Raw genomic sequence first — 144179 nt, forward strand, 5'->3', positions numbered from 1 at the left:
CTCCAAATCCTTTGAGCTTAATGTCGTCTCCATGGCCGTTTGCTATGTGGGGCATTGGTATGATTGGAAAGATAGAGCCTACGGCTTCGAATGGGCATCGATTCATATTAGTGGCTATTGACTACTTCACCAAGTGGGTGGAAGCAGCCTCTTATACGAATGTGACGAAGCAGGTCGTGGCCAGGTTTCTCAAGAGGGACATCATTTGCCGATACGGGGTTCCCGAGAGAATCATTACTGATAATGGTTCTAATTTGAACAATAAGATGATGGCAGAACTGTGCCGGGAATTCAAGATCGAGCATCACAATTCTTCTCCCTATCGTCCGAAGATGAATGGGGCGGTTGAGGCAGCCAACAAGAATATTAAGAAGATTGTGCAGAAAATGGTGGTAACCTATAAAGATTGGCATGAGATGTTGCCGTTCGCATTGCATGGGTATCGGACGTCGGTACGTACATCTACTGGGGAAACTCCTTTCTCATTGGTATATGGAATGGAGGCTGTATTACTTGTTGAGGTTCAGATTCCCTCTTTGAGAGTCCTGATGGACGTAAAGTTGCAAGAGGCTGAATGGGTAAGGACCCGGTATGAAGAGTTAAGCCTGATTGAAGAAAAGAGGCTAGCAGCCATCTGTCATGGGCAGTTGTACCAGCAAAGGATGAAGCGTGCTTTTGAAAGAAGGTACGACCTCGGGTGTATCACGTAGGCGATATGGTGCTGAAAAGGATCCTTCCTCCTCAAAACGATCGAAGGGGCAAATGGACACCCAATTATGAAGGTCCATTCGTGGTCAAGAAGGTTTTCTCTGGCGGAGCCTTGTTGTTAACGACCATGGATGGTGAGGATTTTCCATCCCCTGTGAATGCGGACGCAGTTAAAAAATACTTCGTATGAAGAGACCCGCTGGACGAAAAGAATGAAATAGTCCAGGCAGAAATGGGCGTCCCGGCGAACCAAAAACAGAAAAAAGGTTCGGGCAAAAATTAGGGATATAAATGAAAGATGTACACCCGGCAAGTCGAAAACCTGAGAAGGCGACTTGGGCAAAAATGGGTATCCCGGTGGACTGAAAACCCGAAAGGGCGGTCCAGGCAAAAGAGGGATTGAAACGAACAACTGCGTCTAGCATGATCGTTTGCGCTTTGGTTAAAGCATCGTGGATAATACTCGGTAGGGATCAGTCAGAAACGTCTTGTTCAGAAGGCAGAAAGCAAGGAGAGTCTGAGGATATATGGGGTGTAACCGAGTTGGAACTCGGTGAGATCACGGGTTTCACATTGCCATTAGGATAGATTTTCCTTTTGAGCGCAATTACCTCTTTTCAGGAATTGCTTCCTTTTGTAACGCTCATTTGAGCCCCACATTTTCCAATCAATAAAATGCACATTCGGTCAAATAATTTTGTTTTTGTTTTTCATTACCGCTTTGATTGCAAAAACATCCAATTATTTTGATAAAGAATCTTTGCATTTTAATACATACAGGTTCCTTCCAATGCATGTTTATAAGATTGAAAGCTTGAAATCTTATTTGGAAGGTTGAGTGACCCAAGTGTTGAAATCTTGACACGCCTGGGGCACGGTTTTATCTAACGATCTGTTTTGCAGGAACTATTAGATATTTTTCATTCACTTGCAGGTTGTGATGTGGAAGCTGCTGAAAAGCAAATCCCCGTGGGAGTCCGATCAGGGACAAATATATGAAGGGATGACGGAGAGACGTTGCGACGTACGGCGATCCTTGATGATAATCAAGAAGACTCTTCGAAGTCGGAAGACTTGAAAGTATGTAGTTCCCCGCAGAGTTCGCTCGGAGAACGACGGAGAGACGACGGGAGACGTCCGATGACCCTTGAAAATAATCAAGAAGACTCTTCAAAGTCGGAAGATTGAAATTTCTGTATAAATCCCAGGAGTACGTCTCTCGTCGAGCGCGAAGCGACTTGGAATATAAGATGATGGAGCAGAAAAGGTCCAGACGAGTCTGGGAGTTCTCAAGAGTAGAAAGCTGATACGAGATTAGGAGGTGGATACCATGGTTCGACGAGTCGACAGGTGTTCTGTACCAACTTTTCTCATTTCCCCAGCTAAGTCCCGAGTGGAGCGGGTTTCAATAAAATATATCTCCAGCAGTGTGCATCCTACCAGTGGATTGGACGAGTTTCCGTAGTTAAACTGATATCTGCATCCCCAGCGGAGTAGCTTGTGTTCCCCTAGCAGGGTCTGGATGGTTATCCCCAGCAGGTTGTAGATTGCTGTTCCCCAGCGCAGGTATCTGTGAGGGTTCCCTGAGCAGAGTTGGGATGTATATCCTCAGTAGGTCAAAGACTGTTGTATCCCCACAGGGTGCAGTGGTGGTTCTTCTTTCCCAGCAATATCCACAAGCGGATTGGGTGCAAAGGAGGTGTTCCCCAGCAAGGGTTGCATTTTCCCAGCAGCAGTGCTATTCCCCAGCAGGGTGGTGATCGGAGTGTTGACGAGTTCCTCAGCAGAGTCTCTCGTGCTCCCCAGAAAAGTCCCTTGAGGGGGATACTTTTTATACATTCATCATGAAAAAATAGCATGGCATATTGCATAAAAAGTAAATAATCGCGTAGCATTTCCATGTTTATGGAGCATTACGCAGGAAAAACAATCATGCATCATATTACAGACATAAGCTAGTCTCAAGCCGTGGTTACCATTTGAGAGGTGTTTTTGTGCCAGCCAGTGAAGGCGTTACTCCGAGGAGTTTAGCTTCATGATTCGATCAAAGGTATTTCCCAGTAGTGCGATACTGGAGGAGATTTCTGTCGTGCGAGACAGAAGTTGGATGTTACTCTGAGGAGTTTAGCATCATGACGTCAGACCAGTAATGTTCCCCAGTAGTGCGATATTGGAGGAAATGTTTCTGTCGAACAGAGATGGAAATGAAATCAAAGGACGTTACGTGATCAGCGCAATTTCGGGGTTCAAATGGAGAAGAGGAAATGTGGATACATTTTCTGGAGACCGGGGTTCAATCGGAGAAAAGGAAATGTTGAGGCATTTTCTGGGGTTCAAATGGAGATGGAGTTGAAGATTATATCCGGGATGAGGTCCTCAGGATTATCTTCTGTTCATGTGTCACCTTAGACTCTGGCTGAGGCCAATGGAGGTCGTTACAGGTGTCTTCTGAGGAAGAGATGCACATGTTATCTTCCTTTTGCGAAGGTATACCCTCTGACATGTCGCCCTCGGAGTGGTTTGGTGTTATTTCCGACGTTGCCAGCGGAATTATCACGAGAGATTGGAGAACGGGGTTCAAATGGAGAAAAGGAAATGTGGATACATTTTCTGGAGACGGGGTTCAAATGGAGAAAGGGAGATGTTGCGGCATTTTCTGGAGAACGGGGTTCACAAGGGCGATCGCGAGTTATCGTCAGGCGACTGGGGTTCAAACGGGAGAATGGGGTTCATTGTTTGGCATACAGGAGAATGGGGTTCAAATGCAGAGATCCGAGGATCATTTGCACAGAGAAAAATTTTCGGGGTTCAAGAAAAAAAGGAAAAAAGAAGAGAGAATAATAATCCCGAGTGGATGTGGTGATCAGACCATGGTTATCCCTGTGTTACCATTTATTTTGGTATCCAGGTCGACATTTTTGTTTCGGTATTCAGGCCGAGTTTTTCTCTGTTCCAGATGGATTTTTCTTTCAGAGATTGCTTCTTCGCCGATTCTGACAGGCGTTGTTAATTATTATCCCATCAGAGTGCAAATTATTCGTCTGTTCTTGGTATTCAATCACTCTTCACCCTGATCATCTGAAAGCCGAGGCTGTTCATATCGACAGGTTCACAGTGGATTGAATAGGGGCAGCTGTAACACCTCAAAATTTGCCCTCCTCTCTTGGGACTAGCATAACATATTACATATCATTTTATGTCATTAGGCATTGCATATTGCATATCATGTGGTTACATTGTGCAAGTCATATTCCCAAGTCTTGGTCAGAAGATGAGGAAGTCAAAGTGCAAGCTAGGGTTTCATTGGACTGGTCATCAATCATCTGAGGATGTGGAGGTCCAAATTAGGGTTTTATGATTTTCCAAGGATATTGGTTTTCATCTTGATTGCAATGATTCATCATCATCATGGTTTGTCATTATCAAGTGTTGAAGAAGATTCCTTGAGATTAGGGTTTTGACCACTGGTCAACCCTAATCAGTTGCATTGGGCCAGTTAGGGCATGATCAGGAGATGGGGTCTACGATGGATATGGGGTTAATTATATGATTGTATGGAGATTATTGGGGCTAGGGTTTCAACCTTGAGTCATTTCATCAGGAGATTGGGGCTCAGATTGATCTATGCATTGCCAAATTCATCTATTAGTTGAAAAAGTCAACTGTGGTCAACTGTGCATGATCTGATGGATTTGGAGGTAGAAATGAGTTGGATACACTTCATTCATGTTGAAACAAGTGTTATTTGACATCTCAAAGCTTAAGAATGAAGAAAATCAAGTCAGGACAAAAATTGCCAAAAATAGAAAGTGACTTGTAATGGAAGTTTCCAAAAATGGAAAGTTTTTGACCACAAAATTACATGTCCAAGGAAGCTTCAAATGAAAATTTGTTCAACATGAAAGTTGTAGATCTTGTTCTCACCTTTCCAAAAAGTCCAAGAACTTGAAAATCCCATGTATGGTTGGCAAGTTATGGTCCATTCAATTTCAAAAATGACCCATAATCAAAGTGGCATAACTTCCACATGGAGTGTCCAAATTGAGTGATCTTTTTATGTACAAACTCCATTTGACATGTACTTTCATGGTACATAATTGGAATTCATCAAAAATGGTCAATGCAAAAAGTCAATTTTCAAGTGTACAGTTAAAGATCCAGGGGCAAAATGGTCCAACTTGAGAAATAATGAGAATTTTAGGTAGGGATTTTTGCAACACCTCACAAATGCAATTTGAAAATGGTTTGAATGGTCATAACATGTTGAGGTCCATTATTTGGTTAAGTCACTTGTGAATTGCATTTGGAAATTATACAATGTGCCATGACATGGTGAAAATGAGAATTACACAACCAATGACCATGGGACAAGTTGCAACACATCACACATGGTATTTTGAGAATGTGTGAGCTGTCATACAGCTGTCACAGGGCCATAGTGAAAAGACTATTTTGCCCTTGCTTAAGAAAATGGCATTTTGCTCATTACCTTGCATTTTGGTTAAATCATGATTAAGGATGTAATTAATTGGAGGTATATAATCCTAATCATAACTAACTTTGATCATAATCACATTTCACAAGAATTCAACAAACTTTTCCCTCCAAATTCTCAAGATTTCTCAAGAAGCTTCAAGAACAAAATTGAATCAATCTCCTTCAATTCTCCATCAAATCACGAATTTCTTTTTGTTGCCTCTTCCTTGGATCTCCTTCTTCAACTGTTTTGGTAAAGCAACATCAAAATCCTCATCAAACTCGACTGTCCAAGTAATGCTCAACCATGGCAAATTGGAATTCTGTCCATTAGAAGCAACTTTGAGCTGAAGCAATTGTTCCAATCACCTTCCTAAGGCTTCACCTTCAACTATTTTTGGTAATTGGATCGAAAAGCTTCAAGAATCGTTGCTGCCTTCATCAATTGGTAAGTTTTCGAATCTTACCATTCCTTTAATTATTAGGTGCGTTTTGAAGTGCGTTTAATGTAGAATACAATGCAAGTCGTGGTTTGTGGAATGGATGATTGTGGATCGAGTTATTTCGATTTGAAGTTATGATGTCAAAACCTAATTCGTTCGATCCAGAGTGTACATTAGGAATAAGGTAAAATCATCCATATATTCGGAATCCTGATGATGAGACCTTTCTAATGACTATCCATTTGTGAATTTTGGTGGAACTTTGATGTTCTTGTGTTCTTGAACAATTCTGGAAAAACGATGATGAAGATGATGAAAATCTGGAAATTTGCTATGTTTGATCCGTTTGGCTCGTGTGCAATTTCGAATTGTTGTTTCCCTCCAGCTTTAACAAATCACACGCCTCCACCTCATTTAATTAAACGCCTGCGTTTTGGCCAGGCAGAAGATAATAACGAAAATGCCATTAATCCTTTTAATTTAATTAGAACAATTCAAATAATTATTCAATAATTAATAAAACTTAAAAAATTCATAAAAAAATAATGGCTAGTCCAAAAATTATGAGAGTTTTTTTGTTGGATCCCATTTTTCCCCTAGAATTTTATAGACATGGTTTTAGAAGTTGTGCATGGTGGAATATTGACTTGGCCTAGGGATCTTTGACTTATGTCATTTTTTTGTACATGTTACCATTTTCATTGTGAAATGCTCATACATTAAAAGAAATTCATGAAATTTTTTGAGCTTATTCTAGACATATTGATGGTGATTTACATATAAAGTTTGTGATTTTTGGATACCTGATGATTGAGTTATGATTTTTGGAACTTAGGTGTGACAATTTGTGTCACACCTAGCTAGGTCAACTTCATGAATATTTTTTCCTGGCCTATAATTGTTGGAATGGATTGAAATTTTGCATGGATGACTATTGATATGTTGAAATGTCATGTGAATGTTTCTGGATTTTTCTATGGCATTTTCAATTTGATTGATATTTTTCTTCACTGTGTGTCCATTATGCAACCTTGTGTGACACATGTTTGTATTATCTTCGTGAAATTCTCATATGGTATTGGATGAAGATGAAATTTGGTATGCTGGTTATAGACACATTGTAGGACACCATGCTTTTGGTCCCATTCATTTCTTAATTGATTTCACTGATTTATGAATTTTTGAAGTGAATGCATGTGTTGGTGTTATGATTTGACTTGAATAATTGTGTCTGGATTTCTTGATTTTCATTGACATAGTTCCTTTTGTCCAATTGAGCTGAAAATTGACATTCTATACCTTGAATATGTCCTGTTTAGGTGTGATTTATTTGAGGATTTTTGGAATTGATTTGATATGGATTTGATTGAAGTCATTCTGTTTGGACTTTTGATGTTGTGTTTAACCTAATTTGACTTGTTTTGGTCATGAAATGATTATGGTGAATGATATGAGCATGGGACCAATTGCATTTGCTTTTGAATTGCTTTAAAATGATTTTGGTTGAAGATTGCTTGCTGTTTAGATTTTTTTCTCACTTTTGGACCCTAGGCTTGGCCTAGTGGTCTTGTTTCTCACATTTGCTTGACTTTTCAGGATAAAAGGCACAATGCTTAAGGAGATTGAACCAAGTCAATTCAATTGAGTTTGTTTGTTGTTTGTAAACTAACATGACTTTGTTTTGTAGGTTGTGATGCTTGAGCTTGAGCTTATAGCTTGCATTTGTGTGCACTAACCTATGTTGTCTGTATAGATTAACATTTGCTGTTTATTGTTTGTCTGTCTGAGTACTGATGATGCTTGATTGATTTCAGGTACATTTAGTTGCTTACAGTTCTTTAAGAACTTGCTTGCTGCTGCTTGGTTGTATAAACCAATTGAGGTAGAATCTCTTGACTTCATGTAGTCTGGAAGACCTGGTCTGTTATTTGGCCAGGCACCTGTCTGAAGTCCTCCTTAAGAGGCAATGCTTGTGATTGTTTACATTTTGTGCCCAAGAAGGTAAAGACCTTGATTAAGGCAATTGGTGGAAGCCAAGAGATATGCAATCTATCCCCCACTATTCTTGTTGAGTCATCCCTCTGCTCACACTACTGTGTTGATGCATTGAGATACAAACCCAAGATCTTGTACTTTGTACAGTGTGTCAGAGTCTTTGAGTGTAGAAGGGTTCCCACTTTCTGGACCCACACTCCTTTGTCTGAAGCTCTCCCTGGCCAGGGATAAGAGCTGTGAGGTCTCATCCTCACTTCATCCTTTCATCTGCTTCACCTTAGCCCCTCAATGGCAAGGTTAAGAGCGAACATTACCCATGTACAGATGACTTGCTGAGGCAGTCAAACCCATTGTTTGAGCCCACTTGATTGGTTATAGTGTGTGCTAGGTGAATATTTGTTTGAAATGCTTGTTTTGCTTCGTATGCTTGTATGCTTGCTTCTTTCCTGGATAGGATTAGCTTGCTGTTGTGCAAGTAGGTAGAAACCTGAACATAGGGCAATGATGCATGATAACACTAGGCTCGAGTACAACTCCCTGGTAGTGTGTCTCCCCTTTGTCTCTGGTTAGAGTTTCTTTCCCTTTCGGGGGAACTACATCGCCCTGATCCTTGTTCCAGACGAGGTATGTAGGCAGGTGGTCGTGCGAGACCACTCCGGGCAACCTTTTTCTTTTTTGTGTGAGTTTGTTTGACAATTGCTAGGCTCGAGTTCCCGACTCCTTAGCCAGTTGTTGTTTGTTTGTGATTGTTGTGTGCTTGGAAGCTGATGTAAGTCCATTGAGTGGCATTCGGGTTCCAGTGTGGGTTTGTTGGGTTCGGATGCTGACTTAAGTCCAGTGATTGGTTGTCGGGCTCCACGTTTGCCCTTTTGTGTGTGTTTTGGTTCGGATGCTGACGTAATTCCATTGAGTGGTAGTCGGGCTCCATGTTTGCCACCTTGTTGTGTGTAGATGTTTTGTGTTGTTTGGCGTGCGTGAGCCGAACTACGGTAGCTCTGATTCTCGTTCCCGACGAGATACGTAGGCATAGGATGCGATGTCCTATCGAGCCCTCTTCCTCTTAACCCCACCTGTGTGTCCGGTAGCGTGTGTGTGTGATGTTTATAGCAACCTTTTCTTTCTTAGAGCGTGGATCCCGTCGAGTACGACGGACGTGAGGGGTGCTAATACCTTCCCCTTGCGTAACCGACTCCCGTACCCATTCTCTTTGATCGCGAGACCATGCTTTTCCAGGTTTCTCTGAGCGTTTCCTTTCCCTATCTTGGGATAAATAACGTCCAGTGGCGGCTCTGTGTTGTTTTTTATTTCAGCGCTCGCCGGTTGATTTTCGCGGATGCGACAATGATAACTGCAACAAAAATCTAAACTGAAGAAGGTCCCATAGAAGGCTCTGCATCATCAACCATCCTGGTAAACTTCATAGCGAACCTAAGCTCAGTATTCTCCTGCCGAAGTCTTCCCCCCTCTTTCTAATGAATCTTCATCTGTCGGAAATAATGGTCCCTTTCGGAAAGGTAATGATCTCTCTCGGTCATAATCTTCGCGTTCTCTTCTTCCTTAACCCTCAGCTTCGCTCCCCATTCTGTGGTAAGGGCTTTGGCTCTAGCTTCTCTCTGATTCTTTACAAGGACTTGTCTCCTCTTTTCATCTTCAATAACCCTCAAAGCTCTAGCCAACTTCTCCTTGGTAATGTCATGCTCCTTCGTAGATGACTCTAACGCTTGGCTGATCTTGCGATAATAAGCGATATCTATCTCAAAGCGCTTCACCTCCAGGGCATGTCTCTTAGCCTGGTCTTTTGCCTTTCCCTTGATTTCCTGATTAGCCATTTGAATTCTAGAAACCCCCATCTCTATCTCAGTCTTCTCTGCTTGCAGCTGATCTCTGGCCTTCTTCATCTCAAGAAATTCTTCCATGCTGACAGAAGAGCGTGGCTCCTCAATCACCGGGTACCAAAGATCACCCATAGGAAATGGTAGACGAGTGAGCTCAACCCTCTTCCTGAGCCAATCATCAAATGAAGGAAAAGACCTGCTATTAACCCTACCAAAAGAAACCTTGCCTTTCCTTTGAATGTCGCGCCATTCATCAGACACTTGCCTCAACAATGGCTGATTACCCTCAATCGGGAAGTAGAAGGACCCTCCATAGCAAATCCCACTTGTCTCTTAAGAAGCACCGGGTTGTAATTAATACAACCTTGAACTCCTATAAGAGGCACATTGGGAAAACTCCCACAACTGCAAATGAAATCTCGTCCAGCCACACCATTATGAGTCCAAGCTATGTCCTTGGCTCTCAAACCCATCAGCTTGGTTGCCCAATTAACCGTATGGTCAAGAAAGCAAAAGGCACCTCTGGAAGGCAAATATCCCATGAACCATTTGTATAACAGTTGAGCACAACATCTGATCAATCCACCACGCCGCTTCTCATTCCGATTATCGACCGAGTAATAAACATCTCCGATCAAGGTAGGAATAGGATTTCCCTGAGCAAACACCCGGATGGCATTAATGTCTATAAAGTTCTTCTGATTAGGGAACAAAATAATTCCATAGATGCTCACGGCAAGTAAAGCACAAACAGCCTTCCAATTACCCAAAACAACATGCTCCTTGGCTTTAGCCTCCAAGAAATTCAGATGAAAACCGGGCAACTTTCCCTTCTCCTTCAAACCCCCCTTAGTCACTTTTGGGCTCAAATAAAGAGCACGAGAGATCTCACAAACATCAGGTTCTTCCTTAGTGACATAGAAAGGAATCTGGTTCCTGATCTAAATACCCAGGATACCGGCATAGTCTTCCATCAAAGGTCCCAACAAGTAATCCAGGAAAACAAAGCATCTCAGACTCGGATCATAAAACTGGAGAAAAGTATGGATGGCGCTCCTATCCCCATCTGTAAGCCTGAAAACCATCTTCAGAATACTACCATAAGCCTCACGGAACATCCCCACATGGTCAGGCGTAATGAATGCTATCATATCTTTCAACACGCCAATCTCTGGATCAAAGAAACTGTAGACGACATCATCTTTCAAGCCAGTCCTCATATCTGGAACAAGGATGTCTCTTAACCAGGATCTCAATCAAGAATGTACCCTGCATATGGATAAACATGAGTTAGATGCGGATAAATGCAAAATGGGAATGATGCTGATGCATGAATGCAATGCATTGTGCCATCCTCCAAGTCATCTGAACATCAACTACACTGGATTACGGTCCCTGAACTGATCACAACCATCTGAGGGACCAGGTAACCACAAATCCGACTCAGGGTTCCAAAATAAACGGAATGGAGGATATATCACCATCATCATAGGTAAATCACTGATCATCTGGACAATCAACCCTAAATTCAACCCGGGGATCCGAAATAAATGGATACCCATAAATCTGGCGTGTCGGAAATGAATACCCATAAATCCAACTCATAAATAGGACCCAGATCAAGAACTGAACCATTAGTCACCATCCAAAGAGTCACCAACAGAACATGCATCTGTAGGAATCAAACCCTCCCCTAACAGGTGAATTCTAATAAGGTCATCCTAAGGCGGATAATGGTCTCGACAATCGGACAAGATACTCAACGGGTTTTCCCTTTCGGGTGTGCCGTGCAGCTCTCATAAGATCATTTAAACCAAAGATCCGTGAAAGAACGGTCACCGAAGTCAACAGCTCAAAAGAGATAACCCAACCATAGTGGATACTCCATAAGGAGGGGCTCTCTCAAAAGAACCTCGTCCGGTTGTGGTGTAGCACCTCAAATTTGCACCCCCCATTCATGCATTCATTTCATTTTTTTTGGTCATTAACATTACACCTTGCATTACATCATATCAACAAGAACTGGCATCAAGAGAATTCCTCAGTGCAAAAGAGCAAGTTTTTCCTTGAGATGAAGGCCACATGATTATTTTGAAGAGCTTATGTGGGCCAAGGTTCATTTTGAAGCAACTTTACCAAGTGGTAGAGGCCCAAAGTCATCAGTGCATTTCCAGGTCATCTGAGGCCCATACAAGTCAACTGTACAGTCAACTAAGGGCTATGAGGCAGATAAATGGTTTGAGACACTTCATTCATATCCCAAAGAGGCTTATTCATCATGTCAAACACATACCTTGAAGATTTTGAAGTCAAATCAAAAGTTTCCAAAAATGGAAAGTGACCTGTAATTTCAAGTTTCCAAAAATGGAAAGTTTTTGGACCACATTCAACTTGACTTTCCAACATCAAATAAGCTTCAAATGAAATTGTGGTCAACATGAAAGTTGAAGATCTTTCTCTCCCATTTCCAAAACGTTCAAGACCATGAGCATCTGATGAATGGTTGAGGAGTTATGAACAAATGATTGCAATGTGTACATGGAGGTTCAAAGTGCCATAACTTTGGCTACAAAACTCCAAATGGAGTCACTCTTTTTTCAAATTGCTTCTTGTGACCAATATTTTCCAAATCAACCTTTGCATTGCATGGAAAAATCTCATATGATCATTGGTGCATACATGTGCTTTTTGGAGGGAAAATCCATAATTTGAAATTGGTTGATGCTACAAGCCTTTTGATCATTCCATCATGTTCATAAGTTGATTTTAAGTGGATTGGAACCATGCATGTGCACTGTTCACGTGTAAAATCTCCATGCACCACACATTTGCCAATTTGGTCATACACCCCATATTTCACTAATTTTTCATTAGCCATGCTTAAACTTAATTTCAACATGATTAAGGAGGAGTATATAAGGCTAATCATAACATAGTTGGAGGAGATTACACATTCTAGATCTCAAAAATCTCATTTCCCTCCAAAAACTCTCTCAATTCAAACTTGAATTTTCTTCACATAACACACCAATTTTCTTGCATATTCGTGTTCATTGATCATCATTTAGTAGGAATCAAGGCCTGGATTGGAGGATTTGGTCAAGAATCATGCACACACCAAGCTTGAAGATGAACATGGATCTTGGAAATTAAGCTGCATACAGGTGGATTCAAGCATCAATTCGTGCATAAAGCTTCCATACACCAGCTTAGGGGTGGATCTGGACATTGTTGGAGCTTGAACACACGAAATCAGCTCACTGCTCTTCAAAGAGGTCGGAAATTCGATCATCATAATTCTTCATTTTATGCACATGATTAGGTAGAGTTTTCAATGCTGATGATCCTGATGTGTTTAGATTCTGTTGTGGTTGAGAATAGCATGAGATATGTTGAGTTGAACTTTTGATGTGCATTATGTTTTGTATCGATTCGTGCTTGTTAGTGAAAATTAGGCTTAATAATGGATAGATTCATGTTCCTAGCAACGAGACGGTTCGAACCATGTGCGTTTTGTTAAATTCTGCAGAAATTTTTGAGTCTTCTCCGCCTGGCTGGCCGGAGAAGACGGTGGAAACCTCCACCAGCCGCCGCCTGTATTAATTGCTAGGGTATATCCCTGCTGGCTCTGGCGTGGCTCCTGCGTAGCATATCCGTTGGCCTACGTTTCTTTGACTATGCTTGCTTGGCCTTGACCTAATGACTGGGCGCCACTTCAATTAGTGGAACGCAGCATTTAGCTTGTTAAACGCGCTTGCGACCATATAAACTCCAGTTCGATCCTTGCTTTTGCTGTTTTTGGATTGTTTCAATTGTTATTACTGAGCGCTTACTTGAACCTTCATGTACTTGGTTCGAACCTGGCCAAGCACACTGTTGTTTTTTATTTTCAGGCGCATTTTTAACCTCATGAACCTGAGTTCAATCGTCACCTATGGCATTTTCCTGTTTCACATTTCATTTTATTATTTTACATGATTCACATTTTTTCTTTTTATTTTCTTCAATTTCCAAAATTCATAAAAAATAGAAAACTTATCCAAATTAATTCATTCTTTTTACCACATGCTTGTTGTGATGTCTTTTATTTTTTGATATTAATTTCCTGATTTTTGCACTTCTGGATTTTTAATTGAGATTGCTTGATTGAACATGATGTAAGTGTGACATGTTGTACCAATTGATTTGTGAAATGCTCATTGATGATCCAATTAACTTGAAATTTAACATGCTCATTCACAATAGGTTACATGATTTTTGAGCTTTTGTTTGACATTTTTAGCATACTCCATCTCTGTTTTAGACACATGAACTTTGGGTGTGACAATTTGTGTCACACATGTGGATGTTGCTCTTGTTCATTTTCATTGACATGCCATTTGATATCTTCTGATTCTAATTTTTTGCATGATGCTTGTATTTAACATGTTGAGCTTACATAAAAAATTCCATGATCATTGGATTCATTTCTGTTTTAATGTGGATTTTCTATGTTTGATATCCAATTGTTATCACATTGTTTGTCTTTGACTTATCTTATTCATGTGATGGCATTGCCTTATGATTTAGACTTGGTCCTGTTTAGGACATGTTCTTGCTTGGTTAAATGTGCTTCATGTGGAATGTTAGCTCCTGTTTTGGCTATTTGCTTTGCCTTTGACCCTAGTCTTTGCACTAGTGGTTTGTACTCACCTTTTGAGCTTTGTATTTCAGGTTCAAGCATTTATCTCTAATGGTTGATGTGATCTCATGACTTGAGATGCAAATTTGCTTTTTTCCACTAACCTCTGTTGTGTTGTAGGTTCATTGGTGATGAACTCACTTGAGTTGCTTACACATAGGACGTGTATTGTGTAGATGATGAATAAGTACCACTGTTGATTGCCTGTTTGGTTTTCTGAATATGATATTGACTTGTTTGACTTTTGTACAGGTACATTAGTCGCTTTTAGCTCTTGCTTGAGCTTTGCTTTGGTTGTGGTTGGTATACCACCTAGGTAATCATTCTCTAACTCCATGTAGTCTGGAAGCCCTGTCGTTTCTTTTGACAGGCATTTGGCTGAAGTCCTCCTTAAGAGGCAATGACTGTGTTTGTTTACTTTTGTGCTGAAGACCTCCTTGTCGAGGCATGTTACTTAAGTCCTCCTAAGTGAAGAGGCAATTGACAGATAGAAGGGACTAGCAGTCAGTCCCCTGTTAATCGTTGAGTCGTTCATTATGCTCGCACTACGTGCTGATGCACTTGAACCTAACCCAAGATCTTGTACAGTGTCAGTCAAGTGGAGTAGGGTCCCTCATTCTGGATCCCCATGTTTTCATTGATTTGAAGCTCACCCAGACCCGGGTTAAGAGCTATGAGGTCTTATCCTTATTACCTTTCATCTATTCACCCTGACGGTCAATGTCAGTGGTTAAGAGCTTCTTCAGAACCCTTCTAGTGTTGGCTTGTTTGTCGAGGTTGATATGACCCCTTGACTAAAGCCCAACCTTGTATGAGCCGCTTGTTTGCATATAGAGTGTGATACCTGTTCACCTGTGATTGTTTACTTGCTGTTTGATTGACTTGCTTCCTGTGCGAGTTAGGTTCTGATTAGAGACCTCAACTTAGGGATCGTTTGCATGACAACTTCTAGGCTCGAGTCGTAGTCTCCCTATTAGTTTGTTATCTCCCTAGTCTCTGGTTAGGAGAGTTTCTTCCTTGTTAAGGGGAACTACGTCGCCCTGATTCTCATACCAGATGAGATATGTAGGCAGGAGATTGAGCTGATCTCTCCGGGCACCCGTTTCTTTTTTCAACCCTTTTGTTTCTGCGTGTGTGTGGTTGTACCCTTTCTTTGTTTGGAGTCTGATGTAAGTCCATCTATTGGCATTCGGTTTCCCGTTTGTTGTCGTTTGTTCGGAGTCTGATGTAACTCCATTTGTTGGCATTCTGTTTCCTTGTTCGTGTGTTTGGAGTCTAATATAAGTCCATCTATTCGCATTCGGTTTCTCGTTTGTTTGTTGTTTGGAGTCTGATGTAAGTCCATCGATTGACATTCTGTTTCCTGTTGCATTTGTTTTGACGTGTCTCTTTTCAGTGTTTTGTTTCGGCGTGCATTAGCCGAGCTACGAGTGCTCTGATTCTTTCTCTGGTTAGAGAAGATACGTATGCATAGGATGCGATGTCCTAGCGAGCATGTTTCCCATTTCCCCGAACTACATTGACTCTGATGTTTGTTTCTGACAAACTACGTAGGCCTAGGATGCGACATCCTGCCGAGTCACCTTCCTCCGTTTCTTCCGTTTTCCTTCACCTGTTTTATTCCAGTTTGTGCAGTGTTTGAGCAGTTTATTAGCAACCTTTTTCTTTTCTTTTGAGCGTGGATCCCGTCGAGTACGACGAACGTGAGGGGGTGCTAATACCTTCCCCTCGCGTAACCGACTCCCGTACCTAGCAATCTCTGGTCGTAAGACCATTCCTTTCCCTTTCTTAGGTTTACTTCGAGCGTTTCCTTTCCCTCCTTTGGGATAAATAACGCACGGTGGCGGCTCTGTGTCTTTTCCCGTCGATTGTTTTTCGCGATGCGACATGTGGTATGTCACGTTGCCAAAAACATGTTGACCTAACATGAGAGGCAACATGAGACCACGCTAGTCCTAGGTGTATACTCGGGCCTGGGTCCTAGCCCCACTCAGAACACCCACCCCAAATCAGAGAAACCAACTTGTACAGAATCTAGCACAATGATAATATGATGCATGCAAACATATATGCAAATATATACAATCACAGTATAATAATCATAAATGCCATAAATAGAGCAGTAAAAGCAACCAAAACTACTCTAAGGAGCGCTAGGATTGACTCGCTTAGGGACATGGACCAGCAAGAGGTCAACTTAAGTCCCCAGCAGAGTCGTCAGCTGTCGCAACGCGAAAAACAACCGGCGGGAAAATACAGAGCCGCCACCGACGCTATTCATCCTATGACGGAATGGGAGCGCAGGACTAACCTAAGAAAGGGAAAGGAACGGTCTTACGACCCGAGATTGCAAGGTACGGGAGTCGGTTACACAAGGGGAAGGTATTAGCACCCCTCACGTCCGCCGTACTCGACGGGATTCTCGCTCAAAAGAATAGGAAAAGGTTTCTAATAAACTGCTCAAAGAAAATGCACCAAACTGGCATAATAAAACAGGTGAAAGAAGATGGAGGAAGTGGACTCGGCAGGATGTCGCATCCTGGGCCAACGTAGTTTGTCAGAAACAAACATCAGAGTCAACGTAGTTCGGGGAAAGGGGGAACATGCTCGCTAGGACATCGCATCCTATGCCTACGTATCTTCTCTATCTAGAGAAAGAATCAGAGCACTCGTAGCTCGGCTAACGCACGCCGAAACAAAACACCAGAAAGAGACGCTGAGACGTCAAAGCAAACACTCAAAAGGAAACAGATTGCCAATACATGGACTTACATCCGACTCCAAACAAACAAGGAAACAGAATGCGAATACATGGACTTATATCTGACTCCAAACAAAACAAACACAAACAGGAAACAGAATGCCAATCCATGGACTTATATCCGACTCCGAACAAAACAAACACAAACAGGAAACAGAATGCCAATCCATGGACTTATATCCGACTCCGAACAAAACAAATAAACGCTAACCAGCGAACACCAAAGAAAAAGGTTATCAGATTGACAAGCTAATAGGGAGTCTGGAACTCGGGCCTAATAGTTGTCACACCAACACAAAGAGACGCTGAGACGTCAAAAGAAACAAAAAGGTTGAACACACACGCAAAAAAGAAAAAGGGTGCCTGGAGAGATCTCGCTCGATCTCGTGCCTACGTATCTCATCTGGTATGAGAATCAGGGCGACGTAGTTCCCCTTAACAGGGGTACAACTCTCTCCTACCAAGAGACCAGGGAGACAACAAACTAATAGGGAGACTAAGACTCGAGCCTAAAAGTTGTCATGCAATCAGTAATCCCTAAGTTGAGGTCTCTAATCGGAACCTAACTCACACAGGAAGCAAGTCAACTCAAATAGCAAATAAACATCAACACAAGTGAACAGGCATCACACACTATATACAAACAAGAGGCTCAGACAAATGGTTGGGCTTTAGTCAAGAGGGGTCATATCAACCTCGAAAAACAAGCCAAAATTGTAGGGGTATGCTGAAGCTCTTAACCACTAACATTGAGAGTTAGGGTGAAGCTGATGAAAGGTGTAAATGAGGATGAGACCTCATGCTCTTAACCCTGGCCTGGGCAAGCTCAAATCAAAGAAAGCGTGGGGATCCAGAAAGAGGGACCCTATTTCACTTGACTGACTCTATACAAATATCTTGGGTACATTGTTCAAGAGCATCAGCACGTAGTGCGAGCATAATGAACGACTCACTGAATAACAGGGGATTGATTGCTAGTCCCTTCTATCTGTCAATTGCCTCATTTGGAGGTCTTATCAAGTAACATGCCTCATTTAGAGGTCTTTGGCACAAATGTAAACAAACACAATCAGATTCTCATAAGGAGGACTTCAACCAAATGCCTGGCAAAAAAAGTGACAGGACTTCCAGACTACATGAAGTAAGAGAGTAGCTACCTAGGTGGTGTATCAACCACAATCCAAAGTAAAGCTCAAGCAAGAGCTAAAAGCAAGCGACTAATGTACCTGTACAAAAGTTTAACAGTTAGTATCTCAGACAACCAATCAGAAAACAAACAGTGAAACCAATGCAACTGTACACAATTCAATAAGCAATGGTCAAGCAATCAAATGAAGCAATGAGCTCAACTCATCAACTTAGAATCCTACAAAACACAAAAAAGTCAGAACACAATCCAACTTGCATCTCAAAAGGTGAGCAACTCAACCATTAATTGCTAAGTGTCCAAACCTGAATAACAAATCAATGTTAGTTCATGTACAAAACACTAGTACAAAGACTAGGTTCAAAAGCAAATCAAATGACCAAAACAGAAGTCAATATTTTGCATAATTCACATTCAACCATGTCACAAGATGTCCTCAAAAGGACAAGCATCAATTCCCAAGGCAAATGCATCAAATGATGAATGTAAAGCAAAGGCAAGCAAGTGTACACAAAATGGACAATAAAATTAGAAAATCCAAATCAAATCAGAAATGAATCCAATGGCTATACAAGTTTATCACGTTATGAATGATCATCATGCAAAAAATTAGATCCAGAAGAGCTCACATGATAGGTGAACAAAAATGCATAAATGCAACATCAAAAATGTGACACAAATTGTCACACCACATGTTCATGTGTCCAAAATAGTGATGGCATATGATAAAAATCCCAAACCAAAGCTCAAAAATCACATCATGAGAGAGGATCAAGCATGCAAAAATTCAGATTAATTGGATCAACACATAGCATTTCACAAGGCAATGATCACAACCTATCAATTTAGCATGGTGTTCAAACAAAAATTCACAAATAAAATTCCAGCAATCAAAAGAATCATGAAATTAATCCTATAAAAGACTAGAGATCAAAACAAGACCATGAAAATAAATTGGAGTAAAATTGGATTATTCTACTATTTTTCATGAATTTTCAAAGATGAGTGAAATAATTGAATTAATAAAAGAAATTGGAGGGAAAATGAAGTTTGAATAAAATCTGGAAACGCATGAGCCAGGATTCGAACACACGCTAGGCAGGAGAAATTAGCATTCAAATTAAAATTCAAAAAAAAAACACACGAGGCAAGTATCGAAAGCGCGCTCTAATGGTCAAAAGCGCTCAAAGTGAAACGCTGTGTTTAACTTAAGTGACATGGCGCGCTCAGTCAGCAGGTCAGCCATTCGCGTGGCACAGTCAAACGCCTCAGGACCAATCAAACATACACGCTAGCGCAACACAAGCAGGCCACGCAAGCACGAGCCCTAGCGCATAACCAGACGCTGGAATAGTAGTTCCGGTCGTCTTCTCCGACCAACCAGGCGGAGCTCCGCCGTGGATTTTTCCAAAAACTCACAAATTATATACCAAACGAAAGGTCTTGCCATGCACATCTCAAATATCATGCTAGCTAATCCTAATTCTTCCTATATTTTCTGGATCGAAGGCAAACATAATTGACATCAAAAATTCAACTCATCACCACATGCTCATTTCTCATCCATTTCTAAATCTAAACACATCAGCATGATCACCTAAGTGAGATCTACACAATTATGTACATAACTTCTCAACCAATCATCAGATGGACATGATCTTGGACTTTTTGGCAAGGGGAGAGAAAGATCTTAAACTTTCATGTTCACCAAAAATCCATTTGAAACTTCTTTGATGTTGATAAGTCAAGTTGAATGTGGACCAAAAACTTGCCATTTTTGGAAACTTGAAATTACAGGTCACTTTCCATTTTTGGAAAATTTTGCCATGACTTCAAAATCTTCAAGATAGATGTTTAGAATGAAAAATGAACCTCTTTTTAACATGATTGGGGTGTCTCAACTCATTCCCCCACCTCATAGCCCTCAGTTGACTGCATAGTTGACTTTTTGGTCCTCAGATGACCTTGACATGCCCTGATCAGCTTGAGCCTCTACCACTTGAGGAAATTGCTCAAAAATGAAACCCTAGCTCATGTAAGCTTCTAAATATAACCATATGATATATATCCCAAGAAATACCTCATCTCCTTGAGAAGCCCTGGTTGGAAGAATGGCACTGATTAGGGTTGACCAAAGGTCAAAACCCTAATCCAAAGGGACTTGAGCATGAACAATGAAACCCTGGATGATAATAGAACCATGATGATGGTAATATATCCTTGCCAACAAGGTGATGCTCAAGATCTTTTAAGAATCAAGAAACCCTAATTGAAGTACAAACCCTCAGATGGTTGATCATCAATCCATGGAAACCCTCAGGCTTGAATCATGTAACATCTCCCTCTTCTGAAAAAGACTTTGGAGGATGACCTCCTTATTTTCAAATGATATGCAAAATGCAATGCCTAATGTCCTAAAACATGAAATGCAATATGTCAAACTAGTCCCAAGAAGAGGAGGGAAAATTTTGAGGTGTCACGGTTGGGAGTTTCCTGGCATGTCATCAGGGCGAGTCTTGCACCTTCGACTGGTCTATCCTCATTCAAACGCATTATGCGCTCCGACACTGGATAACCCAACTAGCGTTCAACCAATGTTTCAACGGCCACATAGGACCTGACAAGTTCAGGGCCTTGGGAGTAGAATGGAGGTATTTAAATTTTAGGGTTGTGTAAGACCCTAATTTTGACCCTAAGATCCCTCATGGCATCATAACATTGCATTTGCATAGCCTCAAGGATCATAAGCATCTTGGCTCCTTACCTTTTGGTGGAATCTCTTTTGTGAGTGGTTTGAGATCACCAAACATGCTTTAATTGTATATTATTGCTTTTCTCATTTTTATTTACTAACCAAAAGCACAAAAATATGTCACTAATATCTCTTGTTTGTAGCTTGAGCAGTCACAAGGTCTAAAGCTTCTAGGATATCCTATGTGCAAATGATATGGTCAAGAGAAGATGAGAGCAAGCATGGTAATGGTTCCCAAAGCTCTCATCCATAAAATATACCTCCCAAGTATCTTAATTCATCATTTTGATTAAAGCAAGTCAAGGGGTTTGAGGTTTGTTTCCCAAGGAAACCCTAATTCATCTGATCATCAACAATGCCTTGCTCATGAAGCAACCTCAACCCATGGTCAAATACAATCAAGGGAAGATTTTTAATTCATCATTTCATGCATATTTGAACTTATTTGAGTGCCCTCAATCATCAATTCATCAAGACATGAGTGGTGGACTTGAGAAGTTGATCAGTCAATTCATCTGACTATTTTGAAATACACTGAGACCTAACATTTTATGTGTTGGTCAAATGGAGATGATCCCAAGAGTCAAAATGTTCTTAAGGACAATATGAACAACTTTCATGTTTATCAAAATTTGATTTGAAGCTTGGAAAGTCATCATCCATTCCAAGACATTAAAAGTCATTTTAACTGAAACCCTAAATTTGGGTCAACTTCCCAAGAACATAACTCATTCATTTTTCATGATCTTGAGGTGACACTTAATGCATTGGAAAGATTATTGTGTCTAATTCAAATGTTATGTTGAGAAAAATTGCAAAATCTCAAAAGAATTACATGTGATAATGCAAAACATTATAGGTCCCTTTGGACCAAATGCATTGAAATGTGAAAAAGTCCAACTTCAAGTGTCCATAACGTCTTCATAAAAACTCCAAATGAAGTAAAATTTAAGTCCAAATTTATTTTCTTGAAAAGATTTACAACTTTCATGTTGAATATTTTATCATTTGGAACTTTCATCATTGAGACAGAGGGGCTTGAACATTGGCCAAATTTGGAAACTTCACATATGCATGTTTTGCACCCCACACTTCAAGCTCAAATTTCATTAATTTCCAAGGCCCAATTGGAGTTTTGATCAACATAGAATTTGTTCCTTATGCAACAAGCTTTCTAACCATTACTCATAAGGTTGCATTTGGAGTTTGGAAGCATCATTTTCGAAGACATGAAGAATTTGGTGCATTTTGTGAAATTCATTTCAAACACATTGCATGAGCTGTTAACATCCAATTTGCACGTCCATTTCTCATTTGGTGATCTATAGCAATCAATTCCAATCAGAATTGGGCCCTCCATGCGCCTGTACAGGCCCATGCATGGAGGCCCTCTTCTCCCATGCACACTTTTTTCATTGCATTTCAAATGGCTTTGGCTATAAATACAAGTGCTTTGCTCTTCAATTCTTCAACCTAATGGCGCCTAAATCCCTGCTGAATTGAATCCCCACCCATACCAAAGGAACAAATATCATTTTTCTCTAAAAATTTCAGATCTAGAATTCAATTTCCTTGACTGATTTCTTCAGATCTAAAGTTCCTAGACCTTCTTCATTTGATCCATTGAAGCTTCTGTTTGCAAAAGGAACCAAAGAGAGTGACTCAATTCTTCACAATCCAAAGGTTTTGCTCAACTGCATTTTGCTTAGAATCTCCTCATACATTGCTCCATTTGCCTTGATTTTGTGTTGTCTGAAGTCCTCTACATAGAGGCATCATCATTGTGTTCTTAATTGTTGAAATCAAACAAGTTCAGCTAAACACCACCAAAGTTTCATCTCTGATTTCTCTCTTAATAGGGATCTAGAGTGGAATTGAGTGGCATAAGAGTGATGTACATCACTCCACCTTTTGAATGGTACCTGAATCGCGCATTTTAGTTAACATTTTTTGACCTGCAATTTTTGAGCTCTCACTGGAGCTAGCCGGAGAAGATGGTGGCGCTGGCCACCGTCTGGTCTCCAGATCCAATCATGGCCGTCCCTTTCCTTTTCCAGGTTAGATCTAGGCAATCCATTGTTATGACTTTCTTTTATTATTTGTGTTTCTCATTGACTGAGGTTCATGGTGCGCGCACATGCCAATGCCATTGGATCCTCCATGTCATTTAATGAGACATAATCCAACGCGTGTGGATTTTTCATATTTTCCATTTTTGATTTTATTTTCCATTTTATTTTTTAATTCCATTTCATTTTCTAAAATTCATATCTCTTTTATTATTGGTCCAAAAATTATGGGACCAATTGCATTATTTATCTTTTAATTTCTAGTTTCTAAAAATGATTTTTAATATTTTTTATTTTATCATTTGCTATTTTTTAGTAATTTTCTCTTTTCTGGTTATTTTTAATTCATTTTAAATAGTTTTTGATATTCAAAAAATACAAAAATATTTTCTCAACCTTTTTGAATGATGATAGATCTATGAAAAATATTCTCATCAATTTATTAATTGATTTGAGATTTATTTAAGATTTTAGTTCAATTAGGTTATTTTTATGCATTTTTAATTGATTAAAAATAGTTTCTGACTTTTAAAAATACTGAATTTTTTTGTCAAACTTTGTCTGACCTTATTGAACTTGGGATAATTCACTTGGACTTTTCAAAGTTGATTTGAAGTGAGTTTGAAGTTTGACATTTCTTTAATATTTTAATTCAAGCTTTATTTTAAATATTAAAAAGGCCAAAAATATTTTGTTTATTTCTTGACTTCTAATATTTATTTTGCTTCTATTTTTCATTTCTTGACCTTGATCTTCTCTATCTTTGGTTAACACATGTTGATTAATACATTCCATTTTATTTAATGCACTTTATTTTTTATTTCTTTCTTCTTCTTCTCCTTCTTTTTTTTATCAATGAGTTAAAGATTGGTGGTTAGCATTGATTAGGGAGGTTTAATCTTCCTTGATTCAAATCTAATTCATCTTGATCATGGATCAAGTGAATGGATTTGCATTAAGGATAGATTGTTTTCTAAATCATGCAAAGGACCTAAATCAATACAAGATCATTTCTCATCCTCTTTTTGGCATGGCAAGTTGTTGGAGTTTGATTCATTAATCAAGACCTCTAACTTGTGTTGTTGCCTACATTATTATTGACCGGTCTCAAATAGTTGTGACTTCTACATAAGTCCAATTACGATTGCTTAACATATCGCTAAATTTGCCTTATGGCACACTAACTACTAACACTAACCATTAACCATTAACATTTACTTTTTGCTCTTTACATTTATGCAATTTACTATTTTTGTACATATTATTCATTTTCTTTTTCTCTTTGCTCACTTGAGCACATGTTTATGTTAATACAATTTGCCTTTTGCTCACTTGAGCACATAATTGTGTATATATTTTTGTGCTTGTGTTTTAATTTGATTGTTGTGGACCAAATGCAAAGAAATGGACAAATAGACTTAGTTTCTAGGACTTTCCCTATGCAAATTGGAGTAAAAGGACCTTAATGTTGAAGATGGATTGGAAGAACCAAACCTCTAAACTCACTCTTGTCCATTCTTGATTTACTTCATGGAACTTTTGATGTGTGTGCTTTTGTGATAGGGAATTCTATGAGTGCTCAAATTGAAGAACCATTGCCATGTTCATCCAAAGTGAAAGATACAAGATACTTTGAAGATCTCCTAAGAAGCTTGTTTGATTATGTGGATTGCTTGAGCTTACCATTATTACCATTATACAAGATACTTTTGATTTTCAAACTATCTTTTCATAACACTTATTTTGAATTGAACTTCTAAGTCAACTTTGACCATATTTTGTAAATACTTTTCATTAGTAAATACCACCCATTCAAATACTTTTGTGGTTTCAATGGCCACTTTCTTAATCAAATTTTTCATAACCTTTAGCTATTAGGTTTGAGCTATCCTTGAGGTAGATGTAATACTCACCTATATCCTTAGTGATGGACAATGAGTCTTCCATGCTTATTATAGGGTTAACCCTGTCATACCCCGATTTTGACCCTGAAATTTTTTCCCAGTCAATCACCCGTATGGTCATAAAATTTTGCTTCACGCTCAGATGATGGCCCAAGGTTTGATTGGATTTAAGTTTTGTGTTGTCCTATGGTCGAGTTGGTATATCAGGTACCATAATGTAGTTTTGAATCAGGGGAAAGTTGATTTCAATGTAGTGTTGGATCGGAGGAAAGTTGGTTTTGGGTTGAATGCTTGGAATTTGAGCCATCATGAATATTTGTTAAGGATGAAAGACAAATAATCCCGCTAATAAATAGATAACCCTTGTTGATGTTTTGATCACTCTATTGCATATGGATTAGAGCGTATTGAATGAATCAATGGCCGACATTATTTATTTTCTTTAAACGGTCAAGTAGGTTCTTGAGAATGGATTAGCTTTAGAGAATCTTACTCTTTGAAGGGTACATTTTGCAAGATCACAATATACTTGGAGTGTACATTTGGTAATAATGGAAGTAGCTATTTGTCCGCGTGCAGCAGAAACCAGTTTTCATGTGTCCTCTGTAAGTCAACAACAAGAAATTGATGTTTAGGAAAGGGGCTCAATATTGGCGCTGAATTGTTTGGGAGGAAAGACTCATCACCTATGCCATTCAACGCAATTGTACAGTCTCCTTTATGGTAAAGATAAATTATTGAGACAGTAGACGACAAGGCTGCTATATCATACACTCCAGTCTGATTTTGAACCAAATTCATCAATGATTATTAATATGATAGTTGAAGTCAAAAAAAAAAGCATCATAATACATCCTTCACTATAACTAAACCCTCATTCCACACTTCAATTCATCACCGAACAGAAACAAAATCAAAACTAGTTATCCTCTGCAATTCACAAAAAGAACGCAGAGCAAAAACCTAACATCAATGGCCCCGAATTTGGAATGTCGCATGTACGAGGCACGGTACCCAGAAGTAGACATGGCAGTGATGATACAGGTCAAGAACATAACCTCGACACAAGCAATATCTGATCAAGTGGAAAGCAACTGTTTTGTTGATGCCGCCGTTGTTTCTGCAAACTTCAGCATCATAGCTGGAACACACCTATTGAAACTCAAGTTGATTTAATTGTTGCGACACATGACGTGCTTGCTGGATATGTGGTTTGGATATGAAGTTCAAATCCATCTTTAACCTTAAAAATAAAGAACCAATGCGACGCGAAGAAGCATCCAAAAACAGTGTTGTCATTTTATCTATGGAATATTCAATATAAGATACATTAGATTTCCAGATTGATTGGACGGTCATCAATGCCAAACGTGACCTGCAACATGGACGTTGATTGTGAAAAAACTTCCTGTCCAAAACAGATCATACATTAAATGGTCATGCACAAATATAAGTGACAAACCAAAATAAAGCATAACTAGAGATTTTGAACTACACACCTGCCGGATACGATGTCGGAGATGACGACGGTCATAGGATGAATGGAACATGACCTGCTATGATACATAACTGATGAACGCCTTGCTGCAAGTTGCTCATAGATGAATACTGTTGTCCAAAGGGAAAGACCATTGGCTTCATTGAGGAATATACAGAGTTGTCATGTACACCATGGATTGCAATAGGACTACTTAAGACTTACACAATGTGGGGACCTCCTAATGCTTTGGCTGTTGAAAACTCAACCATTGATCAACAAGGAGGTCTCGCCCCGCGCGTATTTGAGAGACTCTTCACCCGTTTAAATGAAGAGCAAACTGAGCATTCTGACAACCAACTCATGTACCAATGCCACTGTTCTTTTCTTGAGATATACAATGAGCATATAACCGATCTGTTAGATCCAAATAAAAGAAACCTACATATTAGAGAAGATGTCAAATCTGGTATTATGTTGAAAATCTTACAGAGGAGCAAGTATGTACAGTGAAAGATGTCAATCAGCTTTTGATAAAGGGATTGCTAAACAGAACAGTAGGTGCGGCCAGTGTAAACTCTGAAAGCTCCCGTTCACATACAGTGTTTACTTGTGTTGTCGAGTCTCGATGCAAGAGTATTGCGGATCGTTTAAGCAGATTTAAAACAAGTAAAATCAATCTTGTTGATTTAGCTGGGTCAGAACGACAGAAGTTAACAGGCGCAGCAGGATACCGTCTGAAGGAAGCTGGCAACATTAATAGATCACTTTCACAGCTAGGGAGTCTGATTAACATTCTTGCTGAAGCTTCTCAGACAGGAAAGCAGCGGCATATACCATATAGAGACTCCAAGTTGACTTTTTTGTTGCAGGAGTCTCTTGGTGGAAATGCAAAATTAACATTGCTTTGCGCTATTCCCCCTGCACAAAGTTGTAGAAGTGAGACTTTTAGTACGTTGAGATTTGCACAATGTGCCAAAGCTATCAAGAACAAAGCTGTTGTAAATGAAGTAAGGCAAAATACCGTGAAATTGTCGAGCAATACAAACAACAGGGAATTAGCTTTCTTATCGGAGATGTTGAGTCCAGCCAAGGTGCCTTCCAGTATTTTGGACTTAAGGAAGACTAAGTACCTCTAATTATCATTCGGCATACTGACTGCAAGAAATTTTTCAAGCCCAATTTGGAACCAGATCACCTTGCAGCTTGGTTGAAGGCATACAAGGATGGAGATGTTGCTCCATTTGTCAAGTCTGAACCTATTCCTGCGACTAACAACGAACCTCTTAAAGTGGTGGTTGGGGAAACTCTTCAAGAAATAGTTTTCAACTCTGGGAAGAATGTTTTGCTCGAGTTTTATAACCCTTGGTGTGGTCACTGCAAGTCATTGGCTCCAATCTTGGACGAAGTTGCTTTCTCATTTCAAAGTGATCCTGATGTCGTTATTGCAAAACTGGATGCAACTGCCAACGATATCCCAAGCGATACCTTTGAGGTTCAAGGTTATCCTACTTTGTACTTCAGGTCAGCAAGTGGAAAGATATCACAATACGACGGTGGTAGGACAAAGGAAGACATCATCGAATTCATTCAAAAGAACAAGGACACAACTGGTGCTGCTCAGCAAGAAGTTGAACAACCAAAAGCTCCTGCTCAGCAAGAAGTTGAACAACCAAAAGCTCCTGCTCAGCAAGAAGACCAACCAACACTTTGTCTGCAAAAGAACCAACCTTCATTAGGCCAAAATCTAGTTAATCCAACAGGGTTTAAGACCAAGATAAAGTGAGAAAAAAAATAGACCAAGGAACATCAATCTGGTTACACCATTGAGGCCTAATGCAGAATGAGCACAGTCGCACATATACGATTAATACCTGCCATGTTCCTGCAGCATCAGACCTAGCAAGTAGCAGACCCTGCATAATCCTACATGTAAGCTTCAAAAAACTGGTTCATTAAGGCAACAAGTAGGTGGGCAACAATGGACAATAATCATGTAGTGAAGCCAAATGCAAGTTAGTGGCATCATGACCCTGAACCAGTCCCCAAAACATCAAACAAAAACACTTATTGCATACAAGAAGTGAAAAACAAATGACTATTCAAACTGCGAAATTTAAGAAGTTGGTTTCAAAGAGTTTCCAATCTCAATCACAAGTCGATACTTGACATCTGCTTTCTGGAGCCGCTCAATTGCAGTGTTAACATAATCCATATCAATGACTTCGATTTCAGGTTTTATATTGTGTTTAGCAGAAAAAAATCAATCATCTCTTAAGTCTCTTTCAACCCTCCAATCGCACATCCAGCAACCAACTTTCTGCCTTGAAGTAAAGGAAAGACAGGAAGCTCCAAAGGCTTATTTGGTGCACCAACCATTACAAGTTTTCCATGAGACTTCGGTACTCCAATTAGAGGCACAATTCGATGATTCGCAGAAACTGTATCAATGATACCATCTAAAGTGAAGTACTAATTACAGTAACATTAGCACCAAAAGCTTTGGCATACTTAACAACCATGTGACCAAGCCCACCAAGCCCAACAACACCTACCTGAAGCCCGGGTTTATGGAGTCCAAAATATCTTAGAGGACTATAGACAGTGATGCCAGCACAAAGGAGAGGTTCAGCGGCTTCAAGCGGTAAGCTAAGGAATACGAATCACAAAATGTTCATCTGAGACCATTGAGTCAGAGTAGCCTCCATGAGTGATTGTTCCATCACCATGTTTAGCACCATATGTGAGTGTAGATCGAGGGCAATAATTCTCGAGACTTTCCTCACAATTTTGGCAGGTACGACAGGAATCAACTAAGCATCCCACTCCAACCCTGTCTCCAATTTTGAATTTGTCTACTTTGCTTCCCACTTCTGTCACTATACCAGCAATATCATGCCCAGGAACTAATGGATACGTGGAGACGCCCCATTCATTCTTCACCATGTGGAGATCAGAGTGACATATCTCACAATACAATACTTTGAATGCCACATCTTTTTCATCAGTTTCTCTTCTAGCTGCATAACCAAAGGCTTTGTTAGGATGCTCCAATTCAGGTTATGTTGTTGCCATTTGAATGTGAAGAAAATGAAGTGAATGTCACTATGCTATGTATGTATGTCTCTTAGTCTGGTTGGTGGTGACAGAAAAAAAAAGAATACTATGTTGGTGGCCCAGATAGTGAAAAGAGTTCCAATTCCACGCCACTTTCTGAAACTTCTCAGAATATTGAAGAAACTGTGGCAGCTCCAGGAATCAAATATCTTCTTCCACAATTCCAACCTGGAACATATCCAAGCAAACATGACAAGACTGGTCAAGCATCACACAAATCCTGCAGCAAAACCATAATCTCATGTCAGTTCCATTTCTAGCCTAGCAGGAAGCTCACACATAACCTGCATTATATCAGGCCTAACATACATAGTCCTATGTTGCATCCACAAAAGCCACATGAGTCTTGCAAGCATCATCCTGCAGTACTCCTGCTCATCATCAAGCCAAGGTAGTAGCTGCATTGAAGTTCCTGTCAGCTGAAGCAAATTAAAAGAAAACAAGGAAATGAATACAACAATGAGAGTGAGACCTATGAAATATCAACCATAACCTGCAGGAACATAAGCATGCAAAGTGTGAGCATCAACCACAGCCTGCATAACTGCAATGTAACAGGGCATGGTTTAGTGATAGCCATTAGATTTCCTAACTAAGCACATCACAGGCCATGAACAATTTGTCCCATGAAGTGGATTCAGTGGACATCAAAGTCTGCAGTGGAAAAGAGCATGAATAATTAGTGGAGTCATGAGAATTAATCAAAGGAAAGGATGTACATGTTAAGCTTGTAATGGCTATGACCAGTTCAATAGGTTGCATCTAATTCAATTGGTTTAATCCTAGCTCTAAGGTTACCTGCTATAGCCAAAGAACCATCAACCTTTTGAGTCCTCATTCACAAACCAATTGAGTTTTCTGATAAGAGAAAGTCACTGCAGTAAAAAGAATAAGGTAATTAGCAAAGGCAGTAATTCAAGAAAATATCCCAATTTGGCATAGAGACAAAAATGAAGAAGAAAGAGTGGGTTCAGAATACCGTTTCCGGTTTTAGCATTAAACAAGCCCATCCAAACTGAGAACATAAAAGAGGATTTTACAGAGATACGCTTTTGAACACAAGGGCACCAATTTGAAACCCTAGCTGCAGAAATATAAATAGGGAAGAGAATCAGTAAGGGGGATTTTCGAACAACAAAAAATTGGAGGCGGAATTGAAACTTGAAAGCAGAAAAACCCTAATCTTAAAATCAAAGACAAACCTATTTGGAAGAGTTGAAGGAGGAGGTTTGAGCTTCATCATTGTCGTCTTCACTGCCGGAGGTGAGCTCTTTTTGCTTCAGCCATGATTTTTTTATATGATTCTGAAGCGATTAAGTGAAGCGCGATCGAGAGAGAGGTTCTTGAGGACGTGTTTGAGTGAGGTTGAGCGATGGGTAAGCGTTTGTTGAGGGTGAGAGCGAGAGAGCGATATCGAGAGAAGAGAGAGCGAGATGAGGACGACGACTCTCCCTCTCATTACAGGTTTTTTCATTTTCTTTCTTTTTTTTTGTTTTGTTTCCTTTTATTTAATTCTTTTTTTTTTAGCTGTCATAGAATAAACATTCAAAAACATAAAAAATTCGTTTAATTTTCCTAGGTTAATAACAGTTTCCTTTTTCTTAGTTTTTTATTTATTTTAATCTTTTTTTATTTGTTTTGGTTTACATATTTAAGTTAGTACTAAAATAACAGTTAGTTGGTAAGTGGTCTGGTGGAGAGGAGTGGTTTCTAGGTCTTTAGTGTAATGGGTTCGATACCCTTATGTGTAGTTTTTTCTTTTAACATTTTCTTTTATGTTTATGCTTTATTACTCATAGTTTTTATTATTGTTTAATAATATAGATTTGTTTTTTCTTTTAATTGCATCATTCATTCAAAACCGTTTAAAAATATTAAAATCACATTTTTTTTCTCGATTCAATATCGAGCCCATTTTCCATACCCTTGTAGGTCGATTGCTTTTTAAGCATCGCCATCAACCTCACATGGCTTACTCTTGGGCCTTCTTACAATGAGACAGTTCCTTGTGCACTTACACTCATGCTTTGCATTATTTGTTGTTTGGGCCCGATTTAATTGTTTCATGACTTCGAATCCCCATTTGACAAAATGTACCGGACTCCCCCGATGTGTAATAATTTTACTACTTTTTATTTCTTTATTGCTTGATTGTTTAGTTAGATACTAACACAAGAGTAAAATTCACCATTTCTGAAAAAAAATACAAAAATATGACTCGATCCAACGTCGAGTATTTTCTCAATAAACAAATCAATCCATTTCTTTTTCCATTCTATTCCATTTCTTTCAAAAACTTCATCAAATGCTTGATCCAATGTCAATCCATTTTTCATAATCAAAAATCAGAAGAAAAAAAACTTAATTCATAGTCAAGACTTTTTCAATAAAGATGGAAGTGGAACGTGGTGTATACCACGCACTCCTGAGACTAGGATTCGAGATGTATATCTCGCCAATCCTAGCTTTCGCCATCATCCAATTTACCCACTTTGTTTTCTCAAACACTCATTCAAATCTTTCTCAAACGTCCATCAATACTTGACCTAGGTCAAGTCATTTTCACAACAAAACTCAAAATACCTAATTCTCATTTAACACTTTTTTCAATAAAGATGGAAATGGAACATGGTGTATACCATGCACTCCTGAGGTTAAGATTCGAGACGTATGCCTCGCCAATCTTAACTCTCGCCATCACCTAAAATTGTCAATGCGGTTTCTCCAAACCCTTTCTCAATCAAACTCAAAACACTTAATTCTTATTAAACACTTTTGCAAATAAAGATGGAAATGGAACATGGTGTATACCATGCACTCCTGAGGCTAGGATCCGAGATGTATATCTCGCCAATCCTAGTTCTCGCCATCACTCAAAGCACATCCAACCAATCAAACCTTTATCCCTAACATTTCTCCTTGCTCCACTCGTCAATTCTTGTTCCGATTAGGTAGCACCCATTAGATAGATCCTTTTGTATGATAACATAGGTAGGATTCCCATATCCTTTTGTATGATAACATAGGTAGGATTCCCATATCCTTTTGTATGATAACATAGGTAGAATTCCCATATTCTTTGCATGCTAACATTAGGTAGATATTCCCATTTGTAAAAACCTAACACCTAAGTACATATTGCATGACAACTCTAGGGCAGAGCTTCCCCATTTCTTCTAGACCTTTCTGAGCGTCTCCGATCTTGTGGCATGTAATCCATCCTATTGCAAAGAGGTAACTGCCTAAGACTCGATTCAGCGAGCTGCGACACCTACTGCTAGGACGTGAACACATTGCCCACTCTCCTTTGACAAACTGGTGTCCTCCTTTGTAAGTCCATGTTCAGATGGCAATCCCTATGTAGCCGAACTACGACAACTCTGATTCTCATGTTCAGATGAGATACGTAGGCACAAGATGCGATGTCTTGCCGAGTTTGACTAACAACTAATAACTAAATCTTGTTTTCTTTCGCCCTCGTTGCGATCCTTTCTCTCGCCCTCGTTGTGATCGAGACTTTCCTTTTCTCTTGCCCTAGTTGCAATCGAGACCTTTGTTCCCGTAGTTAGTTGAACTACGTTTTGCTCTGATTCTCATTCCCGATGAGATACGTAGGCATAAGACGCGATGTCTTGGCGAGCACACTTATCCTTAACCTATAGGTAGCCGAGCTACGAAGACTCTGATTCTCATATCCAGATGAGATACGTATGCAGTGGATGCGACATCCGTGCGAGTCATTTTTTCTCTTAACCCTTTAGTAAATAGTACATTAGATAAACACACACCCTTTAGACAAGAACAAACAAGAGTGGATCCCGTAGAGTACTACGGATGCGTAGGGGTGCTAATACCTTCCCTTCGCATAATCGACTCCCGAACCCAAGATTTGGTTGCGAGACCTTGTCTTTTCCTTTCCTTTCTCCGGTTTACTTCGAGCGTTTCCTTTCCCTCCTTTGGGATAAATAACGCACGGTGGCGACTCTTCTGTCATTTCTTCTTCGCCGGTTGTTTTTTCGCACACTGTATTTTTCGGGTTGCGACAAACCCCTCACTAGCATGTTGAAGTTATCCTCACATGGTGGATTTGTGGTTTTAGGTTGAGTTTTCTCCCTTGGATAACAAAAGACCTTAAGGCTTTTGGACCAATCAATTCACCAACTCATTTTGAGATTTTTATCCTGAACTACGAGGTTTTGATCCTAATCTTTTTTAATATGGTACGTAGGCAATGGGTTTATCCATCCAAACACAAAAATGTAAATAATTTGTATATTCTCTTCTCATCTCTTCAATCATGTTTGCACAAACAAATTTTCATAAAATACCAACCTTACAACAAATATGAAAAGGGCTCCCTAGGAGTACCTAGGATGTTTTGGGTGCTTAAAACCTTCCCATTGCATAACCAACCCCCTTACCCCGATCTATGACTTTTTTACTAGTTTTTTATTCGATAGAACTTTTAGGCTTTTGTGCGCTTTCTAACCATTCCTTTGGATAAATAGAAGTGCGGTGGAGACTCGACTTATATGGTTTACCTTGGATTTAGTCAATATCTCTAATGGTAACGAATACCCCGCTACAGGTTGCGAGTGTCGCATTACGCGAAAAACCGGCGGGAAAAAGAAACAACAGAGCCGCCACCGTGCGTTATTTATCCCAAAGGAGGGAAAGGAAACGCTCGAAGTAAACCTGGAAAAGAATGGTCTCATGACCAAAGATGGATGGGATCGGGAGTCGGTTATGCGAAGGGAAGGTATTAGCACCTCTACGCATCCATCGAACTCGACGGGATCCACGCTCAAAAGAATAGAAATAAGGTTGCTAAAAGACTGCTCAAACACTGCACACACACTGGAAGGAAACACAGATGAAAGACGGAAGAAGGTGACTCGGCAGGATGTCGCATCCTGGTCCTACGTAGCTTGTCAGACACAAACATCAGAGTCGACGTAGTTCGGGGATAGGGGCATGTGCTCGCTAGGATGTCGCATCCTATGCATACGTATCTTCTCTAACCAGAGAAAGAATCAGAGCACTCGTAGCTCGGCTAACGCACGCCAAACAAACACACAATTGGAAACGGAATGCCAATCGCTGGTCTTACATCCAACTCCAGACACACAGGCAAACATGGAAACCGAATGCCAATCGCTGGACTTACATCAGATTCTGAACCAGCAAACACACACAGGAAACCAACTGCCAATCGCTGGACTTATGTCAGACTCCAACACAACACAAACCAGACACAGGAAACCGACTGCCAATCGCTGGACTTATATCAGACTCCAGACAAACAACACACACAGAGAGGGTTGAAAAAGAAAAAGGTTGCCAGGAGAGATCAACTCATCTCCTGCCTACGTACCTCATCTGGTATGAGGATCAGGGCGACGTAGTTCCCCTTAACAGGGAAAGAACTTCTATCCTAACCAGAGACAAGGGAGATAAGAAGCTACTAGGGAGACTACGACTCGAGCCTAGAAGTTGTCATGCATACGATCCCTATGTTAAGGTCTCTAGTCCTAACTTGCACAGGAAGCAAGCTAACCTAGACAGCACATCAGCAAACACAAGCACAAGAGAGCAAGCACACATACTATATGCAAACAAGTGGCTCATACAAGGCTAGGCTTTAGTCAAGGGGTCAAATCAACCTCGACAAACAAGCCAACTGGAATGGGGTGTTGTCAGCTCTTAACCCTAACATTGAGAGTTGGGGTGAAGTAGATGAAATGGGAAGTGAGGGTAAGACTTCACAGCTCTTATCCCTGGCCTGGGAGAGCTTCAAACAATGAAAGTGTGGGAGTCCAGAATATGGGACTCTACTCCACATGACTGACACAACAAGATCTTGGGTTCTTATTCAAAGTGCATCAACACATGGTGTGAGCAGGATGAATGACACAACTGAATAGCAGGGGATGGATTGCGCATCCCTTGTATCTGCCAATGCCTCTTCACTTAGGAGGTATTTGAATGTAGAAGGCACAAAATTAAACAACCACAAACATTGCCTCTTAAGGAGGGCTTCAGACAGGTGCCTGCCAACATAACATGACAGGTCTTCCAGACTACATGAAGTCAGAGGTCATTACCTAAGTGGTATGCCAACCACAAGCAAAGCAAAGCAAAGTTCAAAGGAACTTAAAGCAACTTAGGTACCTGTTGTAGCACCTCAAATTTGCACCTATCATTGTACATACATTTTCATGTTAGGTCATAGCATATCATGGTCCATTGCATAGCATTGCATTGCCTCTTTTGCCTCAAGTGCAAGCCAATCAAGAAATTAGGTCAAACTGATCAGGAGATCAGTCAACCAAGCAAGCAAGCACAATTTTCATTGAGCCAAGGCCTTGGGGTTGGTCCAACAAGTTCACATGACTTGGAGGTCCATTTGAAGTGTTCAAGTCAAGGGTTGAAGGCTTGGAGATCATCAGTTCATACACAGACAGTCAAAAGTCAAAGAAAGTCAATAGTCAGTCAAAGCAGTGGATGGTGGCCATTCTTGTGGAATTTGGGCACCATGATCAATAATCAAGAGTTCATACAACTTGGGACATCATTTGAAGTCAAGGTCTCAAGGAATTAGGGTTTGGAAGTCATCAGTCAATGCACAGTCAGCCAGAAACCCTAAAAGTCAACTGTTGGTCAACTGTCCATTTAATCAGTGATTTGATGATTGGAATTGGTTTGTGAGAGCTCATTCATGTCCAAATAGTCCTCATATATCATGCCAAACACCATCATGGAAGAATTTGAAGCCAGATCAAAAATTTCCAAAAATGGAAACTGGACCTGTAACTGAAACCTGCCATAAATGGAAAGTCTTGATCCTCAAACTTACATCATGATACAAGCCTCAAATGAATTTTTGCCCAACATGAAAGTTGAAGATCTTGTTCTCCCATTTCCAAAAAGTCCAAGAATTCTCAATTCCCATGTGTGGTTGGCAAGTTATGATCGAATCGATTTCAGAAAATCTTGAACTTCAAAAGGCCATATCTCTCAAACCATTTGGCCAATTTTGGTGGGGTTTTTTCCTACAAGTCACATTTGATCCCCTCTTTCCAAAAATATAAATTTCATGAGCCAAAACTTCACCAATCAAAATGGCATTTTTTGACCTATCTCATTTAAATGCAAGTTTGACCAATGTTTGACTTTTTGATATAAACATTTTTCTAACATTTGGCCAATTGGAACAGCTCAGAAATATCATTTAAAACATGTTTGCCAAGTCAAATTATGCAGTACATGAAGCCATTCTTTAACTTGCTTGAATTTGGCCAAAAGTACAAATGCAACCATACCACTCCATACTCCCATGAACCTTGCCATGCTTGGTACTTCTAGCAGCATTCTTGATCATTTTTCTGTCAGTTTGAAGCCTTAATTTGCAGCAGAAAAACCAGCAAAAAGAAAGCCATTCCTTGCTTGCTTAAATTTTGGAACAAAAGGACACTTCCACTCCATACTTCCAACAATGCCTTGTACTGTCCAGCAGAATTTTGCCCTCATTTTCTGTCATGAACAAATACTACTGACTGCACACATCATTGTTTTTCTCAAGTAACATTCACTTGGCTTTTGGCAATTTCCAATTTTCTGTCAAACTGGCAAGAGACAAAGCATTGCACAATACCAAATACCATTTCCTCACCATTTCCTGTCATCAAAATGAACCAGCAGCAGCATCAATTGCATTGATGACACAGAAATTCATTCATACTAAAAACCACTTTGGCCATTTTTATCAAAAAACTGTCACAACATCCAACAGTAGACAACCCTTGGCTCCCACTCTCTCAAAAGCACACTTTGCATCTTTTCCAAAACTCATGATGAACTAAACCTGGCCTTGTTTGTTTTACCATCCTTTCACCATTTGAGTACACTAAGAGCAGCCAACACACAGTAGAAAACCTTGTGCTCTCACTCTCTCAAAAGGAAGCACACTTTGGCCATTGCAAACAATAGAAAAACAGCGGATGATATAATCACTTTTCCTGTCATTAAAAAAAACCTGCTAGCAGCAACTGCAACCAAAACCACCCAAAAGCCTAACTCACCTTACTTGGCATTTTAGAATTTTCTTCTGGTCAAAAGCTTCCAAATAACACAAACCCTGCCTTGCCAATCAACAGCAGCCTTGTTCATCAATTGTTCATCATTTGGATAACCTGCACACAACCAACAAACACAAAACCAACATAACAAAAAAATGGACATTCTCTCAAGCATCACAGTGGCCAGGCCTTGTACTGTCACATGAAACAGCCACAAACCAACTCACTCCCTCAAGAATTGACCTTGCTTGGCATTTATCAAAAAACTGTCAAAAACTCCAAACCACAACAGCAGACTTTTTCCATCATATTTTCTGTCAAGAAGGAAACCAGCAGCAGCATTAATTGCATCCATTACAACAGAAATCATGGATGCCAAACCAAACTTCTCACTCTTGGCCAAGATCAGTTTCAGTCCAAACTCACAAAAAGAACAAAACCTTGCTTTGATTGAGACAACATTCCCTCACCATTTTGCTGTCATTTGAAACACAATTAAACACATCAAACACAGAACTTCACTCTCTCAAAAACATTATCTTGCTTGCATTTTTCCAAGCTCTTCCAAAAAACCTCAAAGGCCACGACCTGGTTAGTATTGCTACATCATTCAAGCATCTTTATAAGTGCATTTCAGCTGCCATTCTCCAACTGGGAGGGCTGTTGTTGGACTGCTCTTTTCAAATATCATCCATGACAGAAGTTGCTTATACCCAAACCAAGCCATTTCAAGCCAAAGTGCTTCTCCCATTCATCATCTGGAGTGTTAAAGGCCAGCTGTTTTGAGCTTCAAAGACCAAACAACAACTGTTTCTCATTCTGCTTCAAAAATAGGTAAAATTTCGACCCTCTCTATTTCAAAAACCATGAGATGTTTTAGATAGGTCTCTTAATGCTGAGCTTCATGATAGTTTTGTTCTTGAAAATGGTTGAGTAATGGTTGAGTATTGTCGAAATGAATATTGATGATCCAAACTTGTTTTGATTATTCCTTCTTGCTTAGCTCGGTTTAAGGAAAATGGATGTTGGAATATTGTTGTGCTTGGTTTGTTGATGAGAATGATGTGCTTGATTTCAACTTTCTGGGCGTTTTTGAAAAATCGTGTTTGAAGATGATGAATGAGCACTGTATGTGAAACCCTAGCCTTCAAGTGTAATTCCAGAATTTTTCTGTTTTATTTGTACGTGTGCCTAGCCTTGGTTTGTACTGGCCAATGAAAACATTTTATTTTCATGGCCAAAACGACCGCGTTTGATTAAGTGGTCCAAGGAATTACAAGAATGCCATCCGGTCATTAATAAATCACTTAATCCATTTAATTTTCAATTATTATTTCATTTAATCACTCAAACTTCCAAAAATCATAACTTGTTCATCTTAAGTCCAAATTTAATGGGATTTTTTGTGTTGTGTTCATCATGGTCTCTACTTTTTTATCATAATTTTTCCAGAATTTTGTGATCAATGGATTTTAATTTGTATGAGGGTTTGTGACATGTATGCACATTTTGTACACCTTGCCAAATCAATTGTGAAATGATGAGAATGTATCCAATGGCTCCCAAATATTTTGTGCTTAAACTAGACACATTCATGGTGATTTTGGTGTAGAGTTTGTGAATTTATCATTTGTGGTTTGTGAGTTATGATTTTTTGAATTAGGGTGTGACAATTTGTGTCACACCATTGATGTCCAACTTCATGATTTTCATTACCATGCTTCTTGACCTCCAATTGATCCAATTTTTTGCATGAACCTACTATTGTATGTCTAGTTTACCTGTGAATTTTCTTGGAATTATTTGTGGAATCTCCTAATTGTTTGAGATTTTCTCCCCTGTTGACCAAAATATTGACCTTGTGTGACACATGTTCCCATTTCATTTGTGAAATTCTCATACTTTATTAGATGGACATGAAATTTTACATGAGATAACTAGACATCCTCATATTTGCCATGGTTTTGATCCCATTCATTTATCATATGCCATCTCTGATTTATGAATTTTCTAAGTTGATACATGTTTGGTTGACTTCATTGAGCATATTCAAAATTGCTTTGACTTTCTGATTTTCATTGACTGCCTTCCACTTGTCCAAATGGGCTGAAATTTGACATGCTTACTATACTATGTGTTAGGATTGATCATGATTTATTTGGTGATTTTTGGAAATGTTTAAGATTGCTTTTGAGTTGAGTCTTGCTGTTGACTTCTATGAGCTTCTGTTTGCCATACTTTGACCTAAATGGTTCATGAAATGATGATGATGATTGATATGAATGTGAGCCCAATTGGTTTTGTTTCCTAATTGTTTGAACATGATTTTGGATACTTACCCCTTGCTGTTTGGACTTTCTCATTCACTTTCGACCCTAGGCTTGCCCTAGTGGTCCTGCTACTCACCTTTGAGCTTGTGTTTTCAGGTTGACCATCAATTGACCAATGAGACCACTTCTTTTTGATTGAGCTGGCTCAAATATCATTGCCTAACTTGTTTGTTTTGTAGGTGGCTTGGCTCACATGCCCTAAGCCTTGTGCCTTGCACATCCATGTGCCTCTAATTGACTGTTGGTGTCTGTTTCTGTTTGTTTTGTTTTGAAGTTGCATACTAACATCTGCTTGACTGTTTCAGGTGCTTTAGTTGCTTAGTTCCTTGTGAACTTTTTGCTTTGCTTTGCTTGTATAAGCAATTTGCATTGAGGTATGTCTCTTTTACTTCATGTAGTCTGGAAGACCTGGCCTGTTACTTGGCCAAGCAACTGTCTGAAGTCCTCCTTAAGAGGCAATGTTTGTGGATGTTTAATTTTGTCCTTGCATAGAGTCAAAGACCTCCTAAGTGAAGAGGCAATTGGTGGAAGGTAGGGATATGCAATCTATCCCCCACTATTCAGTGCGTCATCTGCTTTGCTCACACCACTGTGTTGATGCATTGCAGATACAAACCCAAGATCTTGTACAATTGTACAATTGAGTCAGTTTTAAATGTGTAGAAGGGTTCCCACTTTCTGAACCCACACATTCTTGTCTTAAGCTCTCCCAGGCCAGGGATAAGAGCTGTGAGGTCTCATCCTCACTTCATCCTTTCATCTGCTTCACCTTAGCCCCTCAATGGCAAGGTTAAGAGCAACACTCACCCCATTCCAGAGGTTTGTTTGTTGAGGTTGATATGACCCCTTGACTAAAACCTAACCCTTGTTTGAGCCACTTGTTTGTGTATAGCGTGTGCTATCTGTGCTTGTAGGATTGTTTGACTTGCTTCCTGTGCAAGATAGGATTGTTTGACTTGCTTCCTGTGCAAGATAGGATTGTTTGACTTGCTTCCTGTGCAAGTTAGGATTAGTTTAGACTTGCTTCCTGTGCAAGTTAGGTTTTGCTTGGCTTGCTTCCTGTGCAAGTTAAGTGTGTGTGGCTTGCTTCCTGTGTGAGCCATGCTTAGGATAGGTTGGCCCTTGTGCCGTTTAGCTAGAAACCTTAACTTAGGGATGAATTTGCATGATAACATCTAGGCTCGAGTCGTGGTCTCCCTAGTTGTGTCTCCCTCTGTTATCTGGTTAGGCTAGTCCTTTATCCCTGCGTAGGGGAACTACATCGCCCTGATCTTCATACCAGATGAAGTATGTAGGCAGGAGATTGAGCTGATCTCTCCGGGCGCCCTTTTTCTTTTTTGAGCATGTTGTTTTACAATTGCTAGGCTCGAGTGCCTGACTCCTTAGCAATTTGTTGTCTGTTTGTTTGAGTGTGTGCTTGACAGTTATAGGCTGAGTCCCTGACTCCCTATCAACCTGTTGTGTTGTTGTGTGCTTGGAAGCCGATGTAAGTCCATCGAGTGGCATTTGGGTTCCAGTGTGTGTGTGTTTTGGTTCGGATGCTGACATAAGTCCAGAGATTGGCAGTCGGGCTCCACGTTTGCCTGTGTTTGTTTGTTTGTTTGTGTGCGTGTCAGCCGAGCTACGAATGCTCTGATTCTTCTCTCGTCCGAGAAGATACGTATGCATAGGATGCGATGTCCTAGCGAGCATGTGTCGTTTCCCCAGTCCGAACTACTTCGACTCTGATGTCTATGCCTGATAGACTAAGTAGGCCCAGGATGCGACATCCTGCCGAGTCAGTTTCAGTCAGTCTCTTTTGTCTCTTTCAGCCAGTGTGTGTGTGTGTGTGAGCAGTGTTTAGCAACCAATATTCCTTCCTTTTGTGCGTGGATCCCGTAGAGTACTACGGATGCGTAGGGGTGCTAATACCTTCCCTTCGCATAACCGACTCCCGAACCCATCCTCTTTGGTCGCGAGACCATGTTCTTTCCTAGGTTTACTTCGAGCGTTTCCTTTCCCTCTTTTGGGATAAATAACGCACGGTGGCGGCTCTGTTGTTTCTTTCTTTTCCCGCCGGTTTTTCGCGTGATGCGACAGCTGGCGACTCTGCTGGGGACCTAGAGAAGTTGACCTGTGCTGGTCCATCTTCCCTAAGCGAGTCTCTCCTAGCGCTCTCTAGGTTAGGGTTTTGGTTGCTTTGTGCTGTTTTTTTTTATTGCATTCATTGTATATATGTGCATTTATTGCTTGCATTTATTATTTGCATTAATGTTTGCATTTCATTCATATTCATCTGCTGTGCTGTCTGTGTTTCTCTGTTTGGGGGTGGGAGTTACCTGAGGTAAAAGGGCCCAATACCCAGGCTATGAGTGAAATCTAGGAAACCTAGGAATAGAGTGATTCATGGGAAGCGGGTGGTATGGCGCCACTTAGCGGAACATTGATATCACGAGCAGTTCAGACCCTGGTGGGATATTGTCGTTACATACTTCAGGTGTGTATATGATGGTATTCTGCGAAAGGTTATTTATGCTGCGTTTCTCTTCGACTTTACCCTGGCCTAGATAACACCCGTGAGTGGGGAGGGTTTGATCATTACAGGTACAGTTGCTGATTGGTTGGTGTTTTGTTGGTGACTCTTGGTACTGATGGTGACTGTGAATTATGGGGCATTTATTTCTGGGACGCCAGAGTTCTGTCCGTGGTTTATCAGCGGGTTCCGTTTATTTCGGATCCCCAGGCTGATTTGAGAGTACTTGTTCAGAGGATCCGTTTGTCACCCGTTCAGTGTTTGTTCCTGTGAAGATAGTGACATAATCTCCGGTTCCGTTTATTTCGGAACCCCCCAAGTCGGATTTATGGTGACTTGATCCCACAGATATGACTGGTTCAGAGAAGTGTTGGGCTTTCAGATGACTTGGTGGCACAAAGGCCTGCATTCATGCATTTGCATCATATCATCTCGCATTCATCTGCATTCAACTCATGTCTGTCCGTACTCAGGGTCCATTATTTTTTAATTAAAACTCAGGTTGAGAGACATCCGGATGTTAAAAAAAAAATTGTTGATGAAATTCTATCTGTCTCGATGAAACCAGAAAAAAGAGGACTGAATGTTCCTAGTATGGACAGACATTGCATGTGTGAGTCATACTAACCCATTTGCTGTTTTGTAGGTTTCAGTAATTCAACCGGTGCGCATAGCTTGTCTGTTCAGATAACCTGCTGAGGGTCGACAAATTCAAGTTGATGGATCTTCCCAACGCCGACATCCTTGAACTGAAAGAGATGATGAGGGAGTTGTTCAGTGTTGTGCAAGGGCTTGCCTTGGGACAGAAAGCCATGTCTGAAAGATTGGGAAGGATTGAGAAATGGCTGATAGTGGAGAAAGTTCAGGAGAAGGCTCCGTCCTCCGAAGTGAACAAACCTTCCGGTACTGTAGCAAGGAAATCCTCCGACAGTGGTCCATTCAAGAAGAAGTTTGAGCCAGTTGGTGTGCCCGCAAAGAAAGAACGTAGCAAAGATCGTTATCATCCTTATGCTGCCACTGTAACCACTCCTGTCAGTAATCCACCTGCTCAACAGCAACAACTGCCACTTCAACAGAAGACACCGGGAGCTGAAAGCCAGGTGAAGAAGAAGAAAGAGGATCGTCAGTTTGAGGAACCACCCGTGACTTACGCCCTTCTGTTCCAAAGGTTGATGGATCTTGCTTTAGTACGGCCAAGGATATTGATTCCCGTAGAACGGCAGAAGAGGCCACCAAACTATGATGAGAATGCCAAGTGCGAGTTTCACTCTGGGGCACCCGGACACAACATTGAGGGCTGTAGAGCTTTTAAGCATGTCGTCCATGACATGGTGGACTCCGAGACCATTAACTTGGCCCAGATTATGAAGGGGGATGTCAACCCTGTGCCCATAAAGGGTCCTGTAAAAGTCAAGATGGTGAAGAAGGCCAAGAAAGGATTGGAGATGACTGAGGAGGATCGGCTAAAGGTTCCAATGCCCGTGGTCCCAAAACCTCTGGAGCAGGATGGAGTTTTCCCTGTTAGTGATAATTCTTGTGCGGTCGTCACCATAGAGGGAAGTGTATTGATGAAAGACACGACCCAGAAGATGAAGGAAGTAGAAATGGACGATGTAAGGTGTGGAGCACCCCGTCTGGCAGTTGAAACCGTCCAGGCAGAGAAGGCCCTTGTCGCTGAGAAAGAGAAGAAGTTGTCCATTTCTTCTTATAAACAAGCTCTGGAAGTGGTGAGAAACAAAGAGGCCCAAGGCTGGGGGAGAATCATTGACGTCGTGGTAAAAGCAAACATGTTTGGGGTCGGATATCAGCCGGGTTCAGAGTCGTCTAGACCAAACAGAGAATGTCGTCCGCCATACACCTTCGTCAGTGCAGGGATGTTGGATCCTGGTCATGCCCGTTCAATGGGTGAAGATGTCGACAGCAACCGCGAGCTTGAGGCGTGGATAAAGTCGTGCGTACCAGGCAACTGAAAGGCCTCCAAAAGCGTCACTGTCACTCATTCTGAAGAGTAGTATTTCTGTGTTTTAATTTTGTTTGCATGAAAGCCATACGTGTTGCCCGACACGTAATGGTCCATTGTAAGGGCCATCTCATGTGTTTCATTATGCAACATTTTGCATCAGTAATGAATGGATGTTTTTGTAGTTAAAAGCGGTGTTCCCTGTTTTTCATTTAATTTTGCAATTTAAAAAAGGGAAAAAAACAAATAAAAATGGCAACGTTTTTTCATTCTCTTTCCTTTTGATTTTGTCTCGTTCCAAAGTGATTACCCTCCTGATCTCACCGATAACGATTTGGTTACACCTCTGTATGACTTCGACAATTCGACCTATCATGCCAGAGAAAAAAGGCGAAGAAGATTGTGATTTGTTGGAATTAGCCAGGTCATTGAAACAAGAGGAGAAGGTGATTCAACCGCACGAGGAGCGATTCAAGATTGTTACTCCAAGCTCCGCCGAGGTTAGAAAGCAGAAGCTGAGGCCGACAAAGGATGAGAAAGAGAGAAGGTGTGAATAGACTATCAAGATGCGAGCAGAGCTAATCAGAAAGATGGATTCCCGGTACATCACAATGAGGTACTGGTTGATTATATGGCTCAGGTCTCAGTGTTTATCTTCATGGATGGCTTCTTGGCCAAGACCAGATTGAATTGTTTCCAGATAATATGAAGTAAACCAGGTCCATCACACAAGGGGCACCTTCTTGTTCTAAGTTGATGTCGTTCCGTCACGTGAGGCCGGTGCCACGTATCAGAGGTCTACGGTGACTTTGTTTCATGAGATGATTCATCGTGAAAGCAAAAGCCATGTTGATGACATGATGGCAAAGTCCCAAGCAGAACAGGGGCATCCGGTAGACTTGGGGCAAGTTGTTTGACCGTTTTAGATAACTCATACTTTTGAGTCTGAAGCAGTGCACTTATGGAGTGTTGTCCATCAAGCTACCGAGGCTTGTTGTGAGCGAATCAGAGGAATCGAGGTCAATCCTGCTAAAAAAAAAAAAAAAAAAAAAAAAAAAGATAAATTGCAGGAACCTCTGATTCTGATACCTCAGTGAAAGAAATAACTGTTAATCCGGTACTTGATAACCCTCGAGGGGTCTACGAGGTGCGTATTGAGTCAGCATGACTAGTCTTGTCGAAAAGAGTATGCAATTTACCTAAGCAAAAAGTTTATCGACGGTGAGACAATACACTCACTGTTCGAAAAGACTTGATGAACTTTGGCATAGGCTGCTCGCCGACTGAGACAGTGTATGCTGATTCATACCACTTCGTGGATATCCAAAATGGATTTGGCTAGGTATGTGTTGGAAAAGCTAGTAACAACCCATGGAAGGTTATCAACCAAGGAAGTTTGAGGTCCCTGATGAGGACATCTCAAGGTACTCAAATCGAAAGATTGAGAGTGACCGATCCCGGAGGAGGGGCCTGGCCCTGAATCCGAACGGATTCCGATGTCTGATGGGGAAGTGAGGTGAATAAGTTAGTGCTTCCCGGATCATAGTTGGTTGCACCAACAATGGTGGCTGAACATAAAGTCTGTATCCTGGATATTGAACTTTGGGATGGGCATTTACTTGGGGCAGTGGCTTCCTCGCAGAAATATGAGAAATCAGAGAAGACTGAATGGATAAAGACTCGGGATGACACGTTGAGCCCAGCTGAGGGAAAGGGCTGACAGTTACCTGGCATGGGGCAATGGTACCCAGTGAACGAAGCATGTTGTTAACCAAGAAGTGTGACCTCGCGCGTGCCACGCGGAAGAATTGGTTGAAAAGGATCCTTCCTTCTCAAGACAATCGTGGGGCAAATGGATAATCAGTTATGAGTGTCTCATTCGTGGTCAAGAAGGTTTTCTCAGACCAGGCCATGTTGTTGATGACCACGGATGACGACGATTTCCCATCCACTATGAGTGCGGACGCAGTTAGAAAATACTTCGTGAAAGAAACCCGCTGGACAAAAAAAAGAATAAAGAGTCCAGGCAAAAAATGGGCATCCCGGCGAACCAAGAAAAAGAGAAAGGTTCGGGCAAAAGTTAGGGATAAAAATAAAAGAAAAGAACTGTACACCCGGCAAGTTGAAAACCCGCAAGGGGCGACTTGGGCAAAAAAGGGTATCCCGGTGGACTGAAACCCGAAAGGGCGGTCCAGGCAAAAGAGGGAATAAAACGAACAACTGCGTCTAGCATGATCATTTGTGCTCATGATGACTTGGATAATCTCCGACAGAGACCGATCGGAAGCGTCTTGTTCAGAAGACAGAAGGTGCGGAAAGTCCTGAGGACATATGAGGTGTAACTAAGTTGGAACCCGATGAGATCACGGTTTCACGTTGCCATTAGGATAGATTTTTCCTTTTGTGTGCAATCACCTCTTTCCAGGGTTTGCTTCCTGTGTGTTGCTCGATTGTGAGCCATCTTTTATTCCAGTAAAATAAAGCGTGTGTTCAGTCAAATAATTTTGTTTTGTTGTTATTACCGTTTTGATTACGAAAACATCCGTTTATTTTGATAAGAATATTTGCATTTTGAAACATAGAGGTCTCTTCCAATGCATGCTTGTGTGATTGAAATCTGGAAATCTTACTTGGAAGTCTGAGTGACCAAAGTGTTGAAATATCAGAACACCTGGGGCATACCTGGGGCACGTTTTTATCTGACGATCTCTTGTGCAGGTGCTGTTAGACATCTTCATTCACTTGCCAGTTGTAATATGAACCTTTTTGACAAGAGATCCCCTCAGAGTCCAACCAGGGGCAAGGGATAGATGAACCGTGAAAAGACGGTGAAGGATTACGACAACGATCCTGGAAAGTTAATCAAGAAGACTCTTCAAAGTCTGATGATTGGAAAGTATGTATGAATCCCAAGAGTTCAAACCTCCGTGAAGTACGGACGAGTTAGGAATACAAGATGATGGAGCAGAAAAGTCCAGAAGAGTCTGGGAGTTCTTAAAGGTGGAAAGTCAACACTATGGGTGGATGATGAGTACCAGTGTTCGACGAATCGACCGATGTTCCTTTCAAACAAGCTGTATCTCCCCAGAGGATTGAGAGTGTGATCTCCTTGGCAGATTCGAGATCGTTGTCTCCTCAGCAAGCCTGAAGGTTGTCACGTCCCCAGCAGGGGCAGGGGCAGGATGTTTCTCATGGTGGAGGACGTCCCCAGCCCAAGCCAGTATTGAAGCTATCAGGGTTATTTCCCCTGCAGAGATGCCTGTAGACCGTACCTTCTTTCCCCAGCAGATCTAAGGATTGCTTCTCCCCAGCAGGCCTATGCTTGCAGATTTCCCCAGTTGAGAATCCCCGCTGAGCGCCTGGCAGCTATTTTCCCCGGGAGTCCCCTAGTGGAGTTTATCTGTAGACCGTTGGTGTGTTCCCCAACAATTGGTTTTGTGACGCTATCATCTCCAGTGTGGCCGTGAGTGCTTATCCCAAGCAGGTTTGTGGGAATTCATCTCCAGTATGATATGACGTGCTATCATCCTCGACAGAGTTGTTACTCTCGCCACTATTGTTGTTCTCTCCACTAGGATCGTTCTCCTCAGCAGAATGGTGTGGTCTTTCCTCAGCAAGTTCCCCGAGTGGAGCGGGTCTCATGAAATACATCTCCAGCAGTGATTCTCTTACATATGGATTGGTTGGGTCGTCCCTAATGGAGTAGCATTTATTTCTCCAGCAGAGTTCATCCTACCAGTGGATTGGACGGGTTTCTGTAGTAGACTGATATCGGCATCCCCAGCGGAGTTGTGATTGTTTTCCAAGTCTGAAGTTGTCTTCCCAGCAGAGGTTGTGTTGATGGTTCTTCCCCAGCAAAAGTTTGTCTTTCCCCAGCAGGATGGAAGTTGACATGGTTATAGGATCCCCAGCACAGTTCCTGGAGTTCCCCGGTGTTGTCTCTGAAGGAGACGTGTGTTTATGCATTCATCATTTAGATAAGCATAGCATATCGCATCATTAGTACATAGCATTTCCATAATCATGGGGCATTGTGTAAAGCAAGAAAAAAACTCATGCATCAACATTGCAAGCATATCCATTAGCCCTAGGCCATGGTGACCAGCCGAGATTGGATTGTTGGAAAGAGTTTAGCATCGTGCCATTGGATCGGCTTCAGAATTGGGTTCATCAGCATGGTCGAGAGGTTGGTGTTTTCCGAACAAGTGATTCCTCGGTCGAGTGGGTATCCCCATCAGTGTTACTCCCAATTGTTAGTGTCTTGCCAGCTTGGGTCTTTTTCCTTAAGCAAATATAGGTGTGTCTGATCTCTCCATGTAGAGTCTACCCCTTAAGCAGAAAGTGTCAATCTTTTCCTGCCATTTCCCCACTGAGATACATCCTCGTGGATGACGGTTGCTTCCGTTCCCTCCCTAATGGGATGGGTTTTCCCTATTGAGTTCTTTCCTCATTAGGATGAGTCTTGATTCAGTCTGCCTTTATGGATCGATCCTAAATTGGCTTCTTGTTGACTATCTCTTGTGCTGCCCTGGGGCATAAATGAATAGTCGCTCACTAACCGGCACTCATTCATTTCATCCTCAGCGGAATTTGTGGCCTCTACCTGCAAACCGGTAGTTGTAAGTCCTATCCTTGTGGTTTTCTACCTACAAGCTGGTAGTTGTAAAATCCCACTTTCACCCCCTTGATTGAAGTCAACCGTTTGTGCTCATCCTATCGATGACTGGTTACCTTTCTGTGGTTTTCTGCCTACTAACCGGTAGATGTAATCCCCTCTTTGCAGTTATCAGTATCCGGTTTATGATATTGATATTCTTTCCCCTCTGGATACTTGCCTCGATCAAGCAGTATTGTCCCCATTGGGTCTTCCCCTTCCTTTTGGATACTTGCTCCGAGTTAGCAGCTTTATCCCCTGTTGATTGGTCATCTTTTGCATACCTAGTCTGGTACCCAGATGCCTTTCTTTTCGGTCGATTATTCATTTAACAACCTACAACCCGGTTATGGATAATCTTCCATGCGAGTGTATTATCTACGTTTTGACGGCTATAGATAATATGTACTTATGATTTCCCGGTATTCAGACCGAAGGAGTTTCCGACGATCAGGTCGATGTACTCATGGCGCAAGGCCAATTTTCCGGTATTCAGACCGAAGGAGTTTCCGACGATCAGGTCGATGTACTCATGGCACAAGGCCAATTTTCCGGTATTCAGACCGAAGGAGTTTCCGACGATCAGGTCGATGTACTCATGGCACAAGGCCAATTTTCCGGTATTCAGACCGAAGAAGTATTCTCCTCTGCGTTGGTGTCGATAAACGTCGAGTTTTTCCCAATCATCCGTTGATGATTTGGTTGTGTTCACTCTCCCCAGTAGAGTTTCCTCCTCTCCGTTGGTGTCGATAAACGTCGAGTTTTTCCTATGCGTCCGTTGGCGTATAGTTGATGTCTTTCCCCGCAGGGCCGTCCCCAGTTAATTCCTCCTCTCCGTTGGTGTCGATAAACGTCGAGTTTTTCCTATTCGTCCTATGACGTCTAGTTGTACCTATCCCCATGTGGATTTACCTCTCCGTTGGTCCCGATAAACGTCGAGTTTTTCCTATTCGTCCTATGACGTCTAGTTGTACCTATCCCCACGTGGATTTACCTCTCCGTTGGTCTTGGTAAACGTCGAGTTTTTCCCATTTCGCCCGTTGACGTATGGTTGTATCCCTTCCAGTCATTCATTAATGTCTGGTTACCTCTCCGTTGGTCCCGATAAACGTCGAGTTTTTCCCATTTCGTCCGTTGACGTATGGTTGTATCCCTTCCAGTCATTCATTAATGTCTGGTTACCTCTCCGTTGGTCTTGGTAAACGTTGAGTTTTTCCTAGTCGTCCGTTGGCATCTAGTTGTGTTTTTCCCTTCATCGTCGTTGAGATGTCTGGATGTGGTTGTACCCTTTGAAAACCAAAAAACAAAAAATATATACCCAGCAATAAATATCAAATCCCAGTGGACGTTTCCATTGGTGGATCCCTGTATTGTGCAAATTCTACGGTTCTTGGTATTCAATCCCTGTTTACCCTGAAAGTCTGACAGCCGTTGCTCTCATCCATTCGGGTTCCCAGCTGATTGAATAGGGGCAGCTGTAGCACCTCAAATTTGCACCTATCATTGTACATACATTTTCATGTTAGGTCATAGCATATCATGGTCCATTGCATAGCATTGCATTGCCTCTTTTGCCTCAAGTGCAAGCCAATCAAGAAATTAGGTCAAACTGATCAGGAGATCAGTCAACCAAGCAAGCAAGCACAATTTTCATTGAGCCAAGGCCTTGGGGTTGGTCCAACAAGTTCACATGACTTGGAGGTCCATTTGAAGTGTTCAAGTCAAGGGTTGAAGGCTTGGAGATCATCAGTTCATACACAGACAGTCAAAAGTCAAAGAAAGTCAACAGTCAGTCAAAGCAGTGGATGATGGCCATTCTTGTGGAATTTGGGCACCATGATCAATAATCAAGAGTTCATACAACTTGGGACATCATTTGAAGTCAAGGTCTCAAGGAATTAGGGTTTGGAAGTCATCAGTCAATGCACAGTCAGCCAGAAACCCTAAAAGTCAACTGTTGGTCAACTGTCCATTTAATCAGTGATTTGATGATTGGAATTGGTTTGTGAGAGCTCATTCATGTCCAAATAGTCCTCATATATCATGCCAAACACCATCATGGAAGAATTTGAAGCCAGATCAAAAATTTCCAAAAATGGAAACTGGACCTGTAACTGAAACCTGCCATAAATGGAAAGTCTTGATCCTCAAACTTACATCATGATACAAGCCTCAAATGAATTTTTGCCCAACATGAAAGTTGAAGATCTTGTTCTCCCATTTCCAAAAAGTCCAAGAATTCTCAATTCCCATGTGTGGTTGGCAAGTTATGATCGAATCGATTTCAGAAAATCTTGAACTTCAAAAGGCCATATCTCTCAAACCATTTGGCCAATTTTGGTGGGGTTTTTTCCTACAAGTCACATTTGATCCCCTCTTTCCAAAAATATAAATTTCATGAGCCAAAACTTCACCAATCAAAATGGCATTTTTTGACCTATCTCATTTAAATGCAAGTTTGACCAATGTTTGACTTTTTGATATAAACATTTTTCTAACATTTGGCCAATTGGAACAGCTCAGAAATATCATTTAAAACATGTTTGCCAAGTCAAATTATGCAGTACATGAAGCCATTCTTTAACTTGCTTGAATTTGGCCAAAAGTACAAATGCAACCATACCACTCCATACTCCCATGAACCTTGCCATGCTTGGTACTTCTAGCAGCATTCTTGATCATTTTTCTGTCAGTTTGAAGCCTCAATTTGCAGCAGAAAAACCAGCAAAAAGAAAGCCATTCCTTGCTTGCTTAAATTTTGGAACAAAAGGACACTTCCACTCCATACTTCCAACAATGCCTTGTACTGTCCAGCAGAATTTTGCCCTCATTTTCTGTCATGAACAAATACTACTGACTGCACACATCATTGTTTTTCTCAAGTAACATTCACTTGGCTTTTGGCAATTTCCAATTTTCTGTCAAACTGGCAAGAGACAAAGCATTGCACAATACCAAATACCATTTCCTCACCATTTCCTGTCATCAAAATGAACCAGCAGCAGCATCAATTGCATTGATGACACAGAAATTCATTCATACTAAAAACCACTTTGGCCATTTTTATCAAAAAACTGTCACAACATCCAACAGTAGACAACCCTTGGCTCCCACTCTCTCAAAAGCACACTTTGCATCTTTTCCAAAACTCATGATGAACTAAACCTGGCCTTGTTTGTTTTACCATCCTTTCACCATTTGAGTACACTAAGAGCAGCCAACACACAGTAGAAAACCTTGTGCTCTCACTCTCTCAAAAGGAAGCACACTTTGGCCATTGCAAACAATAGAAAAACAGCGGATGATATAATCACTTTTCCTGTCATTAAAAAAAACCTGCTAGCAGCAACTGCAACCAAAACCACCCAAAAGCCTAACTCACCTTACTTGGCATTTTAGAATTTTCTTCTGGTCAAAAGCTTCCAAATAACACAAACCCTGCCTTGCCAATCAACAGCAGCCTTGTTCATCAATTGTTCATCATTTGGATAACCTGCACACAACCAACAAACACAAAACCAACATAACAAAAAAATGGACATTCTCTCAAGCATCACAGTGGCCAGGCCTTGTACTGTCACATGAAACAGCCACAAACCAACTCACTCCCTCAAGAATTGACCTTGCTTGGCATTTATCAAAAAACTGTCAAAAACTCCAAACCACAACAGCAGACTTTTTCCATCATATTTTCTGTCAAGAAGGAAACCAGCAGCAGCATTAATTGCATCCATTACAACAGAAATCATGGATGCCAAACCAAACTTCTCACTCTTGGCCAAGATCAGTTTCAGTCCAAACTCACAAAAGGAATAAAACCTTGCTTTGATTGAGACAACATTCCCTCACCATTTTGCTGTCATTTGAAACACAATTAAACACATCAAACACAGAACTTCACTCTCTCAAAAACATTATCTTGCTTGCATTTTTCCAAGCTCTTCCAAAAAACCTCAAAGGCCACGACCTGGTTAGTATTGCTACATCATTCAAGCATCTTTATAAGTGCATTTCAGCTGCCATTCTCCAACTGGGAGGGCTGTTGTTGGACTGCTCTTTTCAAATATCATCCATGACAGAAGTTGCTTATACCCAAACCAAGCCATTTCAAGCCAAAGTGCTTCTCCCATTCATCATCTGGAGTGTTAAAGGCCAGCTGTTTTGAGCTTCAAAGACCAAACAACAACTGTTTCTCATTCTTTGTATGATAACATAGGTAGAATTCCCATATTCTTTGCATGCTAACATTAGGTAGATATTCCCATTTGTAAAAACCTAACACCTAAGTACATATTGCATGACAACTCTAGGGCAGAGCTTCCCCATTTCTTCTAGACCTTTCCGAGCGTCTCCGATCTTGTGGCATGTAATCCATCCTATTGCAAAGAGGTAACTGCCTAAGACTCGATTCAGCGAGCTGCGACACCTACTGCTAGGACGTGAACACATTGCCCACTCTCCTTTGACAAACTGGTGTCCTCCTTTGTAAGTCCATGTTCAGATGGCAATCCCTATGTAGCCGAACTACGGCAACTCTGATTCTCATGTTCAGATGAGATACGTAGGCACAAGATGCGATGTCTTGCCGAGTTTGACTAACAACTAATAACTAAATCTTGTTTTCTTTCGCCCTCGTTGCGATCCTTTCTCTCGCCCTCGTTGTGATCGAGACTTTCCTTTTCTCTTGCCCTAGTTGCAATCGAGACCTTTGTTCCCGTAGTTAGTTGAACTACGTTTTGCTCTGATTCTCATTCCCGATGAGATACGTAGGCATAAGACGCGATGTCTTGGCGAGCACACTTATCCTTAACCTATAGGTAGCCGAGCTACGAAGACTCTGATTCTCATATCCAGATGAGATACGTATGCAGTGGATGCGACATCCGTGCGAGTCATTTTTTCTCTTAACCCTTTTAGTAAATAGTACATTAGATAAACACACACCCTTTAGACAAGAACAAACAAGAGTGGATCCCGTAGAGTACTACGGATGCGTAGGGGTGCTAATACCTTCCCTTCGCATAATCGACTCCCGAACCCAAGATTTGGTTGCGAGACCTTGTCTTTTCCTTTCCTTTCTCCGGTTTACTTCGAGCGTTTCCTTTCCCTCCTTTGGGATAAATAACGCACGGTGGCGACTCTTCTGTCATTTCTTCTTCGCCGGTTGTTTTTTCGCACACTGTATTTTTCGGGTTGCGACAAACCCCTCACTAGCATGTTGAAGTTATCCTCACATGGTGGATTTGTGGTTTTAGGTTGAGTTTTCTCCCTTGGATAACAAAAGACCTTAAGGCTTTTGGACCAATCAATTCACCAACTCATTTTGAGATTTTTATCCTGAACTACGAGGTTTTGATCCTAATCTTTTTTAATATGGTACGTAGGCAATGGGTTTATCCATCCAAACACAAAAATGTAAATAATTTGTATATTCTCTTCTCATCTCTTCAATCATGTTTGCACAAACAAATTTTCATAAAATACCAACCTTACAACAAATATGAAAAGGGCTCCCTAGGAGTACCTAGGATGTTTTGGGTGCTTAAAACCTTCCCATTGCATAACCAACCCCCTTACCCCGATCTATGACTTTTTTACTAGTTTTTTATTCGATAGAACTTTTAGGCTTTTGTGCGCTTTCTAACCATTCCTTTGGATAAATAGAAGTGCGGTGGAGACTCGACTTATATGGTTTACCTTGGATTTAGTCAATATCTCTAATGGTAACGAATACCCCGCTACAGGTTGCGAGTGTCGCATTACGCGAAAAACCGGCGGGAAAAAGAAACAACAGAGCCGCCACCGTGCGTTATTTATCCCAAAGGAGGGAAAGGAAACGCTCGAAGTAAACCTGGAAAGGAATGGTCTCATGACCAAAGATGGATGGGATCGGGAGTCGGTTATGCGAAGGGAAGGTATTAGCACCTCTACGCATCCATCGAACTCGACGGGATCCACGCTCAAAAGAATAGAAAGAAGGTTGCTAAAAGACTGCTCAAACACTGCACACACACTGGAAGGAAACACAGATGAAAGACGGAAGAAGGTGACTCGGCAGGATGTCGCATCCTGGTCCTACGTAGCTTGTCAGACACAAACATCAGAGTCGACGTAGTTCGGGGATAGGGGCATGTGCTCGCTAGGATGTCGCATCCTATGCATACGTATCTTCTCTAACCAGAGAAAGAATCAGAGCACTCGTAGCTCGGCTAACGCACGCCAAACAAACACACAATTGGAAACGGAATGCCAATCGCTGGTCTTACATCCAACTCCAGACACACAGGCAAACATGGAAACCGAATGCCAATCGCTGGACTTACATCAGATTCTGAACCAGCAAACACACACAGGAAACCAACTGCCAATCGCTGGACTTATGTCAGACTCCAACACAACACAAACCAGACACAGGAAACCGACTGCCAATCGCTGGACTTATATCAGACTCCAGACAAACAACACACACACAGAGGGTTGAAAAAGAAAAAGGTTGCCAGGAGAGATCAACTCATCTCCTGCCTACGTACCTCATCTGGTATGAGGATCAGGGCGACGTAGTTCCCCTTAACAGGGAAAGAACTTCTATCCTAACCAGAGACAAGGGAGATAAGAAGCTACTAGGGAGACTACGACTCGAGCCTAGAAGTTGTCATGCATACGATCCCTATGTTAAGGTCTCTAGTCCTAACTTGCACAGGAAGCAAGCTAACCTAGACAGCACATCAGCAAACACAAGCACAAGAGAGCAAGCACACATACTATATGCAAACAAGTGGCTCATACAAGGCTAGGCTTTAGTCAAGGGGTCAAATCAACCTCGACAAACAAGCCAACTGGAATGGGATGTTGTCAGCTCTTAACCCTAACATTGAGAGTTGGGGTGAAGCAGATGAAATGGGAAGTGAGGGTAAGACCTCACAGCTCTTATCCCTGGCCTGGGAGAGCTTCAAACAATGAAAGTGTGGGAGTCCAGAATATGGGACTCTACTCCACATGACTGACACAACAAGATCTTGGGTTCTTATTCAAAGTGCATCAACACATGGTGTGAGCAGGATGAATGACACAACTGAATAGCAGGGGATGGATTGCGCATCCCTTGTATCTGCCAATGCCTCTTCACTTAGGAGGTATTTGAATGTAGAAGGCACAAAATTAAACAACCACAAACATTGCCTCTTAAGGAGGGCTTCAGACAGGTGCCTGCCAACATAACATGACAGGTCTTCCAGACTACATGAAGTCAGAGGTCATTACCTAAGTGGTATGCCAACCACAAGCAAAGCAAAGCAAAGTTCAAAGGAACTTAAAGCAACTTAGGTACCTGTTGTAGCACCTCAAATTTGCACCTATCATTGTACATACATTTTCATGTTAGGTCATAGCATATCATGGTCCATTGCATAGCATTGCATTGCCTCTTTTGCCTCAAGTGCAAGCCAATCAAGAAATTAGGTCAAACTGATCAGGAGATCAGTCAACCAAGCAAGCAAGCACAATTTTCATTGAGCCAAGGCCTTGGGGTTGGTCCAACAAGTTCACATGACTTGGAGGTCCATTTGAAGTGTTCAAGTCAAGGGTTGAAGGCTTGGAGATCATCAGTTCATACACAGACAGTCAAAAGTCAAAGAAAGTCAACAGTCAGTCAAAGCAGTGGATGGTGGCCATTCTTGTGGAATTTGGGCACCATGATCAATAATCAAGAGTTCATACAACTTGGGACATCATTTGAAGTCAAGGTCTCAAGGAATTAGGGTTTGGAAGTCATCAGTCAATGCACAGTCAGCCAGAAACCCTAAAAGTCAACTGTTGGTCAACTGTCCATTTAATCAGTGATTTGATGATTGGAATTGGTTTGTGAGAGCTCATTCATGTCCAAATAGTCCTCATATATCATGCCAAACACCATCATGGAAGAATTTGAAGCCAGATCAAAAATTTCCAAAAATGGAAACTGGACCTGTAACTGAAACCTGCCATAAATGGAAAGTCTTGATCCTCAAACTTACATCATGATACAAGCCTCAAATGAATTTTTGCCCAACATGAAAGTTGAAGATCTTGTTCTCCCATTTCCAAAAAGTCCAAGAATTCTCAATTCCCATGTGTGGTTGGCAAGTTATAATCGAATCGATTTCAGAAAATCTTGAACTTCAAAAGGCCATATCTCTCAAACCATTTGGCCAATTTTGGTGGGGTTTTTTCCTACAAGTCACATTTGATCCCCTCTTTCCAAAAATATAAATTTCATGAGCCAAAACTTCACCAATCAAAATGGCATTTTTTGACCTATCTCATTTAAATGCAAGTTTGACCAATGTTTGACTTTTTGATATAAACATTTTTCTAACATTTGGCCAATTGGAACAGCTCAGAAATATCATTTAAAACATGTTTGCCAAGTCAAATTATGCAGTACATGAAGCCATTCTTTAACTTGCTTGAATTTGGCCAAAAGTACAAATGCAACCATACCACTCCATACTCCCATGAACCTTGCCATGCTTGGTACTTCTAGCAGCATTCTTGATCATTTTTCTGTCAGTTTGAAGCCTCAATTTGCAGCAGAAAAACCAGCAAAAAGAAAGCCATTCCTTGCTTGCTTAAATTTTGGAACAAAAGGACACTTCCACTCCATACTTCCAACAATGCCTTGTACTGTCCAGCAGAATTTTGCCCTCATTTTCTGTCATGAACAAATACTACTGACTGCACACATCATTGTTTTTCTCAAGTAACATTCACTTGGCTTTTGGCAATTTCCAATTTTCTGTCAAACTGGCAAGAGACAAAGCATTGCACAATACCAAATACCATTTCCTCACCATTTCCTGTCATCAAAATGAACCAGCAGCAGCATCAATTGCATTGATGACACAGAAATTCATTCATACTAAAAACCACTTTGGCCATTTTTATCAAAAAACTGTCACAACATCCAACAGTAGACAACCCTTGGCTCCCACTCTCTCAAAAGCACACTTTGCATCTTTTCCAAAACTCATGATGAACTAAACCTGGCCTTGTTTGTTTTACCATCCTTTCACCATTTGAGTACACTAAGAGCAGCCAACACACAGTAGAAAACCTTGTGCTCTCACTCTCTCAAAAGGAAGCACACTTTGGCCATTGCAAACAATAGAAAAACAGCGGATGATATAATCACTTTTCCTGTCATTAAAAAAAACCTGCTAGCAGCAACTGCAACCAAAACCACCCAAAAGCCTAACTCACCTTACTTGGCATTTTAGAATTTTCTTCTGGTCAAAAGCTTCCAAATAACACAAACCCTGCCTTGCCAATCAACAGCAGCCTTGTTCATCAATTGTTCATCATTTGGATAACCTGCACACAACCAACAAACACAAAACCAACATAACAAAAAAATGGACATTCTCTCAAGCATCACAGTGGCCAGGCCTTGTACTGTCACATGAAACAGCCACAAACCAACTCACTCCCTCAAGAATTGACCTTGCTTGGCATTTATCAAAAAACTGTCAAAAACTCCAAACCACAACAGCAGACTTTTTCCATCATATTTTCTGTCAAGAAGGAAACCAGCAGCAGCATTAATTGCATCCATTACAACAGAAATCATGGATGCCAAACCAAACTTCTCACTCTTGGCCAAGATCAGTTTCAGTCCAAACTCACAAAAGGAATAAAACCTTGCTTTGATTGAGACAACATTCCCTCACCATTTTGCTGTCATTTGAAACACAATTAAACACATCAAACACAGAACTTCACTCTCTCAAAAACATTATCTTGCTTGCATTTTTCCAAGCTCTTCCAAAAAACCTCAAAGGCCACGACCTGGTTAGTATTGCTACATCATTCAAGCATCTTTATAAGTGCATTTCACCTGCCATTCTCCAACTGGGAGGGCTGTTGTTGGACTGCTCTTTTCAAATATCATCCATGACAGAAGTTGCTTATACCCAAACCAAGCCATTTCAAGCCAAAGTGCTTCTCCCATTCATCATCTGGAGTGTTAAAGGCCAGCTGTTTTGAGCTTCAAAGACCAAACAACAACTGTTTCTCATTCTTTGTATGATAACATAGGTAGAATTCCCATATTCTTTGCATGCTAACATTAGGTAGATATTCCCATTTGTAAAAACCTAACACCTAAGTACATATTGCATGACAACTCTAGGGCAGAGCTTCCCCATTTCTTCTAGACCTTTCCGAGCGTCTCCGATCTTGTGGCATGTAATCCATCCTATTGCAAAGAGGTAACTGCCTAAGACTCGATTCAGCGAGCTGCGACACCTACTGCTAGGACGTGAACACATTGCCCACTCTCCTTTGACAAACTGGTGTCCTCCTTTGTAAGTCCATGTTCAGATGGCAATCCCTATGTAGCCGAACTACGGCAACTCTGATTCTCATGTTCAGATGAGATACGTAGGCACAAGATGCGATGTCTTGCCGAGTTTGACTAACAACTAATAACTAAATCTTGTTTTCTTTCGCCCTCGTTGCGATCCTTTCTCTCGCCCTCGTTGTGATCGAGACTTTCCTTTTCTCTTGCCCTAGTTGCAATCGAGACCTTTGTTCCCGTAGTTAGTTGAACTACGTTTTGCTCTGATTCTCATTCCCGATGAGATACGTAGGCATAAGACGCGATGTCTTGGCGAGCACACTTATCCTTAACCTATAGGTAGCCGAGCTACGAAGACTCTGATTCTCATATCCAGATGAGATACGTATGCAGTGGATGCGACATCCGTGCGAGTCATTTTTTCTCTTAACCCTTTTAGTAAATAGTACATTAGATAAACACACACCCTTTAGACAAGAACAAACAAGAGTGGATCCCGTAGAGTACTACGGATGCGTAGGGGTGCTAATACCTTCCCTTCGCATAATCGACTCCCGAACCCAAGATTTGGTTGCGAGACCTTGTCTTTTCCTTTCCTTTCTCCGGTTTACTTCGAGCGTTTCCTTTCCCTCCTTTGGGATAAATAACGCACGGTGGCGACTCTTCTGTCATTTCTTCTTCGCCGGTTGTTTTTTCGCACACTGTATTTTTCGGGTTGCGACAAACCCCTCACTAGCATGTTGAAGTTATCCTCACATGGTGGATTTGTGGTTTTAGGTTTAGTTTTCTCCCTTGGATAACAAAAGACCTTAAGGCTTTTGGACCAATCAATTCACCAACTCATTTTGAGATTTTTATCCTGAACTACGAGGTTTTGATCCTAATCTTTTTTAATATGGTACGTAGGCAATGGGTTTATCCATCCAAACACAAAAATGTAAATAATTTGTATATTCTCTTCTCATCTCTTCAATCATGTTTGCACAAACAAATTTTCATAAAATACCAACCTTACAACAAATATGAAAAGGGCTCCCTAGGAGTACCTAGGATGTTTTGGGTGCTTAAAACCTTCCCATTGCATAACCAACCCCCTTACCCCGATCTATGACTTTTTTACTAGTTTTTTATTCGATAGAACTTTTAGGCTTTTGTGCGCTTTCTAACCATTCCTTTGGATAAATAGAAGTGCGGTGGAGACTCGACTTATATGGTTTACCTTGGATTTAGTCAATATCTCTAATGGTAACGAATACCCCGCTACAGGTTGCGAGTGTCGCATTACGCGAAAAACCGGCGGGAAAAAGAAACAACAGAGCCGCCACCGTGCGTTATTTATCCCAAAGGAGGGAAAGGAAACGCTCGAAGTAAACCTGGAAAGGAATGGTCTCATGACCAAAGATGGATGGGATCGGGAGTCGGTTATGCGAAGGGAAGGTATTAGCACCTCTACGCATCCATCGAACTCGACGGGATCCACGCTCAAAAGAATAGAAAGAAGGTTGCTAAAAGACTGCTCAAACACTGCACACACACTGGAAGGAAACACAGATGAAAGACGGAAGAAGGTGACTCGGCAGGATGTCGCATCCTGGTCCTACGTAGCTTGTCAGACACAAACATCAGAGTCGACGTAGTTCGGGGATAGGGGCATGTGCTCGCTAGGATGTCGCATCCTATGCATACGTATCTTCTCTAACCAGAGAAAGAATCAGAGCACTCGTAGCTCGGCTAACGCACGCCAAACAAACACACAATTGGAAACGGAATGCCAATCGCTGGTCTTACATCCAACTCCAGACACACAGGCAAACATGGAAACCGAATGCCAATCGCTGGACTTACATCAGATTCTGAACCAGCAAACACACACAGGAAACCAACTGCCAATCGCTGGACTTATGTCAGACTCCAACACAACACAAACCAGACACAGGAAACCGACTGCCAATCGCTGGACTTATATCAGACTCCAGACAAACAACACACACACAGAGGGTTGAAAAAGAAAAAGGTTGCCAGGAGAGATCAACTCATCTCCTGCCTACGTACCTCATCTGGTATGAGGATCAGGGCGACGTAGTTCCCCTTAACAGGGAAAGAACTTCTATCCTAACCAGAGACAAGGGAGATAAGAAGCTACTAGGGAGACTACGACTCGAGCCTAGAAGTTGTCATGCATACGATCCCTATGTTAAGGTCTCTAGTCCTAACTTGCACAGGAAGCAAGCTAACCTAGACAGCACATCAGCAAACACAAGCACAAGAGAGCAAGCACACATACTATATGCAAACAAGTGGCTCATACAAGGCTAGGCTTTAGTCAAGGGGTCAAATCAACCTCGACAAACAAGCCAACTGGAATGGGATGTTGTCAGCTCTTAACCCTAACATTGAGAGTTGGGGTGAAGCAGATGAAATGGGAAGTGAGGGTAAGACCTCACAGCTCTTATCCCTGGCCTGGGAGAGCTTCAAACAATGAAAGTGTGGGAGTCCAGAATATGGGACTCTACTCCACATGACTGACACAACAAGATCTTGGGTTCTTATTCAAAGTGCATCAACACATGGTGTGAGCAGGATGAATGACACAACTGAATAGCAGGGGATGGATTGCGCATCCCTTGTATCTGCCAATGCCTCTTCACTTAGGAGGTATTTGAATGTAGAAGGCACAAAATTAAACAACCACAAACATTGCCTCTTAAGGAGGGCTTCAGACAGGTGCCTGCCAACATAACATGACAGGTCTTCCAGACTACATGAAGTCAGAGGTCATTACCTAAGTGGTATGCCAACCACAAGCAAAGCAAAGCAAAGTTCAAAGGAACTTAAAGCAACTTAGGTACCTGTTGTAGCACCTCAAATTTGCACCTATCATTGTACATACATTTTCATGTTAGGTCATAGCATATCATGGTCCATTGCATAGCATTGCATTGCCTCTTTTGCCTCAAGTGCAAGCCAATCAAGAAATTAGGTCAAACTGATCAGGAGATCAGTCAACCAAGCAAGCAAGCACAATTTTCATTGAGCCAAGGCCTTGGGGTTGGTCCAACAAGTTCACATGACTTGGAGGTCCATTTGAAGTGTTCAAGTCAAGGGTTGAAGGCTTGGAGATCATCAGTTCATACACAGACAGTCAAAAGTCAAAGAAAGTCAACAGTCAGTCAAAGCAGTGGATGGTGGCCATTCTTGTGGAATTTGGGCACCATGATCAATAATCAAGAGTTCATACAACTTGGGACATCATTTGAAGTCAAGGTCTCAAGGAATTAGGGTTTGGAAGTCATCAGTCAATGCACAGTCAGCCAGAAACCCTAAAAGTCAACTGTTGGTCAACTGTCCATTTAATCAGTGATTTGATGATTGGAATTGGTTTGTGAGAGCTCATTCATGTCCAAATAGTCCTCATATATCATGCCAAACACCATCATGGAAGAATTTGAAGCCAGATCAAAAATTTCCAAAAATGGAAACTGGACCTGTAACTGAAACCTGCCATAAATGGAAAGTCTTGATCCTCAAACTTACATCATGATACAAGCCTCAAATGAATTTTTGTCCAACATGAAAGTTGAAGATCTTGTTCTCCCATTTCCAAAAAGTCCAAGAATTCTCAATTCCCATGTGTGGTTGGCAAGTTATAATCGAATCGATTTCAGAAAATCTTGAACTTCAAAAGGCCATATCTCTCAAACCATTTGGCCAATTTTGGTGGGGTTTTTTCCTACAAGTCACATTTGATCCCCTCTTTCCAAAAATATAAATTTCATGAGCCAAAACTTCACCAATCAAAATGGCATTTTTTGACCTATCTCATTTAAATGCAAGTTTGACCAATGTTTGACTTTTTGATATAAACATTTTTCTAACATTTGGCCAATTGGAACAGCTCAGAAATATCATTTAAAACATGTTTGCCAAGTCAAATTATGCAGTACATGAAGCCATTCTTTAACTTGCTTGAATTTGGCCAAAAGTACAAATGCAACCATACCACTCCATACTCCCATGAACCTTGCCATGCTTGGTACTTCTAGCAGCATTCTTGATCATTTTTCTGTCAGTTTGAAGCCTCAATTTGCAGCAGAAAAACCAGCAAAAAGAAAGCCATTCCTTGCTTGCTTAAATTTTGGAACAAAAGGACACTTCCACTCCATACTTCCAACAATGCCTTGTACTGTCCAGCAGAATTTTGCCCTCATTTTCTGTCATGAACAAATACTACTGACTGCACACATCATTGTTTTTCTCAAGTAACATTCACTTGGCTTTTGGCAATTTCCAATTTTCTGTCAAACTGGCAAGAGACAAAGCATTGCACAATACCAAATACCATTTCCTCACCATTTCCTGTCATCAAAATGAACCAGCAGCAGCATCAATTGCATTGATGACACAGAAATTCATTCATACTAAAAACCACTTTGGCCATTTTTATCAAAAAACTGTCACAACATCCAACAGTAGACAACCCTTGGCTCCCACTCTCTCAAAAGCACACTTTGCATCTTTTCCAAAACTCATGATGAACTAAACCTGGCCTTGTTTGTTTTACCATCCTTTCACCATTTGAGTACACTAAGAGCAGCCAACACACAGTAGAAAACCTTGTGCTCTCACTCTCTCAAAAGGAAGCACACTTTGGCCATTGCAAACAATAGAAAAACAGCGGATGATATAATCACTTTTCCTGTCATTAAAAAAAACCTGCTAGCAGCAACTGCAACCAAAACCACCCAAAAGCCTAACTCACCTTACTTGGCATTTTAGAATTTTCTTCTGGTCAAAAGCTTCCAAATAACACAAACCCTGCCTTGCCAATCAACAGCAGCCTTGTTCATCAATTGTTCATCATTTGGATAACCTGCACACAACCAACAAACACAAAACCAACATAACAAAAAAATGGACATTCTCTCAAGCATCACAGTGGCCAGGCCTTGTACTGTCACATGAAACAGCCACAAACCAACTCACTCCCTCAAGAATTGACCTTGCTTGGCATTTATCAAAAAACTGTCAAAAACTCCAAACCACAACAGCAGACTTTTTCCATCATATTTTCTGTCAAGAAGGAAACCAGCAGCAGCATTAATTGCATCCATTACAACAGAAATCATGGATGCCAAACCAAACTTCTCACTCTTGGCCAAGATCAGTTTCAGTCCAAACTCACAAAAGGAATAAAACCTTGCTTTGATTGAGACAACATTCCCTCACCATTTTGCTGTCATTTGAAACACAATTAAACACATCAAACACAGAACTTCACTCTCTCAAAAACATTATCTTGCTTGCATTTTTCCAAGCTCTTCCAAAAAACCTCAAAGGCCACGACCTGGTTAGTATTGCTACATCATTCAAGCATCTTTATAAGTGCATTTCACCTGCCATTCTCCAACTGGGAGGGCTGTTGTTGGACTGCTCTTTTCAAATATCATCCATGACAGAAGTTGCTTATACCCAAACCAAGCCATTTCAAGCCAAAGTGCTTCTCCCATTCATCATCTGGAGTGTTAAAGGCCAGCTGTTTTGAGCTTCAAAGACCAAACAACAACTGTTTCTCATTCTTTGTATGATAACATAGGTAGAATTCCCATATTCTTTGCATGCTAACATTAGGTAGATATTCCCATTTGTAAAAACCTAACACCTAAGTACATATTGCATGACAACTCTAGGGCAGAGCTTCCCCATTTCTTCTAGACCTTTCCGAGCGTCTCCGATCTTGTGGCATGTAATCCATCCTATTGCAAAGAGGTAACTGCCTAAGACTCGATTCAGCGAGCTGCGACACCTACTGCTAGGACGTGAACACATTGCCCACTCTCCTTTGACAAACTGGTGTCCTCCTTTGTAAGTCCATGTTCAGATGGCAATCCCTATGTAGCCGAACTACGGCAACTCTGATTCTCATGTTCAGATGAGATACGTAGGCACAAGATGCGATGTCTTGCCGAGTTTGACTAACAACTAATAACTAAATCTTGTTTTCTTTCGCCCTCGTTGCGATCCTTTCTCTCGCCCTCGTTGTGATCGAGACTTTCCTTTTCTCTTGCCCTAGTTGCAATCGAGACCTTTGTTCCCGTAGTTAGTTGAACTACGTTTTGCTCTGATTCTCATTCCCGATGAGATACGTAGGCATAAGACGCGATGTCTTGGCGAGCACACTTATCCTTAACCTATAGGTAGCCGAGCTACGAAGACTCTGATTCTCATATCCAGATGAGATACGTATGCAGTGGATGCGACATCCGTGCGAGTCATTTTTTCTCTTAACCCTTTTAGTAAATAGTACATTAGATAAACACACACCCTTTAGACAAGAACAAACAAGAGTGGATCCCGTAGAGTACTACGGATGCGTAGGGGTGCTAATACCTTCCCTTCGCATAATCGACTCCCGAACCCAAGATTTGGTTGCGAGACCTTGTCTTTTCCTTTCCTTTCTCCGGTTTACTTCGAGCGTTTCCTTTCCCTCCTTTGGGATAAATAACGCACGGTGGCGACTCTTCTGTCATTTCTTCTTCGCCGGTTGTTTTTTCGCACACTGTATTTTTCGGGTTGCGACAAACCCCTCACTAGCATGTTGAAGTTATCCTCACATGGTGGATTTGTGGTTTTAGGTTTAGTTTTCTCCCTTGGATAACAAAAGACCTTAAGGCTTTTGGACCAATCAATTCACCAACTCATTTTGAGATTTTTATCCTGAACTACGAGGTTTTGATCCTAATCTTTTTTAATATGGTACGTAGGCAATGGGTTTATCCATCCAAACACAAAAATGTAAATAATTTGTATATTCTCTTCTCATCTCTTCAATCATGTTTGCACAAACAAATTTTCATAAAATACCAACCTTACAACAAATATGAAAAGGGCTCCCTAGGAGTACCTAGGATGTTTTGGGTGCTTAAAACCTTCCCATTGCATAACCAACCCCCTTACCCCGATCTATGACTTTTTTACTAGTTTTTTATTCGATAGAACTTTTAGGCTTTTGTGCGCTTTCTAACCATTCCTTTGGATAAATAGAAGTGCGGTGGAGACTCGACTTATATGGTTTACCTTGGATTTAGTCAATATCTCTAATGGTAACGAATACCCCGCTACAGGTTGCGAGTGTCGCATTACGCGAAAAACCGGCGGGAAAAAGAAACAACAGAGCCGCCACCGTGCGTTATTTATCCCAAAGGAGGGAAAGGAAACGCTCGAAGTAAACCTGGAAAGGAATGGTCTCATGACCAAAGATGGATGGGATCGGGAGTCGGTTATGCGAAGGGAAGGTATTAGCACCTCTACGCATCCATCGAACTCGACGGGATCCACGCTCAAAAGAATAGAAAGAAGGTTGCTAAAAGACTGCTCAAACACTACACACACACTGGAAGGAAACACAGATGAAAGACGGAAGAAGGTGACTCGGCAGGATGTCGCATCTTGGTCCTACGTAGCTTGTCAGACACAAACATCAGAGTCGACGTAGTTCGGGGATAGGGGCATGTGCTCGCTAGGATGTCGCATCCTATGCATACGTATCTTCTCTAACCAGAGAAAGAATCAGAGCACTCGTAGCTCGGCTAACGCACGCCAAACAAACACACAATTGGAAACGGAATGCCAATCGCTGGTCTTACATCCAACTCCAGACACACAGGCAAACATGGAAACCGAATGCCAATCGCTGGACTTACATCAGATTCTGAACCAGCAAACACACACAGGAAACCAACTGCCAATCGCTGGACTTATGTCAGACTCCAACACAACACAAACCAGACACAGGAAACCGACTGCCAATCGCTGGACTTATATCAGACTCCAGACAAACAACACACACAGAGAGGGTTGAAAAAGAAAAAGGTTGCCAGGAGAGATCAACTCATCTCCTGCCTACGTACCTCATCTGGTATGAGGATCAGGGCGACGTAGTTCCCCTTAACAGGGAAAGAACTTCTATCCTAACCAGAGACAAGGGAGATAAGAAGCTACTAGGGAGACTACGACTCGAGCCTAGAAGTTGTCATGCATACGATCCCTATGTTAAGGTCTCTAGTCCTAACTTGCACAGGAAGCAAGCTAACCTAGACAGCACATCAGCAAACACAAGCACAAGAGAGCAAGCACACATACTATATGCAAACAAGTGGCTCATACAAGGCTAGGCTTTAGTCAAGGGGTCAAATCAACCTCGACAAACAAGCCAACTGGAATGGGGTGTTGTCAGCTCTTAACCCTAACATTGAGAGTTGGGGTGAAGCAGATGAAATGGGAAGTGAGGGTAAGACCTCACAGCTCTTATCCCTGGCCTGGGAGAGCTTCAAACAATGAAAGTGTGGGAGTCCAGAATATGGGACTCTACTCCACATGACTGACACAACAAGATCTTGGGTTCTTATTCAAAGTGCATCAACACATGGTGTGAGCAGGATGAATGACACAACTGAATAGCAGGGGATGGATTGCGCATCCCTTGTATCTGCCAATGCCTCTTCACTTAGGAGGTATTTGAATGTAGAAGGCACAAAATTAAACAACCACAAACATTGCCTCTTAAGGAGGGCTTCAGACAGGTGCCTGCCAACATAACATGACAGGTCTTCCAGACTACATGAAGTCAGAGGTCATTACCTAAGTGGTATGCCAACCACAAGCAAAGCAAAGCAAAGTTCAAAGGAACTTAAAGCAACTTAGGTACCTGTTGTAGCACCTCAAATTTGCACCTATCATTGTACATACATTTTCATGTTAGGTCATAGCATATCATGGTCCATTGCATAGCATTGCATTGCCTCTTTTGCCTCAAGTGCAAGCCAATCAAGAAATTAGGTCAAACTGATCAGGAGATCAGTCAACCAAGCAAGCAAGCACAATTTTCATTGAGCCAAGGCCTTGGGGTTGGTCCAACAAGTTCACATGACTTGGAGGTCCATTTGAAGTGTTCAAGTCAAGGGTTGAAGGCTTGGAGATCATCAGTTCATACACAGACAGTCAAAAGTCAAAGAAAGTCAACAGTCAGTCAAAGCAGTGGATGGTGGCCATTCTTGTGGAATTTGGGCACCATGATCAATAATCAAGAGTTCATACAACTTGGGACATCATTTGAAGTCAAGGTCTCAAGGAATTAGGGTTTGGAAGTCATCAGTCAATGCACAGTCAGCCAGAAACCCTAAAAGTCAACTGTTGGTCAACTGTCCATTTAATCAGTGATTTGATGATTGGAATTGGTTTGTGAGAGCTCATTCATGTCCAAATAGTCCTCATATATCATGCCAAACACCATCATGGAAGAATTTGAAGCCAGATCAAAAATTTCCAAAAATGGAAACTGGACCTGTAACTGAAACCTGCCATAAATGGAAAGTCTTGATCCTCAAACTTACATCATGATACAAGCCTCAAATGAATTTTTGCCCAACATGAAAGTTGAAGATCTTGTTCTCCCATTTCCAAAAAGTCCAAGAATTCTCAATTCCCATGTGTGGTTGGCAAGTTATGATCGAATCGATTTCAGAAAATCTTGAACTTCAAAAGGCCATATCTCTCAAACCATTTGGCCAATTTTGGTGGGGTTTTTTCCTACAAGTCACATTTGATCCCCTCTTTCCAAAAATAAATTTCATGAGCCAAAACTTCACCAATCAAAATGGCATTTTTTGACCTATCTCATTTAAATGCAAGTTTGACCAATGTTTGACTTTTTGATATAAACATTTTTCTAACATTTGGCCAATTGGAACAGCTCAGAAATATCATTTAAAACATGTTTGCCAAGTCAAATTATGCAGTACATGAAGCCATTCTTTAACTTGCTTGAATTTGGCCAAAAGTACAAATGCAACCATACCACTCCATACTCCCATGAACCTTGCCATGCTTGGTACTTCTAGCAGCATTCTTGATCATTTTTCTGTCAGTTTGAAGCCTCAATTTGCAGCAGAAAAACCAGCAAAAAGAAAGCCATTCCTTGCTTGCTTAAATTTTGGAACAAAAGGACACTTCCACTCCATACTTCCAACAATGCCTTGTACTGTCCAGCAGAATTTTGCCCTCATTTTCTGTCATGAACAAATACTACTGACTGCACACATCATTGTTTTTCTCAAGTAACATTCACTTGGCTTTTGGCAATTTCCAATTTTCTGTCAAACTGGCAAGAGACAAAGCATTGCACAATACCAAATACCATTTCCTCACCATTTCCTGTCATCAAAATGAACCAGCAGCAGCATCAATTGCATTGATGACACAGAAATTCATTCATACTAAAAACCACTTTGGCCATTTTTATCAAAAAACTGTCACAACATCCAACAGTAGACAACCCTTGGCTCCCACTCTCTCAAAAGCACACTTTGCATCTTTTCCAAAACTCATGATGAACTAAACCTGGCCTTGTTTGTTTTACCATCCTTTCACCATTTGAGTACACTAAGAGCAGCCAACACACAGTAGAAAACCTTGTGCTCTCACTCTCTCAAAAGGAAGCACACTTTGGCCATTGCAAACAATAGAAAAACAGCGGATGATATAATCACTTTTCCTGTCATTAAAAAAAACCTGCTAGCAGCAACTGCAACCAAAACCACCCAAAAGCCTAACTCACCTTACTTGGCATTTTAGAATTTTCTTCTGGTCAAAAGCTTCCAAATAACACAAACCCTGCCTTGCCAATCAACAGCAGCCTTGTTCATCAATTGTTCATCATTTGGATAACCTGCACACAACCAACAAACACAAAACCAACATAACAAAAAAATGGACATTCTCTCAAGCATCACAGTGGCTAGGCCTTGTACTGTCACATGAAACAGCCACAAACCAACTCACTCCCTCAAGAATTGACCTTGCTTGGCATTTATCAAAAAACTGTCAAAAACTTCAAACCACAACAGCAGACTTTTTCCATCACATTTTCTGTCAAGAAGGAAACCAGCAGCAGCATTAATTGCATCCATTACAACAGAAATCATGGATGCCAAACCAAACTTCTCACTCTTGGCCAAGATCAGTTTCAGTCCAAACTCACAAAAGGAACAAAACCTTGCTTTGATTGAGACAAGATTCCCTCACCATTTTGCTGTCATTTGAAACACAATTAAACACATCAAACACAGAACTTCACTCTCTCAAAAACATTATCTTGCTTGCATTTTTCCAAGCTCTTCCAAAAAACCTCAAAGGCCACGACCTGGTTAGTATTGCTACATCATTCAAGCATCTTTATAAGTGCATTTCAGCTGCCATTCTCCAACTGGGAGGGCTGTTGTTGGACTGCTCTTTTCAAATATCATCCATGACAGAAGTTGCTTATACCCAAACCAAGCCATTTCAAGCCAAAGTGCTTCTCCCATTCATCATCTGGAGTGTTAAAGGCCAGCTGTTTTGAGCTTCAAAGACCAAACAACAACTGTTTCTCATTCTGCTTCAAAAATAGGTAAAATTTCGACCCTCTCTATTTCAAAAACCATGAGATGTTTTAGATAGGTCTCTTAATGCTGAGCTTCATGATAGTTTTGTTCTTGAAAATGGTTGAGTAATGGTTGAGTATTGTCGAAATGAATATTGATGATCCAAACTTGTTTTGATTATTCCTTCTTGCTTAGCTCGGTTTAAGGAAAATGGATGTTGGAATATTGTTGTGCTTGGTTTGTTGATGAGAATGATGTGCTTGATTTCAACTTTCTGGGCGTTTTTGAAAAATCGTGTTTGAAGATGATGAATGAGCACTGTATGTGAAACCCTAGCCTTCAAGTGTAATTCCCAGAATTTTTCTGTTTTATTTGTACGTGTGCCTAGCCTTGGTTTGTACTGGCCAATGAAAACATTTTATTTTCATGGCCAAAACGACCGCGTTTGATTAAGTGGTCCAAGGAATTACAAGAATGCCATCCGGTCATTAATAAATCACTTAATCCATTTAATTTTCAATTATTATTTCATTTAATCACTCAAACTTCCAAAAATCATAACTTGTTCATCTTAAGTCCAAATTTAATGGGATTTTTTGTGTTGTGTTCATCATGGTCTCTACTTTTTTATCATAATTTTTCCAGAATTTTGTGATCAATGGATTTTAATTTGTATGAGGGTTTGTGACATGTATGCACATTTTGTACACCTTGCCAAATCAATTGTGAAATGATGAGAATGTATCTAATGGCTCCCAAATTTTTTGTGCTTAAACTAGACACATTCATGGTGATTTTGGTGTAGAGTTTGTGAATTTATCATTTGTGGTTTGTGAGTTATGATTTTTTGAATTAGGGTGTGACAATTTGTGTCACACCATTGATGTCCAACTTCATGATTTTCATTACCATGCTTCTTGACCTCCAATTGATCCAATTTTTTGCATGAACCTACTCTTGTATGTCTAGTTTACATGTGAATTTTCTTGGAATTATTTGTGGCATCTCCTAATTGTTTGAGATTTTCTCCCCTGTTGACCAAAATATTGACCTTGTGTGACACATGTTCCCATTTCATTTGTGAAATTCTCATACTTTATTAGATGGACATGAAATTTTACATGAGATAACTAGACATCCTCATCTTTGCCATGGTTTTGATCCCATTCATTTATCATATGCCATCTCTGATTTATGAATTTTCTAAGTTGATACATGTTTGGTTGACTTCATTGAGCATATTCAAAATTGCTTTGACTTTCTGATTTTCATTGACTGCCTTCCACTTGTCCAAATGGGATGAAATTTGACATGCTTACCATACTATGTGTTAGGATTGATCATGATTTATTTGGTGATTTTTGGAAATGTTTAAGATTGCTTTTGAGTTGAGTCTTGCTGTTGACTTCTATGAGCTTCTGTTTGCCATACTTTGACCTAAATGGTTCATGAAATGATGATGATGATTGATATGAATGTGAGCCCAATTGGTTTTGTTTCCTAATTGTTTGAACATGATTTTGGATACTTACCCCTTGCTGTTTGGACTTTCTCATTCACTTTCGACCCTAGGCTTGCCCTAGTGGTCCTGCTACTCACCTTTGAGCTTGTGTTTTCAGGTTGACCATCAATTGACCAATGAGACCACTTCTTTTTGATTGAGCTGGCTCAAATATCATTGCCTAACTTGTTTGTTTTGTAGGTGGCTTGGCTCACATGCCCTAAGCCTTGTGCCTTGCACATCCATGTGCCTCTAATTGACTGTTGGTGTCTGTTTCTGTTTGTTTTGTTTTGAAGTTGCATACTAACATCTGCTTGACTGTTTCAGGTGCTTTAGTTGCTTAGTTCCTTGTGAACTTTTTGCTTTGCTTTGCTTGTATAAGCAATTTGCATTGAGGTATGTCTCTTTTACTTCATGTAGTCTAGAAGACCTGGCCTGTTACTTGGCCAGGCAACTGTCTGAAGTCCTCCTTAAGAGGCAATGTTTGTGGATGCTTAATTTTGTCCTTGCATAGAGTCAAAGACCTCCTAAGTGAAGAGGCAATTGGTGGAAGGTAGGGATATGCAATCTATCCCCCACTATTCAGTGCGTCATCTGCTTTGCTCACACCACTGTGTTGATGCATTGCAGATACAAACCCAAGATCTTGTACAATTGTACAATTGAGTCAGTTTTAAATGTGTAGAAGGGTTCCCACTTTCTGAACCCACACATTCTTGTCTTAAGCTCTCCCAGGCTAGGGATAAGAGCTGTGAGGTCTCATCCTCACTTCATCCTTTCATCTGCTTCACCTTAGCCCCTCAATGGCAAGGTTAAGAGCAACACTCACCCCATTCCAGAGGTTTGTTTGTTGAGGTTGATATGACCCCTTGACTAAAACCTAACCCTTGTTTGAGCCACTTGTTTGTGTATAGCGTGTGCTATCTGTGCTTGTAGGATTGTTTGACTTGCTTCCTGTGCAAGATAGGATTGTTTGACTTGCTTCCTGTGCAAGATAGGATTGTTTGACTTGCTTCCTGTGCAAGTTAGGATTAGTTTAGACTTGCTTCCTGTGCAAGTTAGGTTTTGCTTGGCTTGCTTCCTGTGCAAGTTAAGTGTGTGTGGCTTGCTTCCTGTGTGAGCCATGCTTAGGATAGGTTGGCCCTTGTGCCGTTTAGCTAGAAACCTTAACTTAGGGATGAATTTGCATGATAACATCTAGGCTCGAGTCGTGGTCTCCCTAGTTGTGTCTCCCTCTGTTATCTGGTTAGGCTAGTCCTTTATCCCTGCGTAGGGGAACTACATCGCCCTGATCTTCATACCAGATGAAGTATGTAGGCAGGAGATTGAGCTGATCTCTCCGGGCGCCCTTTTTATTTTTTGAGCATGTTGTTTGACAATTGCTAGGCTCGAGTGCCTGACTCCTTAGCAATTTGTTGTCTGTTTGTTTGAGTGTGTGCTTGACAGTTATAGGCTGAGTCCCCGACTCCCTATCAACCTGTTGTGTTGTTGTGTGCTTGGAAGCCGATGTAAGTCCATCGAGTGGCATTTGGGTTCCAGTGTGTGTGTGTTTTGGTTCGGATGCTGACATAAGTCCAGAGATTGGCAGTCGGGCTCCACGTTTGCCTGTGTTTGTTTGTTTGTTTGTGTGCGTGTCAGCCGAGCTACGAATGCTCTGATTCTTCTCTCGTCCGAGAAGATACGTATGCATAGGATGCGATGTCCTAGCGAGCATGTGTCATTTCCCCAGTCCGAACTACTTCGACTCTGATGTCTATGCCTGATAGACTAAGTAGGCCCAGGATGCGACATCCTGCCGAGTCAGTTTCAGTCAGTCTCTTTTGTCTCTTTCAGCCAGTGTGTGTGTGTGTGTGAGCAGTGTTTAGCAACCAATATTCCTTCCTTTTGTGCGTGGATCCCGTAGAGTACTACGGATGCGTAGGGGTGCTAATACCTTCCCTTCGCATAACCGACTCCCGAACCCATCCTCTTTGGTCGCGAGACCATGTTCTTTCCTAGGTTTACTTCGAGCGTTTCCTTTCCCTCTTTTGGGATAAATAACGCACGGTGGCGGCTCTGTTGTTTCTTTCTTTTCTCGCCGGTTTTTCGCGTGATGCGACACCTGTGTAAACAACTAAACCAATCAGTACAATACTCAGACAAACAGACAACAGTCAATAGTTCTCAACAGACAGACAAATCCAATATGCACAATGAGTAAGCCACAAGGCAAACACTTAAGTGAACTATCATCAAAGCCTATAAAACAAACCAATGTTAGCCAATAACAACAAATGACCAAGCCCACATGAAGGAGCAACATCAATCATGGAGATGTATACTTGAACCTGAAATTCACAACTCAAATGGTAAGTCCAAACCACTAGGTCAAAGCCTAGGGTCAAAAGTGGATCAAAAATCCAAAACAGAACTTGATATTCAACATGAATCATATTTATTCAACCAAGAGCAAGTCCTAAAAAGGACCAAAACAAAATCATAATGCAAAGGCACTTCATGTGCAAGAGAAGTCAAAGACCAATTCAAGGCATCCAAATGAGCATCATGAATGAAAATTCCAAATCAAAACATAAATGATTCAAACAATTATGGGAAAATTCATGAGGAATCAAGACATCCAATATGATCATCATACCAAAAATCAGAAAAATCCAAGTTCAATTGATATGGAAATTAAATTGCACAAGTTGATCAACCAAATGTGTGACACAAATTGTCACACCATACAAACATGTGTGTAAAACAAAAATGGTGAATGACAAAAATACCAAACCAAACCTCAAAGGTCCATCAATATGTCAAGAAACCTCATGCAAAATTTCAAACAATTTGGATTAAAATCAAGCATTTCACAATGAGATGAATGGAGCAAGGTCACAAATGCACCTATGATCAATCAACCTAGAGAAAACAAAATTCCAACCATGCAGAACTTCCAAATTCATCATCATAAAAAACTAGACAAACATAGGATCATTTTGCAAAAAATTGGGGATGATTTGAGGCATTTTCCAATTTGTTATGGATTTTAGAAGTTAGCAACAAAAAAAAATTAAAATGAAGCATGGCATGTGAAATGTGGAGGGAAAGCAATAAAACATGAAGCAATTTGAAAATATGCGCTCGGCAGGGATCGATCCATGTATGGATTCAAATGAAACGCGCGCTAACAAATGAAACACGGTCGTTTCATTAATGCGCTGGCTGGTCAGCGCTTAGGTGGACTCGGTCAAAACAATGTGAGCCAATGGATCAGCTAGCAAGGCAACAGCGTGGACCAATAGGATACAAGCCCTAGGCCAGCGTTGAAATAACCAGATCCGTCGCTAACATGGATGAACAGACGCTAACAGGATGATCTTCATCTTCTTCATGAAGATGAAGATGAACAGTACACGTTCAAGAACAAAATCTCCAGATTTTCAAAGCAAGCATATCATTAGAAAGATCTTTCAATGGTGAGTACAGATCAACAAACAACTAAGCATAAATCATCAAGATCTAAGAGAATCGAGCAAAACATTTTTGGTGCATCAAACTTCAATCATACATAACTCAGTGGATAATGCATCATTTCATGTGATTTTTCCACCAGATTCATCAGCAACGCAAGATCTACACAAATATGTACATGAATTTGAGAATTATGAGGTTCGAAACTTGAGCTCTTGAAGAACAGCAGGTTGAAAACGCGTGCTGCAAGGCTCAGCAATGGTCCAAATCAACTTCATGATACTTGTAGTGATGATTGATAAAGAAAAGAAAGCTTGAAAGGTGTTAGATCCAGCTCAAATCAGAATCTCCATGGCAAGGTTCTTGAACTTCAAATGCTCGATTATGGCTCTAATTCTTCAAACAAAGGATGAATTCACACTCAATTACACTCACTGATCATGAATCTTCAACAAAAACAAGGTGTTATGTTGAAGAATTTTGAATTATGATTATGAGAAAAATTTGGAGGGAGAGAAAAATGTGAGATCTAGATCCAAAAACCTCCACAATTCTGTTGTGATTATGAATATATATGCTCCACTAATCCACCCTTAATCCAAATTAGGCATGGCTTAGTTCAAATTAAACAAGATAAGGTGTTATGACCAAAACTTAAAAATTGGAGGATGCATGGCTATTTCCACGTGAACAATACCATGTAGCTGATTATTTTCACTCAAAATCAATTTTCAAACACAATGACAATGGTGGAAAGCTCCCATGATGCATCAATTTTAAATTTCCAAGTTTCCCTCCAAAATTGACTTGAATACACAAATGATCATATGATGGAAATTCATGCAATGTGATGGATGTTTTGGAAACTTCATGACATGAAAAGCAAAATGCAAAAAGAACCACCAAATTTGGAGTTTTGGTTCAAAAGATATGGCCATTTGAAGTTTCAAACACACTTTGCAATGATTTGATCACAACTCCTTAACCATTCATCATATGCTCATGATCTTGGACTTTTTGGAAATAGGAGGTAAATATCTTCAACTTTCATGTTGGACAAAATTTCATTTGAAGCTTCTTTGATGTTGGAAAGTTGAGTTGAAGTTGGTCCAAAAACTTGCCATTTTTGGAAACTTGAAATTACAGGTCACTTTCCATTTTTGGAAACTTTTGATCTGGCTTCAAAATCTTCAATGTAGACACTTGACATGATAAATGAACCTCTTTGGGACATGAATGAAGTGTCTCAAACCATTTCTCCATCTCCTAGCCCTCAATTGACTTGCAGTTGACTTTTATGGGCCTCAGATGACTTGGACATGTACTGTGGACTTTGAGCCTTCAACACTTGGCCAAATTGCTTCAAAATGATCCTTGATTCACATGAGCTCTCTAGAACAACCATAGGGCCTTCATCTCATGGAATGCTTGGTCTCTGGCACAGATGAATCCTCTTGGTGCCAGTCTTGACTGATGAGGTGCAACATGATATGCAATATCAATGTGATGTTAGTATAATGTCAATGACCTAAAAATGAAATGAATGTACAAATGGGAGGTGCAAATTTGAGGTACTACAGCTGCCCCTATTCAATCAACTGGGAACCTGAACGGATGAGAGCAATGGCTGTCAGACCTTCAAGGTAAACAGGGATTGAATACCAAAGAACCGTAGAAATTTGCACTCGGCGGTGGATGATCAAAGAAAAGCTTGGCCATTTACCGATGGCGGCTGCACCATAATACAATACTTCAGGAAAACGAGGCCATTTACCGATGGCAGTTTCACTGGAAACTTGATATTTACCGATATCAACATCAGCGAGACCATTTACCGATGGCTGCTGGGAAACAACATCCAAAGGAAGCGGGACCATTTACCGATGGTGGCTTCAATTGGGAATTTGATATTAAGAGGAAGCAAGACCATTTACCGATGGTGGCTTCAAAACAACTTGATATTTACCGATATCAACGTCAGCAAGACCATTTACCGATGGCTTTAAAATAACTTGAATTTTACCGATATCAACGTCAGCGAGACCATTTACCGATGGCGGCTAAGCTGGGCATTCGATATTTACCGATATCGAAGAAACGAGGCCATTTACCGATGGCATCTCCAACTGGGGAGGAAAAAGATATTTACAACTGAAACCAGGCAAGACGTTTACCGACGACTCTACTGGGGATTTGATAAAGAAAACACTTCAAAACTAGGCATTTACCGATGACTGGAAAAACTCGATGTTTACCGACATCAAAAAACGACCAGACATCTACCGATGATTGGAAAAAAGATACATAACCAGACATTTACCGATGACTGGGATGAGACTCGATGTTTACCGACACCGAAACAATGGTGTTTACCGACAACAAAAAATGACCAGACATTTACCGATGACTGGGAAAAGATACAACCAGACGTCAACGGACGAATGGGAAAAACTCGACGTTTACCGACACCAACGGAGAGGTGACCAGACATCAATGGATGAATGGGAGAAACTCGATGTTTACCGACACCGAAACAATGGTGTTTACCGACACCAAAGAAAGAACACACAAGGATGTTGACATGACACTTACCGGTATCACAAGAATGACATCTTCATACGTCAAGGCAAGGCCAAACACTTGCCGGGGACCTCACTGGGGAGAATCAAACTTTCCTTTCACGGACGAGTGAGGAAATAAACCTCTCTAGGGATTACCAGTCCTGAATGCTGTCAGGAACAACTGCTGCAAATGTGCCATACAGATTGTTGAAATATGATCCGTCTCTGCTGGGGATACAATCCAAACTGGTGTAACACATGTATGCATATGTTTGAGTTTTTATGGCATAATGCTCCATATGAAATGGAAATGCTACGCGATTTGAGGATGCAATGATCACTACATGCAAAATGCAAAATGATGAAAACTCCTGCTGAGGAGCAAATGATCGCTTTGCTGAATGCACAATTCTGATTAGATTCTCCAACTATGTGGGGAGACGCATTGCCGGGGGTGCTTTGCTGATCTGATACTCTGGGGACGGCAGAGAAACCAAGTCAACCGGGGAGTCCCTGGCTGGGGAATACACCAACCTCTCAAACATGCTGGGGAGTAGCACTGCTGCTGGAGAAAGGATCCCACCGGGGACAACCTTCACTGAATCCAATCCACTTGAGGACTCCGCTAGGGGAAACAACCAATGCTCACCTTTACTGGGGATAATTTCCAACCCATGAGCAGGATAAACTCTACCGGGGATAATTTTCACCGAACCTGATCCACTTGGGGACTTCGCTAGGGAAAACCATCAACGCAAACCTCCGCTGGGAAGACTACCCATTCCAAAATTGCTGGGGAATAAATCTACTCACAGACACCTCCGCTGGGGATACGACAACCTTCCGGCTCAATGGGGACCAACAACTTTCAGACTAGCTGGGGGCAGGGGGCCTTTGAACCTGCTACCTGACTGCTGGGGAAGAACAAATCTAATAGCTTCCAGACTTGCTTGGGGAAATAGCCACTTTCCAAGCCTGCTGGGGAAACATCCTCAACCCTGCTGAGGAATCCCTGATCTTGACTAGGCTGGGGATACAAGTCCTGAATTTGCTTTAAACAACCCAACTTCTCACACTACTGGACAGTGCTGAAACGTCTCTGAACAAACCGTGGCTTATCTGCTTCAACCAAGAATCAAAGGTAACCACCTGCAAAACAACAAGACATACATGCCCCAGGGGCTTGTATGGACAAGATACACCCAAGTGTATTCAACATTCAAAATGATTTTCAAATGTTTTATCTTTCTGCACGTTATCATCTAGCCTTCATGTTTTTTATATGCAATATTTATCAAAAATTCTGACGTTTTTTTTTGCAAACAAAACAGTAAAATAAAAACAAGAGAGCAATTTAACTGAATAACGACTTTTATTGATTGAAAATGGGCCTGAAAAGGCAAATACATCAGGAAGCAATTCCTAGAAAGAGGTAATTGTGCACAAAAGGAAAATAAACTATCCTAATGGCAATGTGAACACGGCATCCACTATTTCCCAATTCTGTTATGACTCACAGATCCTCAATTTTTCCCAAATTCCTTGCTTTCTGAGAAGAATGACTGGACCGATCATATCCTTCGAGATGGTAGACGATGAAGCGCGATGAAGTACAGATAACTCAGACTGTAGTCTTCGCTCTAATCCCTCTTTTGCCTGGATCGCCCTTTCGGGTTTTCAATCCACCGGGATAGCCATTTTTGCCTAAGCCGCCCTTGCGGGTTTTTGACTTACCGGGTGTACATATTCTTTTTATTTTTTATCCCTAACTTTTGCCCGAACCTTTTCTTCTTTTTTTTTGTTCGCCGGGATGCCCTTTTTTTGCCTGGACTATTTATTCTTTTTGTCCAGCGGGTCAATTTACGCGAAGTATTTTTTGACTACGTCTGAGTTCACAGGGGACAGAAAATCTTCACCATCCATAGTTGTTAGCATCAAGGCTCCACCAGAGAAAACCTTTTTAACAACATATGGACCTTCGTAATTAGGAGTCCATTTGCCCCTATTACCTATACCGGGAGGAAGGATCCTCTTCAAAACTAAATCACCAGTCTGATAGCTTCGAGGACGCACTTTCTGATCAAAGGCTCCCTTCATCCTTCTCTGATACAACTGCCCATTGCACATCGCTGCTAACCGCCTCTCTTCGATAAGGCTTAACTCATTAAACCTTGTTCGAATCCACTCAGCTTCGTCAAGCTTGACATCCAGCAAGACTCTCAGAGAAGGAATCTCCACTTCAACAGGTAGGACTGCTTCCATACCATACACAAGGGAGTAAGGGGTTTCCCCGGTCGACGTATGTACTGAAGTACGGTACCCATGCAAAGCAAAAGGCAGTATCTCATGCCAATCCTTATACGTCATGACCATCTTCTGCACAATCTTCTTAATATTCTTGTTTGCCGCCTCTACAGCACCATTCATCTTCGGTCTGTAAGGATAAGAATTGTGATGTTCGATCTTGAAACCTTTACAAATCTCCTCCATCATCTTGTTATTGAGATTCGAACCAATATTAGTAATGATTCTCTCAGGAACCCCATAACGACAGATGATTTCCTTCTTGATGAACCGGGCAACCACTTGCTTGGTGACATTAGCATAGGAAGCTGTTTCCACCCACTTGGTGAAGTAGTCAATCGCAACCAGGATGAAGCGATGTCCATTAGAAGCAGTAGGTTCAATCTTCCCAATCATATCGATGCCCCACATCGCGAACGGCCAAGGCGAACTCATGACATTCAGAGGGCTTGGTGGTACATGCACCTTATCAGCATAGATCAGACATTTATGGCACTTCCGAGCATACTTGAAACAATCGGATTCCATAGTCATCCAATAATAACCGACTCTCAACAACTTCTTGGACATTGCATGACCACCAACATTGGTACCAAAAGATCCTTCGTGCACTTCTTGCATTAACATGTCTGCTTCGTGTCTATCCACGCATCTGAGCAGAACCATGTCAAAGTTCCTCTTGTACATCACATCGTCCTGATTCAAATAAAAGCTTACAGCTAGCCTTCTCAGGGTTTTCTTGTCATTCTTTGATGCTCCCTCAGGATACTCCTGACTCTTGAGGAAATTCTTAATGTCATAGTACCACGACTTCTCATCAACAACAGACTCGGCTGCAAACACATACGCAGGCCTCTCGAGTCGATTCACAGCAACATGTGGCACATGATTCCACCAATGAACTTTGATCATAGAAGACAAAGTAGCCAAGGCATCAGCCATCTGATTTTCATCTCGGGGGACATGATACAGCTTCACTGTCTTGAAGAAAGTCAGGATCCTTCTGGTGTAATCTCGATAAGGAATCAAATACGGCTGGTGAGTATTCCAATCTCCATTGACCTGGTTAATCACTAGAGCGGAATCTCCATAAATGTCCAGTGTTTTGATCCTTAGATCAAAGGCTTCTTCAATCCCCATGTTACAAGCCACATACTCAGCCTCATTATTGGTAACGTCAAAAGTCAATCTGGCAGAAAAAGGCATATGAGCACCTTTGGGATTAATAAGCACTGCCCCAACATCGTTTCCATTCACATTCACAGCCCCATCAAACATCAATGTCCACTTGTCATCAGGATCCGGTCCTTCCTCGACAAGAGGCTCTTCACAATCTTTCATATTTAGATACATGATGTCTTCATCAGGGAATTCAAACATCATCGGCTGATAATCATCAATCGGTTGCTCGACGAGGTAGTCTGGCAGAATACTACCTTTGATGGCCTTCTGCGACATATACTGGATATCATATTCAGTCAGAATCATCTGCCAACGAGCCACACATCCGGTGAGAGCTGGCTTCTCAAAGATGTATTTCACTGGATCCATCTTAGAAATCAATAAGGTAGTATGGTTCAACATATACTGTCTCAGTCGGCGAGCAGCCCAGGCCAAAGCACAGCAAGTTTTCTCGAGCTGCGAATATTTTATTTCACAGTCGGTAAACTTTTTGCTAAGGTAGTATATGGCATGCTCTTTTCGACCAGACTCGTCATGTTGTCCCAATACACACCCCATCGAGTTCTCAGTCACTGACAGGTACATTATCAGAGGCCTCCCAAAAACAGGAGGTATAAGAATTGGAGGTTTCTGCAAATACTCTTTTATCTTATCAAAAGCTTTCTGACAATCATCATTCCACCTGATTGCTTGATTTTTCCTTAGCAACTTGAATATTGGTTCACACGTGGCAGTTAGGTGAGATACAAACCGTGCAATGTAGTTCAATCTCCCTAAAAACCCACGAACCTGCTTTTCAGTTCTTGGTTCAGGCATTTCTTGAATAGCTTTTACTTTCGCTGGATCAACCTCAACCCCCTTCTCACTGACAATGAAACCCAACAGCTTTCAGGATCTCACCCCAAACGTACACTTGTTTGGATTCAGCCTCAGTTTGAACTTTCTCAGTCTTTCAAACAACTTCTGCAGGTTTACCAGGTGCTCCTCTTTTGTCTGCGACTTCGCAATCATATCATCCACGTACACTTCAATTTCTTTGTGCATCATGTCATGAAAGAGAGTCGTCATATCCCTCTGATAGGTAGCACCGGCATTCTTCAGCCCAAATGGCATCACCTTATAGCAGAACGTGCCCCAAGGTGTAATGAATGTCGTCTTTTCCATGTCTTCTAGCGCCATCTTGATCTGATTATAGCTACAAAATCCATCCATGAAAGAAAAAACCGAGGATTAAGTAGTATTATCAACCAATACATCAATGTGAGGTAATGGGAAGTCATCTTTTGGACTGGCTCTGTTTAAATCTCGGTAATCGACACACATCCTGACTTTACCGTCCTTCTTCGGCACGGGAACAATGTTGGCCACCCACGGGGGATAATTGGTCACTGCCAGAAAACCCGCATCCAACTGCTTCTGAACCTCTTCCTTGATCTTGACAGTCATATCTGGACTAGTTCTACGAAGCTTCTGCTTTACCGAAGGACAATCTTCTCTGAGAGGTAGCCTATGCACCACAATATCCGTATCCAACCCAGGCATATCTTGATACGACCAGGCGAATATCTCCACATATTCTCTCAGCATCTCAATCAGCCCTCTCTTGACATCTTCCTTCAAAGCAGCCCCAATCTTGATCTCTCTTCTGGCGTCCTCAGTACCAAGATTAATAATCTCCAACTCCTCCTGATGAGGTGTGATGACCCTTTCCTCCTGCTTCAATAATCTGACCAGTTCTTTAGGGAGTTCACAATCTTCCTCACTCTCCTCTTCAGCTTGGTAGATGGGATTATTGAAATCATACTGAGCCATAACAGAACTGTTTATAGTGGAGTCCGTAAGATCGATTCTGCATGTTTAATGCTTTATTTTAGAAAAAAGAGTTCAAGAAAGTCACAAAAAAACAAAAAACATTGCCATTTTTATTGTTTTGAAAATGGAAATAAAAACAGAAAGATAGGGATCACAAAATTGTTTGCAAAACATCCTTTATTAACGATAATCATCGAAAACATGATGATGCCCTACAATGAACCACTACGTCTTGGGCAGAACGTAGGGTTTTGTGCAAAATGAAAAACAAAAGAAAATTACTTTGTTTGAAGAGTAACTTGGACCACTTCTTCGGCTGTCCAATTGTTCACCATCTCGCCTGGAACACACGGGCGCACTCAGTTGTCTACATCATAGTCACTGTCACAGTCTTCACTACCGGTTGCAAAGACGTCACCATGATTCATCAGCCCAGCGCTGGTGAAGGAACTCGGCCCTTTCTGCTCACCCTGCTCTGCCTGCAGAGGTTGATAGCCAATACCAAATTTGTCTTCTTTGACGGGCAAATCAACCATCTTGCCCCAGCCTTCTGCATTGCCCGAGTTGACAACCTCCATAGCTTGCTTGTATGATGCAATTGAGGCACTTGGCTTCTTCTGCTCAACAAAAGCCACCCTCTCAATAGCAACGGTCTCAAACGCTTCGCACAGAGTTTCATGGATCTCACCATCCACCTCTACATACTTGAAAGAGGATAAATGGCTCACCAGAATATCCTCCTCGCCGCACACAGTCACAATCTGACCATTCCACACATACTTCAACTTCTGATGGAGAGTTGACGACACTGCTCCAGCCCCATGTATCCAAGGACGCCCCAATAAACAACTATATGATGGTTGAATATCCATCACATATAAGATAATATCAAAAACCTCCGGGCCAATCTTCACTGGCAACGTGACTTCACCAAAAACAGACTGTTTGGATCCATCAAAAGCACGAACAATGAGATCACTCGGAGTGAGGACAACCCCTTCAACATCAATCTTGCTCAAAATCTTCTTGGGCAACACGTTCAAAGACGAGCCAGTATCCACCAACACATGTGACAACACTGCGCCTTTACACCCCATAGTGATATGCAGGGCTGTGTTATGATTACGACCTTCAGGCGTCAGATCCAAGTCTGTGAACCCCAAACCGTGCCTTGTGCTCACATTAGCAATAACACCCTCCAACTGGTTGACAGAAATCTCCTGAGGCACGTAAGCCAGATTCAACATTTTCAGCAAGGCGTTACGGTGTGCCTCAGAGCACAATAACAATGAGAGTATAGAAATTTTGGACGGAGTTTGATTCAGCTGATCTACAATCTTGTAGTCACTCTTCTTAATAATCTTCATAAACTCCTCCACATCTTTCTCAAATGAACCCTCAGGCTCCTCCTTCTGTACAGGTTCTTCCTCAACCACAGCTTGCTTACCCTTTGCTTTGGCGAGAACCTCAACATTGTTATCTCTTAAAGTCTGTGATGCGAACAGACGACCACTCCTTGTAAACCCTTCAGGTCCCCCTACATTGTCCACAACGGACCAACAGTCACTGGAGCCTGTCCTGGCAAACCAATGGTCACCGGAGCCTGATTCACTGGCCTTGCCTGACCTTCTGCCCTTCTGTTGTTGCGGTAAGCATTATCATACTTCCACGGAACGGCTATACTATTCTCAACCGGTCTTCTACCAGAAACAGCAATAGTAGTGGGAGCACTGACAGTTACCGGAGCAGACATAGTTACTGGGGTACCAACAGTCACGGGTGCATTAACATTTCTCGGCGCACGTCCAGAACCCTCAGACGGTTTGAAATAAATGGTGACAGTTGAAACCACCCCACGATCCTTCACGGCCCTACTAAACTGTAGGCAACCCTCATCAATCAGACCCTGGACCCAAATGCCAATCACTGGACTTATATCAGCGCCCGAACCAAACAAACCCACACTGGAACCCGAATGCCAATCGCTGGACTTATATCAGCTTCCGAGCACACAACAAACACACACAAAGGGGTTGAAAACAAAAAGGTTGAAAAAGAAAAAGGGCGCCCGGAGAGATCAGCTCAATCTCCTGCCTACGTACCTCATCTGGTATGAGGATCAGGGCGACGTAGTTCCCCTACGAAGGGACAAAGGACTATCCTAACCAGATAACAAAGGGAGACACAACTAGGGAGACTACGACTCGAGCCTAGATGTTATCATGCAAATCATCCCTAAGTTAAGGTTTCTAGCTAACTTGCACAGGGAGCAAGCTAACCCTAACATGACTTGCACAAGGAGCAAGCCAAACTAACCCTAACTTGCACAGGAAGCAAGCTAAAACAAACACACAAGCACAAATAGCACACACTATATGCAATCAGTTGGCTCAATCAAGGTTAGGTTTTAGTCGAGGGGTCATGTCAACCTCGACAAACAAACCACTGTAACAGGGTAATGTTAGCTCTTAACCCTAACATTGAGAGTTAGGGTGAAGCTGATGAAAGGTGAGTGAAGATGAGACTTCACAGCTCTTATCCCTGGCCTGGGAGAGCTTAAGACAAGAATGTGTGGGTTCAGAAAGTGGGAACCCTTCTACACATATGACACTGACTCAACTGTACAACTGTACAAGGATCTTGGGTTAATATCTGCAATGCATCAACACAGTGGTGTGAGAAAAGCAGATGACACACAGAATAGCAGGGGATGGATTGCACATCCCTTGTATCTGCCAATGCCTCTTCACTTAGGAGGTCTTTGAATTTGTACAAGGACAAATGTAAGCAAACACAAACATTGCCTCTTAAGGAGGACTTCAGACAGGTGCCTGGCCAAGTAATAGACCAGGTCTTCCAGACTACATGGAGAAGAGATCATTATACCTCAATGCTCAAGCTATCAAGCAAAGCAAGAACAAGTTCAAAAGGGAACTATAGCAACTAAAGTACCTGAAAACAATCCAAGATAATCAGTACTCAACTCAAACAGAAATTAAACAGCAAAGGTCAACAGTTAACTGTACAAATGTACACAAGCAAACAACAGTCAATGCACAAAGGTGCAAGCCATAAGGCACAAGGTACAAGTCTCAAACCCTACAAAATAAACCAAAGTTAGTCATCAACAATCAATAGGTCAACTCCAATTGAGTAAGCATCATTAAGCATGGCAATTGTTCCCTTTGACCTGAAACAAAGCTCAAATGTGAGAGCACAAACCACTAGTACAAGACTAGGGTCAAAAGATGAGCAATAAACCAAAACAGAACATGAAACTTATCCAAAGTCAAGATTAATCAAATAAGAATCAAACCCAAGTGGTTTCACATTCATATCATTCATCAATATCATTTCATGAATCAAAGAGTATAAAACATGCAATTAGAAGCTCATAAAAGTCAACAAAATGGCTCAACTCAAATCAACTCACAAACATTTCAATAAATCCTCAAAATATTCATGATCAAACATCATTCATAACATGATAATCACACAAAAATTCAGCTCATTTGGATCAAGGGAAGCAAGTCAATGAAATTCATCAAGTCAACACAAGTTCAAGCAAGCTCATACAAGGCACCAAAACATGCATCCACTTCAAGCAAGCATAAAACAGAAACCAAACATGATAAATGAATGAAACCAAAACCATGGAAAACTTCAAGATGTCTATAATACACATGCCAAATTTCAAGTCCATCCAATAAACCACAAGAATTTCACAAATAAAATGAAAACATGTCTCACAAGAAGTCAACAATTGGTCAAACAGAGGAGAAATTATCAAACAAATAGGAAATGCATTCAAAAATTCCAGGAAAATTCACAAGCATTCTCAACATTCATAAGTATCCTCATGCAAAAATCCAGCTTAATTCAAGTTCAATAAGCATGGTATCAAAAATCATGAAGTTGCACAAGAAATGGTGTGACACAAATTGTCACACCTCTATTCAAAAATCATATCTCATCATCCGGAAATGCAAAAATAGCAAACTCTACACCAAAATGACCATGAACATGTCTAGTTTAAGCACAAAAAATTTGAGAGGCATTGGAGCAAGCATCAAGATTTCATGAACAAAATGGTAAAGCATAGGCAAATAGCATACATGATCAAAACAATTAGACCAAAATAAAAACAGGCCGTGCACAACTTTTGCTATCATGCTAGTAAAAAACTAGAGGAAAAATGGAGATCAATGCAAAAACTCCCATTCAATTTGGATTAAAGATGAATGACTTATGATTTTTTGAAGATTGGAGATGAAAATGAAATTAAAATTGAAATAGAAAAATGATATAATGAATTAAATGGAAATAATGGCAAAAACGTAATTAAAAGGAACTCTGGCCAAGGCAAAACGATGTGTTTCACTTAAGTGAAAAGCAGGCCCAATCCGGTGGCGACAAGTGGCCCAGTACATGTGCAAAAAAACACAAAAGCGCATGCAATCAGCGAAGGCACGGATCAAATGAGTTTCTGGGAACGCAGAATTAGGGTTCTTCACCAGTTCATACACATTCATCATCAAGAACAAAAGTTCATGGAAATTTGCAAACCATACATCATCATGTTCATCTTTCAATGCTCATCACTAATATAACATTGGTTTAACCTATTTCATGCTAACAAATCCGGATCGTGCAAAAGAAGATTTGACAACCAAATTTCAAATCCAAATATCTCTCTCGATACTCAATGAAAATCAGAAATGTAAAGTTCAACATGCTTATGGATACAAGACCTACACAAACCATAGCATAATTTCATGAATGATAGATTTCGAAATCTGACCTTTGAAGAATTGCAGAACTGGAAACGTGTCTTTCTGGCTTGGAAATGTGCAAACAGAAGCTCTACAAGGTCCAGGTTGATGAATGGATGAATGATTTCAGCTCAATTATGCTCCATCTTGCTCTAAATTCAAGCTGCCATGGATGAACCTCTATGCAACAGTTCCAGTTTTTGCTCGAATGTGGAAGATTCCTGCTTGCAAAAGCTTCTACAATGCTTGGAGATGATGGATCCTTGAAGATCAAATGCACTGTTCTTGAAGAATTTGCAGAAAAATGAAGAACCAAAATTGAGAGAGCTTTGCTATTTTGGATCTAGATCTGTTTTTAATGAAGTGTCTTTTGTGTTTTCTGTTAGGGTTTCATTTATATATCATCTGTTAAGCAAAATCTTAAACATGTTTAGGCATTTGGCAAGTAGAAATAGTGGAAACAAGTGTTTATGCAAATTGATATTTTCACCTCTATGCATGGTGTGAATGGAACAGTACACGAAATTGGGCCTAAACATATTCCAAATATCATTTTTAAATCAAATGCAATTGATAGAAAGTGTAGAAAATGCTTATTTTGAAAGTCACTTTTTTAACTCTCCCTTTTTAAATTCAAGTCACTTGAAAAATGCCATTTTGATGTGATGATTTTTGATGAAATGTGATGAAGGATTTGGATAGAACATGTCAAATGTGACTTGTAGCAAAAAACCTCACTCAATTTGGCCAAATGGTGTGAAAGTTATCTCACTTTGAAGTTCAACTTTTCTTGAAAATGATTTGATCATAACTTGCCAACCACAAATGAGAAATGAGCGTTCTTGGACTTTTTGGAAAGGTGAGAGCAAGATCTTCAACTTTCATGTTGGAAAAAATTCCATTTGAAGCTTGTATGATGATGTAAATTTGAGGAGAAGAACTTTCCATTTTTGGCAGTTTGAAATTACAGGTCACTTACTATTTTTGGAAACTTTTCATCTGACCTCAAATTCTTCAATCTTGATCTTTGAGATGTCAAATGAGACTTGTATGGACATGAATGAAGCCTTTCAAACCATCTCCCACCTTCTAATCCATGAATTCAGGCACAGTTGACCACAGTTGACTTTCTAGGGTTTCAGATGAAATTCAGCTTGACTGTTGAGCTTTGATCATCCAATCTTTGGCCAAACCACTTCAAAATGATCCCTAGGTCATATGAACTTGTTGAACCAACCCTAGGGCTTTGCTTCAATGATAATTGCACTATCTTGCTTGCTTGACTGATTCTCCTAACTAGTTGACCTAATCTTGTCTGATGACTTGCACTTGGGCAAAGGACAATGCAATGCTATGCAGTGGACCATGTTAATGCTAATGACCTAAAATGAAAATGAATGTACAAAATAGGAGGTGCAAATTTGAGGTGCTACAGCTTCCCCTATTCAATCAACTGGGAACCCGAACGGATGAGAGCAACGGGTGTCAGACTTTCAGGGTAAACAGGGATTGAATACCGAAGAACCGTAGAAATTTGCACAATGAGGGGATCCACCAACGGAAACGTCCACTGGGATCTGATATTTATTACTGGCGATTTTTGTTTTCTTTCCTTCCAAGGATCAGTCACATCCAGACATCGACACACGATGAATGGGGATAGAAATCACAACTAGATGCCAACGGACAACTAGGAAAAACTCAACGTTTACCAAGACCAACGGAGAGGTAACCAGACATTAATGAATGACTGGAAGAGATACAAACATACGTCAACGGACGACATGGGAAAAACTCAACGTTTACCAAGACCAACAGAGAGGTAAGCCAACTGGGGACGACCAGGAAAAACTCGACGTTTACCAAAACCAACGGAGAGGTAAATCAACTGGGGACGACCAGGAAAAACTCGACGTTTACCAAAACCAACGGAGAGGTAAGCCAACTGGGGACGACCAGGAAAAACTCGACGTTTACCAAAACCAACGGAGAGGTAAATCAACTGGGGACGACCAGGAAAAACTCGACGTTTACCAAAACCAACGGAGAGGTAACCAGACATCAACGGATGAATGGGAAGACTCGACCAGACGTCAACGGACGAAAGGGAGAAGCTCGACGTTTATCGACACCAACGGAGAAGGAGACCAGACAGGACGTTTATCGACGACTCTACTGGGGATCGACCAGACATTAATGAATGACTAGGGAATAGGATATACAATCAGACGTCAACGGACGAATGAGAAAAACTCAACGTTTATCGAAACCAACGGAGAGGTAAATCCGCATGGGGAAGGATACAACTAGACGTCATCGGGCGACTAGGAAAAACTCGACGTTTATCGACACCAACGGAGAGGAGGATCTTGAGGGGAATCATCAGGCATTGCCAAATGATCTGTGGGGAATAAGCAACTATACGTCAATGAACGCATAGGAAAAACTCGACGTTTATCGACACCAACGGAGAGGAGGATTCTTCTGGGGATAATGAACACAACCAAATCATCAACGGATGACCGGGAAAAACTCGACGTTTATCGACACCAACGGAGAGGAGGATCTCTTCACTAGGGATGGAGGACGATGTTACGAACATCGAAAGATGATGTTTACCGACACCAAAGCAAACCAGACACTACGCATGACTGGGAAAGCACCGAAAGATGGTGTTTACCGACACCAAAGAAGACCAGACACTTACGCATGACTGGGAAAGCACCGAAAGATGGTGTTTACCGACACCAAAGAAGTAACACACGCGGGTGCTGACAGGATACTGACATCTACATGTCTGGGCAAGGCTACACACTTACAGAGGTCTCACTGGGGAGAAACAAGCTTTCCTTTCACCAACGGATGAGGAAATGAACCTCTCTGGGGGTATCAATCCTGAACGCCATCAGGAACAACTGTAGCAAACGTGTTGTACAGATGTTGATCAAAAATCCGCCTCTGTCGGGGATACGGTCTGATTGGGTTTCGAACACATGAATGCATATGTTTGAATTTTTCTATGGCGTAATGCTCCATATAAGTGGAAATGCTACGCGTTTTGAGGATGCAATGATTATTATATGCAACATGCAAAATGAACCCTGGCTGGGGAGCCAAAATGATCAGATACTCCGACTCTGTGGGGAGACTCTGCCTGAAGAAATACTCTGCGGGGAGACTCTTCTTGGGGAATGATAAAGCGACTTCGCTGGGGGAAGACTCAACCAATCCTCAGATAGGATAAACTCTGATGTGGGGAAATAAATGCTACTCCGCTGGGGACGACCCATCCAATCCACATGTAGGAGAATCACTGCTGGAGATATATTTCATTGAAACCCGCTCCACTCGGGGAACTTGCTGAGGAAAATCACTCAACACCAATCTCTGCTCGGGAGATCTGCTAGGGGAAAACTACTTCAATCTTGACAGGAACAGGCACACCACCCCCTACTGGGGGAAGACCCACAACACTTTGCTGAGGAGAACAACTCTGGTGGGGAGAGTAACAACTCTGTTGGGGAAAATGATATACCATACCATGTTGGAAATAGACATCCTCAACCCTGCTGGGGAGAAGCACTCACGGCCATGTTGCTGAGGGGATAACAGCACTTCAAACCCGCTGCTGGGGAAGAAAACTCCACTGACAACTCCGCTGGGGATACCACATCCTTCCAACTCAGTGGGGACCTTAACTGGGGACACCTACCAAGCACTCAGTTGGGGATAGGCAATCCTTAGACCTGCTGGGGAAAGACGGCACTATCCACAGACATCCCTGCAAGGGAACATGGCTCTGATAGCTTCCAAACTCGCTTGGAGAAATGCCTGCCGGGGAACCGTCCTCACCCTTAAGACATTCTGCCCCCGCCACTCCCACTGGGGACGTGGCAACCTCCGGGCTTACGGAGGGGACAACGATCTCTAATCGGCTAGGGAAATAATGCCTTCAGACCCACTGGGGGAGTTACCTTTGGAACACTTGTCGACTCGTCGAACAGCAGTATTCATCCTCCAACCACGGTGTTGACTTTCCACTTTTAAGAATCTCCCAGACTCTTCTGGACTTTTCTGCTCCATCATCTTGTATTCCTGACTCGTCCGTATTCCACGGGGATCGAACTCTTGGGATTCATACAAACTTTTCAGTCATCAGACTTTGAAGAGTCTTCTTGATTAACCTTCCCAGGATCGTCGTCGTGATCCTTCACCGTCCTTTCACTATTTCTTCTATCCCTTGCCCCTGGCTGGGCTCTGCAGGCATCTCTTTTTTCAAAAGGCTTCATATCGCAACCTGCCAGTGAATGAAGATATCTAACAGTACCTGCACAAGAGATCGTTAGATAAAAGCGTGCCCCAGGCGTGCCCCTTGTTCCAACACCTAGGTCACTCAAACTTCCGAATAAGATTTTCAGATTTCAATCTTACAAGCATGCATCGGAAGGGACCTCTATTTTTCAAAATGCAAATATTCTTATCAAAATAAACGGGTGTTTTCGTAATCAATGAGGACAAAAACAAAATTTATTTGACTGGACACACACTTTATTGACTGAAACAAAAGATAGCTCAAAACCGAGCTACACACAGGAAGCAAACCCTGGAAAGAGGTGATTGTGCACAAAAGGAGAAAAAACTATCCTAATGGCAATGTGAAACCATGATCTCATCGGGTTCCCACTCGGTTACACCCCATATGTCCTCAAGACTTTCCTCACTTTCTGTTTTACGAACAAGACGCTTCCGATCGATCTCTGTTGAAGATTAGCCGAGTCATGTCCAAAGCACAAACGATCATGCTAGACGCAATTGTTCGTTTCATTCCCTCTTTTGCCTGGACCGCCCTTTCGGGTTTTCGATCCACCGGGATACCCTTTTTTGCCCAAGTCGCCCTTGTGGGGTTTTCGACTTGTCGGGTGTACAGTTTTTTTCTTTTCTTATCCCTAACTTTTGCCCGAACCCTTTTCTCTTTTTTCTTGGTTCGCCGGGATGCCCTTTTTTGCCTGGACTCTTTTATTCTTTTGTCCAGCGGGTCTTTTTTTTTTCACGAAGTATCTTCTAACTGCGTCCGCATTCACAGGGGATGGAAAATCTTCGCCATTCGTGGTCGTCAACAACAAGGCTCTGTTAGAGAAAACCTTTTTGACCACGAATAGACATTCATAACTGCTTATCCCTTTGCCCCACAATCGTCTTGAGGAGGAAGGATCCTTTTCAATACTAACTCTCCCACGTGGTACGCACGAGGTCGCGTTCCTTGGTTAACAACACGCTTCACTCACTGGGTACAACTTCCCCATGATAAGTAATTGCTAGCCCTCTTTTCTTAATCAGGCTCCCTGCACCATAACGAGTCCTTATCCACTCAGCTTTTTTTTTTCTTTCAATTCTATGTCCAACAGGACTCTCCATGACGAAACCTGGGTCTCAAATGGTAGTACAACTTTCATCCCATACCTGAGTGAGAAAGGCGTTGCCCCAGTAGATGCACGCACCGAAGTTCGATACCCAGGATACCAACTTCGTACTCAGCCACCATCGTTGGTGCATTCAAAGGTTCCGGGAAACACTAACCCATTCACCTTAACCTCCCCATCAGACATCAGAATCCGTTCGGATTCAGGGTCAGACCCCTCCTCCGGGATCAGTTACTCACAATCTTTCGATCTGAGCACCTCGAGATATCCTCATCAGGGAATTCAAACATCCTTGGTTGATAACCATCAATGGGTTGCTCGGCGAGATAATCAGACAGTACACTCCTCCTTACTGCTCTTTGAAAGGTATACTGAATATCGCAAATCAATCCAAATCATTTGCCTTCTCGCAACCCATCCGGTCGATACTAGCTCCTCAAACATCTACTTGATCGGATCCATCTTGGACGTCCACAAAGTGGTATGAACCAGCATATACTGTCTCAGTCGGCGAGCAGCCTATGCCAAAGTACAACAAGTTTCTTCGAGCAGTGAATGTATTATTTCACAGTCGATAAACTTTTTGCTAAGGTAAATTGCATGCTCTTTTCGACAAGACTCGCCATGCTGACCCAATACACACTTCATAGACCCCTTGAGGGCTGTCAAGCACCAGATTAACAATCATCCCCATGGGAAGCATCAGAATCAGAGGTTTCTGCAACTTATTTTTTTTAATGCCCCTTGGCCATCATTATTCCACCTGACCGTTTGATTTGTTTTCGGTTCAGGCGTTTCTTGTATTGCTTTTTCTTTTCTTTCTCTTTTTTTTTTTTTAGGAGGATCAACCTCGATTCCTCTTATTTGCTCACAACAGGCCTCGGTAGCTTGACGGACAGCACTCCATAAGTGCACTGATTCATACTCAACCTCGGTCTGAGTTGTATCAACCGGTCAAACGACTTGCCCCGGTCTACCAGATGCCCCACTCCTGCTTGGGACTTTGTCATCATGTCCTCAACATGGCATGCGCTTTCACGATGAATCTTATCATGAAACAAAGTCACTCCTGACCTGTGATACGTGGCACCGACCTTTTTGAAACTAGATGGCATCATCTTACAACAAGAGATGTGCCCCTTGGTGTGATGGGCAACGTTTACTCCATATCATCTGGCAACAGTTTAATCTGGTCACGGCCAGCAAAACCATCAATGAAGAAAAATACCAAGAATTGAGTTGTGCTATCAACCAATACATCAATGTGAAGTACCGGGAATTCATCCTTCGAACTGGCTCTATTCACATCTCGGTAGCCCACACACATTCTCATCTTCTCATCTTTTCCAGCGCCATCTTCCGTTTCTCTAGAGGATAGTCTGTTCTCAATGGTAGCTTGTGCCCCACAACATGGGTATTCCAGCCATGTGAAGATATTACACCTTCTTCCCACAGGGCTACCATTCTGCTCTCGACTCGCCTCAGACCTCGGCGGTATCCGGAATAACAACCTTGACTCTCTCCTCGTGCGGTTGAATCACCTTCTCCTCTTGTTCCAACAACCTGGCTAATTCCAGCAGATCATAATCTTCTTCGCCTTCTTCTTCGGCATGACAAATCGGATTATCGAAGTCATACAAAGGTGTAACCGAATTGTTATCAACGAGATCAGGAGAATAATCACTTTTGAGGTCGGAACCAGACAAATTCAAAAGGAAAAAACGAAAAACATTGCCATTTTTATTCGTTTTTTAAACTGCAAAAATAAATGAAAAACAGGGAACACCGCTTTTAATCACAAAAACATCCATTTATTACTGATGCAAAATGTTGCAAAATGAAACACATGAGGTGGCCCTTACAATGGACCATTACGTCTCGGGCAAAACGTATGGCTTTCATGCAAACAAGATTAAAACACAGAAATACTATACTTCGGGATGAGTGGCCGTGATGCCTTTGGAGGCCTTCCAGTTGCCTGGTACGCACGACTTTATCCACAACTCGACCTCGCGGTCACTGTCAACATCTTCAACCACTGAACGGGCATGATCAGGATCCAGCATTCCTGCACTGACGAAGATATACGGTGGACGACGTCCTCTGTTTGGTCTAGACGACTCTTGATCCGGATAACCAATCCCGAACATGTCTGCCTTTACCACTATGTCAATGATTCTCCCCCAGCCTTGGGCCTCTTGGTTCTTCACCACCTCCAGAGCTTGTTTATAAGAAGAAATGGACAGCTTCTTCTCTTTCTCGGCATCCACCTTGACGGTTTCAACACTGTGTGTTTCGAACTTTTCACTGTCTATTTCTACTTCCTCTGTCCTCTGGATCGTGTCTCCCATCACTACACACCCCTCTGTGGTGACGGTCGCACAACAATTATCAACACCAGGGAAAGCTCCGTCCTGCATCAGAGGTTTTGGGACCACAGACATTGGAACCCTTAACTGATCCTCCTCAGCTACTTCCATTCCTTTCTTGTTCTTTTTCACCATCTTTACCTTTACGGAACCCTGCCTGGGTACGGGGTTGACATCCTCATTCATTATCTGTGCCAAGCTGATAGCCTTGGAGTCCACCATATCTTGGACGATATGCTTAAAAGCTCTACAACCCTCAATGTTATGTCTGGGTGCCCCAGAATGGAACTCGCACTTGGCACTCTCATCATAGTTTGCAGGCCTCCGCTGCTGTTCTATAGGAATCAAAATCCTCGGCCGAACAAACCCCAAATCCCTCAACCTCTTGAACAGAAAGGTATAAGTCACGGGTGGCTCCTCAAACTGACGATCCTCCTTCTTCTTCTTTACTTGGCTCTTAGCTTTCGGTGCTTTTTGTTGAGGTGACGGTTGTTGCGGGGGTACAGGTGGATTACCAACAGGAATGGTTACAGTGGCAGCATAAGGGTGATAACGATCCTTACCGCGTTCTTTCTTTGCTGGCGCACCACTTGACTTAACCTCCTTCTTGAGCTGACCACTGCCAGAGGGTTTCTTTACTACAGTGTCAGAGGGATTTGTTACTTCGGATGACGGAGCCTTCCCCTGAACTTTCTCCACTATCAGCCACTTCTCAATCTTTTCCAATCTCTCAGACATGGCTTTCTGCCCCAAGGCGAGCCCTTGCACAACACTGAATAAATCCCTCATTATCTCTTTCAGCTCATGGATGTCGGCGTTGGGAGGATCCATCAGCTCGGATTTGTTGCCCCCAGCAGGTTATCTGAACAGACGAGCTATGCGCACCGGTTGAATACTGAAACCTACAAAACATCAAATGGGTTAGTATGACTCACACATGCAATGTCTATCCGTACTAGGAATGTTCTGTCCTCTGATTCTGGTTTCATCGGGACAGATAATTTTTATCAACAACATTCTGACATCTGGATGTCTCTCAACCGGAATCTTAATCAAAAAAATGGACCCTGAGTACGGATAGACATGGGTTGAATGCAGATGAATGCGAAATGAGACCGATGCAAATGCATGAATGCAGGTCACTGTGCCACCAAGTCATCCGAAGACCCATCAAATCTCTGAAGCGGTCACAGTCATCTGAGGGACTAAATCACCATAAATCCAACTTGGGAAGTTCCGAAATAAACGGAACCGAGGGATATATCATTATCATTACAGGAACATCCACTGAACGGATGACAGCCAGATCCTCTGAACAGGTACTCTCAAATTCAACCCGGGGATCCGAAATAAACGGAACCCGCTGATAAACCACAGACAGAACTCCGGCGTCCCAGAAATGAATGTCCACAATTCACAGTCACCATCAGTACCAAGAGTCACCAACAAGTCACCAACTGTACCTGGAATGATCATTCCCTCCCCACTCACGGGTGTCATCTAGGCCAGGGTAAGGTCGAGAGAAACGCAGCATAAATAACCTTTCGCAGAATATTATCATATACACACCCGAAGTATGTAACGATAATATCCCACCAGGGTCTGAACTGCTCGTGATGTCAATGTTCTGCTAAGTGGCGCATACCACCCGCTTCCCATGAATCACTCTTTTCCTAGGTTTCCTAGATTTCACTCATAGCCTGGGTATTGGGCCTTTTACCTCGAGTAACCCCCACCCCAATAGAGAGAAACACACAACCAGCCAGCCAGATGAACAATGAATATGAATGAATGCAAACAATAAATAATGAATGCAATAAATAACAGCAAACAACAACCAAACCCTAATCTAGAGAGCGCTAGGAGAGACTCGCTTAGGGAAGATGGACCAGCAAGAGGTCAACTTCTCTTTGTCCCCAGCAGAGTCGCCAGCTGTCGCATTACGCGAAAAAACCGGCGGGAAACAGGAACAACAGAGCCGCCACCGTGCGTTATTTATCCCAAAAGAGGGAAAGGAAACGCTCAGAGTAAACCTGGAAAAGACATGGTCTCGCGACCAAAGAGAATGGGATCGGGAGTCGGTTATGCGAAGGGAAGGTATTAGCACCCCTACGCATCCGTCGTACTCGACGGGATCCACGCACAATAGGAAGGAAAATGGTTGCTAAACACTGCTCAAAAACAAACACACACTGGCTGAAAGAGACACAAGAAAACAAACAAGACTGACTCGGCAGGATATCGCATCCTGGGCCTACTTAGTCTGTCAAGCATAGACATCAGAGTCAAAGTAGTTCGGACGGGGGGAAAACACATGCTCGCTAGGATGTCACATCCTATGCATACGTATCTTCTTGGACGAAGAAGAATCAGAGTGTTCGTAGCTCGGCTCACGCACGCCAAACAAAACAAAACACACGCAGGAAAGCGACTGCCAATCGATGGACTTACGTCAGACTCCGCACAAAAATGGAAAACATGGGACCCAAATGCCAATCACTGGACTTATATCAGCGCCCGAACCAAACAAACCCACACTGGAACCCGAATGCCAATCGCTGGACTTATATCAGCTTCCGAGCACACAACAAACACACACAAAGGGGTTGAAAACAAAAAGGTTGAAAAAGAAAAAGGGCGCCCGGAGAGATCAGCTCAATCTCCTGCCTACGTACCTCATCTGGTATGAGGATCAGGGCGACGTAGTTCCCCTACGAAGGGACAAAGGACTAGCCTAACCAGATAACAAAGGGAGACACAACTAGGGAGACTACGACTCGAGCCTAGATGTTATCATGCAAATCATCCCTAAGTTAAGGTTTCTAGCTAACTTGCACAGGGAGCAAGCTAACCCTAACATGACTTGCACAGGGAGCAAGCCAAACTAACCCTAACTTGCACAGGAAGCAAGCTAAAACAAACACACAAGCACAAATAGCACACACTATATGCAATCAGTTGGCTCAATCAAGGTTAGGTTTTAGTCGAGGGGTCATGTCAACCTCGACAAACAAACCACTGTAACAGGGTAATGTTAGCTCTTAACCCTAACATTGAGAGTTAGGGTGAAGCTGATGAAAGGTGAGTGAAGATGAGACTTCACAGCTCTTATCCCTGGCCTGGGAGAGCTTAAGACAAGAATTTATGGGTTCAGAAAGTGGGAACCCTTCTACACATATGACACTGACTCAACCGTACAACTGTACAAGGATCTTGGGTTAATATCTGCAATGCATCAACACAGTGGTGTGAGCAAAGCAGATGACACACAGAATAGCAGGGGATGGATTACACATCCCTTGTATCTGCCAATGCCTCTTCACTTTGGAGGTCTTTGAATTTGTACAAGGAAAAATGTAAACAAACACAAACATTTCCTCTTAAGGAGGACTTCAGACAGGTGCCTGGCCAAGTAACAGACCAGGTCTTCCAGACTACATGGAGAAGAGATCATTATACCTCAATGCTCAAGCTATCAAGCAAAGCAAGAACAAGTTCACAAGGGAACTATAGCAACTAAAGTACCTGAAAACAATCCAAGATAATCAGTACTCAACTCAAACAGAAATTAAACAGCAAAGGTCAACAATTAACTGTACAACTGTACACAAGCAAACAACAGTCAATGCACAAAGGTGCAAGCCATAAGGCACAAGGTACAAGTCTCAAACCCTACAAAATAAACCAAAGTTAGTCATCAACAATCAATAGGTCAACTCCAATTGAGTAAGCATCATTAAGCATGGCAATTGTTCCCTTTGACCTGAAACAAAGCTCAAATGTGAGAGCACAAACCACTAGTACAAGACTAGGGTCAAAAGATGAGCAATAAACCAAAACAGAACATGAAACTTATCCAAAGTCAAGATTAATCAAATAAGAATCAAACCCAAGTGGTTTCACATTCATATCATTCATCAATATCATATCATGAATCAAAGAGTATAAAACATGCAATTAGAAGCTCATAGAAGTCAACAGAATGGATCAACTCAAATCAACTCACAAACATTTCAATAAATCCTCAAAAAATTCATGATCAAACATCATTCATAACATGATAATCACACCAAAATTCAGCTCATTTGGATCAAGGGAAGCAAGTCAATGAAATTCATCAAGTCAACACAAGTTCAAGCAAGCTCATACAAGGCACCAAAACATGCATCCACTTCAAGCAAGCATAAAACACAAACCAAACATGATAAATGAATGAAACCAAAACCATGGCAAACTTCAATATGTCTATAATACACATGCCAAATTTCAAGTCCATCCATTAAACCACAAGAATTTCACAAATCAAATGAAAACATGTCTCACAAGAAGTCAACAATTGGTCAAACAGGGGAGAAATTATCAAACAAATAGGAAATGCATTCAAAAATTCCAGTAAAATTCACAAGCATTCCCAACATTCATAAGCATCCTCATGCAAAAATCCAGCTCAATTCAAGTTCAATAAGCATGGTATCAAAAATCATGAAGTTGCACAAGAAATGGTGTGACACAAATTGTCACACCTCTATTCAAAAATCATAACTCATCATCCAGAAATGCAAAAATAGCAAACTCTACACCAAAATGACCATGAACATGACTAGTTTAAGCACAAAAAATTTGAGAGGCATTGGAGCAAGCATGAAGATTTCATGAACAAACTGGTAAAGCATAGGCAAATAGCATACATGATCAAAACCATTAGACCAAAATAAAAACAGGTCGTGCATAACTTTTGCTATCATGCTAGTAAAAAACTAGAGGAAAAATGGAGATCAATGCAAAAACTCCCATTCAATTTGGATTAAAGATGAATGACTTATGATTTTTTGAAGATTGGAGATGAAAATGAAATTAAAATTGAAATAGAAAAATGATATAATGAATTAAATGGAAATAATGGCAAAAACGTAATTAAAAGGAACTCTGGCCAAGGCAAAACGATGCGTTTCACTTAAGTGAAACGCAGGCCCAATCCGGTGGCGACAAATGGCCCAGTACATGTGCAAAAAAACACAAAAGCGCATGCAATCAGCGAAGGCACGGATCAAATGAGTTTCTGGGAACGCAGAATTAGGGTTCTTCACCAGTTCATACACATTCATCATCAAGAACAAAAGTTCATGAAAATTTGCAAACCATACATCATCATGTTCATCTTTCAATGCTCATCACTAATATAACATTGGTTTAACCTATTTCATGCTAACAAATCTGGATCGTGCAAAAGAAGATTTGACAACCAAATTTCAAATCCAAATATCTCTCTCGATACTCAATGAAAATCAGAAATGTAAAGTTTAGCATGCTTATGGATACAAGACCTACACAAACCATAGCATAATTTCATGAATGATGGATTTCGAAATCTGACCTTTGAAGAATTGCAGTACTGGAAACGTGTCTTTCTGGCTTGGAAATGTGCAAACAGAAGCTCTACAAGGTCCAGGTTGATGAATGGATAAATGATTTCAGCTCAATTATGCTCCATCTTGCTCTAAATTCAAGCTGCCATGGATGAACCTCTATGCAACAGTTCCAGTTTTTGCTCGAATGTGGAAGATTCCTGCTTGCAAAAGCTTCTACAATGCTTGGAGATGATGGATCCTTGAAGATCAAATGCACTGTTCTTGAAGAATTTGCAGAAAAATGAAGAACCAAAGTTGAGAGAGCTTTGCTATTTTGGATCTAGATCTGTTTTTAATGAAGTGTCTTTTGTGTTTTCTGTTAGGGTTTCATTTATATATCATCTGTTAAGCAAAATCTTAAACATGTTTAGGCATTTGGCAAGTAGAAATAGTGGAAACAATTGTTTATGCAAATTGATATTTTCACCTCTATGCATGGTGTGAATGGAACAGTACACGAAATTGGGCCTAAACATATTCCAAATATCATTTTTAAATCAAATGCAATTGATAGAAAGTGTAGAAAATGCTTATTTTGAAAGTCACTTTTTTAACTCTCCCTTTTTAAATTCAAGTCACTTGAAAAATGCCATTTTGATGTGATGATTTTTGATGAAATGTGATGAAGGATTTGGATAGAACATGTCAAATGTGACTTGTAGCAAAAAACCTCACTCAATTTGGCCAAATGGTGTGAAAGTTATCTCACTTTGAAGTTCAACTTTTCTTGAAAATGATTTGATCATAACTTGCCAACCACAAATGAGAAATGAGCGTTCTTGGACTTTTTGGAAAGGTGAGAGCAAGATCTTCAACTTTCATGTTGGAAAAAATTCCATTTGAAGCTTGTATGATGATGTAAATTTGAGGAGAAGAACTTTCCATTTTTGGCAGTTTGAAATTACAGGTCACTTACTATTTTTGGAAACTTTTCATCTGACCTCAAATTCTTCAACCTTGATCTTTGAGATGTCAAATGAGACTTGTATGGACATGAATGAAGCCTTTCAAACCATCTCCCACCTTCTAATCCATGAATTCAGGCACAGTTGACCACAGTTGACTTTCTAGGGTTTCAGATGAAATTCAGCTTGACTGTTGAGCTTTGATCATCCAATCTTTGGCCAAACCACTTCAAAATGATCCCTAGGTCATATGAACTTGTTGAACCAACCCTAGGGCTTTGCTTAAATGAGAATTGCACTATCTTGCTTGCTTGACTGATTCTCCTAACCAGTTGACCTAATCTTGTCTGATGACTTGCACTTGGGCAAATGACAATGCAATGCTATGCAGTGGACCATGTTAATGCTAATGACCTAAAATGAAAATGAATGTACAAAATAGGAGGTGCAAATTTGAGGTGCTACAGCTTCCCCTATTCAATCAACTGGGAACCCGAACGGATGAAAGCAACGGGTGTCAGACTTTCAGGGTAAACAGGGATTGAATACCGAAGAACCGTAGAAATTTGCACAATGAGGGGATCCACCAACGGAAACGTCCACTGGGATCTGATATTTATTACTGGCGATTTTTGTTTTCTTTCCTTCCAAGGATCAGTCACATCCAGACATCGACACACGATGAATGGGGATAGAAATCACAACTAGATGCCAACGGACAACTAGGAAAAACTCAACGTTTACCAAGACCAACGGAGAGGTAACCAGACATTAATGAATGACTGGAAGAGATACAAACATACGTCAACGGACGACATGGGAAAAACTCAACGTTTACCAAGACCAACAGAGAGGTAAGCCAACTGGGGACGACCAGGAAAAACTCGACGTTTACCAAAACCAACGGAGAGGTAAATCAACTGGGGACGACCAGGAAAAACTCGACGTTTACCAAAACCAACGGAGAGGTAAGCCAACTGGGGACGACCAGGAAAAACTCGACGTTTACCAAAACTAACGGAGAGGTAAATCAACTGGGGACGACCAGGAAAAACTCGACGTTTACCAAAACCAACGGAGAGGTAACCAGACATCAACGGATGAATGGGAAGACTCGACCAGACGTTAACGGACGAAAGGGAGAAGCTCGACGTTTATCGACACCAACGGAGAAGGAGACCAGACAGGAAGTTTATCGACGACTCTACTGGGGATCGACCAGACATTAATGAATGACTAGGGAATAGGATATACAATCAGACGTCAACGGACGAATGAGAAAAACTCAACGTTTATCGAAACCAACGGAGAGGTAAATCCGCATGGGGAAGGATACAACTAGACGTCATCGGACGACTAGGAAAAACTCGACGTTTATCGACACCAACGGAGAGGAGGATCTTGAGGGGAATCATCAGGCATTGCCAAATGATCTGTGGGGAATAAGCAACTATACGTCAATGAACGCATAGGAAAAACTCGACGTTTATCGACACCAACGGAGAGGAGGATTCTTCTGGGGATAATGAACACAACCAAATCATCAACGGATGACCGGGAAAAACTCGACGTTTATCGACACCAACGGAGAGGAGGATCTCTTCACTAGGGAAGGAGGACGATGTTACGAACATCGAAAGATGATGTTTACCGACACCAAAGCAAACCAGACACTACGCATGACTGGGAAAGCACCGAAAGATGGTGTTTACCGACACCAAAGAAGACCAGACACTTACGCATGACTGGGAAAGCACCGAAAGATGGTGTTTACCGACACCAAAGAAGTAACACACGCGGGTGCTGACAGGATACTGACATCTACATGTCTGGGCAAGGCTACACACTTACAGAGGTCTCACTGGGGAGAAACAAGCTTTCCTTTCACCAACGGATGAGGAAATGAACCTCTCTGGGGGTATCAATCCTGAACGCCATCAGGAACAACTGTAGCAAACGTGTTGTACAGATGTTGATCAAAAATCCGCCTCTGTCGGGGATACGGTCTGATTGGGTTTCGAACACATGAATGCATATGTTTGAATTTTTCTATGGCGTAATGCTCCATATAAGTGGAAATGCTACGCGTTTTGAGGATGCAATGATTATTATATGCAACATGCAAAATGAACCCTGGCTGGGGAGCCAAAATGATCAGATACTCCGACTCTGTGGGGAGACTCTGCCTGAAGAAATACTCTGCGGGGAGACTCTTCTTGGGGAATGATAAAGCGACTTCGCTGGGGGAAGACTCAACCAATCCTCAGATAGGATAAACTCTGATGTGGGGAAATAAATGCTACTCCACTGGGGACGACCCATCCAATCCACATGTAGGAGAATCACTGCTGGAGATATATTTCATTGAAACCCGCTCCACTCGGGGAACTTGCTGAGGAAAATCACTCAACACCAATCTCTGCTCGGGAGATCTGCTAGGGGAAAACTACTTCAATCTTGACAGGAACAGGCACACCAGACCCTACTGGGGGAAGACCCATAACACTTTGCTGAGGAGAACAACTCTGGTGGGGAGAGTAACAACTCTGTTGGGGAAAATGATATACCATACCATGTTGGAAATAGACATCCTCAACCCTGCTGGGGAGAAGCACTCACGGCCATGTTGCTGAGGGGATAACAGCACTTCAAACCCGCTGCTGGGGAAGAAAACTCCACTGACAACTCCGCTGGGGATACCACATCCTTCCAACTCAGTGGGGACCTTAACTGGGGACACCTACCAAGCACTCAGTTGGGGATAGGCAATCCTTAGACCTGCTGGGGAAAGACGGCACTATCCACAGACATCCCTGCAAGGGAACATGGCTCTGATAGCTTCCAAACTCGCTTGGAGAAATGCCTGCCGGGGAACCGTCCTCACCCTTAAGACATTCTGCCCCCGCCACTCCCACTGGGGACGTGGCAACCTCCGGGCTTACGGAGGGGACAACGATCTCTAATCGGCTAGGGAAATAATGCCTTCAGACCCACTGGGGGAGTTACCTTTGGAACACTTGTCGACTCGTCGAACAGCAGTATTCATCCTCCAACCACGGTGTTGACTTTCCACTTTTAAGAATCTCCCAGACTCTTCTGGACTTTTCTGCTCCATCATCTTGTATTCCTGACTCGTCCGTATTCCACGGGGATCGAACTCTTGGGATTCATACAAACTTTTCAGTCATCAGACTTTGAAGAGTCTTCTTGATTAACCTTCCCAGGATCGTCGTCGTGATCCTTCACCGTCCTTTCACTATTTCTTCTATCCCTTGCCCCTGGCTGGGCTCTGCAGGGATCTCTTTTTTCAAAAGGCTTCATATCGCAACCTGCCAGTGAATGAAGATATCTAACAGTACCTGCACAAGAGATCGTTAGATAAAAGCGTGCCCCAGGCGTGCCCCTTGTTCCAACACCTAGGTCACTCAAACTTCCGAATAAGATTTTCAGATTTCAATCTTACAAGCATGCATCGGAAGGGACCTCTATTTTTCAAAATGCAAATATTCTTATCAAAATAAACGGGTGTTTTCGTAATCAATGAGGACAAAAACAAAATTTATTTGACTGGACACACACTTTATTGACTGAAACAAAAGATAGCTCAAAACCGAGCTACACACAGGAAGCAAACCCTGGAAAGAGGTGATTGTGCACAAAAGGAGAAAAAACTATCCTAATGGCAATGTGAAACCATGATCTCATCGGGTTCCCACTCGGTTACACCCCATATGTCCTCAAGACTTTCCTCACTTTCTGTTTTACGAACAAGACGCTTCCGATCGATCTCTGTTGAAGATTAGCCGAGTCATGTCCAAAGCACAAACGATCATGCTAGACGCAATTGTTCGTTTCATTCCCTCTTTTGCCTGGACCGCCCTTTCGGGTTTTCGATCCACCGGGATACCCTTTTTTGCCCAAGTCGCCCTTGTGGGGTTTTCGACTTGTCGGGTGTACAGTTTTTTTCTTTTCTTATCCCTAACTTTTGCCCGAACCCTTTTCTCTTTTTTCTTGGTTCGCCGGGATGCCCTTTTTTGCCTGGACTCTTTTATTCTTTTGTCCAGCGGGTCTTTTTTTTTTTCACGAAGTATCTTCTAACTGCGTCCGCATTCACAGGGGATGGAAAATCTTCGCCATTCGTGGTCGTCAACAACAAGGCTCTGTTAGAGAAAACCTTTTTGACCACGAATAGACATTCATAACTGCTTATCCCTTTGCCCCACAATCGTCTTGAGGAGGAAGGATCCTTTTCAATACTAACTCTCCCACGTGGTACGCACGAGGTCGCGTTCCTTGGTTAACAACACGCTTCACTCACTGGGTACAACTTCCCCATGATAAGTAATTGCTAGCCCTCTTTTCTTAATCAGGCTCCCTGCACCATAACGAGTCCTTATCCACTCAGCTTTTTTTTTTCTTTCAATTCTATGTCCAACAGGACTCTCCATGACGAAACCTGGGTCTCAAATGGTAGTACAACTTTCATCCCATACCTGAGTGAGAAAGGCGTTGCCCCAGTAGATGCACGCACCGAAGTTCGATACCCAGGATACCAACTTCGTACTCAGCCACCATCGTTGGTGCATTCAAAGGTTCCGGGAAACACTAACCCATTCACCTTAACCTCCCCATCAGACATCAGAATCCGTTCGGATTCAGGGTCAGACCCCTCCTCCGGGATCAGTTACTCACAATCTTTCGATCTGAGCACCTCGAGATGTCCTCATCAGGGAATTCAAACATCCTTGGTTGATAACCATCAATGGGTTGCTCGGCGAGATAATCAGACAGTACACTCCTCCTTACTGCTCTTTGAAAGGTATACTGAATATCGCAAATCAATCCAAATCATTTGCCTTCTCGCAACCCATCCGGTCGATACTAGCTCCTCAAACATCTACTTGATCGGATCCATCTTGGACGTCCACAAAGTGGTATGAACCAGCATATACTGTCTCAGTCGGCGAGCAGCCTATGCCAAAGTACAACAAGTTTCTTCGAGCAGTGAATGTATTATTTCACAGTCGATAAACTTTTTGCTAAGGTAAATTGCATGCTCTTTTCGACAAGACTCGCCATGCTGACCCAATACACACTTCATAGACCCCTTGAGGGCTGTCAAGCACCAGATTAACAATCATCCCCATGGGAAGCATCAGAATCAGAGGTTTCTGCAACTTATTTTTTTTAATGCCCCTTGGCCATCATTATTCCACCTGACCGTTTGATTTGTTTTCGGTTCAGGCGTTTCTTGTATTGCTTTTTCTTTTCTTTCTCTTTTTTTTTTAGCAGGATCAACCTCGATTCCTCTTATTTGCTCACAACAGGCCTCGGTAGCTTGACGGACAGCACTCCATAAGTGCACTGATTCATACTCAACCTCGGTCTGAGTTGTATCAACCGGTCAAACGACTTGCCCCGGTCTACCAGATGCCCCACTCCTGCTTGGGACTTTGTCATCATGTCCTCAACATGGCATGCGCTTTCACGATGAATCTTATCATGAAACAAAGTCACTCCTGACCTGTGATACGTGGCACCGGCCTTTTTGAAACTAGATGGCATCATCTTACAACAAGAGATGTGCCCCTTGGTGTGATGGGCAACGTTTACTCCATATCATCTGGCAACAGTTTAATCTGGTCACGGCCAGCAAAACCATCAATGAAGAAAAATACCAAGAATTGAGTTGTGCTATCAACCAATACATCAATGTGAAGTACCGGGAATTCATCCTTCGAACTGGCTCTATTCACATCTCGGTAGCCCACACACATTCTCATCTTCTCATCTTTTCCAGCGCCATCTTCCGTTTCTCTAGAGGATAGTCTGTTCTCAATGGTAGCTTGTGCCCCACAACATGGGTATTCCAGCCATGTGAAGATATTACACCTTCTTCCCACAGGGCTACCATTCTGCTCTCGACTCGCCTCAGACCTCGGCGGTATCCGGAATAACAACCTTGACTCTCTCCTCGTGCGGTTGAATCACCTTCTCCTCTTGTTCCAACAACCTGGCTAATTCCAGCAGATCATAATCTTCTTCGCCTTCTTCTTCGGCATGACAGATCGGATTATCGAAGTCATACAAAGGTGTAACCGAATTGTTATCAACGAGATCAGGAGAATAATCACTTTTGAGGTCGGAACCAGACAAATTCAAAAGGAAAAAACGAAAAACATTGCCATTTTTATTCGTTTTTTAAACTGCAAAAATAAATGAAAAACAGGGAACACCGCTTTTAATCACAAAAACATCCATTTATTACTGATGCAAAATGTTGCAAAATGAAACACATGAGGTGGCCCTTACAATGGACCATTACGTCTCGGGCAAAACGTATGGCTTTCATGCAAACAAGATTAAAACACAGAAATACTATACTTCGGGATGAGTGGCCGTGATGCCTTTGGAGGCCTTCCAGTTGCCTGGTACGCACGACTTTATCCACAACTCGAGCTCGCGGTCACTGTCAACATCTTCAACCACTGAACGGGCATGATCAGGATCCAGCATTCCTGCACTGACGAAGATATACGGTGGACGACGTCCTCTGTTTGGTCTAGACGACTCTTGATCCGGATAACCAATCCCGAACATGTCTGTCTTTACCACTATGTCAATGATTCTCCCCCAGCCTTGGGCCTCTTGGTTCTTCACCACCTCCAGAGCTTGTTTATAAGAAGAAATGGACAGCTTCTTCTCTTTCTCGGCATCCACCTTGACGGTTTCAACACTGTGTGTTTCGAACTTTTCACTGTCTATTTCTACTTCCTCTGTCCTCTGGATCGTGTCTCCCATCACTACACACCCCTCTGTGGTGACGGTCGCACAACAATTATCAACACCAGGGAAAGCTCCGTCCTGCATCAGAGGTTTTGGGACCATAGACATTGGAACCCTTAACTGATCCTCCTCAGCTACTTCCATTCCTTTCTTGTTCTTTTTCACCATCTTTACCTTTACGGAACCCTGCCTGGGTATGGGGTTGACATCCTCATTCATTATCTGTGCCAAGCTGATAGCCTTGGAGTCCACCATATCTTGGACGATATGCTTAAAAGCTCTACAACCCTCAATGTTATGTCTGGGTGCCCCATAATGGAACTCGCACTTGGCACTCTCATCATAGTTTGCAGGCCTCCGCTGCTGTTCTATAGGAATCAAAATCCTCGGCCGAACAAACCCCAAATCCCTCAACCTCTTGAACATAAAGGTATAAGTAACGGGTGGCTCCTCAAACTGACGATCCTCCTTCTTCTTCTTTACTTGGCTCTTAGCTTTCGGTGCTTTTTGTTGAGGTGACGGTTGTTGCGGGGGTACATGTGGATTACCAACAGAAGTGGTTACAGTGGCAGCATAAGGGTGATAGCGATCCTTACCGCGTTCTTTCTTTGCTGGCGCACCACTTGACTCAACCTCCTTCTTGGCTGACCACTGCCAGAGGGTTTCTTTACTACAGTGTCAGAGGGATTTGTTACTTCGGATGACGGAGCCTTCCCCTGAACTTTCTCCACTATCAGCCACTTCTCAATCTTTTCCAATCTCTCAGACATGGCTTTCTGCCCCAAGGCGAGCCCTTGCACAACACTGAATAAATCCCTCATTATCTCTTTCAGCTCAAGGATGTCGGCGTTGGGAGGATCCATCAGCTCGGATTTGTTGCCCCCAGCAGGTTATCCGAACAGACGAGCTATGCGCACCGGTTGAATACTGAAACCTACAAAACATCAAATGGGTTAGTATGACTCACACATGCAATGTCTATCCGTACTAGGAATGTTCTGTCCTTTGATTCTGGTTTCATCAGGACAGATAATTTTTATCAACAACATTCTGACATCTGGATGTCTCTCAACCGGAATCTTAATCAAAAAAATGGACCCTGAGTACGGATAGACATGGGTTGAATGCAGATGAATGCGAAATGAGACCGATGCAAATGCATGAATGCAGGTCACTGTGCCACCAAGTCATCCGAAGACCCATCAAATCTCTAAAGCGGTCACAGTCATCTGAGGGACTAAATCACCATAAATCCAACTTGGGAAGTTCCGAAATAAACGGAACCGAGGGATATATCATTATCATTATAGGAACATCCACTGAACGGATGACAGCCAGATCCTCTGAACAGGTACTCTCAAATTCAACCCGGGGATCCGAAATAAACGGAACCCGCTGATAAACCACAGACAGAACTCCGGCGTCCCAGAAATGAATGTCCATAATTCACATTCACCATCAGTACCAAGAGTCACCAACAAGTCACCAACTGTACCTGGAATGATCATTCCCTCCCCACTCACGGGTGTCATCTAGGCCAGGGTAAGGTCGAGAGAAACGCAACATAAATAACCTTTCGCAGAATATTATCATATACACACCCGAAGTATGTAACGATAATATCCCACCAGGGTCTGAACTGCTCGTGATGTCAATGTTCCGCTAAGTGGCGCATACCACCCGCTTCCCATGAATCACTCTATTCCTAGGTTTCCTAGATTTCACTCATAGCCTGGGTATTGGGCCTTTTACCTCGAGTAACCCCCACCCCAACAGAGAGAAACAGACAACCAGCCAGCCAGATGAACAATGAATATGAATGAATGCAAACATAAATGCAAACAATAAATAATGAATGCAATAAATAACAGCAAACAATAACCAAACCCTAATCTAGAGAGCGCTAGGAGAGACTCGCTTAGGGAAGATGGACTAGCAAGAGGTCAACTTCTCTTTGTCCCCAGCAGAGTCGCCAGCTGTCACATTACGCGAAAAAACCGGCGGGAAACAAGAACAACAGAGCCGCCACCGTGCGTTATTTATCCCAAAAGAGGGAAAGGAAACGCTCAGAGTAAACCTGGAAAAGACATGGTCTCGCGACCAAAGAGAATGGGATCGGGAGTCGGTTATGCGAAGGGAAGGTATTAGCACCCCTACGCATCCGTCGTACTCGACGGGATCCACGCACAATAGGAAGGAAAATGGTTGCTAAACACTGCTCAAAAACAAACACACACTGGCTGAAAGAGACACAAGAAAACAAACAAGACTGACTCGGCAGGATATCGCATCCTGGGCCTACTTAGTCTGTCAAGCATAGACATCAGAGTCGAAGTAGTTCGGACGGGGGGAAAACACATGCTCGCTAGGATGTCGCATCCTATGCATACGTATCTTCTTGGACGAAGAAGAATCAGAGCATTCGTAGCTCGGCTCACGCACGCCAAACAAAACAAAACACACGCAGGAAACCGACTGCCAATCGATGGACTTACGTCAGACTCCGCACAAAAATGGAAAACATGGGACCCAAATGCCAATCACTGGACTTATATCAGCGCCCGAACCAAACAAACCCACACTGGAACCCGAATGCCAATCGCTGGACTTATATCAGCTTCCGAGCACACAACAAACACACACAAAGGGGTTGAAAACAAAAAGGTTGAAAAAGAAAAAGGGCGCCCGGAGAGATCAGCTCAATCTCCTGCCTACGTACCTCATCTGGTATGAGGATCAGGGCGACGTAGTTCCCCTACGAAGGGACAAAGGACTAGCCTAACCAGATAACAAAGGGAGACACAACTAGGGAGACTACGACTCGAGCCTAGATGTTATCATGCAAATCATCCCTAAGTTAAGGTTTCTAGCTAACTTGCACAGGGAGCAAGCTAACCCTAACATGACTTGCACAGGGAGCAAGCCAAACTAACCCTAACTTGCACAGGAAGCAAGCTAAAACAAACACACAAGCACAAATAGCACACACTATATGCAATCAGTTGGCTCAATCAAGGTTAGGTTTTAGTCGAGGAGTCATGTCAACCTCGACAAACAAACCACTGTAACAGGGTAATGTTAGCTCTTAACCCTAACATTGAGAGTTAGGGTGAAGCTGATGAAAGGTGAGTGAAGATGAGACTTCACAGCTCTTATCCCTGGCCTGGGAGAGCTTAAGACAAGAATTTATGGGTTCAGAAAGTGGGAACCCTTCTACACATATGACACTGACTCAACTGTACAACTGTACAAGGATCTTGGGTTAATATCTGCAATGCATCAACACAGTGGTGTGAGCAAAGCAGATGACACACAGAATAGCAGGGGATGGATTGCACATCCCTTGTATCTTCCAATGCCTCTTCACTTAGGAGGTCTTTGAATTTGTACAAGGAAAAATGTAAACAAACACAAACATTGCCTCTTAAGGAGGACTTCAGACAGGTGCCTGGCCAAGTAACAGACCAGGTCTTCCAGACTACATGGAGAAGAGATCATTATACCTCAATGCTCAAGCTATCAAGCAAAGCAAGAACAAGTTCACAAGGGAACTATAGCAACTAAAGTACCTGAAAACAATCCAAGATAATCAGTACTCAACTCAAACAGAAATTAAACAGCAAAGGTCAACAATTAACTGTACAACTGTACACAAGCAAACAACAGTCAATGCACAAAGGTGCAAGCCATAAGGCACAAGGTACAAGTCTCAAACCCTATAAAATAAACCAAAGTTAGTCATCAACAATCAATAGGTCAACTCCAATTGAGTAAGCATCATTAAGCATGGCAATTGTTCCCTTTGACCTGAAACAAAGCTCAAATGTGAGAGCACAAACCACTAGTACAAGACTAGGGTCAAAAGATGAGCAATAAACCAAAACAGAACATGAAACTTATCCAAAGTCAAGATTAATCAAATAAGAATCAAACCCAAGTGGTTTAACATTCATATCATTCATCAATATCATCTCATGAATCAAAGAGTATAAAACATGCAATTAGAAGCTCATAGAAGTCAACAAAATGGCTCAACTCAAATCAACTCACAAACATTTCAATAAATCCTCAAAAAATTCATGATCAAACATCATTCATAACATGATAATCACACCAAAATTCAGCTCATTTGGATCAAGGGAAGCAAGTCAATGAAATTCATCAAGTCAACACAAGTTCAAGCAAGCTCATACAAGGCACCAAAACATGCATCCACTTCAAGCAAGCATAAAACACAAACCAAACATGATAAATGAATGAAACCAAAACCATGGCAAACTTCAAGATGTCTATAATACACATGCCAAATTTCAAGTCCATCCAATAAACCACAAGAATTTCACAAATCAAATGAAAACATGTCTCACAAGAAGTCAACAATTGGTCAAACAGGGGAGAAATTATCAAACAAATAGGAAATGCATTCAAAAATTCCAGGAAAATTCACAAGCATTCCCAACTTTCATAAGTATCCTCATGCAAAAATCCAGCTTAATTCAAGTTCAATAAGCATGGTATCAAAAATCATGAAGTTGCACAAGAAATGGTGTGACACAAATTGTCACACCTCTATTCAAAAATCATATCTCATCATCCAGAAATGCAAAAATAGCAAACTCTACACTAAAATGACCATGAACATGTCTAGTTTAAGCATAAAAAATTTGAGAGGCATTGGAGCAAGCATGAAGATTTCATGAACAAAATGGTAAAGCATAGGCAAATAGCATACATGATCAAAACCATTAGACCAAAATAAAAACAGGCCGTGCACAACTTTTGCTATCATGCTAGTAAAAAACTAGAGGAAAAATGGAGATCAATGCAAAAACTCCCATTCAATTTGGATTAAAGATGAATGACTTATGATTTTTTGAAGATTGGAGATGAAAATGAAATTAAAATTGAAATAGAAAAATGATATAATGAATTAAATGGAAATAATGGTAAAAACGTAATTAAAAGGAACTCTGGCCAAGGCAAAACGATGCGTTTCACTTAAGTGAAACGCAGGCCCAATCCGGTGGCGACAAGTGGCCCAGTACATGTGCAAAAAAAACACAAAAGCGCATGCAATCAGTGAAGGCACGGATCAAATGAGTTTCTGGGAACGCAGAATTAGGGTTCTTCACCAGTTCATACACATTCATCATCAAGAACAAAAGTTCATGAAAATTTACAAACCATACATCATCATGTTCATCTTTCAATGCTCATCACTAATATAACATTGGTTTAACCTATTTCATGCTAACAAATCCGGATCGTGCAAAAGAAGATTTGACAACCAAATTTCAAATCCAAATATCTCTCTCGATACTCAATGAAAATCAGAAATGTAAAGTTCAACATGCTTATGGATACAAGACCTACACAAACCATAGCATAATTTCATGAATGATGGATTTCGAAATCTGACCTTTGAAGAATTGCAGAACTGGAAACGTGTCTTTCTGGCTTAGAAATGTGCAAATAGAAGCTCTACAAGGTCCAGGTTGATGAATGGATGAATGATTTCAGCTCAATTATGCTCCATCTTGCTCTAAATTCAAGCTGCCATGGATGAACCTCTATGCAACAGTTCCAGTTTTTGCTCGAATGTGGAAGATTCCTGCTTGCAAAAGCTTCTACAATGCTTGGAGATGATGGATCCTTGAAGATCAAATGCACTGTTCTTGAAGAATTTGCAGAAAAATGAAGAACCAAAATTGAGAGAGCTTTGCTATTTTGGATCTAGATCTGTTTTTAATGAAGTGTCTTTTGTGTTTTCTGTTAGGGTTTCATTTATATATCATCTGTTAAGCAAAATCTTAAACATGTTTAGGCATTTGGCAAGTAGAAATAGTGGAAACAAGTGTTTATGCAAATTGATATTTTCACCTCTATGCATGGTGTGAATGGAACAGTACACGAAATTGGGCCTAAACATATTCCAAATATCATTTTTAAATCAAATGCAATTGATAGAAAGTGTAGAAAATGCTTATTTTGAAAGTCACTTTTTTAACTCTCCCTTTTTAAATTCAAGTCACTTGAAAAATGCCATTTTGATGTGATGATTTTTGATGAAATGTGATGAAGGATTTGGATAGAACATGTCAAATGTGACTTGTAGCAAAAAACCTCACTCAATTTGGCCAAATGGTGTGAAAGTTATCTCACTTTGAAGTTCAACTTTTCTTGAAAATGATTTGATCATAACTTGCCAACCACAAATGAGAAATGAGTGTTCTTGGACTTTTTGGAAAGGTGAGAGCAAGATCTTCAACTTTCATGTTGGAAAAAATTACATTTGAAGCTTGTATGATGATGTAAATTTGAGGAGAAGAACTTTCCATTTTTGGCAGTTTGAAATTACAGGTCACTTACTATTTTTGGAAACTTTTCATCTGACCTCAAATTCTTCAATCTTGATCTTTGAGATGTCAAATGAGACTTGTATGGACATGAATGAAGCCTTTCAAACCATCTCCCACCTTCTAATCCATGAATTCAGGCACAGTTGACCACAGTTGACTTTTTAGGGTTTCAGATGAAATTCAGCTTGACTGTTGAGCTTTGATCATCCAATCTTTGGCCAAACCACTTCAAAATGATCCCTAGGTCATATGAACTTGTTGAACCAACCCTAGGGCTTTGCTTCAATGAGAATTGCACTAGCTTGCTTGTTTGACTGATTCTCCTAACCAGTTGACCTAATCTTGTCTGATGACTTGCACTTGGGCAAAGGACAATGCAATGTTATGCAGTGGACCATGTTAATGCTAATGACCTAAAATGAAAATGAATGTACAAAATAGGAGGTGAAAATTTGAGGTGCTACATTTTGGCGTCAATCAAGTCCTGGACCTTATGATGAAAAACCCGACAGTTCTCAATATGGTGCCCCGGTGCACCGGAATGGAAGTCACAACGAACGTTGGCATCATACCCAGCAGGTATCTTCGTCAACGGAGCCATCGTACGCAATTCAACAAACCCTAATCTGAGCAATTCGGGTAGCAACTCCGCATATGTCATCGGCAACGGGTCGAAACGATGATCCGACATTCTCTGTCTTGGTTGAAATGGGCGTTGTTGTTGTTGTTGTGGTGCTCTCTGTTGTTGCTGAGGTTGATGTGGGGGTGTTGGGATAGTCACAACAGCTACCTAGCGATATTGGCCTCTGTTCACATTTCTCCTATGTTGCACAGCATTAGTCTCACCCTCCCTCCTTCGGGGTGCCCCAGAAAATGGCTTTTTTGAACTGGAAGACGAGGAACCAGCATCCTGAATCTTCCCTGCTTTGATAAGGCTCTTTGTCCTCTCTCCGCAGATAACAACGTCTGAAAAGCTACCGAACGGGCAACTCCCCATCCGGTCCATAAACACACCTTGCAAAGTCCCGATGAACATATCGGTCAACTTCCTCTCCAGCATACGGGGTTGCACTCTTGCAGCCAATTCACGCCATCTCTGGGCGTACTCCTTGAAGCTTTCGCCAGACTTCGGACACAAACTCTGCAATTGGGTCCTGCTCGGAGCCATATCCATATTGTGTTTGTATTGCCTCAGAAAGGCTTCACCCAGATCTCTCCAACTTCTAATGGATTCCCTCTTCAACTCCATGTACCAGTCCAAGGAAGCTCCAGACAAGCTATCTTGGAAAAAGTACATCCACATCTTCTCATCGTCAGTGTATGCGGAGATTTTTCTGTAGTAGGCCTGCACATGGGTGCGAGGACAAGAAGTGCCATTATACTTGTCAAAATATGGCGCCTTGAACTTGTAAGGAATTCTCAACCCCTCGACCAGTCCCATATTCGTCACGTCAAATCCCAGAGAGTTCTGACACTCCATGGCTCTGATCTTCTTAGCTAGGGCATCAACCTTCCTATCCCTTTCTTCAACTCTTCCCACATCATCTTCATCACTAAGAAGGGTGAACATATCTTCCCGCCTGTCAACCAACGGAGCAGGATGGAGCACTGGAGCACGGGTTGCTCTGACATTGACAGTCTCTGCAGCAAGAGGCTGTCCATTAATTCTAATACCCCTCAATTCATCACCCACGGCATAATCATTGACGGGAACAGCAACAGCAGCAGCAGCGTTATTAACAGGGACTCCCTCTGGTGAAGCACGACTGACAGGTGGAATCACAGCTTCTTGTCTCTGGGCTAAGGCACGCAGCTCCTCTTGCCCTTGAACGACCCCTTGCATCATGGTCATGAATTGGGCCATGTTAGCCCTCATCTCAGCCAACTCAACTTGAACTTGATCCATATTCCTCTGTTGATTCAGTCTGGTAGCGTAGCGGTGCGGACGTTGATCAGCAATCCTGCCTAAAACAGGAACCAGAGTGAGAAGTCTCATTCAAGAACACCTATAATGCAAAATGATATGTGTATGATGCTAATGATGCGTATGATGCATATGATATGTTCATTCCTCATGCATTCAAGAGCCTGATTCATCCTTCAAGAGATGGCAGCCTGCAACATTAACAACACAGAAGCAACCTACACAGGATAATGAGCACAAGGTGAAACATCAACAATCTCATCTATAGACATGAGAAACAAGGATCATACAAAGGTTCAAATCATCAGAGTACAACAATGAATCCCATCCAACAATCCTGGAGGTGATTCTCAACATAAACAACAGATAAACTAAGAAAGTTGTCCTCCAGGAATGAGAGTCTTCAGGTACTGGCACTGATCAACCAACCGGTCACATTCTGAACACTCGGACAAAGGAGTGAGCTTCTCCATTAGTTGTCTTCTGAGCTCCACAACTTCTCCTCCCAGCTGGTTCTCTGATGCATGCCTTAGGTCTACCTCCTTCTTCAATTGAATGTCTTTGTCCCTAAGCTGCTTTTCCAAGTCTCTTATCTTCTTCTGGTAATTAGCTTCAGCTTTCTACAACCTCAAGCACTCATGGTGTTCTTCATTCAACAATATCTCTATCTCCTCATAGGACCTCTTCTTGCTCTTCAATCTACTAGCATCCTCCCCTTGCATGCCTTTGAGTTGATGAGCCAAGTTCAACTTGTCAGCTTTGGCTTTGTAAAGCTCCATCTAGATCTCTTGTTCCTTCTCTTTCAACCGTCGATTCTCCATTAAGGCTTGTTTGTAGTGCTCATCATGTACATTCTCAGAAAGGATCACAGGTGGTTGTTCTTGCAATGGCTCCATCCTATCATAGGGCAGCAACAAAGTTCTCACTCTCTTCTTGACCCAATCAAGGTAAGCAGGCATGGCAACTGCAAACTTCCTCCCTAACACAGCTCCATCCTTGACACCAATAGTCTTCCAAGCTCTTCCCAATTGATCCAATCTAGCTGGGTCACTTCGCTTCTCAAAATACACACTCTCAGCTATCTCAGCATCTAGTGGTCTTCCATTCATAACAAATCCCAACTGACGAAGAGACAGAACTGGATTGTAATTGATGCAACCCTTAGTCCCTATGAGTGGCACATTATGAAACTCTCCACAGCTCATGATGACATTATGCATATTCATCCGGTAAGCCTGCCACTTGATGTCATAGGAGGTAAGAGACATAATCCTCTGAGTCCACTTATGAGTGCTCTGAGTATCCACAAAAGGTCCACTGGTTGGCAGAAAAGACAAGAACCATCTGAGTAGCAATGGGAGACAGCATTTGATAGCTCCACCCTTACCATGCCTGTTGTGTATAGCATAATAAGTGTCAGCTAACAAGGTAGGAACTGGGTTTCCTCTAATGAAAATAGTGATAGCAGCAAGATCCACAAAATTAGGCATGCTAGGGAACAACACAACCCCATAGATCATGACAGCTAAGTGAGCATTGAAAGCTTCCCAATTTCCTCTCTTTGCTTCTTCCTTAGCCATTCTCACCAAGAACTTCAAAGGCAAACCCACAACATCACCACTTGACTTCCAATTGTCACTCACTTCTTTGATACTCAAACAAAGGGCTCTAGCAACAACCTTGAAATCAACCTCCTTTGGTACATCCAGAAAAGGCACCTGATATCTGATCGGGACATTCATCAGGATAGAATACTCTTCAAGAGTGGGAGCCAACTGATAATCCCGAAAGGTGAAGCAACGGAGCTCTGGATCATAGATTTGTAGGAGAGTCTGCAGAGGTACTGGATCTACCACCATCTTCAACAGTGTCAAAATATCCCCATACTGATCATCAAACGCCTTCTGATTACCGCCGGTCACAAGATTTCTCAACTCTACCAAAGATGTCAACGGCTCACGGTGAAAACTGTAGGTGCAAGTCTTCCTCTTCAACTTTGGGACAGCTGCCATCTCTCACAGTGAGCAGACTCCTGAATGAACCTGAGAAATGATATGCATGAGGAGATTAGCTTTTTTCTTTTCTCTTTCTCTTTTCTTTCTCATATTTTTTTTTGCATTATTTTTTTGAAAATAAACATGCTATGATGCAAATGATGCAATGATGACTGGTTGGCTATGTATCACGGAGCACGGGATCAGAACTTCGGCATCGGAACCGGAGAGCACAAATCAAAGTCATCTGGAACCCAAAGTCATCTGAGACCCATTCTTTAGAACCAAGTCACCAACAGGAACCAAGAGTCACCAACAGATCCAAGTCACCAACGGTACCTGTAATGATTCATTCTCTCCCCACTCACGGGTGTCATCTAGGCCATGGTAAGGTTAAGAGAAACGCAGGATAAATAACCCTTTCAAGAATATCATCATGTACACACCATATGTATGTAACGATAATACCCCATCAGAGTCTGAACTGCCCGTGATATCATGTTCCGCTAAGTGGCGCAATACCACCCACTTCCCATGAATCACTCTATTCCTAGGTATCCTAGAGTTCACTCATAGCCTGGGAATTGGGCCTTTTACCTCTTGTAACTCCCACCCCACAGAGAGACAGATACACAGCCAACACAGTAAAAGTATGATGCGTGCAAACATAAATGCAAACATATACAATCACAACATAATCATAAATGCAATAAATAAAACAGTAAAAGCAACCAAACCATATCCTAAAGAGCGCTAGGACTGACTCGCTTAGGGAAGATGGACCAGCAAGAGGTCAACTTCTTGGGATAGTCCTCAGCAGAGTCGCCAGCTGTCGCATTACGCGAAAAACCGGCGGGAAAAAGAAACAACAGAGCCGCCACCGTGCGTTATTTATCCTAAAGGAGGGAAAGGAAATGCTCGAAGTAAACCTGGAAAGGAATGGTCTCACGACCAGATATGGATGGGATCGGGAGTCAGTTATGTGAAGGGAAGGTATTAGCACCCCTACGCATCCGTCGTACTCAACGGGATCCACGCTCAAAAGAATAGAAAGAAGGTTGCTAAAAGACTGCTCAAACACTGCACACACACTGGAAGGAAACACAGATGAAAGACGGAAGAAGGTGGCTCGGCAGGATGTCGCATCCTGGTCCTACGTAGCTTGTCAGACATAAACATCAGAGTCGACGTAGTTCGGGGATAAGGGCATGTGCTCGCTAGGATGTCGCATCCTATGCATACGTATCTTCTCTAACCAGAGAAAGAATCAGAGCACTCGTAGCTCGACTAACGCACGCTAAACAAACACACAACTGGAAACGGAATGCCAATCGCTGGTCTTACATCCAACTCCAGACACACAGGCAAACATGGAAACCGAATGCCAATCGCTGGACTTACATCAGACTCCGAACCAGCAAACACACACAGGAAACCAACTGCCAATCGCTGGACTTATGTCAGACTCCAACACAACACAAACCAGACATAGGAAACCGACTGCCAATCGCTGGACTTATATCAGACTCCAGACAAACAACACACACAGAGAGGGTTGAAAAAGAAAAAGGTTGCCCGGAGAGATCAACTCATCTCCTGCCTACGTACCTCATCTGGTATGAGGATCAGGGCGACGTAGTTCCCCTTAACAGGGAAAGAACTTCTATCCTAACCAGAGACAAGGGAGATAACAAGCTACTAGGGAGACTACGACTCGAGCCTAGAAGTTGTCATGCATACGATCCCTATGTTAAGGTCTCTAATCCTAACTTGCACAGGAAGCAAGCTAACCTAGACAGCACATCAGCAAACACAAGCACAAGAGAGCAAGCACACATACTATATGCAAACAAGTGGCTCATACAAGGCTAGGCTTTAGTCAAGGGGTCAAATCAACCTCGACAAACAAGCCAACTGGAATGGGGTGTTGTCAGCTCTTAACCCTAACATTGAGAGTTAGGGTGAAGCAGATGAAATGGGAAGTGAGGGTAAGACCTCACAGCTCTTATCCCTGGCCTGGGAGAGCTTCAAACAATGAAAGTGTGGGAGTCCAGAATGCGGGACTCTACTCCACATGACTGACACAACAAGATCTTGGGTTCTTATTCAAAGTGCATCAACACATGGTGTGAGCAGGATGAATGACACAACTGAATAGCAGGGGATGGATTGCACATCCCTTGTATCTACCAATGCCTCTTCACTTAGGAGGTCTTTGAATGTACAAGGCACAAAATTAAACAACCACAAACATTGCCTCTTAAGGAGGGCTTCAAACAGGTGCCTGCTAACGTAACATGACAGGTCTTCCAGACTACATGAAGTCAGAGGTCATTACCTAAGTGGTATGCCAACCACAAGCAAAGCAAACCAAAGTTCAAAGGAACTTAAAGCAACTTAGGTACCTGTGTAAACAACTAAACCAATCAGTACAATACTCAGACAAACAGACAACAGTCAATAGTTCTCAACAGACAGATAAATCCAATATGCACAATGAGTAAGCCACAAGGCAAACACTTAAGTGAACTATCATCAAAGCCTAAAAAACAAACCAATGTTAGCCAATAACAACAAATGACCAAGCCCACATGAAGGAGCTACATCAATCATGGAGATGTATACTTGAACCTGAAATTCACAACTCAAATGGTAAGTCCAAACCACTAGGTCAAAGCCTAGGGTCAAAAGTGGATCAAAAATCCAAAACAGAACTTGATATTCAACATGAATCATATTTATTCAACCAAGAGCAAGTCCTAAAAAGTACCAAAACAAAATCATCATGCAAACGCACTTCATGTGCAAGAGAAGTCAAAGACCAATTCAAGGCATCAGAATGAGCATCATGAATGAAAATTCCAAATCAAAACAGAAATGATTCAAACAATTATGGGAAAATTCATGAGCAATCAAGACATCCAATATGATCATCATACCAAAAATCAGAAACATCCAAGTTCAATTGATATGGAAATTAAATTGCACAAGTTGATCAACCAAATGTGTGACACAAATTGTCACACCATACAAACATGTGTGTAAAACAGAAATGGTGAATGACAAAAATACCAAACCAAACCTCAAAGGTCCATCAATATGTCAAGAAACCTCATGCAAAATTTCAAACAATTTGGGTTAAAATCAAGCATTTCACAATGAGATGAATGGAGCAAGGTCACAAATGCACCTATGATCAATCAACCTAGAGTAAACAAAATTCCAGCCATGCACAACTTCCAAATTCATCATCATAAAAAACTAGACAAACATAGGATCATTTTGCAAAAAATTGGGGATGATTTGAGGCATTTTCCAATTTGTTATGGATTTTAGAAGTTAGCAAAAAAACTAAAATTAAAATGAAGCATGGCATGTGAAATGTGGAGGGAAAGCAATAAAACATGAAGCAATTTGAAAATATGCGCTCGGCAGGGATCGATCCATGTATGGATTCAAATGAAACGCACGCTAACAAATGAAACACGGTCGTTTCATTAATGCGCTGGCTGGTCAGCGCTTAGGTGGACTCGGTCAAAACAATGTGAGCCAATGGATCAGCTAGAAAGGCAACAGCGTGGACCAATAGGATACAAGCCCTAGGCCAGCGTGGAAATAACTAGATCCGTCGCTAACATGGATGAACGGACGCTAACAGGATGATCTTCATCTTCTTCATGAAGATGAAGATGAATAGTACACGTTCAAGAACAAAATCTCCAGATTTTCAAAGCAAGCATATCATTAGAAAGATCTTTCAATGGTGAGTACAGATCAACAAACAACTAAGCATAAATCATCAAGATCTAAGAGAATCGAGCAAAACATTTTTGGTGCATCAAACTTCAATCATACATAGCTCAGTGAATAATGCATCATTTCATGTGATTTTTCCACCAGATTCATCAGCAACGCAAGATCTACACAAATATGTACATGAATTTGAGAATTATGAGGTTCGAAACTTGACCTCTTGAAGAACAGCAGGTTGAAAACGCGTGCTACAAGGCTCAACAATGGTCCAAATCAGCTCCAGGATACTTGTAGTGATGATTGATAAAGAAAAGAAAGCTTGAAAGGTGTTAGATCCAGCTCAAATCAGAATCTCCATGGCAAGGTTCTTGAACTTCAAATGCTCGTTTATGGCTCTAATTCTTCAAACAAAGGATGAATTCACACACAATGGCAATGGTGGAAAGCTCCCATGATGCATCAATTTTAAATTTCCAAGTTTCCCTCCAAAACTGACTTGAATACACAAATGATCATATGATGGAAATTCATGCAATGTGATGGATGTTTTGGAAACTTCATGACATGAAAAGCAAAATGCAAAAAGAACCATCAAATTTGGAGTTTTGGTTCAAAAGATATGGCCATTTGAAGTTTCAAGAACACTTTGCAATGATTTGATCACAACTCCTTAACCATTCATAATATGCTCATGATATTGGACTTTTTGGAAATGGGAGATAAAGATCTTCAACTTTCATGTTGGACAAAATTTCATTTGAAGCTTCTTTGATGTTGGAAAGTTGAGTTGAAGTTGGTCCAAAAACTTGCCATTTTTGGAAACTTGAAATTACAGGTCACTTTCCATTTTTGGAAACTTTTGATCTGGCTTCAAAATCTTCAATGTAGACACTTGACATGATAAATGAACCTCTTTGGGACATGAATGAAGTGTCTCAAACCATTTCTCCATCTCCTAGCCCTCAGTTGACTTGCAGTTGACTTTTATGGGCCTCAAATGACTTGGACATGTACTGTGGACTTTGAGCCTTCAACACTTGGCCAAATTGCTTCAAAATGATCCTTTATTCACATGAGCTCTCTAGAACCACCATAGGGCCTTCATCTCATGGAATTCTTGGTCTCTGGAACAGATGAATCCTCTTGGTGCCAGTCTTGACTGATGAGGTGCAACATGATATGCAATATCAATGTGATGTTAGTATAATGTCAATGACCTAAAAATGAAATGAATGTACAAATGGGAGGTTCAAATTTGAGGTGCTACAGCGAGCCCTAGATAGTGGTACAAGGAAGCTAGCAAAAGCTTACCCAGAGAAACTTGTCGACCTTTATGGATTTGGATCGCCAAGCTTATGTAACTCTTGGCTATTTGTAAAGAGCCAGGATAGAAGACATAGTATGAAAGCCACGGTGTTAGAAAAGCAATATGCTCTTCGTCAGAGACTTCGAGAGAATCCTTATTGTTGTGGTCTTCAATATAGTTTTGAAGGCTGGGGTGACTGAATGAAAAGGTGTTTTATATCGGAAGCGTAGGGTCAAAAGTTTTTCCCTGTGGCGATAAGCATGTGATAGCCACCACGTCAAAGAGAGTTGGCGTCAACATGCCACATGGAAGTTGGAAGGTATTGGTCGAACCCTCCCCGAAATACATCAAAGCCAGTAACATGCAGGGGTTGATTCTATGAGCATGCATTGAAATCTGGATAGTGTTGAAGATCCTCGCGTTTCTCCATTGGTCTTGGTGTTTTTGTTGAACCTTGTTAAGCCAAACTACATACTCCTTATTTCCTGGAGTGGGCATCGACCTGAAGACTCTAGCCTTTGGGTCCATGAACTTGATGTCAATGGTGTCTTCTTTTTCAAACGCTGGAGGGAGAGCAGGAGTGTAACCAGGAAAATGGGTTTGAACAACTTTTGGTTATGCTTTGGTGTCTGGGTAAGGTCCGCGAAATGCAACAAGCTTTCCAGCAATGACATATGGAATGAGCATTTGGCGTTGCCGGATTTTTAACACAACTTCATCAGTAGAAGTGGGTTGAGGAATAGATTTCATGATGTCTATTTCAGTGAGTTGAAACGCAACGGGATTGTTTCCAGTGTTGAAGGTTGTTACACTCTTGGTGTGAGTAGAGGAAGCCATTATAGTGAAAGAAGAAGAAAAATTAATAAGAATAATGTCGCAGTGAGAAATTATAGAGAAAATGTGCAGACGAAGAAACAAGAAGAAAATGTTGAATGTGAAAAAGCATTATTTATAGGCAAACCAAGGGTCAGTCGATTGGCGACAGTTGTCCGACTAAGGGATAGTGGGAAAGTTAACAGCATTAGTTGAGAGCCCACGACCTAGGAAGTAAATCCTAATGATGACAATTTTTTCTGGGAAATCATGGCGCAGGGAAAATCATCATTATGCAGAACATCATTAATGATTAGACATCCAACCGAAATTTGGAAAGTCAAAAAGCCAAGTTTCTCGATCAAAGCGTCTCAGTCGAAATTGGCCTTTTAAGGGGGTAATTTGTTATCTGGTAAATTTCGATCCCGACGAAGGAGAGGAGGTTGAAAGCAACGTCGACTGAGGCAGAAATCGATAAAGTTATGCCGACGAAGGAGGTATTTCTGTCGAAATCGAAGGCAAGCGTACCATGATGGAAACTGATCATGGGAAGTAGAAAGTCGGAAGTTACCAGAGACGCGGGTGATAGGATCTGACACGTGGCATATCACAAATGGATCATGACCACCTAGCAGTTATTTTTTATTACTATTTAAGTAGATTTGATTTTCATCTCAAGAGGTGACATTTGTAACATTGCAATAGGAAAACACTGGAAGTATCGACGTCTGAGAGAAAAGAGTTAACTTCCTGCAAAATGTAATCCTGCTTCCACATTTATTTATAAACCATTTAACTTGTCAAGTTATTTTAATTTGCTTTGTTCATTTATATCTTTATCTTGCTTTTACCATTTCTTATTGTTACTGCGTTTTTTATATTTTGCAAACATTTTACTTATTGTTGTAGTGTTCCAAACACTTCGCCAACAGAAACACCATATACTTAACACATATTAGTCTAGAAATTTGTAGTCGGTCTAACAAGTAAACCTCAATATAAAGGCAAGATATTGTTGTGTAAACACACACTCAGATATAGAAGATGAATCAACATGTGATTCAAACTCAGATGGAGAAGATGAGGTATTTTCTAACCTATCTCATTCTGATTTAATCTCCTTCATTCAAGAGCTCATGATTCGTTACCAAGATAAATCAAGACTCACGAAGACATTGAAAAAGGAATGTGATCTTATGAAGAAAGAATTGAAAATCTCTCAAAACAAAGTTGAAACTTTAGAGAAAGATCACATTACTCTTGTAAATAGTATGTCTAATAAAAACTTGAATGAGCATGAGATACCTCTTCAAGACTTTATCATAACAGGTCTTGAAAGGAAATAACTTGCTTCCTTTATATATGGAGTAAGCAAGGGTAAAGGAAAAGGTATAGGTTATGATGAGAAGTGTGTTAAGGCTAAATCTTAACTCATAAAAACCTTAGATGTTATTCCTTCAAGGATTTCCCAGACAGGGCTAAAAACTTGTTTCATGTCTGCCTCTAATAGAGGTAAAAGTCTGAATAAATCAAAACCCAATATAATTGGATCAAAGGTTATGAACAAAAAAATACCTAAGATGTCAAAATCAAACGTATTGAAGAAATCAGAACCTAAGATTAAAAAATCAAAGGTTGTGAAGAATCCTGAACCCGAAAATCCACAGTCAAAGGTTCTGAAGAGAGTATATCACAATATCTACAGACCAAAAGTTCAGAAGGGTTCAAATGTCAAAACTCACCCAAGACAAAACTTTTATAAAGGAAAAGTCTGGAATGAGTATAGACCCTACTATAAGAGAAAGGCTCGAAATAAAAGAAAGCATATAAAAACTAACCATAAAGGACTTATAAGAGTATGGGTACCTATATCCAAAGTTGTTTTTGCTACAGATTTTCCTAAGGGGAGAAGATAAGCATCAAACATGGTACCTGGATAGTGATTGCTCACGTCATATGATAGGAGAAAAGCTTATGTTCCAAACCCTGACTTTGAAGGAGGAAGGCAATATGGGATTTGAAGGAGGCCAAAAATGGAAGAATATATGCACGAGAACTATTGGTAACTCTCTAATATTTGTAAATAATGTTTGGTTAGTAAGTGGACTGTAAATAATGTTTGGTTAGTAAGTGGACTCAAACATAACCTACTGAGCATAAGCCAATTTTGTGACAGTGGTTATGAAGTTGTGTTTGAAAAGAACTTATGTTTAATAATCAACAAGTCTGACAAAACCATTTTGTTCAAAGGTAAGAGGAAGGGAAATGTTTATAAAATTAACCTTTCTGAATTGACTGACCAAAAGGTTATTTTCTTTATATCAGTGAGTGATGAAAAATGGGTATGGCACAAAAGTTTAGGTCATTCTAACTAGAGGTTGATCTTTAAACTTCGCAAGCTAAAACTTGTTAAAGGGCTTCCAGATATTGATTATCACTCAGATGCTCTGTATGGAGCATGTCAAGTAGGAAAGATTGTCAAAACCTCTTTCAAATCTAAAAACATTGTCTTAATCTCTAAACCCTTTGAACTGCTTCACATTGACTTATTTGGTCATGTTGGGAATGATTCAATCAATGAGAAGAAGTATGGTTTGGTCTTTGTTGATGATTATAGAAGATGAACTTGGGTTAAATTCCTCATATCCAAAGATGAATCATGTAAAGTATTCAGCAACTTCTGTACACAGATTTAGTCTGACAGGGAACTCAAAATTCTAAAAGTCAGAAGTGATAATGATGGTGAATTTGAAAATGAGACTTTTGAAATCTTCTGTAATGAACATGGAACTATCCACGAGTTCTCTGCTCCTAGAACTCAACAACAAAATGGGATTGTAGAAAGAAAGAACATATAATTACAAGAGATGGCTAGGACCATGATCCATGAAAATAATCTTCCTAAATATATGTGGGCAGAAGGTGTTAATACTTCTTGTTATGTTTAGAATAGGATCTATATCAGACCTATTCTAAACAAAAATCATATGAGTTGTTTAAAGGAAGAAAGCCAAGTATATGTTACTTTCATTAGTTTGGATGTACATGTTACATTCGGAACAATAAGGACTACATAAAGAAATTTGATGCTAAGGCTCAAAAAGGTATATTCTTAGGATACTTTGACCGCTCTAAAGCATACAATGTATAACTATGAAACCAAAATGGTTGAAGACTCTATACATGAAAATTTTGATGACAACATGCCTGACCATGATACGTAAGAACCTGTTGAAGGTTTTGTAGATATGCGGGTTTCTGAAAAGCATCCAAAAGTTGGATCTTCAGAAGTTAGGTTTTCAAAAGTCAGTGGATCGTAAGTTATTGAACCAGAAGTTGATCATGTATCTGAAGCTCTTCCAAAAGTGTGGGATTTAGAAGAAACCCAAGATGGTTCAAAAATGTATGCTCAAACCAAGAAGTCCTTCACATATAAAGATTCTTGTCCAGAAGATTTAATAATTAGAAATAAGGATGATCCCTTGAGAATTAGATTAACTTTCAGAAATGATAATTGCATGTTAGGGGGGTATTTCCTTGATTGAGCCAACTTCTATAGACGAGGCTTTATCAGATAATGGATGGATTGCAGCCATGCAGGAAGAGCTGAATCTGTTTAAGAGGAATGATGTTTGGGATCTGGTTCCAAGACCAAGTCAGAAGAACATTATTGGAGTAAATTGGGTACTCAAAAACAAACTAAACGAGCAAGGAGAAGTGGTCAGGAATAAAGATCAATTGGTAGCTCAAGGCTTCATTCAACAGAAAGGTATAGATTTCTCTTAAACATTTTCCCATATAGCAAGGTTAGAGGCAATCAGACTTCTTCTCTCTGATGATGTTAATCATGATATTATTCTTTATCGAATGGATATTTAGAGTGTCTTTCTAAATGGAGTGATTTCTGATAAAGTGTATGTCAAACAACCCCCTGGGGCAATCAGTCCACCCATATTTTGTGTTTAAACTTAATAAATCACTTTATGGACTCAAATAAGCTTCTTGAGCTTGGCATGAGAGATTGAGTATTTTCTTATTGGAAAATGGTTTTGAAAAGGGCCAGGTGGACACTACACTATTCAGAAAGACTCCGAACAAGGAAATCTTAATTGTTCAAATTTATGTTGAAGACATAATCTTTGGTTCCACTAATGCCTCTTTGTGCAAAGAACTCTCTAAGACCATGCAGGCAGAGTTCAGAATAAGCATGATGGGAGAATTGGAATTTTTTCTAGGAATGCAAATCAATCAAGGCAAGGATGAAACTTATGTTCATCGGTCCAAATATAGAAAGGAGCTTCTGAAAAAGTTTAACCTTAAAGATTGCAAGATTATGGAAACTCCTATGCACTCTACTAGTAGCTTGAACAAGGAGGAAAGAAGCTCCAAAGTGGATCAAAAGTTGTTCATAGGTATGATTGGTTCTTTACTTTATTAACTGCTTATAGGCCAAATATTTTATTCATCGTCTATTTTTGTGAAAGATTCGAATCATATCATAGAGAAACTCATTTAACTATTGTTAAGAGAATCTTTAGGTATCTGAAAGGAACAACAAATATGGGACTTGTTTATAGGAAATCCTTAGTTTATAAGTTGGTTGCATTTTGTGATGCTGACTATGATGGGGATAGAATTGAAAGAAATTGCACTGGTGGAAGCTGTTAATTCATAGGTAAAAACCTAATATCCTGAGATAGCAAGAGACAGACAACTATTTCCCTATCTATATCAGAAGCAAAATACATCTTTGCGGCTAAGTGTTGCACATAACTACTCTGGATGAAATATCACTTAGAGGATGATCATATTTAGGGAAATAATATCCCTATCTTTTATGATAATACTACTGCAATTCGTCTAACAAAGAATCTAGTTCAACACTCCAGAACCAAGCATGTTGAGATTAAACATCACTTCATAAGAGACTATGTTCATAAGGGAGTTATAGATATTAAGTTCATTGATACTTATCATCAATGGGCTGACATATTTACAAAACCCTTAGCTATTGAAAGGTTTTGATTTCATCAAAAATAATCTGAACATGGTTTATGTTGAAGAATAATTCTTGTGTTTGGTCAGAGTATCAAAGTCCGATATTGTATAAAAGTAGCTTCAATTAGAAGTTTGGAAACTTCCTCTGATGAAAAGTGCCTTCTAAAAAATTATCAGAATCTGAGACTCGAGAGGTGGATTATTTGCTTCATATTACATTCAAATGTTTGATAATGATCTTACTCAGTAGCCATTGGGTAAAGACTATTGGGTGGTGAAGTGAAACTTCTTGATTTTGTGAATTTTCCCCTTTGTCATCATCTCATGTTTTCTTACTTGTTTATTTGTTTTTTTTTAGTTTTCTAAAGATAATATTTGAGTGGTCTTAAAGCAATGACCATTGTCTTGAATCTTTTTGACAAATAACTTTCTATAACTTTGGGAACTTATTTTTGTTTAATTGCATCCTTCTTTTCTTGAGTTATTCCCTATATAATATGGCTTATAGATCTAACCTTGGTATGGAAAACCAGTTAGTTGTCATCATTGAAGGACAAGTTAATTTTTAAGAGATGATAACTCTTGGCTTTGATCTTCAAAGCACTGTCTCTCACAATTGTTGGGATAATTTATTTGATATGATTAATGGTCCTACTTAACCTAACTTGATCAAGGATTTTTGGGTAAATGATTCCATTCAAGATTTAAATCTAGAATCTACCATTCTTTTTGTTGTATCTAGAGTTTCTATCATCACCACCTCCACATCAATTGCTAATGCAATAAATTGTGAGGAAGAAGGTATGGTTTTGGATATGTTCTTTTAGGAATCTTATTTGTATCCTCACCTTTTCTTTGATGATCTCTCCAACCTATCCATATTTTCAAGTCTAAATTCTAAGGCATTAGTTTTATATCACCTGCTGATCTCAAACTTCCTGCCAAAGAACAAGGATCTAACTTCTTTGGATATTGACGAAAGAGCATTTCTGTTGCTTCTCAACTCAAATATGAAGATTAACCTCCCTTAAGTTATGTTTAAATATATGAAAATGACTCCCACTTCCTTTAAAGAGGGAAAGCCATGATATATTCCTTATGGAAAGGTTCTCTCTGAACTTTTCATTCAACAAGGAGTTGATATAACTATGATAGAGGTTATATCTAAAGTATGGGGAGATATGTTAAAGCTTAAAAAATCTCTGAACACTATTAACCCATTTAAGGTCAAGGTGGTCTTTGTGGATGGATCTTCTTCTTCTTCTTCTTCTTCTTCTTCTTCTTTTGTTGCTACTTAGCTGTTTTGTTTGTTCTGTATTTTATCTTTGTATCTTCTACTTATTTTTAATAAAAGGCTCTTTATTTTCTTTCTTTATCTTTTCTTGTTTCTTTTGCTGACTGATTTATAAGCATACTCATATTTGAAAGATCTCAAAGGTAGTTTGTGACAATTGGAAAAGAAATGGAAACTTTATTCACAAAACATTACACGATCAATTCCTAAAATATATTACATATGTCTTCAGCCCTAAACTTCTTGGTCTTCTGTTCCCTTGTAAGTCTCCAGAAAAGTCTTCCAATTTTCATCCCACTCCTCATCTGCTGCCGGAATCTTGCTCCTCTCAATAACTCTATCATATGTGTTTTCTTCATATGCTGGTATGGTTGTCTGAGTTCTTGCAAATTCCTTTACCTTCTTCTTCTTTCTCTCTTCTCTTGCATCCTTTCTCATGGAATTATGAAACTCTTTTATAAAATCTCGCTTATCTGCCTTAAATGTATTCTTATTGACCATTCTTGTGATTCTCTAGAGCTGTGTGATCTGGTGTTGGTTTTGCATAAGTTTTTATAGGGGATTTGGATTAGAATCTCATCTCTCTTAAAAACTGTGTTATTTGAGTCTTGTGCCTCTGAGCCTACTGTTTCTTGGAAATCATGTCATCAATATTTGTATTTATTATCTTTTTATTGATGAAAAAAGTGGGAAAATTCATGGGAGTATTTAAGAAGGTTAAAATTATATTTTTTATGCTTTTAATTAATCCTGATCCCTTATTATTTAATTATTTTGATATTTATTTCTTCTGGACATCTATCTATCAAAATAAGTTTAAATTAACTTGGATTGAACTTAGGGGGAGCTTACAGAACTTAATCGTTAGACTATTAGACTTTGGGGGAGTCTACAAACCTCAGACTCTGATGTTGTCAAGTTAGTTAAAATTGACCAACCATTGTTCTTAAATACATTTGTTTGTCAATATCAAAAGGAGGGAGATTGTTGGAACAAGATTATTCATACTCCTTAAGTTTTGATGATAACATAGTATTTAGAGAATAAATGGGTATACTAACATATGTTAAAGTGTGCAGGATCACACGCTAAGAATTCATCATGAATTAATCCTGTTGAAAGCATATGTGAAGAAGCAATGTTACTCAGATTCTAAATGATTAGAATCTGGTAGCTCTGAACGCGTTCATCAACATCTGAAGGTTCAGACTCTAGTATATTATTTCAGGCTTTCAGTCTCTAGTGACAACTCAAACACTGAAGACTTAAGGAGCGTCTAAACCGTACTCTACACCAATACTGACTAGTCTTGTCAAAGTGACCTTTTTTTGGACAGAGTCAAATAAGGTTTTGTTTTTCAAGGCTTAAGGATGGTGGTGTAACCCCTTCAGTCTATTCTACCTTTTGGTAGATACCTAGTTATTTGAAAGGTGTTGTGAATAATACTATTATTCAATGGATAAAGCTTCTGAATGTATACAACTCTCCAACGTCTCTCTTGATATACTTGTTCACTAAGTTTACTGATGTTCAAACCCTCCAAAAAATCTTTCTATACCTCTATAAAAGGAAGATGAATATTCAAAGGAAGGTTACAACATCACAACACATTTAAAGATCTTAACATAACTCTGAGCCATTATTTTTGTAACTGTTATTGCGTAAGATCTTAAGATTTCATATCTTAGATTATCTTAGAAATCTTAGAAAGGTTGAGAACCTTTGTGATTGTTGCATAATTATTATACTTATGATTATGTATCAAAGTATAATAGTTATCTTTTCTACTAAACTATTTATTTAATGTAGAGGAAGTCTCTTGCCAGCATACTTAGGCATTTAAGTCTCTTGTATGTGTACTTGAGCAAAGTAGGTCTCTTTATAGGTATATTAAGTAGAAGTCTCTTACAAGGTTACTGAACAAAAATCTCTTTCTAGGTTGATTGAGCATTGAAGTCTCTTGCAAGTATGCTTGAGCAAATTATAATATGTTTGGTTATAGTGAAAAGCTCTTGTTAAGGCAAGGGGATTGGACTACTCTCAGTTGAGGGGAAGAACCAGAATAATCTTTGAGTGTTGTTTGTCTTTACTTCTGAACAATTTATTTCCATTGTTGTTATTGACTTTGATATCCGACTCTAAACTTGGTTAAGATTCTGAAGTTTCATATTCATAAGTGAAATGGATTTTTGGCATACATAATTCATCTGCCACCCTTCTTGTGTATTTTTCTCACTTTCACACCATCCCCTTTAGACCATAATTAGGGTACCCTACTATAATATTTCTCCTTTTTCCACCTTTTGATTCTGATTTTGAGTTTGAGTGGGACTCTTCATTTGGACTTACAACTTCCCACCTTATCTGGCCCACTAGTACACCTTTCAAACCTCCTTTTAGTATCTGCAATTGTACCTTATACAACTTTTTGAGTATATGATTTTTTACGCAAGTCCTTTTTCATAAATCCGGCCTCCTGACTTGTGTTCAACACGAATATACATTTTCCTCCTTTTCCACCTTTTTCATCCTTTCCCATACACTGCACCTTTTCCTGACATAGACTATCAGTAACTCAAGATCCTTCATCATCGTCACCTTCCTCCTCCATGATCCATATGCCACCCCCTTGTCTGAAGTCTCTTCGGAATCCTCTGATTCCACAAACGTCATTTTCCTTTTCTCTTTAATTGACATTAAGATTCTCTTTAGTACATATTCATCTTCAACCAGCTTGATCCTGTAGACATTGTTGTTGATTTCCATGTTGAAAGCTTCGTTGAGAATCATTGTGTATTTTGTCCTTACCAAAATCCTCGCCACATCCATTTTAGTCTGATTTCTGGTTTCATCATCTGATCATAGAAACTTTCCCATTGGAGAAGTGATAAATGAAAAAAAAATAGGAGACCACGCGTGACAAGGTACTCCATAGCATCTTAACCACATAAGTCTTTCATTGTCTACCAGTTATGGAGTCCACTCCTTAATCTAAATAAACCATTGTTCAATCTAACTTTTCGCCCCTTCATTAATGCCTTGATTTCACCTTCTTCAACTTCTTACAAATACATAAACTATCCCCAAGAGGGGTAATCTTTATGGAGAAAACACCTTCCATATGAAATCTCTCTTGTATGTTTTATGTCATTCTCGACTCTAAAACAACTCATATATAAGCTTTACGGAACCTAGTTAAATCTTCCTCTTCGATATCAAACGCTAAGTGTGCAAAAGTCGATTTAGATTCCTTCATGCCTCTGTAAATTTACCTTCTTGTTCTTCTATTTTGTCTCCAACCGCTGTCTCTATTTATAACAACCTGAGCATAGGATATGATATTTTCCCTTCCATGCATGGCCCTAACCTGCTGTTACTTATTAGTTATGTTAATATAGCCAACCTTACTAATATTTCTTCTTCCATCTGAGCTTTTAGTATCTTTCCCGAGTCTCCCTTGTTGCTCTCTAAATTTTTTGGACGTTAGCATAGATCTTCTACTTTCCAATAACGATGTTGTCAAGTTTCTTCACCATAACTCTGATGTCTCCAACGTTGTTAAACCTAGCAACACTGTACCGCTTTCCTCTCATATCCATTTTCAGTGGAATGACAACCTCATCAATTTTTCCATAATCTTTGAAGATAGAGTACATTTATTTTACCCCGAAAGTGTTCGGAATTTCTGGGAAGAGAAAATTTGTCTTTCCGACATCCCAATGTTCGAGTCTTCCTTTGCCTTTCGCTGCATCCCAAGTTGGTTTTCTTTCTCCTGCATGTGCTTCTATGCTTTTATACATACTTTGTTCCATCCCTCTTAATCGTTTGCTTACCTTATGTGATACATACTTGCAGGTTGTTTATCTTGTTGGTTGAGGTGAAAAGGTGTGGTTGTTTGTGGGTAGGTAAGCTAAGATGGTAATTTTGTGATGGGTGTTGAGATCGATTGCATGCAATTCTGATTTGGTTTGGTTGAACGAAGAAGATGAAGGGATGTATGTTAGGTTTAGGTTTATATTACAGAGGTTTCTACCAAAGAAGATGAAGGGGGTGAATGTTAGGTTTAGGTTTAGAATTTGGGGGTTACTAGAGAGAAGGCGAACATTTTGTGTCTATATTTTTTAGAAAAATTGTTAAACTACGTATATGAATAATCTTTTATTATGAATACAACATTATTATGTATAAGTTGAACATAAATAGGATTAAAGTTGCTATGGGCATCCATGAACACGGATACTAAATTCTTTGTATACGCTTTGTTGAATAAATAGGATACTTGTATCGTTCACGTATCTACGTAGGTATCTGTCATATGAATATCCATAAATTTTGAACTATTTATAGATATCCATGAATAGCATTTTTTTAATGTGAAAAAATTCCGATTTAACAATTTTCCTTATGTGGTATTAATAGAAAATTGTTAAGTTTATGTAAGTTGATAGAGTTTAATAAAATGACATAAACTACTAAGTTTATGTAATTCTCCTTATGTGATGATGTAAATAAAATATTGAAATTTTATAATAGTTAGTGAATAGAATTTACTAAGTTAAATTAAATGTTTAGGGTTTTTAGTGAAAGGAATTGAATAAGTTTAATAATTTAAAAAAATAGAGTAATTTTGATATAATAAATTTAATGAGTTTAATAAATTTAAAGGATTTGGATATCAATGACTACGGATATCATCAAATCTATATTTGTACCGGTAAGTAAATAGATAATTAAATATTCATTTTAAATATAAATATTCATTAAACTATTTAATTTGTGTCCGAGACGGGTTATATCCGTGCATATCCACAAATGCAATTTTTTTTGCCATCTCTATGTATGATTTTATTTTTATAAAATCACTTGATCAAAACGAATGAGAATCATATTTTGTATTGTAAGATGATTTCTACCACACTATTTTATTCTACATTCCTAATTTGATTCCTAAAAATAGTAAGTATATATATTTTTAAAAGTGATTTAATTACTAACAAAATTAGTTTTTGGTAATTCCTTGTATGAAATAAAAATTGGAGGTGGAAAGATATCTTTAATTATGATTAACCGATATTTTTCTAATCTCAACCATCCTCACAGTATAGGTCTAATAAAATTTCATCATCTTTAACCTATAAAATATGCACCCACATTAATATGGATGATATCAAACTCAACATGCTCAGTCTAAAAGGTTAGTTTCTCTTTTAATGTTCTATCTCTACAAATGCTTATTTCTCAGGTTATAATGATGTGTCATAAAGTACAGATTAATATAAGTACTAAACTATTATCAAGTTAAACTTTTGAACATATTGTTTATCCTTTGATCCAAATGAGGTATCCCAATTTCTTGGTGCTCTTTATTGATTTTGCATATAATTTAGTTAATGAGTCATATTATAACTATTAAAATAAATGTGTATGATTTCTCTTCATTTAAATAGGTGAGCACCCAACTTCCTTCTCTTTTTAGAAAGAATTTTGGTAACAGAAGGTGTGTTGAGTTACATGAGGGATTTTTGTGTTATATTATTTTTATGTTTCTCATATCAAATGTTCATGATATCTACTTTGTCGACGATTATGGAATCATATCGATATGCACAGTTGACATACATGTAGAAAAGGAAAAGTGGGTTATGTTTGGTCATGGATTCTTTAAACTTTGTTCGCCTTTAGTAAAAATGTACACCGATTGTGACACTACAAATACATCAAAATTAAAAAGAAAATTAAGTGAATCGAACACAAATGATTGGTAATCCAGTTCAGTCCAATAACACATATGTTTAGAGGACATTATCCCAAGAAAGGAAATACACTCTTAATAGTAAAAGTATAAATTGGTCTAAGATGGACTCTTCTAATTTATTCTCTCTTTTTTTCTTAATATTACTCATGAATTTCTATTTTGGACCCCTCATAAATTTGAGAACTCTCACTTTCTCTTAACAATTATCCCTTGTGTTAGACAAGTACTGAACAGTTTGAATGAGAAATTCGTTACAACTCAAAGACACAACTATATTCTATAATATAGGAATGAATAACGAATAGAGTTTTACAAAATAAAACATCAAAAACTAAAATTATGAATGAACACAAAATGTCTGGTTACTTTTTCAAAGTCTGAGTCTTCTGCCAAGGAATAAAACTCCTTACATAGTCAAATTCGACACCTTCAACTTCTTTAGGGTTTGCAAAACTTTTTGTAGATGAAAAGATCTAAAAAGCGCAAATTCTCAAACTGATTTAATTTGATTTTCCATTTCCATAAAACAAATCACAATCACTGATTTAGATTTTACCTTCTATCTTTATAGAAATTCTTTACTACACTACGCCAAATAAGGGAAAAGAGGGCGTTTTTTTTTTGCCTATAACAGCGCTTTAAAGCGCCCTCTAATCTGGCGCTGGCATAGGTAAAGACAACGCTTTTTTTCCTGGTGAAAGCGCTCTCTAAAGTGGCTCTTAAGCCCTTTAAGGGCCACTTTAGAGGGCGCTTTTTAAAGAAAGCGCCCTCTAAAGTGGAAACTTTTAAGGGTTTAGAGGGCGCTTTTACTGGAAAGCGCCCTCTAAAGTGGAAACTTTTAAGGGTTTAGAGGGCGCTTTTACTGGAAAGCGCCCTCTAAAGTGGAAATTTAAAGGGTTTAGAGGGCGCTTATTTTGGGAAGCGCCCTCTAAATTGGGTGGTTATTTAAATTTTTTTTTAAAAAAAGCGCTATATTTTTTTTTTTATTTTAGACAACCTGTATATTGAAGCAGTACACCCAAAACTGTATAATTTGAAGCCCTTTTTCACACATTGCATTCAACAAGCCTTATATACAACAATCCATACATATACAACAATCCACTGATATAATCATTTAACTTCTAAAGATTCTAAATATACAACCAATTCATAACTTAAAAAGAAATAAAACTAAGTAGCAACAACCACTGAGATGTATGTTTGTTTTGCTAGCCGCAGTCTTCTTAGCAACAACCTCTTTTTGTTCAATATCAATAGCATGAACCTAAAATATCATAAAATTAGTTAGGTGAAGTATAAGATCAAAAATTAACATTTTTTAGCAACAACCTCTTTTTGTTCAATATCAATATGCATAAATATCATATAATTGTGTTTATACCTTTTTTTATGCAACTGACTCGATTTGCTGCATAATCCCCTTATATTTTTGGTCCCTTATCTTTTGAAGATAGAATTGATATTTATTTAGATGGACATGTTCCATTGTCGTAGAGGGATACTTTCAAATATCCAGCATCATCATCTACGCGAATGAGGCTTGACGACAATGGAACATATCCATCTAAACAAATATCAATTGATACTTTCAAGTATCCCTTGCCCCTTGCACGAATGATTGACTTCATAATAGCCATTTTACCTGTAATAAAGAAAACAATTAAAATCAGATGACAAATACAAAAACAATTAAAATCATAAAAGCCATTTTACCTGTAAAAAAGAAAACAATTAAAATCATTTGACCTGTACCTTTTTCACTAAGTTCTCTTTCTTTTCTTGGTTGGAATATGTTCTACATGTCTCTTAACAACACGGACGGTTGGATTGATCCAAATACCCTCATTATGATCATTTCTAATATATGAATCATTTGATATGATATTCTCATCTTGATCATTTCTGGTAAACGATTCAATCTCAACATCAATATCACCTTGATCTCCAGTGTTTTCATCAATTACTTTGTTGGAAAAAAGAACTATAGACCATTTCATACTTTTCGGATCATTGACATAGAACACTTGTCTAGCTTGAGAGGCTAGAATAAAAGACTCATCTTTGTATCCCACCCTATTAAGATCCACTTGCAAAAATCCTGACTTATCCATTCGAATGCCGTTATTATTTTCAACCCACTTGCAACCAAATATAGGAATCTGAAACTTTTCATAATCAAACACCCAAATGCGCTCGATAACACCAAAATACGACAGATTTGCAAATTTGGGGTTTAAGTCCTTCACACTTGATATGTGCATTGCTTCAGCTACCACGGTGACACCACTATTCTGCATAGTACTTTTATCATCTTGTTCTTTGGTATAAAATGTGTATCCATTAATCGCGTATGCGCTATAAGAAAAAACATGGAAACTTGGACCATATGCTAAGCATCTCAACCTTTCTGTTATTGAAGCGGGATCTGAATAATACTTTGAATAAATATGATCCTTAAACCAAGGTATAAAACATCGATTGTGCTCTCGTACTATCCAATTTTCATTTCTATTGGGATTTAAACCTCGGAGAACATCCTTGTGAATTTCCACATACGGCTCAACCTCATTCTCATTGTGCAGAACATACAAATGCACTTGATCCCGTTCGACCCTTGATACTGCCACGATTTTATTTCCAATTAGATTTTTTCCTTCTTTCTTTTCGACAAGTTGAGACTTGGGGAGTCCGATTGACTGAACATTAGACAAATATTCAGTACAAAACTCAATCGCTTCTTCAACAATGTATCTTTCAACCATACAACCTTCTGGTCGACTTCGGTTCTTCACGTACCCTTTTAATATTTTCATATAACGTTCAACAGGGTACATCCATCTCATATAAGCTGGTCCACACAATTGTGTCTCTTTCACAAGATGAACATCTAGATGTACCATTATGTCAAAAAATGATGGAAGAAAAAACATTTCAAGCTCACACAAAGTAATAACGATTTCTTTTTGCAACATTGGTAAGATCGCAGGATCGATCACCTTACTGCAAATTGACTTGAAGAAAGAACACAACTTAGTTATAGAGCTTCTTACTTTTTTTGGAAGAATAGAACGTATACCTATTGGGAGGAAATGTTCCATTATAACATGGCAATCATGGGTCTTTAAACTCTTTAACTTGAGGTCTTTCATAGACACAAGTCTTCTAATATCTGAAGAGTACCCTTCTGGAACTTTAACTTCACTTAGAAACTTACACAGTGTTTTTTTCTCCTTTCTAGATAGAGTATAAGCAGCAGGTGGTAGATATGTTCGTTTTCCTTTCTTCAAGGGTCCTAATTCAGTTCTTATTCCCATCGCTATCAAGTCCTTTCTTGCCTTAAGGCCATCCTTAGACTTTCCTTGTATATTGAGTAACGTGCCAATAACACTTTCAAATACATTTTTTTCAATATGTATAACATCAAGAAAATGTCTCACATACAAGGACTTCCAATACGGCAATTCAAAAAAAACTGACCTCTTCTTCCACCCACTTTTGACAAGTGTGTGGGCAAAAGGCTTGCCAAACTGAGTATCCAAATCTTTCACCTTTTCAAAAATTTGATCACCCGTCAATATAGGTGGAGCTCTGCCTTGTTCTGTCTCTCTATTGAACGCCTTTCTCCATCCACGGTAGTGATGATTTGAATTTAAGAATCTCCGATGACCGAGAAAGACATTCTTCTGACCAAACTCCAAGCGCTTCCAATCTGTTTTATCTTCACAAATAGGACACGTACATTGACCTTTTATGCTATACCCTGATAGATTTCTGTATGCTGGAAAATCATTAATTGTGCCAAACAACATCGCCCTCAAGTTGAAACTTTCTTTCCTATATCCATTATAAACCTCCACACCGGTCTCCCACAAAATCTTTAAATCTTCGATTAAGGGCTTCAAGTACACGTCTATGTCATTCCCTGGTTGTTTAGGTCCAGAAATCAACATAGACAACATCATGTACTTACGCTTCATACATAGCCATGGAGGTAGGTTATAAATCATAATAATCACAGGCCATGTACTGTGTGAGATACTCTGGATACCGTGTGGGTTCATTCCATCAGTAGATAATGCCAAGCGAAGGTTTCTTGATTCTTCTCCAAATTCAGGATAATCATTATCAATTTTCAACCACTGTGGTGAATCTGCCGGATGTCGATACTTTCCATCTATAATTCTTTCATCTGCATGCCAGGTCAAGTGTCTTGAAACGGTTTCACTACAAAACATGCGTCTAAATCTCGGAATAACAGGAAAATACCACAAGACTTTTGCTGGAGACAACTTGTTCTTATATCGCGAGACACCGCATTTAGGACACTCATTTAACGATGCATACTCATTTCGAAACAAAACACAATCGTTTGGACATGCATGTATCTTATCATAGCTCATGCCAATAGAGCACAACATCTTTTTGGTCTCATATGTTCGATTGGGAAGAACATTATCCTCAGGAAGCATATCTTTCAAAAGGGCTAATAACTCTGTGAAACTTTTATCCGACCATCCATTGCCCGCCTTTAAGTTGTACAACTTTAATACCGCAGACAATCTTGTGAGTTTAGCGCAACCATCATACAAAGGTTTCTCTGCATCACTTACCAACCTCTCAAACATTTCGGGACAATCCTTAAGATCTCCTTCAAGTGCTTCTGCAATCTCTTCAACTCGATCACAATCGTATGTATCTGCGCCACTATAGTTTGAGGCATAGGTCGTACTATCCCCCGGTTCAACATTCTCGTTTCTTTTCTCACCATGCAAATTCCAACATGTATAACTTCGATCAATTCCATGCCTCATTAGATGCGATGTCAACTGAACTGCGTCAACCCGTTTCCCATAACAACAACCCAAGCAAGGACATATCATTCTACTGGGGTCTTCGGCGTGCGCAACGGCAAACTTAACGAATTCTGATACCCCATTCTCGTACTCTCTCGACAATCGATTGGAAGACATCCATGTATTATCCATTACTAATTAGAATAAACAAAAAACAATTTCACAAGAGAAACCAAAAATGGGATGAGACAAAACAATTTCGCTTTATTGAGTTAGTCTCTGTGCAGGGCATTCATGTCTCCATTTACTCTATCAAATAACATCCATACCTAAACTTCTTAAGTTACTAGCTACGCTATGTATGCTAGAATAAATACACTCATAAGCTGCATAGTGTACCTTTGATTGGTAGAAGGTGTTTTAGATATTGTTGCCTGAATAGTCAAAAATTTGAATTTTTTTTAGGGTTTTACAAAATGTTGTTAAACTACAATCTAAGCTGCGAAGTCAAAGGTTTCTAATGTCTCTATAATGCAACCATAACCGAACCCTAACAACAGTCTTTGAATGTGATTCATAGCGATATCAAATTCAGCAATTTAAAAACCAACCGTCAATTGCCTAATAAACCCAAACTATTTAAATGACTATGAATATTGAAACTTTACAGGTCGAAACAAACGAAGCATAGACAACAATAACATAAAACTGAAATGGGGCAAAGCTAAAACAAAGCAATAGTGCAAGTAATATTGTATGCTAGAATAAATACACTCATAAGCTGCATATCGTGTACCTTTGATTGGTAGAAGGAGGAAACATCGTAGATCTAACAGAGGTGGAAGGAGAACGCCTTAGAAGTAGCGAAAATCGTAGCAGTGAGAACCCTAACGTGAAATAACTGAGAGTGAAATAACAAAACGCGCAGTATGTTATAATTTTAATGTTTACTAAAGGGGACCTTAGAGGGCGCTTGTGGAAAAAAAGCGCCCTCAAAAGGGGGCCTAAGAGGGCGCTTATGAAAGCGCTCTCTAAGGCTTTCCAGAAGCGCTTTATAAACTGGAAATACACATGGACTTATAACAACGCTTTTTAAAAAGCGCCATCTAAGGGTAACCTTAGAGGGCGCTTTCTAAAAAGCTCCATGTATTGTTGTCCCTCTATCTCCTCCTTATTTTTTCGCTTCACCTTAGAGGGCGCTTTTTTACAAAAGCGCCCTCTAAAGTGCGCTGTCTATTGCTCCTTATTTTTTCGCTTCACTTTAGAGAGCGCTTTTGTAATAAAGCGCCCTCTAAGGTGCGCTGTCTATTCCAGTTTTTGGCGTAGTGCTAATTCCAGAAAGCGCATAAACACTAAGACAAATAAGAAAAAAATCTTTAGCAGATCATGGCGAGACGCAACAACTTTTGGTGTAGAATATTCCAACATGTGTTGGACATTTAACACCACATATTTTCAATCTACTTTGAGTTCATAGAGACCATATGTCTCAACATCATGCCATGACAACTTACAAAACATGTTGACTATAAAAATGGGTCAATCACTTCCCCTTTGGTCAATTTTAAGGAAAATACTAAACACACAATAAGCGCAACAAAGCGTCTAAAACAATTTTCTTAACATGGCGTAAGAGAGAAGAGAATAGAAAAACAAAATCTTCATGCATGCACGTCAAGTAGACCATAACCATCGGATATATACTAACATAAAGAAAGTACCCTAAAATATTGCATTTCACAAAGTTTTGTTCTCCCCCTATTTGCCTAAAAATGGGAAGAGGGCCAAAAGCAACCAATCAATGTAACCAAAATGGCTCAAGAGGGGTAAAAATCCATAGAACCAGCAAAAGATGAAAGAATAATAGAACCAGCTGAGAGAACCATTATCCTTCCCTTAAGGAGATTAAATAAATATCAAGCTAAGTAACGCAAGGGTGCATAAAAATCATTAAAAAAAATTAATCATCTTCAGAATCACCAGATGAAACATAACCAGAACCTGTTTCACTTGCATTGAACACATCCTCGTTGTCATTCACATCCTATTCAGCAATTGTCATGGA

The 144179-nt window shown here is 40.7% G+C and overlaps 1 protein-coding gene and 1 pseudogene across 1 annotated transcript; one reads left to right on the forward strand and one right to left on the reverse strand.

Annotated features, from left to right (window-relative positions):
* The first annotated feature begins 26476 nt into the window (after window positions 1-26476).
* Window positions 26477-28034, forward strand: LOC127081764 (kinesin-like protein KIN-12B). The gene is made up of 3 exons (XM_051021984.1): window positions 26477-26748; window positions 26802-27199; window positions 27379-28034. Exons 1-3 carry the CDS (start codon window positions 26477-26479, stop codon window positions 28032-28034), a joined length of 1326 nt encoding a protein of 441 aa, XP_050877941.1.
* Window positions 28035-28364: 330 nt separating this feature from the next.
* Window positions 28365-29397, reverse strand: LOC127082978 (probable mannitol dehydrogenase; annotated as a pseudogene).
* Between the last annotated feature and the right edge of the window lie 114782 nt (window positions 29398-144179).

The sequence above is a fragment of the Lathyrus oleraceus genome, chromosome 5 (genome assembly GCF_024323335.1).
Source record: "Lathyrus oleraceus cultivar Zhongwan6 chromosome 5, CAAS_Psat_ZW6_1.0, whole genome shotgun sequence".
Taxonomy (NCBI): Eukaryota; Viridiplantae; Streptophyta; class Magnoliopsida; order Fabales; family Fabaceae; genus Lathyrus; species Lathyrus oleraceus.

Excerpts from the sequence above, each read along its gene's own strand:
- LOC127081764 (XM_051021984.1), top strand. The coding sequence starts at position 26,477 with ATGTGGGGACCTCCTAATGCTTTGGCTGTTGAAAACTCAACCATTGAT. Across the intron at positions 26,749-26,801 it reads AAAATCTTACAGAGGAGCAA|AACAGTAGGTGCGGCCAGTG; the intron begins GTATGTACAGTG and ends ATTGCTAAACAG. Across the intron at positions 27,200-27,378 it reads TTGTAGAAGTGAGACTTTTA|TACCTCTAATTATCATTCGG; the intron begins GTACGTTGAGAT and ends AGGAAGACTAAG.